Raw genomic sequence first — 144,179 nt, forward strand, 5'->3', positions numbered from 1 at the left:
ATAACTAGTGTCACAGGAATGGTTCAAAACATAGCCAGTAAGAAGAGTCAGTCTTCTTGTACTTAAGTCGGCATTGTGCCTTTTGTTATTAATTCCGATGCAATTTCTGTGTTTCATCGTCAATAAGAATGTCCAAGGGATGCAGTAAACCTGAAGTGAAGCATCGGAATCTATAACTAGTGTCACAGGAATGGTTCAAGACATAGACAGTGGGAGGAGTCAGTCTTCTTGTACTTAAGTCGTCATTGTGCCTTTAGTATTTAATTCCGATTCAATTTCTGTGTTTCATCGTCAATAAGTAGGTCAGAGGGATACAGTAAAACTGAAGTGAAGCATCGGAATCTAAAACTAGTGTCACAGGAATTGTTCAAAACATAGACAGTAGGAAGAATCAGTCTTCTTGTACTTAAGTCGGCATTGCGCCTTTTCTATTTAATTCCAATGCAATTTCTTTGTCTCATCGTCAATACGAAAGTCCAAGGGATACAGTAAACCTGAAGTGAAGCATCGGAATTTTATAACCCTTGTCACAGGAATGGTTCAAAACATAGACAGTAGGAAGAGATAGTCTTCTTGTACTTAAGTCGGCATTGTGCCTTTTTATATAATTCCGATTCAATTTCTGTATTTCATCGTCAATAACTATGTCAGAGGGATACAGTAAAACTGAAGTGATGCATCGGAATCTAAAACTAGTGTCACAGGACAGTATGATGAGTCAGTCTTCTTGCACTTAAGTCGCCATTGTTCCTTTTGTATTTAATTCCGATGCAATTTATGTGTTTCATCGTCAATAAGAAGGTCCAAGGGATTCAGTAAACCAGTAGTGAAGCATCTGACTCTATAACTAGTGTCACAGGAATGGTTCAAATCATAGACAGTAGGAAGAGTCAGTCTTCTTGTACCTAAGTCGGCATTTTGCCTTTTGTATTTGATTCCGATGCAATTTCTGTGATTCATCGTCAATAAGAAGGTCCACGGGATACAGTAAACCTGAAGTGAAGCATCGGAATCTATAACTAGTGTCACAGGAATGGTTCAAAACTTAGTCAGTGAGAAGAGCCAGTCTTCTTATAATTAAGTCGGCATTGTGCCTTTTCTATTTAATTCCGATGCAATTTCAGTGTTTCATCGTCAATAAGAAGGGCCAAGGGATACAGTAATCCTGGAGTGAAGCATCGGAATCTATAACTAGTGTCACAGGAATGGTTCAAAACGTAGACAGTAAGAAGAGTCAGTCTTCTTGTACTTAAGTCGTCATTGTGCCTTTTCTATTTAATTCCGATGCAATATCTGTGTTTCATCGTCAATAAGAAGGTCCAAGTGATACAGTAAACTTGAGGTGAAGCATCGGAATGTATAACTTGCGTCACAGGAATGGTTCAAAACATACACAGTAAGAAGAGTCAGTCTTCTTGTACTTAATCCGGCATTGTGCCTTTTGTATTTAATTCCGATGCAATTTCTGTGTTTCAGCGTCAATAAGAAGGCCCAAGGGATTCAGCAAACCTGAAGTGAAGCATCGGAGTCTATAACTAGTGTCACAGGAATAGTTCAAAACATAGACAGTAGGAAGAGTCAGTCTTCTTGTACTTAAGTCGGCATTGTGCCTTTTATATTTAATTCCGATGCAATTTCTGTGTTTCATCGTCAATAAGAAGGTCCACGGGATACAGCAAACCTTAAGTGAAGCATCGGAGTCTATAACTAGTGTCACAGGAATGGTTCAAAACATAGCCAGTAAGAAGAGTCAGTCTTCTTGTACTTAAGTCGGCATTGTGCCTTTTGTTATTAATTCCGATGCAATTTCTGTGTTTCATCGTCAATAAGAATGTCCAAGGGATACAGTAAACCTGAAGTGAAGCATCGGAATCTATAACTAGTGTCACAGGAATGGTTCAAAACATAGACAGTAGGAAGAGTCAGTCCTCTTGTATTTAAGTCGGCATTGTACCTTTTGTATTTAATTCCGATTCAATTTCTGTGTTTCATCGTCAATAAGTAGATCAGAGGGTACAGTAAAACTGAAGTGAAGCATCGGAATCTAAAACTAGTGTCACAGGAATTGTTCAAAACATAGACAGTAGGAAGAATCAGTCTTCTTGTACTTAAGTCGGCATTGAGCCTTTTCTATTTAATTCCAATGCAATTTCTTTGTGTCATCGTCAATACGAAAGTCCAAGGGATACAGTTAACCTGAAGTGAAGCATCGGAATTTTATAACTAGTGTCACAGGAATGGTTCAACACATAGACAGTAGGAAGAGATAGTCTTCTTGTACTTAAGTCGGCATTGTGCCTTTTGTATTTAATTCCGATTCAATTTCTGTATTTCATCGTTAATAAGTATCTCAGAGGGATACAGTAAAACTGAAGTGATGCATCGGAATCTAAAACTAGTGTCACAGGAATGGTTCAAATCATAGACAGTAGGATGAGTTAGTCTTCTTGTACTTAAGTCGGCATTGCTCCTTTTCTATTTAATTCCGATGCAATTTATGTGTTTCATCGTGAATAAGAAGGTCCAAGGGATTCAGTAAACCAGAAGTGAAGCATCTGACTCTATAACTAGTGTCACAGGAATGGTTCAAAAGCATAGACAGTAGGAAGAGTCAGTCTTCTTGTTCCTAAGTCGGCATTTTGCCTTTTGTATTTAATTCCGATGCAATTTCAGTGATTCATCGTCAATAAGAAGGTCAGAGGGATACAGTAAACCTGAAGTGAAGCATCGGAATCTATAACTTGCGTCACAGGAATGGTTCAAAACATACACAGTAAGAAGAGTCAGTCTTCTTGTACTTAATTCGGCTTTGTGCCTTTTGTATTTAATTCCGATGCAATTTCTGTGTTTCATCGTCAATAAGAAGGTCCAATGGATTCAGCAAACCTGAAGTGAAGCATCGGAGTCTATAACTAATGTCACAGGAATGGTTCAAAACATAGACAGTAGGAAGAGTCAGTCTTTTGTACTTATGTCGACATTGTGCCTTTTGTATTTAATTCCGATGCAATTTCTGTGTTTCATCGTCAATACGTAGGTCCAAGGGATACAGCAAACCTGGAGTGAAGCATCGGAATCTATAACTAGTGTCACAGGAATGGTTCAAATCGTAGGCAGTAAGTAGAGTCAGTCTACTTGTACTTAAGTCGGTATTGTGACTTTTCTATTTAATTCCGAAGCAATTTCTGTGTTTCATCGTCAATAAGAAGGTCCAAGTGATACAGTAAACCTGAAGTGAAGCATCGGAATCTATAACTTGCGTCACAGGAATGGTTCAAAGCAAACACAGTAAGAAGAGTCAGTCTTCTTGTACTTAATTCGGCATTGTGCCTTTTGTATTTAATTCCGATTCAATTTCTGCGTTTCATCGTCAATAAGAAGGTCCAAGGGATTCAGCAATCCTGAAGTGAAGCATCGGAGTCTATAACTAGTGTCACAGGAATGGTTCAAAACATAGCCAGTAAGAAGAGTCAGTCTTCTTGTACTTAAGTCGGCATTGTGCCTTTTGTTATTAATTCCGATGCAATTTCTGTGTTTCATCGTCAATAAGAATGTCCAAGGGATGCAGTAAACCTGAAGTGAAGCATCGGAATCTATAACTAGTGTCACAGGAATGGTTCAAGACATAGACAGTGGGAGGAGTCAGTCTTCTTGTACTTAAGTCGTCATTGTGCCTTTAGTATTTAATTCCGATTCAATTTCTGTGTTTCATCGTCAATAAGTAGGTCAGAGGGATACAGTAAAACTGAAGTGAAGCATCGGAATCTAAAACTAGTGTCACAGGAATTGTTCAAAACATAGACAGTAGGAAGAATCAGTCTTCTTGTACTTAAGTCGGCATTGCGCCTTTTCTATTTAATTCCAATGCAATTTCTTTGTCTCATCGTCAATACGAAAGTCCAAGGGATACAGTAAACCTGAAGTGAAGCATCGGAATTTTATAACCCTTGTCACAGGAATGGTTCAAAACATAGACAGTAGGAAGAGATAGTCTTCTTGTACTTAAGTCGGCATTGTGCCTTTTTATATAATTCCGATTCAATTTCTGTATTTCATCGTCAATAACTATGTCAGAGGGATACAGTAAAACTGAAGTGATGCATCGGAATCTAAAACTAGTGTCACAGGACAGTATGATGAGTCAGTCTTCTTGCACTTAAGTCGCCATTGTTCCTTTTGTATTTAATTCCGATGCAATTTATGTGTTTCATCGTCAATAAGAAGGTCCAAGGGATTCAGTAAACCAGTAGTGAAGCATCTGACTCTATAACTAGTGTCACAGGAATGGTTCAAATCATAGACAGTAGGAAGAGTCAGTCTTCTTGTACCTAAGTCGGCATTTTGCCTTTTGTATTTGATTCCGATGCAATTTCTGTGATTCATCGTCAATAAGAAGGTCCACGGGATACAGTAAACCTGAAGTGAAGCATCGGAATCTATAACTAGTGTCACAGGAATGGTTCAAAACTTAGTCAGTGAGAAGAGCCAGTCTTCTTATAATTAAGTCGGCATTGTGCCTTTTCTATTTAATTCCGATGCAATTTCAGTGTTTCATCGTCAATAAGAAGGGCCAAGGGATACAGTAATCCTGGAGTGAAGCATCGGAATCTATAACTAGTGTCACAGGAATGGTTCAAAACGTAGACAGTAAGAAGAGTCAGTCTTCTGGTACTTAAGTCGTCATTGTGCCTTTTCTATTTAATTCCGATGCAATATCTGTGTTTCATCGTCAATAAGAAGGTCCAAGTGATACAGTAAACTTGAGGTGAAGCATCGGAATGTATAACTTGCGTCACAGGAATGGTTCAAAACATACACAGTAAGAAGAGTCAGTCTTCTTGTACTTAATCCGGCATTGTGCCTTTTGTATTTAATTCCGATGCAATTTCTGTGTTTCAGCGTCAATAAGAAGGCCCAAGGGATTCAGCAAACCTGAAGTGAAGCATCGGAGTCTATAACTAGTGTCACAGGAATGGTTCAAAACATAGCCAGTAAGAAGAGTCAGTCTTCTTGTACTTAAGTCGGCATTGTGCCATTTGTTATTAATTCCGATGCAATTTCTGTGTTTCATCGTCAATAAGAATATCCAAGGGATACAGTAAACCTGAAGTGAAGCATCGGAATCTATAACTAGTGTCACAGGAATGGTTCAAAACGTAGACAGTAGGAAGAGTCAGTCTTCTTGTACTTAAGTCGGCATTGTGCCTTTTCTATTTAATTCCAATGCAATTTCTTTGTCTCATCGTCAATACGAAAGTCTTAAGGATACAGTAAACCTGAAGTGAAGCATCGGAATTTTATAACTAGTGTCACAGTAATGGTTCAAAACATAGACAGTGGGAAGAGATAGTCTTCTTGTACTTAAGTCGGCATTGTGCCTTTTGTATTTAATTCCGATGCAATTTCTGTGTTTCATCGTCAATAAGAAGGTCCAAGGGATACAGTAAACCTGAAGTGAAGCATCGGAATCTGTAACTAGCGTCACAGGAATGGTTCAAAACATAGACACTAAGAAGAGTCAGTCTGCTTGTACTTAAGACGGCATAGTGCCTTTTCTATTTAATTCCGATGCAATTTCTGTGTTTCATCGTCAATAAGAAGGTCAGAGGGATACAGTGAACCTGACGTGAAGCATCGGAATCTATAACTAGTGTCACATTAATGGTTCAAACATAGACAGTAAGGAGAGTCAGTCTTCTTGTACTTAAGTCGGCATTGTGCCTTTTATATTTAATTCCGATGCAATTTCTGTGTATCGTCGCCAATAAGAAGGTCCAAAGGATACAGTAAACCAGAAGTGAAGCATCGGAATCTATAACTAGTGTCACAGGAATGGTTCAAAGCATAGTCAGTAAGAAGAGTCAGTCTTCTTGTACTTGATTTGGCATTGTGCCTTTTGTATTTAATGCCGACGCAATATCTTTGCTTCATCGTTAATAAGAAGGTCAGACGGATACAGTAAACCTGAAGTGAAGCATCGGAATCTACAAATAGTGTAGCAGCAATGGATCAAGATATAGTCAGTAAGAAGAGTCAGTCTTCTTGTACTTAAGTCGGCATTGTACCTTTTGTATTTAATTCTGAAGTAATTTCTGTATTTCATCGTCAATAAGATGGTCCAAGGGATACAGTAAACCTGAGGTGAAGCATCGGAATCCATAAGTAGTGTCACAGGAATGGTTTAAAGCATAGAGAGTAGGTAGTGTCAGACTTCTTTTACTTAAGTCGGCATTGTGCCTTTTCTATTTAATTCCGATGTAATTTCTGTGTTTCGTCGCCAATAAGAAGGTCCAAAGGATACAGTAAACCTGAAGTGAAGCATCGGAATCCATAACTGATGTCACAGGAATCGTTCAAACCATAGACAGTAGGAAGAGTCAGTCTTCTTGTACTGAAGTCCACATTGTGCCTTTTGTATTTAAATCCGATGCAATTTCTGTGTTTCGTTGCCAATAAGAAGGTCCAAAGGATACAGTAAACCTGAAGTCAAGCATCGGAATCCATAACTTATGTAACAGGAATCGTTCAAAGCATAGACAGTAATAAGAGTCAGTCTTCTTGTACTTAAGTCGGCATTCTGCCTTCTGTATTTAGTTTCGATGCAATTTCTGTGATTCGTCGCCAATATCAAGGTCCAAAGGATACAGTAATCCTGAAGTGAAGCATCGGAATCTATAACTAATGTCACAGGATTCGTTCAAAACATAGACAGTAGGAAGAATCAGTCTTCTTGTACTTAAGTCGGCATTGTGCCTTTTGTATTTAGTTCCGATGCAATTTCTGTGTTTCATCGTCAATAAGATGGTCAGAGGTATACAGTAAACCTGAAGTGAAGCATCGGAATCTAGAACTTTTGTCACAGGGATGGTTCAAAACATAGAGAGTAAGAACGGTCTGCCTTCTTGTCCTTAAGTCGGCATTTGCCTTTTCTATTGAATTCCGATGCAATTTTAGTGTTCCATCGTCAATAACAAGGTCCACGTGATACAGTAAAGCTGAAGTGGAGCTTCGGAATCTATAACTAGTGTCACAGTAACGGTTCAAAACATGGTCAGTAAGAAGAGTCAGTCTTCTTGTATTTAAGTCAGCATTGTGCCTTTTGTATGTAGTTCCGATTCAATTTCTGTGTTTCATCGTCAATAAGATGGTCAGAGGGATACAGTAAACCTGAAGTGAAGCATCAGAATCTAGAACTTTTGTCACAGGAATGGTTCAAACATAGACTGTATGAAAGGTCCGTCTTCTTGTACTTAAGTCTTCATTGTGCCTCTTGTATTTAATTCCGATGCAATTTCTGTGTTTCATCGTCAACAAGAAGGTCCAAGGTATACAGTAAACCTGAAGTGAAGCATCGGAATCTTTAAGTAGTGTCACAGGAATGGTTCAAAACATAGACAGTAAGAAGAGTCAGGCATCTTGTACTTAAGTCGGCATTGTGCCCTTTTCAATTTAATTCCGATGCAATCACTGTGTTTCATCGTCAATTAGAAGGTCAGAGGGATACAGTTAACCTGAAATGAAGCATCGGAATCTCTAACTAGTGTCACACGATTAGTTAAAACATAGTCCGTAAGGAGAGTCAGTCTTCTTGTACTTATGTCAGCATTGTGCCTTTTCTATTTAATTCCGATGCAATTTCTGTGTTTCATCATCAAAAAGAAGGTCCAAGGGATACAGTAAACCCGAAGGGAAGCATCGGAATCTGTAAGTAGCGACACAGGAACGGTTAAAATCATAGACAGAAAGAAGAGTCAGTCTTCCTGTACTGAAGTTGGTATTGTGCCTTTACTATTTAATTCCGATGCAATATCTGTGTTTAATGGTCAATAAGAAGGTGAGAGGGATACAGTAAACCGGAGGTGAAGGATCGGAAACTATAACTAGTGTCACAGGAATGGTTCAAAACATAGACATTAGGAAGAGTCAGTCTTCTTGTACTTAAGTCGGCATTATGCCTTTTTTATTTATTTCCGATGCAATTTCTGTGCTTCATCGTCAACACGAAGGTCCAACGGATACAGTAGACCTGAAGTGAAGCATCGGAATCCATAACTAGTATCACAGGAATGGTTCAAAACATAGACAGTAGGAAGAGACAGTCTTCTTGTACATAAGTCGGCATTGTGCCTTATCTATGTAATTCCGATTCAATTTCTGTGTTTCGTCGTCAATAAGAAGGTCCAAGTGATACAGTAAACCTGAAGTGAATCATCGGAATCTATAACTAGCGTCACAGGAATGGTTGAAAACATAGACATTAAGAAGAGTCAGTCTTCTTGTACTTATTTCGGAATTGTGCCTTTTGTATTTAATTCCGATGCAATTTCTGTGTTTCATCGACAATATGAAGGTCCAAGGGATACAGTAAACCTGAAGTGAAGCATCGGAATCTATAACTAGTGTCACAGGACTAGTACAAAACATAGACAGTAGGAAGAGAAAGTCTTCTTGCACTTCAGTCAGCATTGTGCCTTTTCTATTTAATTCCGACGCTATTTCTGTGTTTCGTCGTCAATAAGAAGGTCCAAGTGATACAGTAAACCTGAAGTGAAGCATCGGAATCTATAACTAGTGTCGCGGGAATGGTTCGCACATAGACAGTAGGAAGAGTCAGTCTTCTTGTACTTAAGTTGGCATTGTGCCTTTTGTATTTAATTCCGATGCAATTTCTGTGTTTCATCGTCAATAAGAAGGTCCAAGGGATACAGTAAACCTGAAGTGAAGCATCTGAATCCATAACTAGTGTCACAGGAAAGGTTCAAAGCACAGACAGTAGGAAGAGACAGTCTTCTTGTACATAAGTCGGCATTGTGCCTTTTATATTAAATTCCGATGCTATTTCTGTGTTTCGTCGTCAATAAGAAGGTCCAAGGGATACAGTAAACCTGAAGTGAAGCATCGGAATCTATAAGTAGCGTCACAGGAATGGTTCAAAACATAGACAGTAAGAAGAGTCAGTCTTCTTGTACTTAAGTCGGCATTTTGCATTTGTATTTAATTCCGATGCAATTTCTGTGTTTCATCGTCAATAAGAAGGTCCAACGGATACAGTAAGCCTGAAGTGAAGCATCGGAATCAATAACTAGTGTCACAGGAATGGTTCAAAACATAGTCAGCAAGAAGAGTCAGTCTTCTTGTACTTAAGTCGGCATTGTGCTTTTTCTATTTAATTCCGATGCAATTTCAGTGATTCATCGTCAATAAGAAGGTCCAAGGGATACAGTAAACCTGGAGTAAAGCATCAGAATCTATAACTAGTGTCACAGGAATGGTTCAAAACATAGTCAGTAGGACGAGTCAGTCTTCTTGTACTTAAGTCGGCATTGTGCATTTCTATTTAATTCCGATGCAATTTCTGTGTTTCATCGTCAATAAGAAGGTCAGAGGGTTACATTAAACCTGAGGTGAAGCACCGTAATCTGTAACTAGTGTCACAGGAATGGTTCAAAACATAGTCAGTAAGGAGAGTCAGTCTTCTTGTACTAAAGTCGGCATTGTGCCTTCTCTATTTAATTCCGATGCAATTTCTGTGTTTCATTGCCAATAAGAAGGTCCAAGGGATACAGTAAACCTGAACTGAAGCATCGGAATCTATAAATAGTGTCACAGGAATGGTTCAAAACATAGACAGTAGGAAGAGTCTGTCTTCTTGTACTTAAGTCGGCATTGTGCCTTTTGTATTTCATTCCGATGCAATTTCTGTGTTTCATCGTCAATAAGAAGGTCAGAGGGATACAGTAAACCTGAAGTGAAGCATCGGAATCTACAACTAGTGTCTCAGGAATGGTTAAAATCATAGTCAGTAAGAAGAATCAGTCATCTTGTGCTTAAGTAGGCATTGCGCCTTTTGTATTTAATTCCGATGCAATTTCCGTATTTCATCGTCAATAAGAAGGTCCAAGGGATACAGTAAACCTGATGTGAAGCATCGTAATCTATAACTAGTGTCACAGGAATGGTTCAAAAGCATAGTCAGTAAGAAGAGTCAGTCTACTTGTACTAAAGTCGGCATTGTGCCTTTTGTATTAATTCAGTTGCCATTACTGTGTTTCATCGACAATAAGAAGGGCAGAGGGACACAGTATACCTGAAGTGAAGCATAGGAATCTATATCTAGTGTCACAGGAATGGTTCCAAACATAGTCAGTAAGAAGAGTCAGTCTTCTTGTACTTAAGTCTGCATTATGCATTTTCTATTTACTTCCGATGTAATTTCAGTGTTTCATCGTCAATAGGAAGGTCATAGGGATACAGTAAATCTGAAATGAAGCACTGCAACCTCTAACTAGTGTCAGAGGAATGGTTCAAAACATAGTCAGTAAGACGAGTCAGCCTTCTTGTACTTAAGTCGGCATTGTGGATTTCTATTTAATTCCGATGCAATTTCTGTGTTTCATCGTCAATAAGAAGGTCAGAGGGTTACATTAAACCTGAGGTGAAGCATCGAAATCTATAACTAGTGTCACAGGAATGGTTCAAAATATAGTCAGTAAGGAGAGTCAGTCTTCTTGTAGTAAAGTCAGCATAGTGCCTTTTCTATTTAATTCCGATGCAATTTCTGTTTTTCATCGTCAATAAGATGGTCCAAGGGATACAGTAAACCTGAACTGAAGCATCGGAATCTATAAATAGTGTCACAGTTATGGTTCAAAACATAACCAGTAGGAAGAGTCAGTCTTCTTGTACTTAAGTCGGCATTGTGCCTTTTGTATTTCATTCCGATGCAATATCTGTGTTTCATCGTCAATAAGAAGGTCAGACGGAAACAGTAAACCTGAAGTGAAGCATCGGAATCTACAACTAGTGTCACGGGAATGGTTAAAATCATAGTTAGTAAGAAGAATCAGTCATCTTGTACTTAAGTCGGCATTGTGCCTTTTGTATGTAATTCCGATGCAATTTCTGTGTTTCATCGTCAATACGAAGCTCAGAGGGATACAGTAAACCGGAGGTGAAGCATCGGAATCTACAACTAGTGTCACAGGAATGGATCAAACATCGACAGTAGGAAGAGTCAGTCTTCTTGTACATAAGTCGGCATTGTGCCTTTTCTATTTAATTCCGATGCAATTTCTGTGTTTCATCGTCAATAAGAAGGTCAGAGGGATACAGTAAACCGGAGGTGAAGCATCGGAATCTATAACTAGTGTCACAGGAATCGTTCAAACATCGACAGTAGGAAGAGTCAGTCTTCTTGTACTTAAGTCGGCATTGTGCCTTTTCTATTTAATTCCGTTTCAATTTCTGTGTTTCGTCGCCAATAAGAAGGTCAGAGGGATACAGTAAACCTGAAGTGAAGCATCGGAATCTATAACTAATGTCACAGGAATGGTTCAAAACATAGACAACAGGAAGAGTCAGTCGTCTTGTACTTAAGTCGGCATTGTGCCTTTTGTATTTAATTCCGATGCAATTTCTGTGTTTAATCGTCATTAAGAGGGTCCAAGGGATACAGTAAACCTGAAGTGAAGCATCGGAATCTATAATTAGTGTCACAGGAATGGTTCAAAACATAGTCAGTAAGACGAGTCAGTCTTCTTGTACTTAAGTCGACATTATGCCTTATGTATATAATTCCGATGCAATTTCTGTGCTTCATCGTCAGTAAGAAGGTCCAACAGATACAGTAAACCTGAAGTGAAGCATCGGAATCTATAACTAGTGTCACAGAAATGGTACAAAACATAGGCAGTAGGAGGAGATAGTCTTCTTGTACTTAAGCCGGCATTGTGCCTTTTTTATTTAATTCCGACGCTATTTCTGTGTTTCTTCGTCAATAACATGGTCCAAGTGATCAGTAAACCTGAAGTGAAGCATCAGAATCTATAACTAGCGTCACAGGAATGGTTCAAAACATAGACAGTAAGAAGAGTCAGTCTTCTTGTACTTAAGTCGGCATTGTGCCTTTTGTATTTAATTCCGATGCAATTTCTGTGTTTCATCGTCAATTAGAAGGTCCAAGGGTTTCAGTAACCCTGAAGTTAAGCATCGGAATCTATAACTAGTGTCAGAGGAATGGTTCAAACATAGTCAGTAAGAAGAGTCAGTCCACTTGTACTTAAGTCGGCCATGTGCCTTTTGTATTTAATTCCGATGCAATTTCTGTGTTTCATCGTCAATAAGAAGGTCCAAGGGATACACTAAACCTGAAGTGAAACATCGGAATCTATAACTAGTGTCACAGGAATGGTTCAAACATAGACAGTAGGAAGAGTCAGTCTTCTTGTAATTAAGTCGGCATTGTTCCTTTTGTATTTAATTCCGATGCAATTTATGTGTTTCATCGTCAATAAGAAGGTCCAAGGGATTCAGTAAATCTGAAGTGAAGCATCTGAATCTATAACTAGTGTCACAGGAATGGTTCAAATCATAGACAGTAGGAAGAGTCAGTCTTTTTGTAACTAAGTCGGCATTTTGCAGTTTGTATTTAATTCCGATGCAATTTCTGTGTTTCATCGTCAATAAGAAGGTCCAAGGGATACAGTAGACCTGAAGGGAAGCATCGGAATCTATAACTAGTGTCACAGGAATGGTTCAAAACATAGTCAGTAAGAAGAGTCAGTCTTCTTGTACTTAAGGTGGCATTGTGCCTTTTATATTTAATTCAGTTGCTATTTCTGTGTATCATCGTCAATAAGAAGGACAGAGGGACACAGTATACCTGAAGTGATGGATCGGAATCTATAACTAGTGTCACAGGAATGGTCCAAACATAGTCAGTAAGAAGAGTCAGTTTTCTTGTATTTAAGTCGGCATTGTGCCTTTTGTATCTAATTCCGATTCAATTTCTGTGTTTCATCGTCAATAAAATGGTCAGAGGGATACAGTAAATCTGAAGTGAAGCATCGGAATCTTGAACTCTTGTCACAGGAATGGTTCCAAACATAGAAAGTAAGAAAAGTCCGTCTTCTTGTACTTAATCTTCATTGTGCCTTTTGTATTTAATTCCAATGCAATTTCTATGTTTCATCGTCAATACGAAGGTCCAAGATACACAGTAAACCTGAAGTGAAGCATCGGAATCTATAACTTGTGTCACAGGAATGGTTCAAAACATAGACAGTAAGAAGAGTCAGTCTTCTTGTACTTAAGTCGGCATTGTGCCTTTTGTATTTAATTCCGATGCAATTACTGTGTTTCATCGTCAATACGAAGGTCATAGGGATACAGTAAACCTGAAATGAAGCACCGCAATCGCTAACTAGTGTCACAGGAATGGTTCAAAACATAGTCAGTAAGACGAGTCAGCCTTCTTGTACTTAAGTCGGCATTGTGCATTTCTATTTAATTCCGATGCTATTTCTGTGTTTCATCGTCAATAAGATGGTCAGAGGGTTACATTAAACCTGAGGTGAAGCATCGAAATCTATAACTAGTGTCACAGGAATGGTTCAAAACATAGTCAGTAAGGAGAGTCAGTCTTCTTGTACTAAAGTCGGCATTTTGCCTTTTCTATTTAATTCCGATGCTATTTCTGTTTTTCATCGTCAATAAGAAGGTCCAAGGGATACAGTAAACCTAAACTGAAGCATCGGAATCTACAACTAGTGTCACAGGAATGGTCCAAAACATAGTCAGTAAGAAGAATCAGTCTTCTTGTACTTAAGTCGGCATTATGCATTTTCAATTTACTTCCGATGCAATTTAAGTGTTTCATCGTCAATACGAATGTCCAAGGGATTCAGCAAACCAGAAGTGAAGCATCGGAATCTAAAACTAGTGTCACAGGAATGGTTCAAAACATAGACAGTAGGAAGAATCAGTCTTCTTGTACTTAAGCCGGCATTGTGCCTTTTCTATTTGATTCCGATGCAATTTCTGTGTTTCATCGTCAATAAGAAGGTCCGAGGGATACAGTAAACTTGAATTGAAGCATCGGAATCTATAACTAGTGTCACAGGAATGGTTCAAATCATAGTCAGTAACAAGAGTCAGTCTTCTTGTACTTAAGTCGGCATTGTGCCTTTTCTATTTAATTCCGGCGCAATTTCTGTGTTTCGTCGTCAATAAGAAGGTCCACGTGATACAGTAAACCTGAAGTGAAGCATCGGAATCTATAACTAGTATCATAGGAATGGTTCAAACCATAGACAGTAAGTAGAGTCAGTCTTCTTGTACTTAAGTCGGCATTGTGCCTTTTGTATTTAATTCCGATTCCATTTCAGTGTTTCATCGTCAATAAGATGGTCAGAGGGATACAGTAAACCTGAAGTGAACCATCGCAATCAAGAACTTTTGTCACAGGAATGGTTAAAAACATAGACAGTAAGACGGGTCCGTCTTGTTGTACTTATTTTTCATTGTGCCTTTTGTATTTAATTCCGATGCAATTTCTGTGTTTCATCGCCAATAAGAAGGTCCAAGGTCTACAGTAAACCTGAAGTGAAGCATCGGAATCTATAACTAGTGTCACAGGAATGGTTCAAAGCATAGACAGTAAGAAGAGTCAGTCTTCTTGTACTTAAGTCGGCATTGTGCCCATTTCAATCTAATTCCGAAGGAATTACTGTGTTTCATCGTCAATACGAAGGTCATAGGGATACAGTAAACCTGAAATGAAGCATCGGAATCTCTAACTAGAGTCACAGGAATGGTTCAAAACATAGTCAATAAGACGAGTCAGTCTTCTTGTACTTAAGTCGGCATTGTGCATTTCTATTTAATTCCGATGCAATTTCTTTGTTTCATCGCCAATAAGAAGGTCCAAGGGATACAGTAAACCTGAACTAAAGCATCGGAATCTGTAACTAGCGTCACAGGAATGGTTCAAAACATAGACAGTAAGAAGAGTCAGTATTCTTGTACTTAAGTCGGCATTGTGCCTTTTGTATTTAATTCCGATTCAATTTCTGTGTTTCATCGTCAATAAGAAGGTCCAAGGGATACAGTAAACCTGAAGTGGAGCATCGGGATCTATAATTAGTGTCACAGGAACGGTTCAAAACATAGTCAGTAAGTAGAGTCAGTCTTCTTGTACTTAAGTCGGCATTGTGCCTTTTGTATTAAATTCCGATGCAATATCTGTGCATCATCGTCAATAAGAAGGTCCAAGGGATATAGTAAACCAGAAGTGAAGCATCGGAATCTACAACTAGTGTCACAGGAATAGTTCAATACATAGTCAGTAAGAGGAGTCAGTCTTCTTGTACTTAGGTCGGCATTGTGCCTTTTTTATTTGATTCCGACGCTATTTCTGTGTTTCGTCTCAATAAGATGGTCCAAGTGATACAGTAAACCTGAAGTGAAGCATCGGAATCTATAACTAGCGTCACAGGAATGGTACAAACATAGACAGTAAGAAGAGTCAGTCTTCTTGTACTTAATTCGGCATTGTGCCTTTTGTATTTATTTCCGATGCAATTTCTGTGTTTCATCGTCAATACGAAGGTCCAAGGGATTCAGCAAACTAGAAGTGAAGCATCGGAATCTAAACTAGTGTCACAGGAATGGTTCAAAACATAGACAGTAGGAAGAATCAGTCTTCTTGTACTTAAGTCGGCATTGTGCCTTTTCTATTTGATTCCGATGCAATTTCTGTGTTTCATCGTCAATAAGAAGGTCCAAGGGATACAGTAAACCTGAAGTGAAGCATCGGAGTCTATAACTAGTGTCACAGGAATGGTTCAAAACATAGACAGTAGGAGGAGATAGTCTTCTTGTACTGAAGTCGGCATTGTGCCTTTTCTATTTAATTCGGGCGCAATTTCTGTGTTTCGTCGTCAATAAGAAGGTCCACGTGATACAGTAAACCTGAAGTGAAGCATCGGAATCTATTACTAGTGTCACAGGAATGGTTCAAACCATAGACAGTAGGAAGAGTCAGTCTTCTTGTACATAATTCGGCATTGTGCCTTTTGTATTTAGTTCCGATGCAATTTCTGTGTTTCATCGTCAATACGAAGGTCCAAGGGATTCAGCAAACCAGAAGTGAAGCATCGGAATGTAAAACTAGTGTCACAGGAATGGTTCAAAACATAGACGTAGGAAGAATCGGTCTTCTTGTACTTAAGTCGGCATTGTGCCTTTTCTATTTGATTCCGATGCAATTTCTGTGTTTCATCGTCAATAAGAAGGTCCAAGGGATACAGTAAACTTGAATTGAAGCATCGGAATCTATAACTAGTGTCACGGGAATGGTTCAAAACATAGACAGTAGGAAGAGTCAGTCTTCTTATACCTAAGTCGGCATTTTGCCTTTTGTATTTAATTCCGATGCATTTTCTGTGATTCATCGCCAATAAGAAGGTCAGAGGGATACAGTAAACCTGAAGTGAAGCATAGGAATCTGAAACTAGTGTCACAGGAATGGTTCAAAGCATAGACAGAAGGAAGAGTCAGTCTTCTTGTATTTAAGTCGGCATTTAGCATTTTGTATTTAATTCCGATGCAATTTCTGTGTTTCATCGTCTATAAGAAGGTCCAAGGGATACAGTAAACCTGAAGTGAAGCATCGGAATCTATAACTAGTGTAACAGGAATGGTTCAAAACATAGACAGTAAGAAGAGCCAGTCTTCTTGTACTTAAGTCCGCATTGTGCTTTTTTTATTTAATTCCGATGCAATTTCTGTGTTTCATCGTCAATAAGAAGGTCTGAGGCATACAGTAAACTTGAAGTGAAGCATCGGAATCTATAACTAGTGTCACAGGAATGATCAAAACATAGTCAGTAAGAAGAGTCAGTCTTCTTGTACTTAAGTAGGCATTGTGCCTTTTCAATTTAATTCCGATGCAATTACTGTGTTTCATCGTCAATACGAAGGTCATAGTGATACAGTAAAACTGAAATGAAGCACCGCAATCGCTAACTAGTGTCACAGGAATGGTTCAAAACATAGTCAGTAAGACGAGTCAGCCTTCTTGTACTTAAGTCGGCATTGTGCATTTCTATTTAATTCCCATGCTATTTCTGTGTTTCATCGTCAATAAGATGGTCAGAGGGTTACATTAAACCTGAGGTGAAGCATCGAAATCTGTAACTAGTGTGACAGGAATGGTTCAAAACATAGTCAGTAAGACGAGTCAGCCTTCTTGTACTTAAGTCGGCATTGTGCATTTCTGTTTAATTCCTATGCAGTTTCTGTTTTTCATCGTCAATAAGAAGGTCAGAGGGTTACATTAAACCTGAGGTGAAGCATCGAAATCTATAACTAATGTCACAGGAATGGGTCAAAACATAGTCTGTAAGGAGAGTCAGTCTTCTTGTACTAAAGTCGGCATCTTGCCTTTTCTATTTAAATCCGTTGCAATTTCTGTTTTTCATCGTCAATAAGAAGGTCCAAGGGATACAGTAAACCTAAACTGAAGCATCGGAATCTATAAATAGTGTCACAGGAGTGGTTAAAACATAGACAGTGGGAAGAGTCAGTCTTCTTGTACTTAAGTCGGCATTGTGCCTTTTGTATTTCATGCCGATGCAATTTCTGTATTTCATCGTCAACAAGAAGGTCAGAGGGATACAGTAACCCTGAAGTGAAGCATCGGAATCTACAACTAGTGTCACAGGAATGGTTAAAATCATAGTCAGTAAGAAGAATCAATCAACTTGTACTTAAGTCGGCATTGTGCCTTTTGTATTTAATTCCGATGCAATTTCCGTGCTTCATCGTCAATAAGAACGTTCAAGGGATACAGTAAACCTGAAGTGAAGTATCGGAATCTATAACTAGTGTCACAGAAATGGTTCAAAAGCATAGTCAGTAAGAAGAGTCAGTCTTCTTGTACTAAAGTCGGCATCTTGCCTTTTCTATTTAAATCCGTTGCAATTTCTGTTTTTCATCGTCAATAAGAAGGTCCAAGGGATACAGTAAACCTAAACTGAAGCATCGGAATCTATAAATAGTGTCACAGGAGTGGTTAAAACATAGACAGTGGGAAGAGTCAGTCTTCTTGTACTTAAGTCGGCATTGTGCCTTTTGTATTTAATTCAGTTGCTATTTCTGTGTTTCATCGTCAGTAAGAAGGACAGAGGGACACAGTATACCTGAAGTGAAGCATCGGAATGTAAAACTAGTGTCACAGGAATGGTTCCAAACATAGTCAGTAAGAAGAGTCAGTCTTCTTGTACTTAAGTCGGCATTATGCATTTTCAATTTACTTCCGATGCAATTTCAGTGTTTCATCGTCAATAAGAAGGTCCAAGGGATACAGTAAAGCTGAAGTGAAACATCGGAATCCCTAACTAGTGTCACAGGAATGGTTCAAAGCATAGTAAGTAAGAAGAGTCAGTCTTCTTGTACTTAAGTCGGCATTGTGCCCTTTCAATTTAATTCCGATGCAATTACTGTGTTTCATCGTCAATACGAAGATCATAGGGATACAGTAAACCTGAAATGAAGCACCGCAATCTCTAACTAGTGTCACAGGAATGGTTCAAAACATAGTCAGTAAGACGAGTCAGCCTTCTTGTACTTAAGTCGGCATTGTGCATTTCTGTTTAATTCCTATGCAGTTTCTGTTTTTCATCGTCAATAAGAAGGTCAGAGGGTTACATTAAACCTGAGGTGAAGCATCGAAATCTATAACTAATGTCACAGGAATGGGTCAAAACATAGTCTGTAAGGAGAGTCAGTCTTCTTGTACTAAAGTCGGCATCTTGCCTTTTCTATTTAAATCCGTTGCCATTTCTGTGTTTCATCGTCAATAAGGAGGTCCAAGGGGTACAGTAAACCTGAACTGAAGCATCGGAATCTATAAATAGTGTCAAAGGAATGGTTCAAATCATAGAGAGTAGGAAGAGTCATTCTCCTTGTACTTAAGTCGGCATTGTGCCTTTTTATTTCATTTCGATGCAATTTCTGTGTTTCATCGTCAATAAGAAGGTCAGAGGGATACAGTAAACCTGAAGTGAAGCATCGGAATCTACAACTAGTGTCACAGGAATGGTTAAAATCATAGTCAGTAAGAAGAATCAGTCATCTTGTACTTAAGTCGGCATTGTGCCTTTTGTATTAAATTCCGATGCAATTTCCGTGTTTCATCGTCAACAAGAAGGTCCAAGGGATACAGTAAACCTGAAGTGAAGCATCGTAATCTATAACTAGTGTCACAGGAATGGTTCAAAAGCATAGTCAGTAAGAAGAGTCAGTCTTCTTGTACTAAAGTCAGCATTGTGCCTTTTGTATTTAATTCAGTTGCTATTTCTGTGTTTCTTCGTCAATAAGAAGGACAGAGGGACACAGTATACCTGAAGTGAAGCATCGGAATCTATAACTAGTGTCACAGGAATGGTTCAAATCGTAGGCAGTAAGAAGAGTCAGTCTTCTTGTACTTAATCTTCATTGTGCCTTTTTTATTTAATTCCGATGCAATTTCTGTATTTCATCGTCAATAAGAAGGTCCAAGGTCTACAGTAAACCTGAAGTGAAGCATCGGAATCTACAACTAGTGTCACAGGAATGGTTCAAAACATAGGCAGTAAGAAGAGTCAGTCTTCTTGTACTTAAGTCGGCATTGTGCCCATTTCAATCTAATTCCGATGCAATTACTGTGTTTCATCGTCAATACGAAGGTCATAGGTATACAGTAAACCTGAAATGAAGCATCAGAATCTCTAACTAGTGTCACAGGAATTGTTGAAAACATAGTCAGTAAGACGAGTCAGTCTTCTTGTACTTAAGTCGGCATTGTGCTTTTCTATTTAATTCCGATGCAATTTCTGTGTTTCATCGCCATAAGAAGGTCCAAGGGATACAGTAAACCTGAACTGAAGCATCGGAATCTGTAACTAGCGTCACAGGAATGGTTCAAAATATAGACAGTAAGAAGAGTTAGTCTTCTTGTACTTAAGTCGGCATTATGCGTTTTCTATTTAATTCCGATGCAATTTCTGTGTTTCATCGTCAATAAGGAGGTCATAGGGATACAGTAAACCGGAGGTGAAGCATCGGAATCTATAACTAGCGTCACAGGAATGGTTCAAACATCGACAGTAGGAAGAGTCAGTCTTCTTGTACTTAAGTCGGCATTGTGCCTTTTCTATTTAATTCCGATGCAGTTTCTGTGTTTCGTCGCCAATAAGAAGGTGTAAAGGATACAGTAAACCTAAAGTGAAGCATCGGAATCTATAACTAATGTCACAGGAATGGTTCAAAACATAGACAGTAGGAAGACTCAGTCATCTTGTACTTAAGTCGGCATTGTGCCTTTTGTATTTAATTCCGATGCAACTTCTGTGTTTCATCGTCAATACGAAGGTCCACGGGATACAGTAAACCGGAAGTGGAGCATCGGAATCTATAATTAGTGTCACAGGAACGGTTCAAAACATAGTCAGTAAGAAGAGTCAGTCTTCTTGTACTTAAGTCGGCATTGTGCCTTTCTTATTTAATTCCGACGCTATTTCTGTGTTTCGTCTCAATAAGATGGTCCAAGTGATACAGTAAACCTGAAGTGAAGCATCGGAATCTATAACTAGCGTCACAGGAATGGTACCAACATAGACAGTAGGAAGAGTCAGTCTTCTTGTACTTAATTCGGCATTGTGCCTTTTGTATTTATTTCCGATGCAATTTCTGTGTTTCACCGTCAATACGAAGGTCCAAGGGATTCAGCAAACCAGAAGTGAAGCATCGGAATCTAAAACTAGTGTCACAGGAATGGTTCAAAACATAGACAGTAGGAAGAATCAGTCTTCTTGTACTAGAGTCAGCATTGTGCCTTTTCTATTTGAATCCGATGCAATTTCTGTGTTTTTATCGTCAATAAGAAGGTCCAAGGGATACAGTAAACCTGAAATGAAGCATCGGAATCTATAACTAGTGTCACAGGAATGGTTCAAAACATAGACAGTAGGAAGAGATAGTCTTCTTGTACTTAAGTCGGCATTGTGCCTTTTCTATTTAATTCCGGCGCAATTTCTGTGTTTCGTCGTCAATAAGAAGGTCCACGTGATACAGTAAACCTGAAGTGAAGCATCGGAATCTATAACTAGTGTCACAGGAATCGTTCAAACCATAGACAGTAAGAAGAGTCAGTCTTCTTGTACTTAATTTGGCATTGTGCCTTTTGTATTTAATTCCGATGCAATTTCTGTGTTTCATCGTCAATACGAAGGTCCAAGGGATTCAGCAAACCAGAAGTGAAGCATCGGAATCCAAAACTAGTGTCACAGGAATGGTTCAAAACATAGACAGTAGGAAGAATCAGTCCTCTTGTACTTAAGTCGGCATTGTGCCTTTTCTATTTGATTCCGATGCAATTTCTGTGTTTCATCGTCAATAATAAGGTCCAAGGGATACAGTAAACCTGAAGTGAAGCATCGGAATCTATAACTAGTGTCACAGGAATGGTTCAGAACATAGTCAGCAACATGAGTCAGTCTTCTTGTACTTAAGTCGGCATTGTGCCTTTTCTATTTAATTCCGATGCAATTTCTGTGTTTCATCGTCAATAAGAAGGTCCAAGGGATACAGTAAACCTGAAGTGAGCATCTGAATCTATAACTAGTGTCACAGGAATGGTTCAAACATAGACAGTAGGAAGCGTCAGTCTTCTTGTACCTAAGTCGGCATTTTGCCTTTTGTATTTAATTCCGATGCAATTTCTGTGATTCATCGCCAATAAGAAGGTCAGAGGGATACAGTAAAGCTGAAGTGAAGCATCGGAATCTGCAACTAGTGTCACAGGAATGGTTTAAAGCATAGACAGAAGGAAGAGTCAGTCTTCTTGTATTTAAGTCGGCATTTAGCATTTTGTATTTAATTCCGATGCAATTTCTGTGTTTCATCGTCTATAAGAAGGTCCAAGGGATAGAGTAAACCTGAAGTGAAGTATCGGAATCTATAACTAGTGTCACAGGAATGGTTCAAAACATAGACAGTAAGAAGAGCCAGTCTTCTTGTACTTAAGTCGGCATTGTGCCTGTTCTATTTAATTCCGATGCAATTTCTGTGTTTCATCGTCAATAAGAAGGTCAGAGGGATACAGTAAACATGAAGTGAAGCATCGGAATCTATAACTAGTGTCACAGGAATGGTCAAAACATAGTCAGTAAGAAGAGTCAGTCTTCTTGTCCTTAAGTCGGCGTTGTGCCTTTTGTATTTAATTCCGATGCAATTTCTGTGTTTCTTCGACAATAAGATGATCCAAGGTATACAGTAACCTGAAGTGAAGCATCGGAATCTATAACTAGTGTCACAGGAATGGTTCAAAACATAGTCAGTAAGAAGAGTCAGTTTTCATGTACTTAAGTCGGCATTGTGCCTTTTGTATTTAATTCCGATGCAATTTCTGTGTTTCATCGTCAATAAGAAAGTCCAAGGGATACAGTAAACCTGAAGTTAAGCATCGGAATCTATAACTAGTGACACAGGAATGGTTCAAAACATAGTCAGTAACAAAAGTCAGTCTTCTTGTACTTAAGTCGGCATTGTGCCTTTTCTTTTTAATTCCGATGCAATTTCGGTGTTTCATCGTCAATAAGAAGGTCCACGGGATACAGTAAACCTGAAGTGAAGCATCGGAATCTGTAACTTGCGTCACAGGAATGGTTCAAAGCATAGTACGAAGAGTCAGTCTTCTTGTACTTAAGTCGGCATTGTGCCTTTTGTATTTAATTCCGATGCAATTTCTGTATTTCATCGTCAATTAGAAGGTCCACGGGATACAGTAAACCTGAAGTGAAGCATCGGAATCTATAACTAGTGTCACAGGAATGGTTCAAACTTAGTCAGTGAGAAGAGCCAGTCTTCTTGTACTTAAGTCGGCATTGTGCCTTTTCTATTTAATTCCGATTTAATTTCTGTGTTTCATCGTCAATAAGAAGGTCCAAGGGATACAGTAAACCTGGAGTGAAGCATCGGAATCTATAACTAGTGTCACAGGAATGGTTCAAAACGTAGACACTAAGAAGAGTCAGTCTTCTTGTACTTAAGTCGTCATTGTGCCTTTTCTATTTAATTCCGAAGCAATTTCTGTGTTTCATTGTCAATAAGAAGGTCCAAGTGATACAGTAAACCTGAAGTGAAGCATCGGAATCTGTAACTTGCGTCACAGGAATGGTTCAAAGCATACACAGTAAGAAGAGTCAGTCTTCTTGTACTTAATTCGGCATTGTGCCTTTTGTATTTAATTCCGATGCAATTTCTGTGTTTCATCGTCAATAAGAAGGCCCAAGGGATTCAGCAAACCTGAAGTGAAGCATCGGAGTCTATAACTAGTGTCACAGGAATGGTTCAAAACATAGCCAGTAAGAAGAGTCAGTCTTCTTGTACTTAAGTCGGCATTGTGCCTTTTGTTATTAATTCCGATGCAATTTCTGTGTTTCATCGTCAATAAGAATGTCCAAGGGATACAGTAAACCTGAAGTGAAGCATCGGAATCTATAACTAGTGTCACAGGAATGGTTCAAAACATAGACAGTAGGAAGAGTCAGTCTTCTTGTACTTAAGTCGGCATTGTACCTTTTGTATTTAATTCCGATTCAATTTTTGTGTTTCATCGTCAATAAGTTGGTCAGAGGGTACAGTAAAACTGAAGTGAAGCATCGGAATCTAAAACTAGTGTCACAGGAAATGTTCAAAACATAGACAGTAGGAAGGATCAGTCTTCTTGTACTTAAGTCGGCATTGTGCCTTTTCTATTTAATTCCAATGCAATTTCTTTGTCTCATCGTCAATACGAAAGTCCAAGGGATACAGTAAACCTGAAGTGAAGCATCGGAATTTTATAACTAGTGTCACAGGAATGGTTCAAAACATAGACAGTAGGAAGAGATAGTCTTCTTGTACTTAAGTCGGCATTGTGCCTTTTGTATTTAATTCCGAATCAATTTCTGTATTTCATCATCAATAAGTATGTCAGGGGGATACAGTAAAACTGAAGTGATACATCGGAATCTAAAACTAGTGTCACAGGAATGGTTCAAAACATAGACAGTAGGATGAGTCAGTCTTCTTGTACTTAAGTCGGCATTGTTTCTTTTGTACTTAATTCCGATGCAATTTATGTGTTTCATCGTCAATAAGAAGGTCCAAGGGATTCATTAAACCAGAAGTGAAGCATCTGACTCTATAACTAGTGTCACAGGAATGGTTCAAAAGCATAGACAGTAGGAAGAGTCAGTCTTCTTGTACCGAAGTCGGCATTTTACCTTTTGTATTTAATTCCGATGCAATTTCTGTGATTCATCGTCAATTAGAAGGTCAGAGGGATACAGTAAACCTGAAGTGAAGCATCGGAATCTATAACTTGCGTCACAGGAATGGTTCAAAACATACACAGTAAGAAGAGTCAGTTTTCTTGTACTTAATTCGGCATTGTGCCTTTTTTATTTAATTCCGATGCAATTTCTATGTTTCATCGTCAATAAGAAGGTCCAAGGGATTCAGCAAACCTGAAGTGAAGCATCGGAGTCTATAACTAGTGTCACAGGAATGGTTCAAAACTTAGACAGTAGGAAGAGTCAGTCTTCTTGTACTTAATTCGGCATTGTGCCTTTTGTATTTAATTCCGATGCAATTTCTCTGTTTCATCGTCAATACGAAGGTCCAAGGGATTCAGCAAACCAGAAGTGAAGCATCGGAATCTAAAACTAGTGTCACAGGAATGGTTCAAAACATAGACAGTAGGAAGAATCAGTCCTCTTGTACTTAAGTCGGCATTGTGCCTTTTCTATTTGATTCCGATGCAATTTCTGTGTTTCATCGTCAATAAGAAGGTCCAAGGGATACAGTAAACCTGAAGTGAAGCATCGGAATCTTTAACTAGTGTCACAGGAATGGTTCAAAACATAGTCAGTAACATGAGTCAGTCTTCTTGTACTTAAGTCGGCATTGTGCCTTTTCTATTTAATTCCGATGCAATTTCTGTGTTTCATCGTCAATAGGAAGGTCCAAGGGATACAGTAAACCTGAAGTGAGCATCGGGATCTATAACTAGTGTCACAGGAATGGTTCAAACATAGACAGTAGGAAGAGTCAGTCTTCTTGTACTTAAGTCGGCATTGATCCTTTGTATTTAATTCCGATGCAATTTATGTGCTTCATCGTCAATAAGAAGGTCCAAGGGAGTCAGTAAACCAGAAGTGAAGCATCTGAATCTATAACTAGTGTCACAGGAATGGTTCAAAACGTAGACAGTAGGAAGAGTCAGTCTTCTTGTACCTAAGTCGGCATTTCGCCTTTTGTATTTAATTCCGATGCAATTTCTGTGATTCATCGCCAATAAGAAGGTCAGAGAGTCGGCATTGTGCCTTTTGTATTTAATTCCGATGCAATTTCTGTGTTACATCGTCAATAAGAAAGTCCAAGGGATACAGTAAACCTGAAGTGAAGCATCGGAATCTATAACTAGTGACACAGGAATGGTTCAAAACATAGTCAGTAACAAAAGTCAGTCTTCTTGTACTTAAGTCGGCATTGTGCCTTTTCTATTTAATTCCGATGCAATTTCGGTGTTTCATCGTCAATAAGAAGGTCCACGGGATACAGTAAACCTGAAGTGAAGCATCGGAATCTATAACTAGTGTCACAGGAATGGTTCAAAACTTAGTCAGTGAGAAGAGCCAGTCTTCTTGTACATAAGTTGGCATTGTGCCTTTTCTATTTAATTCCGATGCAATTTCTGTGTTTCATCGTCAATAAGAAGGTCCAAGGGATACAGTAAACCTGGAGTGAAGCATCGGAATCTATAACTAGTGTCACAGGAATGGTTCAAAACGTAGACAGTAAGAAGAGTCAGTTCTCTTGTACTTAAGTCGTCATTGTGCCTTTTCTATTTAATTCCGATGCAATTTCTGTGTTTCATTGTCAATAAGAAGGTCCAAGTGATACAGTAAACCTGAAGTGAAGCATCGGAATCTGTAACTTGCGTCACAGGAATGGTTCAAAGCATACACAGTAAGAAGAGTCAGTCTTCTTGTACTTAATTCGGCATTGTGCCTTTTGTATTTAATTCCGATGCACTTTCTGTGTTTCATCGTCAATAAGAAGGCCCAAGGGATTCAGCAAACCTGAAGTGAAGCATCGGAGTCTATAACTAGTGTCACAGAAATGGTTCAAAACATAGCCAGTAAGAAGAGTCAATCTTCTTGTACTTAAGTCGGCATTGTGCATTTTGTTATTAATTCCGATGCAATTTCTGTGTTTCATCGTCAATAAGTAGGTCAGAGGGTACAGTAAAACTGACGTGAAGCATCGGAATCTAAAACTAGTGTCACAGGAATTGTTCAAAACATAGACAGTAGGAAGAATCAGTCTTCTTGTACTTAAGTCGGCATTGTGCCTTTTCTATTTAATTCCAATGCAATTTCTTTGTCTCATCGTCAATACGAAAGTCCAAGGGATACAGTAAACCTGAAGTGAAGCATCGGAATTTTATAACTAGTGTCACAGGAATGGTTCAAAACATAGACAGTAGGAAGAGATAGTCTTCTTGTACTTAAGTCGGCATTGTGCGTTTTGTATTTAATTCCGATTCAATTTCTGTATTTCATCGTCAATAAGTATGTCAGGGGGATACAGTAAAACTGAAGTGATGCATCGGAATCTAAAACCAGTGTCACAGGAATGGTTCAAAACATAGTCAGTAACAAAAGTCAGTCTTCTTGTACTTAAGTCGGCATTGTGCCTTTTCTATTTAATTCCGATGCAATTTCGGTGTTTCATCGTCAATAAGAAGGTCCACGGGATACAGTAAACCTGGTGTGAAGCATCGGAATCTATTACTAGTGTCACAGGAATGGTTCAAAACTTAGTCAGTGAGAAGAGCCAGTCTTCTTGTACTTAAGTCGGCATTGTGCCTTTTCTATTTAATTCCGATGCAATTTCTGTGTTTCATCGTCAATAAGAAGGTCCAAGGGATACAGTAAACCTGGAGTGAAGCATCGGAATCTATAACTAGTGTCACAGGAATGGTTCAAAACGTAGACAGTAAGAAGAGTCAGTCTTCTTGTACTTAAGTCGTCATTGTGCCTTTTCTATTTAATTCCGATGCAATTTCTGTGTTTCATCGTCAATAAGAAGGTCCAAGTGATACAGTAAACCTGAAGTGAAGCATCGGAATCTATAACTTGCGTCACAGGAATGGTTCAAAGCATACACAGTAAGAAGAGTCAGTCTTCTTGTACTTAATTCGGCATTGTGCCTTTTGTATTTAATTCCGATGCAATTTCTGTGTTTCATCGTCAATAAGAAAGTCCAAGGGATACAGTAAACTTGAAGTGAAGCATCGGAATCTATAACTAGTGACACAGGAATGGTTCAAAACATAGTCAGTAACAAAAGTCAGTCTTCTTGTACTTAAGTCGGCATTGTGCCTTTTCTATTTAATTCCGATGCAATTTCGGTGTTTCATCGTCAATAAGAAGGTCCACGGGATACAGTAAACCTGGTGTGAAGCATCGGAATCTATTACTAGTGTCACAGGAATGGTTCAAAACATAGACTGTAAGAAGAGTCAGTCTTCTTGTACTTAAGTCGGCATTATGCCTTTTGTATTTAATTCCGATGCAATTTCTGTGCTTCATCGTCAATAAGCAGGTCCAAGGGATTCAGTAAACCTGAAGTGAAGCATCGGAATCTATAACTAGTGTCACAGGAATAGTTCAAAACATAGACAGTAGGAAGAGTCAGTCTTCTTGTACTTAAGTCGGCATTGTGACTTTTGCATTTAATTCCGATGCAATTTCTGTGTTTCATCGTCAATAAGAAGGTCCACGGGATACAGTAAACCTGAAGTGAAGCATCGGAATCTATAACTAGTGTCACAGGAATGGTTCAAAACATAGACAGTAGGAAGAGACAGTCTTCTTGTACTTAAGTCGGCATTGTGCCTTTTGTATTTAATTCTGATTCAATTTCTGTATTTCATCGTCAATAAGTATGTCAGGGGGATACAGTAAAACTGAAGTGATGCATCGGAATCTAAAACTAGTGTCACAGGAATGGTTCAAAACATAGTCAGTAACAAAAGTCAGTCTTCTTGTACTTAAGTCGGCATTGTGCCTTTTCTATTTAATTCCGATGCAATTTCGGTGTTTCATCGTCAATAAGATGGTCCACGGGATACAGTAAACCTGGTGTGAGGCATCGGAATCTATTACTAGTGTCACAGGAATGGTTCAAAACTTAGTCAGTGAGAAGAGCCAGTCTTCTTGTACTTAAGTCGGCATTGTGCCTTTTCTATTTAATTCCGATGCAATTTCTGTGTTTCATCGTCAATAAGAAGGTCCAAGTGATACAGTAAACCTGAAGTGAAGCATCGGAATCTATAACTTGCGTCACAGGAATGGTTCAAAGCATACACAGTAAGAAGAGTCAGTCTTCTTGTACTTAATTCGGCATTGTGCCTTTTGTATTTAATTCCGATGCAATTTCTGTGTTTCATCGTCAATAAGAAAGTCCAAGGGATACAGTAAACTTGAAGAGAAGCATCGGAATCTATAACTAGTGACACAGGAATGGTTCAAAACATAGCCAGTAAGAAGAGTCAGTCTTCTAGTACTTAAGTCGGCATTGTGCCTTTTGTTATTAATTCCGATGCAATTTCTGTGTTTCATCGTCAATAAGAATGTCCAAGGGATACAGTAAACCTGAAGTGAAGCATCGGAATCTATAACTAGTGTCACAGGAATGGTTCAAAACATAGACAGTAGGAAGAGTCAGTCTTCTTGTACTTAAGTCGGCATTGTACCTTTTGTATTTAATTCCGATTCAATTTCTGTGTTTCATCGTCAGTAAGTGGGTCAGAGGGTAGAGTAAAACTGAAGTGAAGCATCGGAATCTAAAACTAGTGTCACAGGAATTGTTCAAAACATAGACAGTAGGAAGAATCAGTCGTCTTGTACTTAAGTCGGCATTGTGCCTTTTCTATTTAATTCCAATGCAATTTCTTTGTCTCATCGTCAATACGAAAGTCCAAGGCATACAGTAAACCTGAAGTGAAGCATCGGAATTTTATAACTAGTGTCACAGGAATGGTTCAAAACATAGACAGTAGGAAGAGTCAGTCTTCTTGTACTTAAGTCGGCATTGTAACTATTGTATTTAATTCCGATTCAATTTCTGTGTTTCATCGTCAATAAGTAGGTCAGAGGGTACAGTAAAACTGAAGTGAAGCATCGGAATCTAAAACTAGTGTCACAGGAATTGTTCAAAACATAGACAGTAGGAAGAATCAGTCTTCTTGTACTTAAGTCGGCATTGTGCCTTTTCTATTTTATTCCAATGCAATTTCTTTGTCTCATCGTCAATACGAAAGTCCAAGGGATACAGTACACCTGAAGTGAAGCATCGGAATTTTATAACTAGTGTCACAGGAATGGTTCAAAACATAGCCAGTAAGAAGAGTCAGTCTTCTTGTACTTAAGTCGGCATTGTTCCTTTTGTATTTAATTTCGATGCAATTTCGGTGTTTCATCGTCAATAAGAAGGTCCAAGTGATTCAGTAAACCAGAAGTGAAGCATCTGACTTTATAACTAGTGTCACAGGAATGGTTCAAAAGCATAGACAGTAGGAAGAGTCAGTCTTCTTGTACCTAAGTCGGCATTTTACATTTTGTATTTAATTCCGATGTAATTTCTGTGATTCATCGTCAATAAGAAGGTCAGAGGGATACAGTAAACCTGAAGTGAAGCATCGGAATCTATAACTTGCGTCACAGGAATGGTTCAAAACATACACAGTAAGAAGAGTCAGTCTTCTTGTACTTAATTCGGCATTGTGCCTTTTGTATTTAATTCCGATGCAATTTCTGTGTTTCATCGTCAATAAGAAGGTCCAAGGGATTCCGCAAACCTGAAGTGAAGCATCGGAGTCTATAAGTAGTGTCACAGGAATGGTTCAAAACATAGCCAGTAAGAAGAGTCAGCCTTCTTGTAATTAAGTCTGCATTGTGTCTTTTGTTATTAATTCCCATGCAATTTCTGTGTTTCATCGTCAATAAGAATGTCCAAGGGATACAGTAAACCTGAAGTGAAGCATCGGAATCTATAACTAGTGTCACAGGAATGGTTCAAAACATAGACGGTAGGAAGAGTCAGTCTTCTTGTACTTAAGTCGGCATTGTGCCTTTTGTATTTCATTCCGATTCAATTTCTGTGTTTCATCGTCAATAAGTAGGTCAGAGGGATACAGTAAAACTGAAGTGAAGCATCGGAATCTAAAACTAGTGTCACAGGAATTGTTCAAAACATAGACAGTAGGAAGAATCAGTATTCTTGTACTTAAGTCGGCATTGTGCCTTTTCTATTTAGTTCTAATGCAATTTCTTTGTCTCAACGTCAATACGAAAGTCCAAGGGATACAGTAAACCTGAAGTGAAGCATCGGAATTTTATAACCAGTGTCACAGGAATGGTTCAAAACATAGACAGTAGGAAGAGATAGTCTTCTTGTACTTAAGTCGGCATTGTGCCTTTTGTATTTAATTCCGATTCAATTTCTGTATTTCATCGTCAATAAGTATGTCAGAGGGATACAGTAAAACTGAAGTGATGCATCGGAATCTAAAACTAGTGTCACAGGAATGGTTCAAAACATAGTCAGTAACAAAAGTCAGTCTTCTTGTACTTAAGTCGGCATTGTGCCTTTTCTATTTAATTCCGATGCAATTTCGGTGTTTCATCGTCAATAAGAAGGTCCACGGGATACAGTAAACCTGGTGTGAAGCATCGGAATCTATTACTAGTGTCACAGGAATGGTTCAAGACATAGACCGTAAGAAGAGTCAGTCTTCTTGTACTTAAGTCGGCATTGTGCCTTTTGTATTTAATTCCGATGCAATTTCTGTGTTTCATCGTCAATAAGCAGGTCCAAGGGATTCAGTAAACCTGCAGTGAAGCATCGGAATCTATAACTAGTGTCACAGGAATAGTTCAAAACATAGACAGTAGGAAGAGTCAGTCTTCTTGTACTTAAGTCGGCATTGTGCCTTTTGTATTTAATTCCGATGCAATTTCTGTGTTTCATCGTCAATAAGAAGGTCCACGGGATACAGTAAACCTGAAGTGAAGCATCGGAATCTATAACTAGTGTCACAGGAATGGTTCAAAGCTTAGTCAGTGAGAAGAGCCAGTCTTCTTGTACTTAAGTCGGCATTGTGCGTTTTCTATTTAATTCCGATGCAATTTCTGTGTTTCATCGTCAATAAGAAGGTCCAAGGGATACAGTAAACCTGGAGTGAAGCATCGGAATCTATAACTAGTGTCACAGGAATGGTTCAAAACGTAGACAGTAAGAAGAGTCAGTCTTCTTGTACTTAAGTCGTCATTGTGCCTTTTCTATTTAATTCCGATGCAATTTCTGTGTTTCATCGTCAATAAGAAGGTCCAAGTGATACAGTAAACCTGAAGTAAAGCATCGGAATCTATAACTTGCGTCACAGGAATGGTTCAAAGCATACACAGTAAGAAGAGTCAGTCTTCTTGTACTTAATTCGGCATTGTGCCTTTTGTATTTAATTCCGATGCAATTTCTGTGTTTCATCGCCAATAAGAAGGCCCAAGGGATTCAGCAAACCTGAAGTGAAGCATCGGAGTCTATAACTAGTGTCACAGGAATGGTTCAAAACATAGCCAGTGAGAAGAGTCAGTCTTCTTGTACTTAAGTCGGCATTGTGCCTTTTGTTATTAATTCCGATGCAATTTCTGTGTTTCATCGTCAATAAGAATGTCCAAGGGATACAGTAAACCTGAAGTGAAGCATCGGAATCTATAACTAGTGTCACAGGAATGGTTCAAAACATAGACAGTAGGAAGAGTCAGTCTTCTTGTATTTAAGTCGGCATTGTACCTTTTGTATTTAATTCCGATTCAATTTCTGTGTTTCATCGTCAATAAGTAGGTCAGAGGGTACAGTAAAACTGAAGTGAAGCATCGGAATCTAAAACTAGTGTCACAGGAATTGTTCAAAACATAGACAGTAGGAAGAATCAGTCTTCTTGTACTTAAGTCGGCATTGTGCCTTTTCTATTTAATTCCAATGCAATTTCTTTGTCTCATCGTTAATACGAAAGTCCAAGGGATACAGTAAACCTGAAGTGAAGCATCGGAATTTTATAACTAGTGTCACAGGAATGGTTCAAAACATAGACAGTAGGATGAGTTAGTCTTCTTGTACTTAAGTCGGCATTGTTCCTTTTGTATTTAATTCCGATGCAATTTATGTGTTTCATCGTCAATAAGAAGGTCCAAGGGATTCAGTAAACCAGAAGTGAAGCATCTGACTTTATAATTAGTGTCACAGGAATGGTTCAAAAGCATAGACAGTAGGAAGAGTCAGTCTTCTTGTACCTAAGTCGGCATTTAGCCTTTTGTATTTAATTCCGATGCAATTTCTGTGATTCATCGTCAATAAGAAGGTCAGAGGGATACAGTAAACCGGAAGTGAAGCATCGGAATCTATAACTTGCGTCACAGGAATGGTTCAAAACATACACAGTAAGAAGAGTCAGTCTTCTTGTACTTAATTCGGCATTGGGCCTTTTGTATTTAATTCCGATGCAATTTCTGTGTTTCATCGTCAATAAGAAGGTCCAAGGGATTCAGCAAACCTGAAGTGAAGCATCGGAGTCTATAACTAGTGTCACAGGAATGGTTCAAAACATAGCCAGTAAGAAGAGTCAGCCTTCTTGTACTTAAGTCTGCATTGTGTCTTTTGTTATTAATTCCCATGCAATTTCTGTGTTTCATCGTCAATAAGAATGTCCAAGGGATACAGTAAACCTGAAGTGAAGCATCGGAATCTATAACTAGTGTCACAGGAATGGTTCAAAACGTAGACAGTAAGAAGAGTCAGTCATCTTGTACTTATTTCGTCATTGTGCTTTTTCTATTTAATTCCGATGCAATTTCTGTGTTTCATTGTCAATAAGAAGGTCCAAGCGATACAGTAAACCTGAACTGAAGCATCGGAATATGTAACTTGCGTCACAGGAATGGTTCAAAGCATACACAGAAAGAAGAGTCAGTCTTCTTGTACTTAATTCGGCATTGTGCCTTTAGTATTTAATTCCGATGCAATTTCTGTGTTTCATCGTCAATAAGAAGGCCCAAGGGATTCAGCAAACCTGAAGTGAAGCATCGGAGTCTATAACTAGTGTCACAGGAATGGTTCAAAACATAGCCAGTAAGAAGAGTCAGTCTTCTTGTACTTAAGTCGGCATTGTGCCATTTGTTATTAATTCCGATGCAATTTCTGTGTTTCATCGCCAATAAGAATATCCAAGGGATACAGTAAACCTGAAGTGAAGCATCGGAATCTATAACTAGTGTCACAGGAATGGTTCAAAACGTAGACAGTAGGAAGAGTCAGTCCTCTTGTACTTAAGTCGGCATTGTGCCTTTTGTATTTAATTCCGATTCTATTTCTGTGTTTCATCGTCAATAAGTAGGTCAGAGGGATACAGTAAAACTGAAGTGAAGCATCGGAATCTAAAACTAGTGTCACAGGAATTGTTCAAAACATAGACAGTAGGAAGAATCAGTCTTCTTGTACTTAAGTCGGCATTGTGCCTTTTCTATTTAATTCCAATGCAATTTCTTTGTCTCATCGTCAATACGAAAGTCTTAAGGATACAGTAAACCTGAAGTGAAGCATCGGAATTTTATAACTAGTGTCACAGTAATGGTTCAAAACATAGACAGTAGGAAGAGATAGTCTTCTTGTACTTAAGTCGGCATTGTGCCTTTTGTATTTAATTCCGATGCAATTTCTGTGTTTCATCGTCAATAAGAAGGTCCAAGGGATACAGTAAACCTGAAGTGAAGCATCGGAATCTGTAACTAGCGTCACAGGAATGGTTCAAAACATAGACACTAAGAAGAGTCAGTCTGCTTGTACTTAAGACGGCATTGTGCCTTTTCTATTTAATTCCGATGCAATTTCTGTGTTTCATCGTCAATAAGAAGGTCAGAGGGATACAGTGAACCTGACGTGAAGCATCGGAAGCTATAACTAGTGTCACATTAATGGTTCAAACATAGACAGTAGGGAGAGTCAGTCTTCTTGTACTTACGTCGGCATTGTGCCTTTTATATTTAATTCCGATGCAATTTCTGTGTATCGTCGCCAATAAGAAGGTCCAAAGGATACAGTAAACCAGAAGTGAAGCATCGGAATCTATAACTAGTGTCACAGGAATGGTTCAAAGCATAGTCAGTAAGAAGAGTCAGTCTTCTTGTACTTGATTTGGCATTGTGCCTTTTGTATTTAATGCCGACGCAATATCTTTGTTTCATCGTTAATAAGAAGGTCTGACGGATACAGTAAACCTGAAGTGAAGCATCGGAATCTATAAATAGTGTAGCAGCAATGGATCAAGATATAGTCAGTAAGAAGAGAAAGTCTTCTTGTACTTAAGTCGGCATTGTACCTTTTGTATTTAATTCTGAAGTAATTTCTGTATTTCATCGTCAATAAGATGGTCCAAGGGATACAGTAAACCTGAGGTGAAACATCGGAATCCATAAGTAGTGTCACAGGAATGGTTTAAAGCATAGAGAGTAGGTAGTGTCAGACTTCTTTTACTTAAGTCGGCATTGTGCCTTTTCTATTTAATTCCGATGTAATTTCTGTGTTTCGTCGCCAATAAGAAGGTCCAAAGGATACAGTAAACCTGAAGTGAAGCATCGGAATCCATAACTAATGTCACAGGAATCGTTCAAACCATAGACAGTAGGAAGAGTCAGTCTTCTTGTACTGAAGTCCACATTGTGCCTTTTGTATTTAAATCAGATGCAATTTCTGTGTTTCGTTGCCAATAAGAAGGTCCAAAGGATACAGTAAACCTGAAGTCAAGCATCGGAATCCATAACTTATGTAACAGGAATCGTTCAAAGCATAGACAGTAATAAGATTCAGTCTTCTTGTACTTAAGTTGGCATTCTGCCTTCTGTATTTAGTTTCGATGCAATTTCTGTGATTCGTCGCCAATATCAAGGTCCAAAGGATACAGTAATCCTGAAGTGAAGCATCGGAATCTATAACTAATGTCAAAGGATTCGTTCAAAACATAGACAGTAGGAAGAATCAGTCTTCTTGTACTTAAGTCGGCATTGTGCCTTTTGTATTTAGTTCCGATGCAATTTCTGTGTTTCATCGTCAATAAGATGGTCAGAGGTATACAGTAAACCTGAAGTGAAGCATCGGAATCTAGAACTTTTGTCACAGGGATGGTTCAAAACATAGAGAGTAAGAACGGTCTGCCTTCTTGTCCTTAAGTCGGCATTTGCCTTTTCTATTGAATTCCGATGCAATTTTAGTGTTCCATCGTCAATAACAAGGTCCACGTGATACAGTAAAGCTGAAGTGGAGCTTCGGAATCTATAACTAGTGTCACAGTAACGGTTCAAAACATGGTCAGTAAGAAGAGTCAGTCTTCTTGTATTTAAGTCAGCATTGTGCCTTTTGTATGTAATTCCGATTCAATTTCTGTGTTTCATCGTCAATAAGATGGTCAGAGGGATACTGTAAACCTGAAGTGAAGCATCAGAATCTAGAACTTTTGTCACAGGAATGGTTCAAACATAGACTGTATGAAAGGTCCGTCTTCTTGTACTTAAGTCTTCATTGTGCCTCTTGTATTTAATTCCGATGCAATTTCTGTGTTTCATCGTCAACAAGAAGGTCCAAGGTATACAGTAAACCTGAAGTGAAGCATCGGAATCTTTAAGTAGTGTCACAGGAATGGTTCAAATCATAGACAGTAAGAAGAGTCAGGCATCTTGTACTTAAGTCGGCATTGTGCCCTTTTCAATTTCATTCCGATGCAATCACTGTGTTTCATCGTCAATTAGAAGGTCAGAGGGATACAGTTAACCTGAAATGAAGCTTCGGAATCTCTAACTAGTGTCACACGATTAGTTAAAACATAGTCCGTAAGGAGAGTCAGTCTTCTTGTACTTATGTCAGCATTGTGCCTTTTCTATTTAATTCCGATGCAATTTCTGTGTTTCATCATCAAAAAGAAGGTCCAAGGGATACAGTAAACCCGAAGGGAAGCATCGGAATCTGTAAGTAGCGTCACAGGAACGGTTCAAATCATAGACAGTAAGAAGAGTCAGTCTTCCTGTACTTAAGTTGGCATTGTGCCTTTACTATTTAATTCCGATGCAATATCTGTGTTTAATGGTCAATAAGAAGGTGAGAGGGATACAGTAAACCGGAGGTGAAGGATCGGAAACTATAACTAGTGTCACAGGAATGGTTCAAAACTTAGACATTAGGAAGAGTCAGTCTTCTTGTACTTAAGTCGGCATTGTGCCGTTTCTATTTAATTCCGAGGCAATTTCTGTGTTTCGTCGCGAATAAAAAGGTGCAAAGGATACAGTAAACCTGAAGTGAAGCATCGGAATCTACAACTAGTGTCACAGGAATGGTTCAAAACATAGTCAGTAAGAAGAGTCAGTCTTCTTGTACTTAAGTCGGCATTATGCCTTTTGTATTTATTTCCGATGCAATTTCTGTGCTTCATCGTCAACAAGAAGGTCCAACGGATACAGTAAACCTGAAGTGAAGCATCGGAATCCATAACTAGTATCACAGGAATGGTTCAAAACATAGACAGTAGGAAGAGACAGTCTTCTTGTACATAAGTCGGCATTGTGCCTTATCTATGTAATTCCGATTCAATTTCTGTGTTTCGTCGTCAATAAGAAGGTCCAAGGGAGGCAGTAAACGTCAAGTGAAGCTTCGGTATCTATAACTAGCGACACAGGCATGGTTCAAAACTTAGACAGTAAGAAAGGTCCGTCTTCTTGTAATTAAGTCGGCATTATGCCTTTTGTATTTAATTCCGATGCAATTTCTGTGTTTCATCGTCAATATGGGGGTCCAAGGGATACAGTAAACCTGAAGTGAAGCATCGGAATCTATAATTAGTGTCACAGGAACGGTTCAAAACATAGTCAGTAAGAAGAGTCAGTCTTCTTGTACTTAAGTCGGCATTGTGCCTTTTGTATTTAATTCCGATGCAATTTCTGTGTTTCATCGTCAATAAGAAGGTCCAAGGGATATAGTAAACCTGATTTGAAGCATCGGAATCTACAACTAGTGTCAAAGGAAAGGTTCAAAACATAGTCAGTAAGAAGAGTCAGTCTTCTTGTACATAAGTCGACATTATGCCTTTTGTATTTAATTCCGATGCAATTTCTGTGCTTCATCGTCAATAAGAAGGTCCAACGGATACAGTAAACCTTAAGTGAAGCATCGGAATCTATAACTAGTGTCACAGGACTAGTACAAAACATAGACAGTATAAAGAGAAAGTCTTCTTGCACTTCAGTCAGCATTGTGCCTTTTCTATTTAATTCCGACGCTATTTCTGTGTTTCGTCGTCAATAAGAAGGTCCAAGTGATACAGTAAACCTGAAGTGAAGCATCGGAATCTATAACTAGTGTCACGGGAATGGTTCGCACATAGACAGTAGGAAGAGTCAGTCTTCTTGTACTTAAGTTGGCATTGTGCCTTTTGTATTTAATTCCGATGCAATTTCTGAGTTTCATCGTCAATAAGAAGGTCCAAGGGATACAGTAAACCTGAAGTGAAGCATCTGAATCCATAACTAGTGTCACAGGAAAGGTTCAAAGCACAGACAGTAGGAAGAGACAGTCTTCTTGTACATAAGTCGGCATTGTGCCTTTTATATTAAATTCCGATGCAATTTCTGTGTTTCGTCGTCAATAAGAAGGTCCAAGGGATACAGTAAACCTGAAGTGAAGCATCGGAATCTATAACTAGCATCACAGGAATGGTTCAAAACATAGACAGTAAGAAGAGTCAGTCTTCTTGTACTTAAGTCGGCATTTGCATTTGTATTTAATTCCGATGCAATTTCTGTGTTTCATCGTCAATAAGAAGGTCCAACGGATACAGTAAGCCTGAAGTGAAGCATCGGAATCAATAACTAGTGTCACAGGAATGGTTCAAAACATAGTCAGTAAGAAGAGTCAGTCTTCTTGTACTTAAGTTGGCATTGTGCCTTTTGTATTTAATTCAGCTGCTATTTCTGTGTTTCATCGTCAATAAGATGGACAGTGGGACACAGTATACCTGAAGTGAAGCATGGGAATCTATAACTAGTTTCACAGGAATGGTTCCAAATATAGTCAGTAAGAAGAGTCAGTCTTCTTGTACTTAAGTCGGCATTGTGCTTTTTCTATTTAATTCCGATGCAATTTCAGTGATTCATCGTCAATAAGAAGGTCCAAGGGATACAGTAAACCTGGAGTAAAGCATCAGAATCTATAACTAGTGTCACAGGAATGGTTCAAAACATAGTCAGTAGGACGAGTCAGTCTTCTTGTACTTAAGTCGGCATTGTGCATTTCTATTTAATTCCGATGCAATTTCTGTGTTTCATCGTCAATAAGAAGGTCAGAGGGTTACATTAAACCTGAGGTGAAGCATCGTAATCTATAACTAGTGTCACAGGAATGGTTCAAAACATAGTCAGTAAGGAGAGTCAGTCTTCTTGTACTAAAGTCGGCATTGTGCCTTCTCTATTTAATTCCGATGCAATTTCTGTGTTTCTTCGCCAATAAGAAGGTCCAAGGGATACAGTAAACCTGAACTGAAGCATCGGAATCTATAAATAGTGTCACAGGAATGGTTCAAAACATAGACAGTAGGAAGAGTCTGTCTTCTTGTACTTAAGTCGGCATTGTGCCTTTTGTATTTCATTCCGATGCAATTTCTGTGTTTCATCGTCAATAAGAAGGTCAGAGGGATACAGTAAACCTGAGGTGAAGCATCGGAATCTACAACTAGTGTCTCAGGAATGGTTAAAATCATAGTCAGTAAGAAGAATCAGTCATCTTGTGCTTAAGTAGGCATTGTGCCTTTTGTATTTAATTCCGATGCAATTTCCGTATTTCATCGTCAATAAGAAGGTCCAAGGGATACAGTAAACCTGATGTGAAGCATCGTAATCTATAACTAGTGTCACAGGAATGGTTCAAAAGCATAGTCAGTAAGAAGAGTCAGTCTTCTTGTACTAAAGTCGGCATTGTGCCTTTTTCAGTTGCCATTACTGTGTTTCATCGTCAATAAGAAGGGCAGAGGGACACAGTATACCTGAAGTGAAGCATAGAAATCTATATCTAGTGTCACAGGAATGGTTCCAAACATAGTCAGTAAGAAGAGTCAGTCTTCTTGTACTTAAGTCTGCATTATGCATTTTCTATTTACTTCCGATGTAATTTCAGTGTTTCATCGTCAATAAGAAGGTCCAAGGGATACAGTAAAGCTAAAGTGAAGCATCGAAATCTATAACTAGTGTCACAGGAATGGTTCAAAGCATAGTCAGTAAGAAGAGTCAGTCTTCTTGTATTTAAGTCGGCATTGTGCTTTTGTATTTAATTCCGATTCAATTTCTGTGTTTCATCGTCAATAAGAAGGTCCAAGGGATACAGTAAACCTGAAGTGAACCGTCGGAATCTAGAACTTTTGTCACAGGAATGGTTAAAACATAGACAGAAAGAAGTGTCCGTCTTCTTGTACTTAATCTTCATTGTGCCTTTTGTATTTAATTCCGATGCAATTTCTGTGTTTCATCGTCAATAAGAAGGTCCAAGGGATACAGTAAGGCTGTAGTGAAGCATCGGATTCTATAACTAGTGTCACAGGAATGGTTCAAAGCATAGTCAGTAAGAAGAGTCAGTCTTCTTGTACTTAAGTCGGCATTGTGCCTTTATCAATTTAATTCCGATGCAATTACTGTGTTTCATCGTCAATAGGAAGGTCATAGGGATACAGTAAATCTGAAATGAAGCACTGCAACCTCTAACTAGTGTCAGAGGAATGGTTCAAAACATAGTCAGTAAGACGAGTCAGCCTTCTTGTACTTAAGTCGGCATTGTGCATTTCTATTTAATTCCGATGCAATTTCTGTGTTTCATCGTCAATAAGAAGGTCAGAGGGTTACATTAAACCTGAGGTGAAGCATCGAAATCTATAACTAGTGTCACAGGAATGGTTCAAAACATAGTCAGTAAGGAGAGTCAGTCTTCTTGTAGAAAAGTCAGCATAGTGCCTTTTCTATTTAATTCCGATGCAATTTCTGTTTTTCATCGTCAATAAGATGGTCCAAGGGATACAGTAAACCTGAACTGAAGCATCGGAATCTATAAATAGTGTCACAGTTATGGTTCAAAACATAACCAGTAGGAAGAGTCAGTCTTCTTGTACTTAAGTCGGCATTGTGCCTTTTGTATTTCATTCCGATGCATTATCTGTGTTTCATCGTCAATAAGAAGGTCAGAGGGAAACAGTAAACCTGAAGTGAAGCATCGGAATCTACAACTAGTGTCACGGGAATGGTTAATATCGTAGTTAGTAAGAAGAATCAGTCATCTTGTACTTAAGTCGGCATTGTGCCTTTTGTATTTAATTCCGATGCAATTTCTGTGTTTCATCGTCAATAAGAAGCTCAGAGGGATACAGTAAACCGGAGGTGAAGCATCGGAATCTACAACTAGTGTCACAGGAATGGATGAAACATCGACAGTAGGAAGAGTCAGTCTTCTTGTACATAAGTCGGCATTGTGCCTTTTCTATTTAATTCCGATGCAATTTCTGTGTTTCATCGTCAATAAGAAGGTCAGAGGGATACAGTAAACCGGAGGTGAAGCATCGGAATCTATAACTAGTGTCACAGGAATGGTTCAAACATTGACAGTAGGAAGAGTCAGTCTTCTTGTACTTAAGTCGGCATTGTGCCTTTTGTATTTAATTCCGATGCAATTTCTGTGTTTAATCGTCAATAAGAGGGTCCAAGGGATACAGTAAACCTGAAGTGAAGCATCGGAATCTATAATTAGTGTCACACGAATGGTTCAAAACATAGTCAGTAAGACGAGTCAGTCTTCTTGTACTTAAGTCGACATTATGCCTTATGTATATAATTCCGATGCAATTTCTGTGCTTCATCGTCAGTAAGAAGGTCCAACAGATACAGTAAACCTGAAGTGAAGCATCGGAATCTATAACTAGTGTCACAGAAATGGTACAAAACATAGGCAGTAGGAGGAGATAGTCTTCTTGTACTTAAGTCGGCATTGTGCCTTTTTTATTTATTTCCGACGCTATTTCTGTGTTTCTTCGTCAATAACATGGTCCAAGTGATCAGTAAACCTGAAGTGAAGCATCAGAATCTATACCTAGCGTCACACGAATGGTTCAAAACATAGACAGTAAGAAGAGTCAGTCTTCTTGTACTTAAGTCGGCATTGTGCCTTTTGTATTTAATTCCGATGCAATTTCTGTGTTTCATCGTCAATAAGAAGGTCCAAGGGTTTCAGTAACCCTGAAGTGAAGCATCGGAATCTATAACTAGTGTCAGAGGAATGGTTCAAACATAGTCAGTAAGAAGAGTCAGTCCACTTGTACCTTAGTCGGCCATGTGCCTTTTGTATTTAATTCCGATGCAATTTCTGTGTTTCATCGTCAATAAGAAGGTCCAAGGGATGCACTAAACCTGAAGTGAAGCATCGGAATCTATAACTAGTGTCACAGGAATGGTTCAAACATAGACTGTAGGAAGAGTCAATCTTCTTGTAATTAAGTCGGCATTGTTCCTTTTGTATTTAATTCCGATGCAATTTATGTGTTTCATCGTCAATAAGAAAGTCCAATTGATTCAGTAAATCTGAAGTGAAGCATCTGAATCTATAACTAGTGTCACAGGAATGGTTCAAAACATAGACAGTAGGAAGAGTCAGTCTTTTTGTAACTAAGTCGGCATTTTGCAGTTTGTATTTAATTCCGATGCAATTTCTGTGTTTCATCGTCAATAAGAAGGTCCAAGGGATACAGTAGACCTGAAGGGAAGCATCGGAATCTATAACTAGTGTCACAGGAATGGTTCAAAACATAGTCAGTAAGTAGAGTCAGTCTTCTTGTACTTAAGGTGGCATTGTGCCTTTTGTATTTAATTCAGTTGCTATTTCTGTGTATCATCGTCAATAAGAAGGACAGAGGGACACAGTATACCTGAAGTGATGGATCGGAATCTATAACTAGTGTCACAGGAATGGTCCAAACATAGTCAGTAAGAAGAGTAAGTTTTCTTGTATTTAAGTCGGCATTGTGCCTTTTGTATCTAATTCCGATTCAATTTCTGTGTTTCATCGTCAATAAGATGGTCAGAGGGATACAGTAAATCTGAAGTGAAACATCAGAATCTATAACTAGTGTCACAGGAATGGTTCAAAGCATAGTCAGTAAGAAGAGTCAGTCTTCTTGTACTTAAGTCGCCATTCTGCCCTTTCAATTTAATTCCGATGCAATTACTGTATTTCATCGTCAATACGAAGATGTTAGGGATACAGTAAACCTGAAATGAAGCACCGCAATCTCTAACTAGTGTCACAGGAATGGTTCAAAACATAGTCAGCAAGACGAGTCAGCCTTCTTGTACTTAAGTCGGCATTGTGCATTTCTATTTAACTCCGATGCAGTTTCTGTTTTTCATCGTCAATAAGAAGGTCAGAGGGTTACATTAAACCTGAGGTGAAGCATCGAAATCTATAACTAGTGTCACAGGAATGGTTCAAAACATAGTCAGTAAGGAGAGTCAGTCTTCTTGTACTAAAGTCGGCATCTTGCCTTTTCTATTTAAATCCGTTGCAATTTCTGTGTTTCATCGTCAATAAGGAGGTCCAAGGGATACAGTAAACCTGAACTGAAGCGTCGGAATCTATAAATAGTGTCACAGCAATGGTTCAAAACATAGACAGTAGGAAGAGTCAGTCTCCTTGTACTTAAGTCGGCATTGTGCCTTTTGTATTTCATTTCGATGCAATTTCTGTGTTTCATCGTCAATAAGAAGGTCAGAGGGATACAGTAAACCTGAAGTGAAGCATCGGAATCTACAACTAGTGTCACAGGAATGGTTAAAGTCATAGTCAGTAAGAAGAATCAGTCATCTTGTACTTAAGTCGGCATTGTGCCTTTTGTATTTAATTCCGATGCAATTTCCGTGTTTCATCGTCAACAAGAAGGTCCAAGGGATACAGTAAACCTGAAGTGAAGCATCGTAATCTATAACTAGTGTCACAAGAATGGTTCAAAGCATAGTCAGTAAGAAGAGTCAGTCTTCTTGTACTTAAGTCAGCATTGTGCCTTTTGTATTTAATTCAGTTGCTATTTCTGTGTTTCATCGTCAATAAGAAGGAAAGAGGGACACAGTATACCTGAAATGAAGCATCGGAATCTATAACTAGTGTCACAGGAATGGTTCCAAACATAGTCATTAAGAAAAGTCAGTCTTCTTGTACTTAAGTCTGCTTTATGCATTTTCTATTTACTTCCGATGCAATTTCAGTCTTTCATCGTCAATAAGAAGGTCCAAGGGATACAGTAAACCTGAAGTGAAGCACCGGAATCTATAACTAGTGTCACAAGAATGGTTCAAAGCATAGTCAGTAAGAAGAGTCTGTCTTCTTGTTTTAAGTCGGCATTGTGCCTTTTGTATTTAATTCCGATTCAATTTCTGTGTTTCATCGTCAATAAGATGGTCAGAGGGATACAGTAAACCTGAAGTGAACCATCGTAATCAATAACTTTTGTCACTGGAATGGTTAAAAACATAGACAGTAAGAAGGATCCGTCTTGTTGTACTTAATCTTCATTGTGCCTTTTGTATTTAATTACGATGCAATTTCTGTGTTTCATCGTCAATAAGAAGGTCCAAGGTCTACAGTAAACCTGAAGTGAAGCATCGGAATCTATAACTAGTGTCACAGGAATGGTTCAAAACATAGACAGTGAGAACAGTCAGTCTTCTTGTACTTAAGTCGGCATTGTGCCCATTTCAATCTAATTCCGATGCAATTACTGTGTTTCATCGTCAATACGAAGGTCATAGGGATACAGTAAACCTGAAATGAAGCATCGGAATCTCTAACTAGTGTCACAGGAATGGTTCAAAACATAGTCAGTAAGACGAGTCAGTCTTCTTGTACTTAAGTCGGCATTGTGCTTTTCTATTTAATTCCGATGCAATTTCTGTGTTTCATCGTCAATAAGAAGGTCAGAGGGATACAGTAAACCTGAGGTGAAGCATGGAAATCTATAACTAGTGTCATAGGAATGGTTCAAAACATAGTCAGTAAGGAGAGTCAGTCTTCTTGTACTTAAGTCGGCATTGTGCCTTTTCTATTATTTCCGATGCAATTTCTGTGTTTCATCGCCAATAAGAAGGTGCAAGGGATACAGTTAAACTGAACTGAAGCATCGGAATCTGTAACTAGCGTCACACGAATGGTTCAAATCATAGACAGTAAGAAGAGTCAGTAATCTTGTACTTAAGTCGGCATTATGCGTTTTCTATTTAATTCCGATGCAATTTCTGTGTTTCATCGCCAATAAGAAGGTCAGAGGGATACAGTAAACCGGAGGTGAAGCATCGGACTCTATAACTAGTGTCTCAGGAATGGTTCAAACATCGACAGTAGGAAGAGTCAGTCTTCTTGTACTTAAGTCGGCATTGTGCCTTTTGTATTTAATTCAGTTGCTATTTCTGTGTTTCATCGTCAATAAGAAGGAAAGAGGGACACAGTATACCTGAAATGAAGCATCGGAATCTATAACTAGTGTCACAGGAATGGTTCCAAACATAGTCATTAAGAAAAGTCAGTCTTCTTGTACTTAAGTCTGCTTTATGCATTTTCTATTTACTTCCGATGCAATTTCAGTCTTTCATCGTCAATAAGAAGGTCCAAGGGATACAGTAAACCTGAAGTGAAGCACCGGAATCTATAACTAGTGTCACAAGAATGGTTCAAAGCATAGTCAGTAAGAAGAGTCTGTCTTCTTGTTTTAAGTCGGCATTGTGCCTTTTGTATTTAATTCCGATTCAATTTCTGTGTTTCATCGTCAATAAGATGGTCAGAGGGATACAGTAAACCTGAAGTGAACCATCGTAATCAATAACTTTTGTCACTGGAATGGTTAAAAACATAGACAGTAAGAAGGATCCGTCTTGTTGTACTTAATCTTCATTGTGCCTTTTGTATTTAATTACGATGCAATTTCTGTGTTTCATCGTCAATAAGAAGGTCCAAGGTCTACAGTAAACCTGAAGTGAAGCATCGGAATCTATAACTAGTGTCACAGGAATGGTTCAAAACATAGACAGTGAGAACAGTCAGTCTTCTTGTACTTAAGTCGGCATTGTGCCCATTTCAATCTAATTCCGATGCAATTACTGTGTTTCATCGTCAATACGAAGGTCATAGGGATACAGTAAACCTGAAATGAAGCATCGGAATCTCTAACTAGTGTCACAGGAATGGTTCAAAACATAGTCAGTAAGACGAGTCAGTCTTCTTGTACTTAAGTCGGCATTGTGCTTTTCTATTTAATTCCGATGCAATTTCTGTGTTTCATCGTCAATAAGAAGGTCAGAGGGATACAGTAAACCTGAGGTGAAGCATGGAAATCTATAACTAGTGTCATAGGAATGGTTCAAAACATAGTCAGTAAGGAGAGTCAGTCTTCTTGTACTTAAGTCGGCATTGTGCCTTTTCTATTATTTCCGATGCAATTTCTGTGTTTCATCGCCAATAAGAAGGTGCAAGGGATACAGTTAAACTGAACTGAAGCATCGGAATCTGTAACTAGCGTCACACGAATGGTTCAAATCATAGACAGTAAGAAGAGTCAGTAATCTTGTACTTAAGTCGGCATTATGCGTTTTCTATTTAATTCCGATGCAATTTCTGTGTTTCATCGCCAATAAGAAGGTCAGAGGGATACAGTAAACCGGAGGTGAAGCATCGGACTCTATAACTAGTGTCTCAGGAATGGTTCAAACATCGACAGTAGGAAGAGTCAGTCTTCTTGTACTTAAGTCGGCATTGTGCATTTTCTATTTAATTCCGATGCAGTTTCTGTGTTTCGTCGTCAATAAGAAGGTGCAAAGGATACAGTAAACCTAAAGTGAAGCATCGGAATCTATAACTAATGTCACAGGAATGGTTCAAAACATAGACAGCAGGAAGAGTCAGGCTTCTTGTACTTAAGTCGGCATTGTGTCTTTTGTATTTAATTCCGATGCAATTTCTGTGTTTCATCGTCAATAAGAAGGTCCAAGGGATACAGTAAAACTGAAGTGGAGCATCGGAATCTATAATTAGTGTCACAGGAACGGTTCAAAACATAGTCAGTAAGAAGAGTCAGTCTTCTTGTACTTAAGTCGGCATTGTGCCTTTTGTATTAAATTCCGAAGCAATATCCGTGTTTCATCGTCAATAAGAAGGTCCAAGGGATATAGTAAACCAGAAGTGAAGCATCGGAATCTACAACTATTGTCACAGGAATGGTTCAATACATAGTCAGTAAGAAGAGTCAGTTTTCTTGTACTTAAGTCGACATTATGCCTTTTGTATATAATTCCGATGCAATTTCTATGCTTCATCGTCAATAAGTAGGTCCAACGGATACAGTAAACCTGAAGTGAAGCACCGGAATCTATAACTTGTGTCACAGGAATGGTACAAATCATAGACAGTAGGAAGAGATAGTCTTCTTGTACTTAAGTCGGCATTGTGCCTTTTTTATTTAATTCCGACGCTATTTCTGTGTTTCGTCTCAATAAGATTGTCCAAGTGATACAGTAAACCTGAAGTGAAGCATCGGAATCTATAACTAGCGTCACAGGAATGGTACAAACATAGACAGTAAGAAGAGTCAGTTTTCTTGTACTTAATTCGGCATTGTGCCTTTTGTATTTATTTCCGATGCAATTTCTGTGTTTCATCGTCAATACGAAGGTCCAAGGGATTCAGCAAACCAGAAGTGAAGCATCGGAATCTAAAACTAATGTCACAGGAATGTTTCAAAACATAGACAGTAGGAAGAATCAGTCTTCTTTTACTTAAGTCGGCATTGTGCCTTTTCTATTTTATTGCGGCGCAATTTCTGTGTTTCGTCGTCAATAAGAAGGTCCACGTGATACAGTAAACCTGAAGTGAAGCATCGGAATCTATATCTAGTGTCACAGGAATGGTTCAAACCATGGACAGTAAGAAGAGTCAGTCTTCTTGTACTTAAATCGCCATTGTGCCTTTTGTATTTAATTCCGATGCAATTTCTGTGTTTCATCGTCAATACGAAGGTCCAAGGGATTCAGCAAACCAGAAGTGAAGCATCGGAATCTAAAACTAGTGTCACAGGAATGGTTCAAAACATAGACAGTAGGAAGAATCAGTCTTCTTGTACTTAAGTCGGCATTGTGCCTTTTCTATTTGATTCCGATGCAATTTCTGTGTTTCGTCGTCAATAAGAAGGTCCACGTGATACAGTAAACCTGAAGTGAGGCATCGGAATCTATAACTAGTATCATAGGAATGGTTCAAACCATAGACAGTAAGTAGAGTCAGTCTTCTTGTACTTAAGTCGGCATTGTGCCTTTTGTATTTAATTCCGATTCAATTTCAGTGTTTCATCGTCAATAAGATTGGTCAGAGGGATACAGTAAACCTGAAGTGAACCATCGGAATCAAGAACTTTTGTCACAGGAATGGTTAAAAACATAGACAGTAAGACGGGTCCGTCTTGTTGTACTTATTCCTCATTGTGCCTTTTGTATTTCATTCCGATGCAATTTCTGGGTTTCATCGCCAATAAGAAGGTCCAAGGTCTACAGTAAACCTGAAGTGAAGCATCGGAATCTATAACTAGTGTCACAGGAATGGTTCAAAGCATAGACAGTAAGAAGAGTCAGTCTTCTTGTACTTAAGTCGGCATTGTGCCTTTTGTATTTCATTTCGATGCAATTTCTGTGTTTCATCGTCAATAAGAAGGTCAGAGGGATACAGTAAACCTGAAGTGAAGCATCGGAATCTACAACTAGTGTCACAGGAATGGTTAAAGTCATAGTCAGTAAGAAGAATCAGTCATCTTGTACTTAAGTCGGCATTGTGCCTTTTGTATTTAATTCCGATGCAATTTCCGTGTTTCATCGTCAACAAGAAGGTCCAAGGGATACAGTAAACCTGAAGTGAAGCATCGTAATCTATAACTAGTGTCACAAGAATGGTTCAAAGCATAGTCAGTAAGAAGAGTCAGTCTTCTTGTACTTAAGTCAGCATTGTGCCTTTTGTATTTAATTCAGTTGCTATTTCTGTGTTTCATCGTCAATAAGAAGGAAAGAGGGACACAGTATACCTGAAATGAAGCATCGGAATCTATAACTAGTGTCACAGGAATGGTTCCAAACATAGTCATTAAGAAAAGTCAGTCTTCTTGTACTTAAGTCTGCTTTATGCATTTTCTATTTACTTCCGATGCAATTTCAGTCTTTCATCGTCAATAAGAAGGTCCAAGGGATACAGTAAACCTGAAGTGAAGCACCGGAATCTATAACTAGTGTCACAAGAATGGTTCAAAGCATAGTCAGTAAGAAGAGTCTGTCTTCTTGTTTTAAGTCGGCATTGTGCCTTTTGTATTTAATTCCGATTCAATTTCTGTGTTTCATCGTCAATAAGATGGTCAGAGGGATACAGTAAACCTGAAGTGAACCATCGTAATCAATAACTTTTGTCACTGGAATGGTTAAAAACATAGACAGTAAGAAGGATCCGTCTTGTTGTACTTAATCTTCATTGTGCCTTTTGTATTTAATTACGATGCAATTTCTGTGTTTCATCGTCAATAAGAAGGTCCAAGGTCTACAGTAAACCTGAAGTGAAGCATCGGAATCTATAACTAGTGTCACAGGAATGGTTCAAAACATAGACAGTGAGAACAGTCAGTCTTCTTGTACTTAAGTCGGCATTGTGCCCATTTCAATCTAATTCCGATGCAATTACTGTGTTTCATCGTCAATACGAAGGTCATAGGGATACAGTAAACCTGAAATGAAGCATCGGAATCTCTAACTAGTGTCACAGGAATGGTTCAAAACATAGTCAGTAAGACGAGTCAGTCTTCTTGTACTTAAGTCGGCATTGTGCTTTTCTATTTAATTCCGATGCAATTTCTGTGTTTCATCGTCAATAAGAAGGTCAGAGGGATACAGTAAACCTGAGGTGAAGCATGGAAATCTATAACTAGTGTCATAGGAATGGTTCAAAACATAGTCAGTAAGGAGAGTCAGTCTTCTTGTACTTAAGTCGGCATTGTGCCTTTTCTATTATTTCCGATGCAATTTCTGTGTTTCATCGCCAATAAGAAGGTGCAAGGGATACAGTTAAACTGAACTGAAGCATCGGAATCTGTAACTAGCGTCACACGAATGGTTCAAATCATAGACAGTAAGAAGAGTCAGTAATCTTGTACTTAAGTCGGCATTATGCGTTTTCTATTTAATTCCGATGCAATTTCTGTGTTTCATCGCCAATAAGAAGGTCAGAGGGATACAGTAAACCGGAGGTGAAGCATCGGACTCTATAACTAGTGTCTCAGGAATGGTTCAAACATCGACAGTAGGAAGAGTCAGTCTTCTTGTACTTAAGTCGGCATTGTGCCTTTTGTATTTAATTCAGTTGCTATTTCTGTGTTTCATCGTCAATAAGAAGGAAAGAGGGACACAGTATACCTGAAATGAAGCATCGGAATCTATAACTAGTGTCACAGGAATGGTTCCAAACATAGTCATTAAGAAAAGTCAGTCTTCTTGTACTTAAGTCTGCTTTATGCATTTTCTATTTACTTCCGATGCAATTTCAGTCTTTCATCGTCAATAAGAAGGTCCAAGGGATACAGTAAACCTGAAGTGAAGCACCGGAATCTATAACTAGTGTCACAAGAATGGTTCAAAGCATAGTCAGTAAGAAGAGTCTGTCTTCTTGTTTTAAGTCGGCATTGTGCCTTTTGTATTTAATTCCGATTCAATTTCTGTGTTTCATCGTCAATAAGATGGTCAGAGGGATACAGTAAACCTGAAGTGAACCATCGTAATCAATAACTTTTGTCACTGGAATGGTTAAAAACATAGACAGTAAGAAGGATCCGTCTTGTTGTACTTAATCTTCATTGTGCCTTTTGTATTTAATTACGATGCAATTTCTGTGTTTCATCGTCAATAAGAAGGTCCAAGGTCTACAGTAAACCTGAAGTGAAGCATCGGAATCTATAACTAGTGTCACAGGAATGGTTCAAAACATAGACAGTGAGAACAGTCAGTCTTCTTGTACTTAAGTCGGCATTGTGCCCATTTCAATCTAATTCCGATGCAATTACTGTGTTTCATCGTCAATACGAAGGTCATAGGGATACAGTAAACCTGAAATGAAGCATCGGAATCTCTAACTAGTGTCACAGGAATGGTTCAAAACATAGTCAGTAAGACGAGTCAGTCTTCTTGTACTTAAGTCGGCATTGTGCTTTTCTATTTAATTCCGATGCAATTTCTGTGTTTCATCGTCAATAAGAAGGTCAGAGGGATACAGTAAACCTGAGGTGAAGCATGGAAATCTATAACTAGTGTCATAGGAATGGTTCAAAACATAGTCAGTAAGGAGAGTCAGTCTTCTTGTACTTAAGTCGGCATTGTGCCTTTTCTATTATTTCCGATGCAATTTCTGTGTTTCATCGCCAATAAGAAGGTGCAAGGGATACAGTTAAACTGAACTGAAGCATCGGAATCTGTAACTAGCGTCACACGAATGGTTCAAATCATAGACAGTAAGAAGAGTCAGTAATCTTGTACTTAAGTCGGCATTATGCGTTTTCTATTTAATTCCGATGCAATTTCTGTGTTTCATCGCCAATAAGAAGGTCAGAGGGATACAGTAAACCGGAGGTGAAGCATCGGACTCTATAACTAGTGTCTCAGGAATGGTTCAAACATCGACAGTAGGAAGAGTCAGTCTTCTTGTACTTAAGTCGGCATTGTGCATTTTCTATTTAATTCCGATGCAGTTTCTGTGTTTCGTCGTCAATAAGAAGGTGCAAAGGATACAGTAAACCTAAAGTGAAGCATCGGAATCTATAACTAATGTCACAGGAATGGTTCAAAACATAGACAGCAGGAAGAGTCAGGCTTCTTGTACTTAAGTCGGCATTGTGTCTTTTGTATTTAATTCCGATGCAATTTCTGTGTTTCATCGTCAATAAGAAGGTCCAAGGGATACAGTAAAACTGAAGTGGAGCATCGGAATCTATAATTAGTGTCACAGGAACGGTTCAAAACATAGTCAGTAAGAAGAGTCAGTCTTCTTGTACTTAAGTCGGCATTGTGCCTTTTGTATTAAATTCCGAAGCAATATCCGTGTTTCATCGTCAATAAGAAGGTCCAAGGGATATAGTAAACCAGAAGTGAAGCATCGGAATCTACAACTATTGTCACAGGAATGGTTCAATACATAGTCAGTAAGAAGAGTCAGTTTTCTTGTACTTAAGTCGACATTATGCCTTTTGTATATAATTCCGATGCAATTTCTATGCTTCATCGTCAATAAGTAGGTCCAACGGATACAGTAAACCTGAAGTGAAGCACCGGAATCTATAACTTGTGTCACAGGAATGGTACAAATCATAGACAGTAGGAAGAGATAGTCTTCTTGTACTTAAGTCGGCATTGTGCCTTTTTTATTTAATTCCGACGCTATTTCTGTGTTTCGTCTCAATAAGATTGTCCAAGTGATACAGTAAACCTGAAGTGAAGCATCGGAATCTATAACTAGCGTCACAGGAATGGTACAAACATAGACAGTAAGAAGAGTCAGTTTTCTTGTACTTAATTCGGCATTGTGCCTTTTGTATTTATTTCCGATGCAATTTCTGTGTTTCATCGTCAATACGAAGGTCCAAGGGATTCAGCAAACCAGAAGTGAAGCATCGGAATCTAAAACTAATGTCACAGGAATGTTTCAAAACATAGACAGTAGGAAGAATCAGTCTTCTTTTACTTAAGTCGGCATTGTGCCTTTTCTATTTTATTGCGGCGCAATTTCTGTGTTTCGTCGTCAATAAGAAGGTCCACGTGATACAGTAAACCTGAAGTGAAGCATCGGAATCTATATCTAGTGTCACAGGAATGGTTCAAACCATGGACAGTAAGAAGAGTCAGTCTTCTTGTACTTAAATCGCCATTGTGCCTTTTGTATTTAATTCCGATGCAATTTCTGTGTTTCATCGTCAATACGAAGGTCCAAGGGATTCAGCAAACCAGAAGTGAAGCATCGGAATCTAAAACTAGTGTCACAGGAATGGTTCAAAACATAGACAGTAGGAAGAATCAGTCTTCTTGTACTTAAGTCGGCATTGTGCCTTTTCTATTTGATTCCGATGCAATTTCTGTGTTTCGTCGTCAATAAGAAGGTCCACGTGATACAGTAAACCTGAAGTGAGGCATCGGAATCTATAACTAGTATCATAGGAATGGTTCAAACCATAGACAGTAAGTAGAGTCAGTCTTCTTGTACTTAAGTCGGCATTGTGCCTTTTGTATTTAATTCCGATTCAATTTCAGTGTTTCATCGTCAATAAGATTGGTCAGAGGGATACAGTAAACCTGAAGTGAACCATCGGAATCAAGAACTTTTGTCACAGGAATGGTTAAAAACATAGACAGTAAGACGGGTCCGTCTTGTTGTACTTATTCCTCATTGTGCCTTTTGTATTTCATTCCGATGCAATTTCTGGGTTTCATCGCCAATAAGAAGGTCCAAGGTCTACAGTAAACCTGAAGTGAAGCATCGGAATCTATAACTAGTGTCACAGGAATGGTTCAAAGCATAGACAGTAAGAAGAGTCAGTCTTCTTGTACTTAAGTCGGCATTGTGCCCATTTCAATCTAATTCCGAAGCAATTACTGTGTTTCATTGTCAATACGAAGGTCATAGGGATACAGTAAACCTGAACTGAAGCATCGGAATCTGTAACTAGCGTCACAGGAATGGTTCAAAACATAGACAGTAAGAAGAGTCAGTATTCTTGTACTTAAGTCGGCATTGTGCCTTTTGTATTTAATTGCGATTCAATTTCTGTGTTTCATCGTCAATAAGATGGTCAGAGGGATACAGTAAACCTGAAGTGAACCATCGTAATCAATAACTTTTGTCACTGGAATGGTTAAAAACATAGACAGTAAGAAGGATCCGTCTTGTTGTACTTAATCTTCATTGTGCCTTTTGTATTTAATTACGATGCAATTTCTGTGTTTCATCGTCAATAAGAAGGTCCAAGGTCTACAGTAAACCTGAAGTGAAGCATCGGAATCTATAACTAGTGTCACAGGAATGGTTCAAAACATAGACAGTGAGAACAGTCAGTCTTCTTGTACTTAAGTCGGCATTGTGCCCATTTCAATCTAATTCCGATGCAATTACTGTGTTTCATCGTCAATACGAAGGTCATAGGGATACAGTAAACCTGAAATGAAGCATCGGAATCTCTAACTAGTGTCACAGGAATGGTTCAAAACATAGTCAGTAAGACGAGTCAGTCTTCTTGTACTTAAGTCGGCATTGTGCTTTTCTATTTAATTCCGATGCAATTTCTGTGTTTCATCGTCAATAAGAAGGTCAGAGGGAAACAGTAAACCTGAGGTGAAGCATGGAAATCTATAACTAGTGTCATAGGAATGGTTCAAAACATAGTCAGTAAGGAGAGTCAGTCTTCTTGTACTTAAGTCGGCATTGTGCCTTTTCTATTATTTCCGATGCAATTTCTGTGTTTCATCGCCAATAAGAAGGTGCAAGGGATACAGTTAAACTGAACTGAAGCATCGGAATCTGTAACTAGCGTCACACGAATGGTTCAAATCATAGACAGTAAGAAGAGTCAGTAATCTTGTACTTAAGTCGGCATTATGCGTTTTCTATTTAATTCCGATGCAATTTCTGTGTTTCATCGTCAATAAGAAGGTCAGAGGGATACAGTAAACCGGAGGTGAAGCATCGGACTCTATAACTAGTGTCTCAGGAATGGTTCAAACATCGACAGTAGGAAGAGTCAGTCTTCTTGTACTTAAGTCGGCATTGTGCATTTTCTATTTAATTCCGATGCAGTTTCTGTGTTTCGTCGTCAATAAGAAGGTGCAAAGGATACAGTAAACCTAAAGTGAAGCATCGGAATCTATAACTAATGTCACAGGAATGGTTCAAAACATAGACAGCAGGAAGAGTCAGGCTTCTTGTACTTAAGTCGGCATTGTGTCTTTTGTATTTAATTCCGATGCAATTTCTGTGTTTCATCGTCAATAAGAAGGTCCAAGGGATACAGTAAACCTGAAGTGGAGCATCGGAATCTATAATTAGTGTCACAGGAACGGTTCAAAACATAGTCAGTAAGAAGAGTCAGTCTTCTTGTACTTAAGTCGGCATTGTGCCTTTTGTATTAAATTCCGAAGCAATATCTGTGTTTCATCGTCAATAAGAAGGTCCAAGGGATATAGTAAACCAGAAGTGAAGCATCGGAATCTTCAACTATTGTCACAGGAATGGTTCAATACATAGTCAGTAAGAAGAGTCAGTTTTCTTGTACTTAAGTCGACATTATGCCTTTTGTATATAATTCCGATGCAATTTCTATGCTTCATCGTCAATAAGTAGGTCCAACGGATACAGTAAACCTGAAGTGAAGCACCGGAATCTATAACTTGTGTCACAGGAATGGTACAAATCATAGACAGTAGGAAGAGATAGTCTTCTTGTACTTAAGTCGGCATTGTGCCTTTTCTATTTGATTCCGATGCAATTTCTGTGTTTCGTCGTCAATAAGAAGGTCCACGTGATACAGTAAACCTGAAGTGAGGCATCGGAATCTATAACTAGTATCATAGGAATGGTTCAAAACATAGTCAGTAAGGAGAGTCAGTCTTCTTGTACTAAAGTCGGCATCTTGCCTTTTCTATTTAAATCCGTTGCAATTTCTGTGTTTCATCGTCAATAAGGAGGTCCAAGGGATACAGTAAACCTGAACTGAAGCGTCGGAATCTATAAATAGTGTCACAGCAATGGTTCAAAACATAGACAGTAGGAAGAGTCAGTCTCCTTGTACTTAAGTCGGCATTGTGCCTTTTGTATTTCATTTCGATGCAATTTCTGTGTTTCATCGTCAATAAGAAGGTCAGAGGGATACAGTAAACCTGAAGTGAAGCATCGGAATCTACAACTAGTGTCACAGGAATGGTTAAAGTCATAGTCAGTAAGAAGAATCAGTCATCTTGTACTTAAGTCGGCATTGTGCCTTTTGTATTTAATTCCGATGCAATTTCCGTGTTTCATCGTCAACAAGAAGGTCCAAGGGATACAGTAAACCTGAAGTGAAGCATCGTAATCTATAACTAGTGTCACAAGAATGGTTCAAAGCATAGTCAGTAAGAAGAGTCAGTCTTCTTGTACTTAAGTCAGCATTGTGCCTTTTGTATTTAATTCAGTTGCTATTTCTGTGTTTCATCGTCAATAAGAAGGAAAGAGGGACACAGTATACCTGAAATGAAGCATCGGAATCTATAACTAGTGTCACAGGAATGGTTCCAAACATAGTCATTAAGAAAAGTCAGTCTTCTTGTACTTAAGTCTGCTTTATGCATTTTCTATTTACTTCCGATGCAATTTCAGTCTTTCATCGTCAATAAGAAGGTCCAAGGGATACAGTAAACCTGAAGTGAAGCACCGGAATCTATAACTAGTGTCACAAGAATGGTTCAAAGCATAGTCAGTAAGAAGAGTCTGTCTTCTTGTTTTAAGTCGGCATTGTGCCTTTTGTATTTAATTCCGATTCAATTTCTGTGTTTCATCGTCAATAAGATGGTCAGAGGGATACAGTAAACCTGAAGTGAACCATCGTAATCAATAACTTTTGTCACTGGAATGGTTAAAAACATAGACAGTAAGAAGGATCCGTCTTGTTGTACTTAATCTTCATTGTGCCTTTTGTATTTAATTACGATGCAATTTCTGTGTTTCATCGTCAATAAGAAGGTCCAAGGTCTACAGTAAACCTGAAGTGAAGCATCGGAATCTATAACTAGTGTCACAGGAATGGTTCAAAACATAGACAGTGAGAACAGTCAGTCTTCTTGTACTTAAGTCGGCATTGTGCCCATTTCAATCTAATTCCGATGCAATTACTGTGTTTCATCGTCAATACGAAGGTCATAGGGATACAGTAAACCTGAAATGAAGCATCGGAATCTCTAACTAGTGTCACAGGAATGGTTCAAAACATAGTCAGTAAGACGAGTCAGTCTTCTTGTACTTAAGTCGGCATTGTGCTTTTCTATTTAATTCCGATGCAATTTCTGTGTTTCATCGTCAATAAGAAGGTCAGAGGGATACAGTAAACCTGAGGTGAAGCATGGAAATCTATAACTAGTGTCATAGGAATGGTTCAAAACATAGTCAGTAAGGAGAGTCAGTCTTCTTGTACTTAAGTCGGCATTGTGCCTTTTCTATTATTTCCGATGCAATTTCTGTGTTTCATCGCCAATAAGAAGGTGCAAGGGATACAGTTAAACTGAACTGAAGCATCGGAATCTGTAACTAGCGTCACACGAATGGTTCAAATCATAGACAGTAAGAAGAGTCAGTAATCTTGTACTTAAGTCGGCATTATGCGTTTTCTATTTAATTCCGATGCAATTTCTGTGTTTCATCGCCAATAAGAAGGTCAGAGGGATACAGTAAACCGGAGGTGAAGCATCGGACTCTATAACTAGTGTCTCAGGAATGGTTCAAACATCGACAGTAGGAAGAGTCAGTCTTCTTGTACTTAAGTCGGCATTGTGCCTTTTGTATTTAATTCAGTTGCTATTTCTGTGTTTCATCGTCAATAAGAAGGAAAGAGGGACACAGTATACCTGAAATGAAGCATCGGAATCTATAACTAGTGTCACAGGAATGGTTCCAAACATAGTCATTAAGAAAAGTCAGTCTTCTTGTACTTAAGTCTGCTTTATGCATTTTCTATTTACTTCCGATGCAATTTCAGTCTTTCATCGTCAATAAGAAGGTCCAAGGGATACAGTAAACCTGAAGTGAAGCACCGGAATCTATAACTAGTGTCACAAGAATGGTTCAAAGCATAGTCAGTAAGAAGAGTCTGTCTTCTTGTTTTAAGTCGGCATTGTGCCTTTTGTATTTAATTCCGATTCAATTTCTGTGTTTCATCGTCAATAAGATGGTCAGAGGGATACAGTAAACCTGAAGTGAACCATCGTAATCAATAACTTTTGTCACTGGAATGGTTAAAAACATAGACAGTAAGAAGGATCCGTCTTGTTGTACTTAATCTTCATTGTGCCTTTTGTATTTAATTACGATGCAATTTCTGTGTTTCATCGTCAATAAGAAGGTCAGAGGGATACAGTAAACCTGAGGTGAAGCATGGAAATCTATAACTAGTGTCATAGGAATGGTTCAAAACATAGTCAGTAAGGAGAGTCAGTCTTCTTGTACTTAAGTCGGCATTGTGCCTTTTCTATTATTTCCGATGCAATTTCTGTGTTTCATCGCCAATAAGAAGGTGCAAGGGATACAGTTAAACTGAACTGAAGCATCGGAATCTGTAACTAGCGTCACACGAATGGTTCAAATCATAGACAGTAAGAAGAGTCAGTAATCTTGTACTTAAGTCGGCATTATGCGTTTTCTATTTAATTCCGATGCAATTTCTGTGTTTCATCGCCAATAAGAAGGTCAGAGGGATACAGTAAACCGGAGGTGAAGCATCGGACTCTATAACTAGTGTCTCAGGAATGGTTCAAACATCGACAGTAGGAAGAGTCAGTCTTCTTGTACTTAAGTCGGCATTGTGCATTTTCTATTTAATTCCGATGCAGTTTCTGTGTTTCGTCGTCAATAAGAAGGTGCAAAGGATACAGTAAACCTAAAGTGAAGCATCGGAATCTATAACTAATGTCACAGGAATGGTTCAAAACATAGACAGCAGGAAGAGTCAGGCTTCTTGTACTTAAGTCGGCATTGTGTCTTTTGTATTTAATTCCGATGCAATTTCTGTGTTTCATCGTCAATAAGAAGGTCCAAGGGATACAGTAAAACTGAAGTGGAGCATCGGAATCTATAATTAGTGTCACAGGAACGGTTCAAAACATAGTCAGTAAGAAGAGTCAGTCTTCTTGTACTTAAGTCGGCATTGTGCCTTTTGTATTAAATTCCGAAGCAATATCCGTGTTTCATCGTCAATAAGAAGGTCCAAGGGATATAGTAAACCAGAAGTGAAGCATCGGAATCTACAACTATTGTCACAGGAATGGTTCAATACATAGTCAGTAAGAAGAGTCAGTTTTCTTGTACTTAAGTCGACATTATGCCTTTTGTATATAATTCCGATGCAATTTCTATGCTTCATCGTCAATAAGTAGGTCCAACGGATACAGTAAACCTGAAGTGAAGCACCGGAATCTATAACTTGTGTCACAGGAATGGTACAAATCATAGACAGTAGGAAGAGATAGTCTTCTTGTACTTAAGTCGGCATTGTGCCTTTTTTATTTAATTCCGACGCTATTTCTGTGTTTCGTCTCAATAAGATTGTCCAAGTGATACAGTAAACCTGAAGTGAAGCATCGGAATCTATAACTAGCGTCACAGGAATGGTACAAACATAGACAGTAAGAAGAGTCAGTTTTCTTGTACTTAATTCGGCATTGTGCCTTTTGTATTTATTTCCGATGCAATTTCTGTGTTTCATCGTCAATACGAAGGTCCAAGGGATTCAGCAAACCAGAAGTGAAGCATCGGAATCTAAAACTAATGTCACAGGAATGTTTCAAAACATAGACAGTAGGAAGAATCAGTCTTCTTTTACTTAAGTCGGCATTGTGCCTTTTCTATTTTATTGCGGCGCAATTTCTGTGTTTCGTCGTCAATAAGAAGGTCCACGTGATACAGTAAACCTGAAGTGAAGCATCGGAATCTATATCTAGTGTCACAGGAATGGTTCAAACCATGGACAGTAAGAAGAGTCAGTCTTCTTGTACTTAAATCGCCATTGTGCCTTTTGTATTTAATTCCGATGCAATTTCTGTGTTTCATCGTCAATACGAAGGTCCAAGGGATTCAGCAAACCAGAAGTGAAGCATCGGAATCTAAAACTAGTGTCACAGGAATGGTTCAAAACATAGACAGTAGGAAGAATCAGTCTTCTTGTACTTAAGTCGGCATTGTGCCTTTTCTATTTGATTCCGATGCAATTTCTGTGTTTCGTCGTCAATAAGAAGGTCCACGTGATACAGTAAACCTGAAGTGAGGCATCGGAATCTATAACTAGTATCATAGGAATGGTTCAAACCATAGACAGTAAGTAGAGTCAGTCTTCTTGTACTTAAGTCGGCATTGTGCCTTTTGTATTTAATTCCGATTCAATTTCAGTGTTTCATCGTCAATAAGATTGGTCAGAGGGATACAGTAAACCTGAAGTGAACCATCGGAATCAAGAACTTTTGTCACAGGAATGGTTAAAAACATAGACAGTAAGACGGGTCCGTCTTGTTGTACTTATTCCTCATTGTGCCTTTTGTATTTCATTCCGATGCAATTTCTGGGTTTCATCGCCAATAAGAAGGTCCAAGGTCTACAGTAAACCTGAAGTGAAGCATCGGAATCTATAACTAGTGTCACAGGAATGGTTCAAAGCATAGACAGTAAGAAGAGTCAGTCTTCTTGTACTTAAGTCGGCATTGTGCCCATTTCAATCTAATTCCGAAGCAATTACTGTGTTTCATTGTCAATACGAAGGTCATAGGGATACAGTAAACCTGAACTGAAGCATCGGAATCTGTAACTAGCGTCACAGGAATGGTTCAAAACATAGACAGTAAGAAGAGTCAGTATTCTTGTACTTAAGTCGGCATTGTGCCTTTTGTATTTAATTGCGATTCAATTTCTGTGTTTCATCGTCAATAAGATGGTCAGAGGGATACAGTAAACCTGAAGTGAACCATCGTAATCAATAACTTTTGTCACTGGAATGGTTAAAAACATAGACAGTAAGAAGGATCCGTCTTGTTGTACTTAATCTTCATTGTGCCTTTTGTATTTAATTACGATGCAATTTCTGTGTTTCATCGTCAATAAGAAGGTCCAAGGTCTACAGTAAACCTGAAGTGAAGCATCGGAATCTATAACTAGTGTCACAGGAATGGTTCAAAACATAGACAGTGAGAACAGTCAGTCTTCTTGTACTTAAGTCGGCATTGTGCCCATTTCAATCTAATTCCGATGCAATTACTGTGTTTCATCGTCAATACGAAGGTCATAGGGATACAGTAAACCTGAAATGAAGCATCGGAATCTCTAACTAGTGTCACAGGAATGGTTCAAAACATAGTCAGTAAGACGAGTCAGTCTTCTTGTACTTAAGTCGGCATTGTGCTTTTCTATTTAATTCCGATGCAATTTCTGTGTTTCATCGTCAATAAGAAGGTCAGAGGGATACAGTAAACCTGAGGTGAAGCATGGAAATCTATAACTAGTGTCATAGGAATGGTTCAAAACATAGTCAGTAAGGAGAGTCAGTCTTCTTGTACTTAAGTCGGCATTGTGCCTTTTCTATTATTTCCGATGCAATTTCTGTGTTTCATCGCCAATAAGAAGGTGCAAGGGATACAGTTAAACTGAACTGAAGCATCGGAATCTGTAACTAGCGTCACACGAATGGTTCAAATCATAGACAGTAAGAAGAGTCAGTAATCTTGTACTTAAGTCGGCATTATGCGTTTTCTATTTAATTCCGATGCAATTTCTGTGTTTCATCGTCAATAAGAAGGTCAGAGGGATACAGTAAACCGGAGGTGAAGCATCGGACTCTATAACTAGTGTCTCAGGAATGGTTCAAACATCGACAGTAGGAAGAGTCAGTCTTCTTGTACTTAAGTCGGCATTGTGCATTTTCTATTTAATTCCGATGCAGTTTCTGTGTTTCGTCGTCAATAAGAAGGTGCAAAGGATACAGTAAACCTAAAGTGAAGCATCGGAATCTATAACTAATGTCACAGGAATGGTTCAAAACATAGACAGCAGGAAGAGTCAGGCTTCTTGTACTTAAGTCGGCATTGTGTCTTTTGTATTTAATTCCGATGCAATTTCTGTGTTTCATCGTCAATAAGAAGGTCCAAGGGATACAGTAAACCTGAAGTGGAGCATCGGAATCTATAATTAGTGTCACAGGAACGGTTCAAAACATAGTCAGTAAGAAGAGTCAGTCTTCTTGTACTTAAGTCGGCATTGTGCCTTTTGTATTAAATTCCGAAGCAATATCTGTGTTTCATCGTCAATAAGAAGGTCCAAGGGATATAGTAAACCAGAAGTGAAGCATCGGAATCTTCAACTATTGTCACAGGAATGGTTCAATACATAGTCAGTAAGAAGAGTCAGTTTTCTTGTACTTAAGTCGACATTATGCCTTTTGTATATAATTCCGATGCAATTTCTATGCTTCATCGTCAATAAGTAGGTCCAACGGATACAGTAAACCTGAAGTGAAGCACCGGAATCTATAACTTGTGTCACAGGAATGGTACAAATCATAGACAGTAGGAAGAGATAGTCTTCTTGTACTTAAGTCGGCATTGTGCCTTTTTTATTTAATTCCGACGCTATTTCTGTGTTTCGTCTCAATAAGATTGTCCAAGTGATACAGTAAACCTGAAGTGAAGCATCGGAATCTATAACTAGCGTCACAGGAATGGTACAAACATAGACAGTAAGAAGAGTCAGTTTTCTTGTACTTAATTCGGCATTGTGCCTTTTGTATTTATTTCCGATGCAATTTCTGTGTTTCATCGTCAATACGAAGGTCCAAGGGATTCAGCAAACCAGAAGTGAAGCATCGGAATCTAAAACTAATGTAACAGGAATGTTTCAAAACATAGACAGTAGGAAGAATCAGTCTTCTTTTACTTAAGTCGGCATTGTGCCTTTTCTATTTTATTGCGGCGCAATTTCTGTGTTTCGTCGTCAATAAGAAGGTCCACGTGATACAGTAAACCTGAAGTGAAGCATCGGAATCTATATCTAGTGTCACAGGAATGGTTCAAACCATGGACAGTAAGAAGAGTCAGTCTTCTTGTACTTAAATCGCCATTGTGCCTTTTGTATTTAATTCCGATGCAATTTCTGTGTTTCATCGTCAATACGAAGGTCCAAGGGATTCAGCAAACCAGAAGTGAAGCATCGGAATCTAAAACTAGTGTCACAGGAATGGTTCAAAACATAGACAGTAGGAAGAATCAGTCTTCTTGTACTTAAGTCGGCATTGTGCCTTTTCTATTTGATTCCGATGCAATTTCTGTGTTTCGTCGTCAATAAGAAGGTCCACGTGATACAGTAAACCTGAAGTGAGGCATCGGAATCTATAACTAGTATCATAGGAATGGTTCAAACCATAGACAGTAAGTAGAGTCAGTCTTCTTGTACTTAAGTCGGCATTGTGCCTTTTGTATTTAATTCCGATTCAATTTCAGTGTTTCATCGTCAATAAGATTGGTCAGAGGGATACAGTAAACCTGAAGTGAACCATCGGAATCAAGAACTTTTGTCACAGGAATGGTTAAAAACATAGACAGTAAGACGGGTCCGTCTTGTTGTACTTATTCTTCATTGTGCCTTTTGTATTTAATTCCGATGCAATTTCTGGGTTTCATCGCCAATAAGAAGGTCCAAGGTCTACAGTAAACCTGAAGTGAAGCATCGGAATCTATAACTAGTGTCACAGGAATGGTTCAAAGCATAGACAGTAAGAAGAGTCAGTCTTCTTGTACTTAAGTCGGCATTGTGCCCATTTCAATCTAATTCCGAAGCAATTACTGTGTTTCATCGTCAATACGAAGGTCATAGGGATACAGTAAACCTGAACTGAAGCATCGGAATCTGTAACTAGCGTCACAGGAATGGTTCAAAACATAGACAGTAAGAAGAGTCAGTATTCTTGTACTTAAGTCGGCATTGTGCCTTTTGTATTTAATTCCGATGCAATTTCTGTGTTTCATTGTCAATAAGTAGGTCCAACGGATACAGTAAACCTGAAGTGAAGCATCGGAATCTATAACTTGTGTCACAGGAATGGTACAAATCATAGACAGTAGGAAGAGATAGTCTTCTTGTACTTAAGTCGGCATTGTGCCTTTTTTATTTAATTCCGACGCTATTTCTGTGTTTCGTCTCAATAAGATGGTCCAAGTGATACAGTAAACCTGAAGTGAAGCATCGGAATCTATAACTAGCGTCACAGGAATGGTACAAACATAGACAGTAAGAAGAGTCAGTCTTCTTGTACTTAATTCGGCATTGTGCCTTTTGTATTTATTTCCGATGCAATTTCTGTGTTTCATCGTCAATACGAAGGTCCAAGGGATTCAGCAAACCAGAAGTGAAGCATCGGAATCTAAACTAGTGTCACAGGAATGGTTCAAAACATAGACAGTAGGAAGAATCAGTCTTCTTGTACTTAAGTCGGCATTGTGCCTTTTCTATTTGATTCCGATGCAATTTCTGTGTTTCATCGTCAATAAGAAGGTCCAAGGGATACAGTAAACCTGAAGTGAAGCATCGGAGTCTATAACTAGTGTCACAGGAATGGTTCAAAACATAGACAGTAGGAAGAGATAGTCTTCTTGTACTTAAGTCGGCATTGTGGCTTTTCTATTTAATTCGGGCGCAATTTCTGTGTTTCGTCGTCAATTAGAAGGTCCACGTGATACAGTAAACCTGAAGTGAAGCATCGGAATCTATTACTAGTGTCACAGGAATGGTTCAAACCATAGACAGTAAGAAGAGTCAGTCTTCTTGTACATAATTCGGCATTGTGCCTTTTGTATTTAATTCCGATACAATTTCTGTGTTTCATCGTCAACACGAAGGTCCAAGGGATTCAGCAAACCAGAAGTGAAGCATCGGAATGTAAAACTAGTGTCACAGGAATGGTTCAAAACATAGACAGTAGGAAGAATCGGTCTTCTTGTACTTAAGTCGGCATTGTGCCTTTTCTATTCGATTCCGATGCAATTTCTGTGTTTCATCGTCAATAAGAAGATCCAAGGGATACAGTAAACTTGAATTGAAGCATCGGAATCTATAACTAGTGTCACAGGAATGGTTCAAAACATAGTCAGTCGGCATTGTGCCTTTTCTATTTAATTCTGGCGCAATTTCTGTGTTTCGTCGTCAATAAGAAGGTCCACGTGATACAGTAAACCTGAAGTGAAACATCGGAATCTATAACTAGTGTCACAGGAATGGTTCAAACCATAGACAGTAGGTAGAGTCAGTCTTCTTGTACTTAAGTGGGCATTGTGCCTTTTGTATTTAATTCCGATGCAATTTCTGTGTTTCATCGTCAATAGGAAGACCCAAGGGTTTCAGTAAACCTGAAGTGAAGCAGCGGAATCTATAAGTAGTGTCACAGGAATGGTTTAAAACATAGTCAGTAAGAAGAGTCAGTCTTCTTGTACTTAAGTCGGCCATGTGCGTTTTGTATTTACTTCTGATGCAATTTCTGTGTTTCATCGTCAATAGGAAGGTCCAAGGGATATAGTAAACCTGAAGTGAGCATCGGAATCTATAACTAGTGTCACAGGAACGGTTCAAACATAGACAGTAGGAAGAGTCAGTCTTCTTGTACTTAAGTCGGCATTGAACTTTTGTATTTAATTCCGATGCAATTTATGTGTTTCATCGTCAATAAGAAGGTCCAAGGGAGTCAGTAAACCAGAAGTGAAGCATCTGAATCTATAACTAGTGTCACGGGAATGGTTCAAAACATAGACAGTAGGAAGAGTCAGTCTTCTTATACCTAAGTCGGCATTTTGCCTTTTGTATTTAATTCCGATGCATTTTCTGATATTCATCGCCAATAAGAAGGTCAGAGGGATACAGTAAACCTGAAGTGAAGCATAGGAATCTAAAACTAGTGTTACAGGAATGGTTCAAAGCATAGACAGAAGGAAGAGTCAGTCTTCTTGTATTTAAGTCGGCATTTAGCATTTTGTATTTAATTCCGATGCAATTTCTGTGTTTCATCGTCTATAAGAAGGTCCAAGGGATACAGTAAACCTGAAGTGAAGCATCGGAATCTATAACTAGTGTCACAGGAATGGTTCAAAACATAGACAGTAAGCAGAGCCAGTCTTCTTGTACTTAAGTCGGCATTGTGCTTTTTTTATTTAATTCCGATGCAATTTCTGTGTTTCATCGTCAATAAGAAGGTCAGAGGGATACAGTAAACTTGAAGTGAAGCATCGGAATCTATAACTAGTGTCACAGGAATGGTCAAAACATAGTCAGTAAGAAGAGTCAGTCTTCTTGTACTTAAGTAGGCATTGTGCCCTTTTCAATTTAATTCCGATGCAATTACTGTGTTTCATCGTCAATACGAAGGTCATAGTGATACAGTAAAACTGAAATGAAGCACCGCAATCGCTAACTAGTGTCACAGGAATGGTTCAAAACATAGTCAGTAAGACGAGTCAGCCTTCTTGTACTTAAGTCGGCATTGTGCATTTCTATTTAATTCCCATGCTATTTCTGTGTTTCATCGTCAATAAGATGGTCAGAGGGTTACATTAAACCTGAGGTGAAGCATCGAAATCTGTAACTAGTGTGACAGGAATGGTTCAAAACATAGTCAGTAAGGAGAGTCAGTCTTCTTGTACTAAAGTCGGCATTGTGCCTTTTGTATTTAATTCCGATGCAATTTCCGTGCTTCATCGTCAATAAGAAGGTTCAAGGGATACAGTAAACCTGAAGTGAAGTATCGGAATCTATAACTAGTGTCACAGAAATGGTTCAAAAGCATAGTCAGTAAGAAGAGTCAGTTTTCTTGTACTTAAGTCGGCATTGTGCCTTTTGTATTTAATTCAGTTGCTATTTCTGTGTTTCATCGTCAATAAGAAGGACAGAGGGACACAGTATACCTGAAGTGAAGCATCGGAATCTAAAACTAGTGTCACAGGAATGGTTCCAAACATAGTCAGTAAGAAGAGTCAGTCTTCTTGTACTTAAGTCGGCATTATGCATTTTCAATTTACTTCCGATGCAATTTCAGTGTTTCATCGTCAATAAGAAGGTCCAAGGGATACAGTAAAGCTGAAGTGAAACATCGGAATCTATAACTAGTGTCACAGGAATGGTTCAAATCATAGTCAGTAAGAAGAGTCAGTCTTCTTGTACTTAAGTCGGCATTGTGCCCTTTCAATTTAATTCCGATGCAATTACTGTGTTTCATCGTCAATACGAAGATCATAGGGATACAGTAAACCTGAAATGAAGCACCGCAATCTCTAACTAGTGTCACAGGAATGGTTCAAAACATAGTCAGTAAGACGAGTCAGCCTTCTTGTACTTAAGTCGGCATTGTGCATTTCTGTTTAATTCCTATGCAGTTTCTGTTTTTCATCGTCAATAAGAAGGTCAGAGGGTTACATTAAACCTGAGGTGAATCATCGAAATCTATAACTAATGTCACAGGAATGGGTCAAAACATAGTCTGTAAGGAGAGTCAGTCTTCTTGTACTAAAGTCGGCATCTTGCCTTTTCTATTTAAATCCGTTGCAATTTCTGTGTTTCATCGTCAATAAGGAGGTCCAAGGGGTACAGTAAACTTGAACTGAAGCATCGGAATCTATAAATAGTGTCAAAGGAATGGTTCAAATCATAGAGAGTAGGAAGAGACAATCTCCTTGTACTTAAGTCGGCATTGTGCCTTTTTATTTCATTTCGATGCAATTTCTGTGTTTCATCGTCAATAAGAAGGTCAGAGGGATACAGTAAACCTGAAGTGAAGCATCGGAATCTACAACTAGTGTCACAGGAATGGTTAAAATCATAGTCAGTAAGAAGAATCAGTCATCTTGTACTTAAGTCGGCATTGTGCCTTTTGTTTTTAATTCCGATGCAATTTCCGTGTTTCATCGTCAACAAGAAGGTCCAAGGGATACAGTAAACCTGAAATGAAGCATCGTAATCTATAACTAGTGTCACAGGAATGGTTCAAAAGCATAGTCAGTAAGAAGAGTCAGTCTTCTTGTACTAAAGTCAGCATTGTGCCTTTTGTATTTAATTCAGTTGCTATTTCTGTGTTTCTTCGTCAATAAGAAGGACAGAGGGACACAGTATACCTGAAGTGAAGCATCGGAATCTATAACTAGTGTCACAGGAATGGTTCAAATCGTAGGCAGTAAGAAGAGTCAGTCTTCTTGTACTTAATCTTCATTGTGCCTTTTTTATTTAATTCCGATGCAATTTCTGTGTTTCATCGTCAATAAGAAGGTCCAAGGTCTACAGTAAACCTGAAGTGAAGCATCGGAATCTACAACTAGTGTCACAGGAATGGTTCAAAACATAGACAGTAAGAAGAGTCAGTCTTCTTGTACTTAAGTCGGCATTGTGCCCATTTCAATCTAATTCCGATGCAATTACTGTGTTTCATCGTCAATACGAAGGTCATAGGTATACAGTAAACCTGAAATGAAGCATCAGAATCTCTAACTAGTGTCACAGGAATTGTTGAAAACATAGTCAGTAAGACGAGTCAGTCTTCTTGTACTTAAGTCGGCATTGTGCTTTTCTATTTAATTCCGATGCAATTTCTGTGTTTCATCGTCAATAAGAAGGTCAGAGGGATACAGTAAACCTGAGGTGAAGCATCGAAATCTATAACTAGTGTCACAGGAATGGTTCAAAACATAGTCAGTAGGGAGAGTCAGGCTTCTTGTAATTAAGTCGGCATGTGCCTTTTCTATTATATCCGATGCAATTTCTGTGTTTCATCGCCAATAAGAAGGTCCAAGGGATACAGTAAACCTGAACTGAAGCATCGGAATCTGTAACTAGCGTCACAGGAACGGTTCAAAATATAGACAGTAAGAAGAGTCAGTCTTTATTGTACTTAAGTCGGCATTATGCGTTTTCTATTTAATTCCGATGCAATTTCTGTGTTTCATCGTCAATAAGGAGGTCATAGGGATACAGTAAACGGGAGGTGAAGCATCGGAATCTATAACTAGTGTCACAGGAATGGTTCAAACATCGACAGTAGGAAGAGTCAGTCTTCTTGTACTTAAGTCGGCATTGTGCCTTTTCTATTTAATTCCGATGCAGTTTCTGTGTTTCATCGCCAATAAGAAGGTGTAAAGGATACAGTAAACCTAAAGTGAAGCATCGGAATCTATAACTAATGTCACAGGAATGGTTCAAAACATAGACAGTAGGAAGAGTCAGTCATCTTGTACTTAAGTCGGCATTGTGCCTTTTGTATTTAATTCCGATACAACTTCTGTGTTTCATCGTCAATACGAAGGTCCACGGGATACAGTAAACCGGAAGTGGAGCATCGGAATCTATAATTAGTGTCACAGGAACGGTTCAAAACATAGTCAGTAAGAAGAGTCAGTCTTATTGTACTTAAGTCGGCATTGTGCCTTTTGTATTAAATTCCGATGCAATATCTGTGTTTCATCGTCAATAACAAGGTCCAAGGGATATAGTAAACCAGAAGTGAAGCATCAGAATCTACAACTAGTGTCACAGGAATGGTTCAATACATAGTCAGTAAGAAGAGTCAGTCTTCTTGTACTTAAGTCGACATTATGCCTTTTGTATTTAATTCCGATGCAATTTCCGTGCATCACCGTCAATAAGAAGGTCCAACGGATACAGTAAACCTGAAGTAAAGCATCGGAATCTATAGCTTGTGTCACAGGAATGGTACAAATCACAGACAGTAGGAAGAGATAGTCTTCTTGTACTTAAGTCGGCATTGTGCCTTTTTTATTTAATTCCGACGCTATTTCTGTGTTTCGTCTCAATAAGATGGTCCAAGTGAAACAGTAAACCTGAAGTGAAGCATCGGAATCTATAACTAGCGTCACAGGAATGGTACAAACATAGACAGTAGGAAGAGACAGTCTTCTTGTACTTAATTCGGCATTGTGCCTTTTGTATTTATTTTCGATGCAATTTCTGCGTTTCACCGTCAATACGAAGGTCCAAGGGATTCAGCAAACCAGAAGTGAAGCATCGGAATCTAAAACTAGTGTCACAGGAATGGTTCAAAACATAGACAGTAGGAAGAATCAGTCTTCTTGTACTAGAGTCAGCATTGTGCCCTTTCTATTTGATTCCGATGCAATTTCTGTGTTTTTATCGTCAATAAGAAGGTCCAAGGGATACAGTAAACCTGAAGTGAAGCATCGGAATCTATAACTAGTGTCACAGGAATCGTTCAAACCATAGACAGTAAGAAGAGTCAGTCTTCTTGTACTTAAGTCGGCATTGTGCCTTTTCTATTTGATTCCGATGCAATTTCTGTGTTTCATCGTCAATAAGAAGGTCCAAGGGATACAGTAAACCTGAAGTGAAGCATCGGAATCTATAACTAGTGTCACAGGAATGGTTCAGAACATAGTCAGTAACATGAGTCAGTCTTCTTGTACTTAAGTCGGCATTGTGCCTATTCTATTTAATTCCGATGCAATTTCTGTGTTTCATCGTCAATAGGAAGGTCCAAGGGATACAGTAAACCTGAAGTGAGCATCTGAATCTATAACTAGTGTCACAGGAATGGTTCAAACATAGACAGTAGGAAGCGTCAGTCTTCCTGTACCTAAGTCGGCATTTTGCCTTTTGTATTTAATTCCGATGCAATTTCTGTGATTCATCGCCAATAAGAAGGTCAGAGGGATACAGTAAAGCTGAAGTGAAGCATCGGAATCTGCAACTAGTGTCACAGGAATGGTTCAAAGCATAGACAGAAGGAAGAGTCAGTCTTCTTGTATTTAAGTCGGCATTTAGCATTTTGTATTTAATTCCGATGCAATTTCTGTGTTTCATCGTCTATAAGAAGGTCCAAGGGATAGAGTAAACCTGAAGTGAAGCATCGGAATCTATAACTAGTGTCACAGGAATGGTTCAAAACATAGACAGTAAGAAGAGCCAGTCTTCTTGTACTTAAGTCGGCATTGTGCCTGTTCTATTTAATTCCGATGCAATTTCTGTGTTTCATCGTCAATAAGAAGGTCAGAGGGATACAGTAAACATGAAGTGAAGCATCGGAATCTATAACTAGTGTCACAGGAATGGTCAAAACATAGTCAGTAAGAAGAGTCAGTCTTCTTGTCCTTAAGTCGGCGTTGTGCCTTTTGTATTTAATTCCGATGCAATTTCTGTGTTTCTTCGACAATAAGATGATCCAAGGTATACAGTAAACCTGAAGTGAAGCATCGGAATCTATAACTAGTGTCACAGGGATGGTTCAAAACATAGCCAGTAAGAAGAGTCAGTTTTCATGTACTTAAGTCGGCATTGTGCCTTTTGTATTTAATTCCGATGCAATTTCTGTGTTTCATCGTCAATAAGAAAGTCCAAGGGATACAGTAAACCTGAAGTGAAGCATCGGAATCTATAACTAGTGACACAGGAATGGTTCAAAACATAGTCAGTAACAAAAGTCAGTCTTCTTGTACTTAAGTCGGCATTGTGCCTTTTCTTTTTAATTCCGATGCAATTTCGGTGTTTCATCGTCAATAAGAAGGTCCACGGGATACAGTAAACCTGAAGTGAAGCATCGGAATCTGTAACTTGCGTCACAGGAATGGTTCAAAGCATAGACAGTACGAAGAGTCAGTCTTCTTGTACTTAAGTCGGCATTGTGCCTTTTGTATTTAATTCCGATGCAATTTCTGTATTTCATCGTCAATTAGAAGGTCCACGGGATACAGTAAACCTGAAGTGAAGCATCGGAATCTATAACTAGTGTCACAGGAATGGTTCAAAACTTAGTCAGTGAGAAGAGCCAGTCTTCTTGTACTTAAGTCGGCATTGTGCCTTTTCTATTTAATTCCGATTTAATTTCTGTGTTTCATCGTCAATAAGAAGGTCCGAGGGATACAGTAAACCTGGAGTGAAGCATCGGAATCTATAACTAGTGTCACAGGAATGGTTCAAAACGTAGACACTAAGAAGAGTCAGTCTTCTTGTACTTAAGTCGTCATTGTGCCTTTTCTATTTAATTCCGATGCAATTTCTGTGTTTCATTGTCAATAAGAAGGTCCAAGTGATACAGTAAACCTGAAGTGAAGCATCGGAATCTGTAACTTGCGTCACAGGAATGGTTCAAAGCATACACAGTAAGAAGAGTCAGTCTTCATGTACTTAATTCGGCATTGTGCCTTTTGTATTTAATTCCGATGCAATTTCTGTGTTTCATCGTCAATAAGAAGGCCCAAGGGATTCAGCAAACCTGAAGTGAAGCATCGGAGTCTATAACTAGTGTCACAGGAATGGTTCAAAACATAGCCAGTAAGAAGAGTCAGTCTTCTTGTACTTAAGTCGGCATTGTGCCTTTTGTTATTAATTCCGATGCAATTTCTGTGTTTCATCGTCAATAAGAATGTCCAAGGGATACAGTAAACCTGAAGTGAAGCATCGGAATCTATAACTAGTGTCACAGGAATGGTTCAAAACATAGACAGTAGGAAGAGTCAGTCTTCTTGTACTTAAGTCGGCATTGTACCTTTTGTATTTAATTCCGATTCAATTTCTGTGTTTCATCGTCAATAAGTTGGTCAGAGGGTACAGTAAAACAGAAGTGAAGCATCGGAATCTAAAAATAGTGTCACAGGAATTGTTCAAAGCATAGACAGTAGGAAGGATCAGTCTTCTTGTACTTAAGTCGGCATTGTGCCTTTTCTATTTAATTCCAATGCAATTTCTTTGTCTCATCGTCAATACGAAAGTCCAAGGGATACAGTAAACCTGAAGTGAAGCATCGGAATTTTATAACTAGTGTCACAGGAATGGTTCAAAACATAGACAGTAGGAAGAGATAGTCTTCTTGTACTTAATTCGGCATTGTGCCTTTTGTATTTAATTCCGATGCAATTACTATGTTTCATCGTCAATAAGAAGGTCCAAGGGATTCAGCAAACCTGAAGTGAAGCATCGGAGTCTATAACTAGTGTCACAGGAATGGTTCAAAACTTAGACAGTAGGAAGAGTCAGTCTTCTTGTACTTAATTCGGCATTGTGCCTTTTGTATTTAATTCCGATGCAATTTCTGTGTTTCATCGTCAATACGAAGGTCCAAGGGATTCAGCAAACCAGAAGTGAAGCATCGGAATCAAAAACTAGTGTCACAGGAATGGTTCAAAACATAGACAGTAGGAAGAATCAGTCCTCTTGTACTTAAGTCGGCATTGTGCCTTTTCTATTTGATTCCGATGCAATTTCTGTGTTTCATCGTCAATAAGAAGGTCCAAGGGATACAGTAAACCTGAAGTGAAGCATCGGAATCTTTAACTAGTGTCACAGGAATGGTTCAAAACATAGTCAGTAACATGAGTCAGTCTTCTTGTACTTAAGTCGGCATTGTGCCTTTTCTATTTAATTCCGATGCAATTTCTGTGTTTCATCGTCAATAGGAAGGTCCAAGGGATACAGTAAACCTGAAGTGAGCATCGGGATCTATAACTAGTGTCACAGGAATGGTTCAAACATAGACAGTAGGAAGAGTCAGTCTTCTTGTACTTAAGTCGGCATTGATCCTTTGTATTTAATTCCGATGCAATTTATGTGCTTCATCGTCAATAAGAAGGTCCAAGGGAGTCAGTAAACCAGAAGTGAAGCATCTGAATCTATAACTAGTGTCACAGGAATGGTTCAAAACGTAGACAGTAGGAAGCGTCAGTCTTCTTGTACCTAAGTCGGCATTTTGCCTTTTGTATTTAATTCCGATGCAATTTCTGTGGTTCATCGCCAATAAGAAGGTCAGAGGGATACAGTAATGCCGAAGTGAAGCATCGGAATCTAAAACTAGTGTCACAGGAATGGTTCAAAGCATAGACAGAAGGAAGAGTCAGTCTTCTTGTATTTAAGTCGGCATTTAGCATTTTGTATTTATTTCCGATTCAATTTCTGTGTTTCATCGTCTATAAGAAGGTCCAAGTGATACAGTAAACCTGAAGTGAAGCATCGGAATCTATAACTAGTGTCACAGGAATGGTTCAAAACATAGACAGTAAGAAGAGCCAGTCTTCTTGTACTTAAGTCGGCATTGTGAATTTTCTATTTAATTCCGATGCAATTTCTGTGTTTCATCGTCAATAAGAAGGTCAGAGGGATACAGTAAACATGAAGTGAAGCATCGGAATCTATAACTAGTGTCACAGGAATGGTCAAAACATAGTCAGTAAGAAGAGTCAGTCTTCTTGTCCTTAAGTCGGCGTGGTGCCTTTTGTATTTAATTCCGATGCAATTCCTGTGATTCATCGTCAATAAGAAGGTCAGAGGGATACAGTAAACCTGAAGTGAAGCATCGGAGTCTATAACTAGTGTCACAGGAATGGTTCAAAACTTAGACAGTAGGAAGAGTCAGTCTTCTTGTACTTAATTCGGCATTGTGCCTTTTGTATTTAATTCCGATGCAATTTCTGTGTTTCATCGTCAATACGAAGGTCCAAGGGATTCAGCAAACCAGAAGTGAAGCATCGGAATCTAAAACTAGTGTCACAGGAATGGTTCAAAACATAGACAGTAGGAAGAATCAGTCCTCTTGTACTTAAGTCGGCATTGTGCCTTTTCTATTTGATTCCGAAGCAATTTCTGTGTTTCATCGTCAATAAGAAGGTCCAAGGGATACAGTAAACCTGAAGTGAAGCATCGGAATCTTTAACTAGTGTCACAGGAATGGTTCAAAACATAGTCAGTAACATGAGTCAGTCTTCTTGTACTTAAGTCGGCATTGTGCCTTTTCTATTTAATTCCGATGTAATTTCTGTGTTTCATCGTCAATAGGAAGGTCCAAGGGATACAGTAAACCTGAAGTGAGCATCGGGATCTATAACTAGTGTCACAGGAATGGTTCAAACATAGACAGTAGGAAGAGTCAGTCTTCTTGTACTTAAATCGGCATTGATCCTTTGTATTTAATTCCGATGCAATTTATGTGCTTCATCGTCAATAAGAAGGTCCAAGGGAGTCAGTAAACCAGAAGTGAAGCATCTGAATCTATAACTAGTGTCACAGGAATGGTTCAAAACGTAGACAGTAGGAAGCGTCAGTCTTCTTGTACCTAAGTCGGCATTTTGCCTTTTGTATTTAATTCCGATGCAATTTCTGTGATTCATCGCCAATAAGAAGGTCAGAGGGATACAGTAATGCTGAAGTGAAGCATCGGAATCTAAAACTAGTGTCACAGGAATGGTTCAAAGCATAGACAGAAGGAAGAGTCAGTCTTCTTGTATTTAAGTCGGCATTTAGCATTTTGTATTTAATTCCGATGCAATTTCTGTGTTTCATCGTCTATAAGAAGGTCCAAGTGATACAGTAAACCTGAAGTGAAGCATCGGAATCTATAACTAGTGTCACAGGAATGGTTCAAAACATAGACAGTAAGAAGAGCCAGTCTTCTTGTACTTAAGTCGGCATTGTGAATTTTCTATTTAATTCCGATGCAATTTCTGTGTTTCATCGTCAATACGAAGGTCAGAGGGATACAGTAAACATGAAGTGAAGCATCGGAATCTATAACTAGTGTCACAGGAATGGTCAAAACATAGCCAGTAAGAAGAGTCAGTCTTCTTGTCCTTAAGTCGGCGTTGTGCCTTTTGTATTTAATTCCGATGCAATTCCTGTGATTCATCGTCAATAAGAAGGTCAGAGGGATACAGTAAACCTGAAGTGAAGCATCGGAGTCTATAACTAGTGTCACAGGAATGGTTCAAAACTTAGACAGTAGGAAGAGTCAGTCTTCTTGTACTTAATTCGGCATTGTGCCTTTTGTATTTAATTCCGATGCAATTTCTGTGTTTCATCGTCAATACGAAGGTCCAAGGGATTCAGCAAACCAGAAGTGAAGCATCGGAATCTAAAACTAGTGTCACAGGAATGGTTCAAAACATAGACAGTAGGAAGAATCAGTCCTCTTGTACTTAAGTCGGCATTGTGCCTTTTCTATTTGATTCCGAAGCAATTTCTGTGTTTCATCGTCAATAAGAAGGTCCAAGGGATACAGTAAACCTGAAGTGAAGCATCGGAATCTTTAACTAGTGTCACAGGAATGGTTCAAAACATAGTCAGTAACATGAGTCAGTCTTCTTGTACTTAAGTCGGCATTCTGCCTTTTCTATTTAATTCCGATGCAATTTCTGTGTTTCATCGTCAATAGGAAGGTCCAAGGGATACAGTAAACCTGAAGTGAGCATCGGGATCTATAACTAGTGTCACAGGAATGGTTCAAACATAGACAGTAGGAAGAGTCAGTCTTCTTGTACTTAAGTCGGCATTGATCCTTTGCATTTAATTCCGATGCAATTTATGTGCTTCATCGTCAATAAGAAGGTCCAAGGGAGTCAGTAAACCAGAAGTGAAGCATCTGAATCTATAACTAGTGTCACAGGAATGGTTCAAAACGTAGACAGTAGGAAGCGTCAGTCTTCATGTACCTAAGTCGGCATTTTGCCTTTTGTATTTAATTCCGATGCAATTTCTGTGATTCATCGCCAATAAGAAGGTCAGAGGGATACAGTAATGCTGAAGTGAAGCATCGGAATCTAAAACTAGTGTCACAGGAATGGTTCAAAGCATAGACAGAAGGAAGAGTCAGTCTTCTTGTATTTAAGTCGGCATTTAGCATTTTGTATTTAATTCCGATGCAATTTCTGTGTTTCATCGTCTATAAGAAGGTCCAAGTGATACAGTAAACCTGAAGTGAAGCATCGGAATCTATAACTAGTGTCACAGGAATGGTTCAAAACATAGACAGTAAGAAGAGCCAGTCTTCTTGTACTTAAGTCGGCATTGTGAATTTTCTATTTAATTCCGATGCAATTTCTGTGTTTCATCGTCAATAAGAAGGTCAGAGGGATACAGTAAACATGAAGTGAAGCATCGGAATCTATAACTAGTGTCACAGGAATGGTCAAAACATAGCCAGTAAGAAGAGTCAGTCTTCTTGTCCTTAAGTCGGCGTTGTGCCTTTTGTATTTAATTCCGATGCAATTCCTGTGATTCATCGTCAATAAGAAGGTCAGAGGGATACAGTAAACCTGAAGTGAAGCATCGGAGTCTATAACTAGTGTCACAGGAATGGTTCAAAACTTAGACAGTAGGAAGAGTCAGTCTTCTTGTACTTAATTCGGCATTGTGCCTTTTGTATTTAATTCCGATGCAATTTCTGTGTTTCATCGTCAATACGAAGGTCCAAGGGATTCAGCAAACCAGAAGTGAAGCATCGGAATCTAAAACTAGTGTCACAGGAATGGTTCAAAACATAGACAGTAGGAAGAATCAGTCCTCTTGTACTTAAGTCGGCATTGTAAACCTGGAGTGAAGCATCGGAATCTATAACTAGTGTCACAGGAATGGTTCAAAACGTAGACAGTAAGAAGAGTCAGTTCTCTTGTACTTAAGTCGTCATTGTGCCTTTTCTATTTAATTCCGATGCAATTTCTGTGTTTCATTGTCAATAAGAAGGTCCAAGTGATACAGTAAACCTGAAGTGAAGCATCGGAATCTGTAACTTGCGTCACAGGAATGGTTCAAACATACACAGTAAGAAGAGTCAGTCTTCTTGTACTTAATTCGGCATTGTGCCTTTTGTATTTAATTCCGATGCAATTTCTGTGTTTCATCGTCAATAAGAAGGCCCAAGGGATTCAGCAAACCTGAAGTGAAGCATCGGAGTCTATAACTAGTGTCACAGGAATGGTTCAAAACATAGCCAGTAAGAAGAGTCAGTCTTCTTGTACTTAAGTCGGCATTGTGCCTTTTGTTATTAATTCCGATGCAGTTTCTGTGTTTCATCGTCAATAAGTAGATCAGAGGGTACAGTAAAACTGACGTGAAGCATCGGAATCTAAAACTAGTGTCACAGGAATTGTTCAAAACATAGACAGTAGGAAGAATCAGTCTTCTTGTACTTAAGTCAGCATTGTGCCTTTTCTATTTAATTCCAATGCAATTTCTTTGTCTCATCGTCAATACGAAAGTCCAAGGGATACAGTAAACCTGAAGTGAAGCATCGGAATTTTATAACTAGTGTCACAGGAATGGTTCAAAACATAGACAGTAGGAAGAGATAGTCTTCTTGTACTTAAGTCGGCATTGTGCGTTTTGTATTTAATTCCGATTCAATTTCTGTATTTCATCGACAATAAGTATGTCAGGGGGATACAGTAAAACTGAAGTGATGCATCGGAATCTAAAACTAGTGTCACAGGAATGGTTAAAAACATAGTCAGTAACAAAAGTCAGTCTTCTTGTACTTAAGTCGGCATTGTGCCTTTTCTATTTAATTCCGATGCAATTTCGGTGTTTCATCGTCAATAAGAAGGTCCACGGGATACAGTAAACCTGGTGTGAAGCATCGGAATCTATTACTAGTGTCACAGGAATGGTTCAAAACTTAGTCAGTGAGAAGAGCCAGTCTTCTTGTACTTAAGTCGGCATTGTGCCTTTTCTATTTAATTCCGATGCAATTTCTGTGTTTCATCGTCAATAAGAAGGTCCAAGGGATACAGTAAACCTGGAGTGAAGCATCGGAATCTATAACTAGTGTCACAGGAATGGTTCAAAACGTAGACAGTAAGAAGAGTCAGTCTTCTTGTACTTAAGTCGTCATTGTGCCTTTTCTATTTAATTCCGATGCAATTTCTGTGTTTCATCGTCAATAAGAAGGTCCAAGTGATACAGTAAACCTGAAGTGAAGCATCGGAATCTATAACTTGCGTCACAGGAATGGTTCAAAGCATACACAGTAAGAAGAGTCAGTCTTCTTGTACTTAATTCGGCATTGTGCCTTTTGTATTTAATTCCGATGCAATTTCTGTGTTTCATCGTCAATAAGAAGGTCCAAGTGATACAGTAAACTTGAAGTGAAGCATCGGAATCTATAACTAGTGACACAGGAATGGTTCAAAACATAGTCAGTAACAAAAGTCAGTCTTCTTGTACTTAAGTCGGCATTGTGCCTTTTCTATTTAATTCCGATGCAATTTCGGTGTTTCATCGTCAATAAGAAGGTCCACAGGATACAGTAAACCTGGTGTGAAGCATCGGAATCTATTACTAGTGTCACAGGAATGGTTCAAAACATAGACCGTAAGAAGAGTCAGTCTTCTTGTACTTAAGTCGGCATTATGCCTTTTGTATTTAATTCCGATGCAATTTCTGTGTTTCATCGTCAATAAGCAGGTCCAAGGGATTCAGTAAACCTGAAGTGAAGCATCGGAATCTACAACTAGTGTCACAGGAATAGTTCAAAACATAGGCAGTAGGAAGAGTCAGTCTTCTTGTACTTAAGTCGGCATTGTGCCTTTTGTATTTAATTCCGATGCAATTTCTGTGTTTCATCGTCAAAAAGAAGGTCCACGGGATACAGTAAACCTGAAGTGAAGCATCGGAATCTATAACTAGTGTCACAGGAATGGTTCAAAACATAGACAGTAGGAAGAGATAGTCTTCTTGTACTTAAGTCGGCATTGTGCCTTTTGTATTTAATTCCGATTCAATTTCTGTATTTCATCGTCAATAAGTATGTCAGGGGGATACAGTAAAACTGAAGTGATGCATCGGAATCTAAAACTAGTGTCACAGGAATGGTTCAAAACATAGTCAGTAACAAAAGTCAGTCTTCTTGTACTTAAGTCGGCATTGTGCCTTTTCTATTTAATTCCGATGCAATTTCGGTGTTTCATCGTCAATAAGATGGTCCACGGGATACAGTAAATCTGGTGTGAAGCATCGGAATCTATTACTAGTGTCACAGGAATGGTTCAAAACTTAGTCAGTGAGAAGAGCTAGTCTTCTTGTACTTAAGTCGGCATTGTGCCTTTTCTATTTAATTCCGATGCAATTTCTGTGTTTCATCGTCAATAAGAAGGTCCAAGTGATACAGTAAACCTGAAGTGAAGCATCGGAATCTATAACTTGCGTCACAGGAATGGTTCAAAGCATACACAGTAAGAAGAGTCAGTCTTCTTGTACTTAATTCGGCATTGTGCCTTTTGTATTTAATTCCGATGCAATTTCTGTGTTTCATCGTCAATAAGAAAGTCCAAGGGATACAGTAAACTTGAAGAGAAGCATCGGAATCTATAACTAGTGACACAGGAATGGTTCAAAACATAGCCAGTAAGAAGAGTCAGTCTTCTAGTACTTAAGTCGGCATTGTGCCTTTTGTTATTAATTCCGATGCAATTTCTGTGTTTCATCGTCAATAAGATTGTCCAAGGGATACAGTAAACCTGAAGTGAAGCATCGGAATCTATAACTAGTGTCACAGGAATGGTTCAAAACATAGACAGCAGGAAGAATCAGTCTTCTTGTACTTAAGTCGGCATTGTACCTTTTGTATTTAATTCCGATTCAATTTCTGTGTTTCATCGTCAGTAAGTGGGTCAGAGGGTAGAGTAAAACTGAAGTGAAGCATCGGAATCTAAAACTAGTGTCACAGGAATTGTTCAAAACATAGACAGTATGAAGAATAAGTCTTCTTGTACTTAAGTCGGCATTGTGCCTTTTCTATTTAATTCCAATGCAATTTCTTTGTCTCATCGTCAATACGAAAGTTCAAGGGATACAGTAAACCTGAAGTGAAGCATCGGAATTTTATAACTAGTGTCACAGGAATGGTTCAAAACATAGACAGTAGGAAGAGATAGTCTTCTTGTACTTAAGTCGGCATTTAGCCTTTTGTATTTAATTCCGATGCAATATCTGTGATTCATCGTCAATAAGAAGGTCAGAGGGATACAGTAAACCGGAAGTGAAGCATCGGAATCTATAACTTGCGTCACAGGAATGGTTCAAAACATACACAGTAAGAAGAGTCAGTCTTCTTGTACTTTATTCGGCATTGGGCCTTTTGTATTTAATTCCGATGCAATTTCTGTGTTTCATCGTCAATAAGAAGGGCCAAGGGATTCAGCAAACCTGAAGTGAAGCATCGGAGCCTATAACTAGTGTCTCAGGAATGGTTCAAAACATAGCCAGTAAGAAGAGTCAGCCTTCTTGTACTTAAGTCTGCATTGTGTCTTTTGTTATTAATTCCCATGCAATTTCTGTGTTTCATCGTCAATAAGAATGTCCAAGGGATACAGTAAACCTGAAGTGAAGCATCGGAATCTATAACTAGTGTCACAGGAATGGTTCAAAACGTAGACAGTAAGAAGAGTCAGTCTTCTTGTACTTAAGTCGTCATTGTGCCTTTTCTATTTAATTCCGATGCAATTTCTGTGTTTCATTGTCAATAAGAAGGTCCAAGTGATACAGTAAACCTGAAGTGAAGCATCGGAATCTGTAACTTGCGTCACAGGAATGGTTCAAAGCATACACAGTAAGAAGAGTCAGTCTTCTTGTATTTAATTCGGCATTGTGCCTTTTGTATTTAATTCCGATGCAATTTCTGTGTTTCATCGTCAATAAGAAGGCCCAAGGGATTCAGCAAACCTGAAGTGAAGCATCGGAGTCTATAACTAGTGTCACAGGAATGGTTCAAAACATAGCCAGTAAGAAGAGTCAGTCTTCTTGTACTTAAGTCGGCATTGTGCCTTTTGTTATTAATTCCGATGCAATTTCTGTGTTTCATCGTCAATAAGAATGTCCAAGGGATACAGTAAACCTGAAGTGAAGCATCGGAATTTTATAACAAGTGTCACAGGAATGGTTCAAAAAATAGACAGTAGGAAGAGATAGTCTTCTTGTACTTAAGTCGGCATTGTGCCTTTTGTATTTAATTCCGATTCAATTTCTGTATTTCATCGTCAATAAGTATGTCAGGGGGATAAAGTAAAACTGAAGTGATGCATCGGAATCTAAAACTAGTGTCACCGGAATGGTTCAAAACATAGACAGTAGGATGAGTCAGTCTTCTTGTACTTAAGTCGGCATTGTGCCTTTTGTATTTCATTCCGATTCAATTTCTGTGTTTCATCGTCAATAAGTCGGTCAGAGGGATACAGTAAAACTGAAGTGAAGCATCGGAATCTAAAACTAGTGTCACAGGAATTGTTCAAAACATAGACAGTAGGAAGAATCAGTCTTCTTGTACTTAAGTCGGCATTGTGCCTTTTCTATTTAGTTCTAATGCAATTTCTTTGTCTCAACGTCAATACGAAAGTCCAAGGGATACAGTAAACCTGAAGTGAAGCATCGGAATTTTATAACCAGTGTCACAGGAATGGTTCAAAACATAGACAGTAGGAAGAGATAGTCTTCTTGTACTTAAGTCGGCATTGTGCCTTTTGTATTTAATTCCGATTCAATTTCTGTATTTCATCGTCAATAAGTATGTCAGAGGGATACAGTAAAACTGAAGTGATGCATCGGAATCTAAAACTAGTGTCACAGGAATGGTTCAAAACATAGTCAGTAACAAAAGTCAGTCTTCTTGTACTTAAGTCGGCATTGTGCCTTTTCTATTTAATTCCGATGCAATTTCTGTGTTTCATCGTCAATACGCAGGTCAAGGGATTCAGTAAACCTGAAGTGAAGCATCGGAATCTATAACTAGTGTCACAGGAATAGTTCAAAACATAGACAGTAGGAAGAGTCAGTCTTCTTGTACTTAAGTCGGCATTGTGCCTTTTCTATTTAATTCCGATGCAATTTCTGTGTTTCATCGTCAATAAGAAGGTCCACGGGATACAGTAAACCTGAAGTGAAGCATCGGAATCTATAACTAGTGTCACAGGAATGGTTCAAAGCTTAGTCAGTGAGAAGAGCCAGTCTTCTTGTACTTAAGTCGGCATTGTGCCTTTTCTATTTAATTCCGATGCAATTTCTGTGTTTCATCGTCAATAAGAAGGTCCAAGGGATACAGTAAACCTGGAGTGAAGCATCGGAATTTATAACTAGTGTCACAGGAATGGTTCAAAACGTAGACAGTAAGAAGAGTCAGTCTTCTTGTACTTAAGTCGTCATTGTGCCTTTTCTATTTAATTCCGATGTAATTTCTGTGATTCATCGTCAATAAGAAGGTCCACGTGATACAGTAAACCTGAAGTAAAGCATCGGAATCTATAACTTGCGTCACAGGAATGGTTCAAAGCATACACAGTAAGAAGAGTCAGTCTTCTTGTACTTAATTGGGCATTGTGCCTTTTGTATTTAATTCCGATGCAATTTCTGTGTTTCATCGCCAATAAGAAGGCCCAAGGGATTCAGCAAACATGAAGTGAAGCATCGGAGTCTATAACTAGTGTCACAGGAATGGTTCAAAACATAGCCAGTGAGAAGAGTCAGTCTTCTTGTACTTAAGTCGGCATTGTGCCTTTTGTTATTAATTCCGATGCAATTTCTGTGTTTCATCGTCAATAAGAATGTCCAAGGGATACAGTAAACCTGAAGTGAATCATCGGAATCTATAACTAGTGTCACAGGAATGGTTCAAAACATAGACAGTAGGAAGAGTCAGTCTTCTTGTATTTAAGTCGGCATTGTACCTTTTGTATTTAATTCCGATTCAATTTCTGTGTTTCATCGTCAATAAGTAGGTCAGAGGGTACAGTAAAACTGAAGTGAAGCATCGGAATCTAAAACTAGTGTCACAGGAATTGTTCAAAACATAGACAGTAGGAAGAATCAGTCTTCTTGTACTTAAGTCGGCATTGTGCCTTTTCTATTTAATTCCAATGCAATTTCTTTGTCTCATCGTCAATACGAAAGTCCAAGGGATACAGTAAACCTGAAGTGAAGCATCGGAATTTTATAACTAGTGTCACAGGAATGGTTCAAAACATAGACAGTAGGATGAGTTAGTCTTCTTGTACTTAAGTCGGCATTGTTCCTTTTGTATTTAATTCCGATGCAATTTATGTGTTTCATCGTCAATAAGAAGGTCCAAGGGATTCAGTTAACCTGAAGTGAAGCATCTGACTCTATAACTAGTGTCACAGGAATGGTTCAAAACATAGACAGTAGGAAGAGTCAGTCTTCTTGTACCTAAGTCGGCATTTAGCCTTTTGTATTTAATTCCGATGCAATTTCTGTGATTCATCGTCAATAAGAAGGTCAGAGGGATACAGTAAACCGGAAGTGAAGCATCGGAATCTATAACTTGCGTCACAGGAATGGTTCAAAACATACACAGTAAGAAGAGTCAGTCTTCTTGTACTTAATTCGGCATTGGGCCTTTTGTATTTAATTCCGATGCAATTTCTGTGTTTCATCGTCAATGAGAAGGTCCAAGGGATTCAGCAAACCTGAAGTGAAGCATCGGAGTCTATAACTAGTGTCACAGGAATGGTTCAAAACATAGCCAGTAAGAAGAGTCAGCCTTCTTGTACTTAAGTCTGCATTGTGTCTTTTGTTATTAATTCCCATGCAATTTCTGTGTTTCATCGTCAATAAGAATGTCCAAGGGATACAGTAAACCTGAAGTGAAGCATCGGAATCTATAACTAGTGTCACAGGAATGGTTCAAAACGTAGACAGTAAGAAGAGTCAGTCATCTTGTACTTATTTCGTCATTGTGCATTTTCTATTTAATTCCGATGCAATTTCTGTGTTTCATTGTCAATAAGAAGGTCCAAGTGATACAGTAAACCTGAAGTGAAGCATCGGAATCTGTAACTTGCGTCACAGGAATGGTTCAAAGCATACACAGTAAGAAGAGTCAGTCTTCTTGTACTTAATTCGGCATTGTGCCTTTTGTATTTAATTCCGATGCAATATCTGTGTTTCATCGTCAATAAGAAGGCCCAAGGGATTCAGCAAACCTGAAGTGAAGCATCGGAGTCTATAACTAGTGTCACAGGAATGGTTCAAAACATAGCCAGTAAGAAGAGTCAGTCTTCTTGTACTTAAGTCGGCATTGTGCCTTTTGTTATTAATTCCGATGCAATTTCTGTGTTTCATCGTCAATAAGAATGTTACCTGAAGTGAAACATCGGAATCTATAACTACTGTCACAGGAATGGTTCAAAACATAGACAGTAGGAAGAGTCAGTCTTCTTGTACTTAAGTCGGCATTGTACCTTTTGTATTTAATTCCGATTCAATTTCCGTGTTTCATCGTCAATAAGTAGGTCAGAGGGTACAGTAAAACTGAAGTGAAGCATCGGAATCTAAAACTAGTGTCACAGGAATTGTTCAAAACATAGACAGTAGGAAGAATCAGTCTTCTTGTACTTAAGTCGGCATTGTGCCTTTTCTATTTAATTCCAATGCAATTTCTTTGTCTCATCGTCAATACGAAAGTCCAAGTGATACAGTAAACCTGAAGTGAAGCATCACAATTTTATAACTAGTGTCACAGGAATGGTTCAAAACATAGACAGTACTAAGAGATAGTCTTCTTGTACTTAAGTCGGCATTGTGCCTTTTGTATTTAATTCCGATTCAATTTCTGTATTTCATCGTCAATAAGTATGTCAGGGGGATACAGTAAAACTGAAGTGATGCATCGGAATCTAAAACTAGTGTCACCGGAATGGTTCAAAACATAGACAGTAGGATGAGTCAGTCTTCTTGTGTTTAAGTCGGCATTGTTCCTTTTGTATTTAATTTCGATGCAATTTATGTGTTTCATCGTCAATAAGAAGGTCCAAGTGATTCAGTAAACCAGAAGTGAAGCATCTGACTTTATAACTAGTGTCACAGGAATGGTTCAAAAGCATAGACAGTAGGAAGAGTCAGTCTTCTTGTACCTAAGTCGGCATTTTGCCTTTTGTATTTAATTCCGAAGCAATTTCTGTGTTTCATCGTCAATAAGAAGGTCCAAGGGATTCAGCAAACCTGAAGTGAAGCATCGGAGTCTATAACTAGTGTCACAGGAATGGTTCAAAACTTAGCCAGTAAGAAGAGTCAGCCTTCTTGTACTTAAGTCTGCATTGTGTCTTTTGTTATTAATTCCCATGCAATTTCTGTGTTTCATCGTCAATAAGAATGTCCAAGGGATACAGTAAACCTGAAGTGAAGCATCGGAATCTATAACTAGTGTCACAGGAATGGTTCAAATCATAGACAGTAGGAAGAGTCAGTCTTCTTGCACTTAAGTCGGCATTGTGCCTTTTGTATTTCATTCCGATTCAATTTCTGTGTTTCATCGTCAATACGTAGGTCAGAGGGATACAGTAAAACTGAAGTGAAGCATCGGAATCTAAAACTAGTGTCACAGGAATTGTTCAAAACATAGACAGTAGGAAGAATCAGTCTTCTTGTACTTAAGTCGGCATTGTGCCTTTTCTATTTAATTCTAATGCAATTTCTTTGTCTCATCGTCAATACGAAAGTCCAAGGGATACAGTAAACCTGAAGTGAAGCATCGGAATTTTATAACTAGTGTCACAGGAATGGTTCAAAACATAGACAGTAGGATGAGTTAGTCTTCTTGTACTTAAGTCGGCATTGTTCCTTTTGTATTTAATTCCGATGCAATTTATGTGTTTCATCGTCAATAAGAAGGTCCAAGGGATTCAGTAAACCAGAAGTGAAGCATCTGACTTTATAATTAGTGTCACAGGAATGGTTCAAAAGCATAGACAGTAGGAAGAGTCAGTCTTCTTGTACCTAAGTCGGCATTTAGCCTTTTGTATTTAATTCCGATGCAATTTCTGTGATTCATCGTCAATAAGAAGGTCAGAGGGATACAGTAAACCGGAAGTGAAGCATCGGAATCTATAACTTGCGTCACAGGAATGGTTCAAAACATACACAGTAAGAAGAGTCAGTCTTCTTGTACTTAATTCGGCATTGGGCCTTTTGTATTTAATTCCGATGCAATTTCTGTGTTTCATCGTCAATGAGAAGGTCCAAGGGATTCAGCAAACCTGAAGTGAAGCATCGGAGTCTATAACTAGTGTCACAGGAATGGTTCAAAACATAGCCAGTAAGAAGAGTCAGCCTTCTTGTACTTAAGTCTGCATTGTGTCTTTTGTTATTAATTCCCATGCAATTTCTGTGTTTCATCGTCAATAAGAATGTCCAAGGGATATAGTAAACCTGAAGTGAAGCATCGGAATCTATAACTAGTGTCACAGGAATGGTTCAAAACGTAGACAGTAAGAAGAGTCAGTCATCTTGTACTTATTTCGTCATTGTGCTTTTTCTATTTAATTCCGATGCAATTTCTGTGTTTCATTGTCAATAAGAAGGTCCAAGTGATACAGTAAACCTGCAGTGAAGCATCGGAATCTGTAACTTGCGTCACAGGAATGGTTCAAAGCATACACAGTAAGAAGAGTCAGTCTTCTTGTACTTAATTCGGCATTGTGCCTTTTGTATTTAATTCCGATGCAATATCTGTGTTTCATCGTCAATAAGAAGGCCCAAGGGATTCAGCAAACCTGAAGTGAAGCATCGGAGTCTATAACTAGTGTCACAGGAATGGTTCAAAACATAGCCAGTAAGAAGAGTCAGTCTTCTTGTACTTAAGTCGGCATTGTGCCTTTTGTTATTAATTCCGATGCAATTTCTGTGTTTCATCGCCAATAAGAATGTCCAAGGGATACAGTTACCTGAAGTGAAACATCGGAATCTATAACTACTGTCACAGGAATGGTTCAAAACATAGACAGTAGGAAGAGTCAGTCTTCTTGTACTTAAGTCGGCATTGTACCTTTTGTATTTAATTCCGATTCAATTTCCGTGTTTCATCGTCAATAAGTAGGTCAGAGGGTACAGTAAAACTGAAGTGAAGCATCGGAATCTAAAACTAGTGTCACAGGAATTGATCAAAACATAGACAGTAGGAAGAATCAGTCTTCTTGTACTTAAGTCGGCATTGTGCCTTTTCTATTTAATTCCAATGCAATTTCTTTGTCTCATCGTCAATACGAAAGTCCAAGAGATACAGTAAACCTGAAGTGAAGCATCGGAATTTTATAACTAGTGTCACAGGAATGGTTCAAAACATAGACAGTACTAAGAGATAGTCTTCTTGTACTTAAGTCGGCATTGTGCCTTTTGTATTTAATTCCGATTCAATTTCTGTATTTCATCGTCAATAAGTATGTCAGGGGGATACAGTAAAACTGAAGTGATGCATCGGAATCTAAAACTAGTGTCACCGGAATGGTTCAAAACATAGACAGTAGGATGAGTCAGTCTTCTTGTACTTAAGTCGGCATTGTTCCTTTTGTATTTAATTTCGATGCAATTTATGTGTTTCATCGTCAATAAGAAGGTCCAAGTGATTCAGTAAACCAGAAGTGAAGCATCTGACTTTATAACTAGTGTCACAGGAATGGTTCAAAAGCATAGACAGTAGGAAGAGTCAGTCTTCTTGTACCTAAGTCGGCATTTTGCCTTTTGTATTTAATTCCGAAGCAATTTCTGTGATTCATCGTCAATAAGAAGGTCAGAGGGATACAGTAAACCTGAAGTGAAGCATCGGAATCTATAACTTGCGTCACAGGAATGGTTCAAAACATACACAGTAAGAAGAGTCAGTCTTCTTGTACTTAATTCGGCATTGTGCCTTTTGTATTTAATTCCGATGCAATTTCTGTGTTTCATCGTCAATAAGAAGGTCCAAGGGATTCAGCAAACCTGAAGTGAAGCATCGGAGTCTATAACTAGTGTCACAGGAATGGTTCAAAACTTAGCCAGTAAGAAGAGTCAGCCTTCTTGTACTTAAGTCTGCATTGTGTCTTTTGTTATTAATTCCCATGCAATTTCTGTGTTTCATCGTCAATAAGAATGTCCAAGGGATACAGTAAACCTGAAGTGAAGCATCGGAATCTATAACTAGTGTCACAGGAATGGTTCAAATCATAGACAGTAGGAAGAGTCAGTCTTCTTGCACTTAAGTCGGCATTGTGCCTTTTGTATTTCATTCCGATTCAATTTCTGTGTTTCATCGTCAATAAGTAGGTCAGAGGGATACAGTAAAACTGAAGTGAAGCATCGGAATCTAAAACTAGTGTCACAGGAATTGTTCAAAACATAGACAGTAGGAAGAATCAGTCTTCTTGTACTTAAGTCGGCATTGTGCCTTTTCTATTTAATTCTAATGCAATTTCTTTGTCTCATCGTCAATACGAAAGTCCAAGGGATACAGTAAACCTGAAGTGAAGCATCGGAATTTTATAACCAGTGTCACAGGGATGGTTCAAAACATAGACAGTAGGAAGAGATAGTCTTCTTGTACTTAAGTCGGCATTGTGCCTTTTGTTTTTAATTCCAATTCAATTTCTGTATTTCATCGTCAATAAGTATGTCATAGGGATACAGTAAAACTGAAGTGATGCATCGGAATCTAAAACTAGTGTCACAGGAATGGTTCAAAACATAGTCAGTAACAAAAGTCAGTCTTCTTGTACTTAAGTCGGCATTGTGCCTTTTGTATTTAATTCCGATGCAATTTCGGTGTTTCATCGTCAATAAGAAGGTCCACGGGATACAGTAAACCTGGTGTAAAGCATCGGAATCTATTACTAGTGTCACAGGAATGGTTCAAGACATTGACCGTAAGAAGAGTCTTTCTTCTTGTACTTAAGTCGGCATTGTGCCTTTTTATTTCATTCCGATGCAATTTCTGTGTTTCATCGTCAATAAGCAGGTCCAAGGGATTCAGTAAACCTGAAGTGAAGCATCGGAATCTATAACTAGTGTCACAGGAATAGTTCAAAACATAGACAGTAGGAAGAGTCAGTCTTCTTGTACTTAAGTCGGCATTGTGCCTTTTGTATTTAATTCCGATGCAATTTCTGTGTTTCATCGTCAATAAGAAGGTCCACGGGATACAGTAAACCTGAAGTGAAGCATCGGAATCTATAACTAGTGTCACAGGAATGGTTCAAAGCTTAGTCAGTGAGAAGAGCCAGTCTTCTTGTACTTAAGTCGGCATTGTGCCTTTTCTATTTATTTCCGATGCAAATTCTGTGTTTCATCGTCAATAAGAAGGTCCAAGGGATACAGTAAACCTGGAGTGAAGCATCGGAATCTATAACTAGTGTCACAGGAATGGTTCAAAACGTAGACAGTAAGAAGAGTCAGTCTTCTTGTACTTAAGTCGTCATTGTGCCTTTTCTATTTAATTCCGATGCAATATCTGTGTTTCATCGTCAATAAGAAGGTCCAAGTGATACAGTAAACCTGAAGTGAAGCATCGGAATCTATAACTTGCGTCACAGGAATGGTTCAAAGCATACACAGTAAGAAGAGTCAGTCTTCTTGTACTTAATTCTGCATTGTGCCTTTTGTATTTAATTCCGATGCAATTTCTGTGTTTCATCGCCAATAAGAAGGCCCAAGGGATTCAGCAAACCTGAAGTGAAGCATCGGAGTCTATAACTAGTGTCACAGGAATGGTTCAAAACATAGCCAGTAAGAAGAGTCAGTCTTCTTGTACTTAAGCCGGCATTGTGCCTTTTGTTATTAATTCCGATGCAATTTCTGTGTTTCATCGTCAATAAGAATGTCCAAGGGATACAGTAAACCTGAAGTGAAGCATCGGAATCTATAACTAGTGTCACAGGAATGGTTCAAAACATAGACAGTAGGAAGAGTCAGTCTTCTTGTATTTAAGTCGGCATTGTACCTTTTGTATTTAATTACGATTCAATTTCTGTGTTTCATCGTCAATAAGTAGGTCAGAGGGTACAGTAAAACTGAAGTGAAGCATCGGAATCTAAAACTAGTGTCACAGGAATTGTTCAAAACATAGACAGTAGGAAGAATCAGTCATCTTGTACTTAAGTCGGCATTGTGCCTTTTCTATTTAATTCCAATGCAATTTCTTTGTCTCATCGTCAATACGAAAGTCCAAGGGATACAGTAAACCTGAAGTAAAGCATCGGAATTTTATAACTAGTGTCACAGGAATGGTTCAAAACATAGACAGTAGGAAGAGATAGTCTTCTTGTACTTAAGTCGGCATTGTGCCTTTTGTATTTAATTCCGATTTAATTTCTGTATTTCATCGTTAATAAGTATGTCAGAGGGATACAGTAAATCTAAAGTGATGCATCGGAATCTAAAACTAGTGTCACAGGAATGGTTCAAAACATAGACAGTAGGATGAGTTAGTCTTCTTGTACTTAAGTCGGCATTGTTCCTTTTGTATTTAATTCCGATGCAATTTATGTGTTTCATCGTCAATAAGAAGGTCCAAGGGATTCAGTAAACCAGAAGTGAAGCATCTGACTCTATAACTAGTGTCACAGGAATGGTTCAAAAGCATAGACAGTAGGAAGAGTCAGTCTTCTTGTACCTAAGTCGGCATTTTGCCTTTTGTATTTAATTCCGATGCAATTTCTGTGATTCATCGTCAATAAGGAGGTCAGAGGGATACAGTAAACCTGAAGTGAAGCATCGGAATCTATAACTTGCGTCACAGGAATGGTTCAAAACATACACAGTAAGAAGAGTCAGTCTTCTTGTACTTAATTCGGCATTGTGCCTTTTGTATTTAATTCCGATGCAATTTCTGTGTTTCATCGTCAATACGTAGGTCCAAGGGATACAGTAAACCTGGAGTGAAGCATCGGAATCTATAACTACTGTCACAGGAATGGTTCAAATCGTAGGCAGTAAGTAGAGTCAGTCTTCTTGTACTTAAGTCGGTATTGTGACTTTTCTATTTAATTCCGATGCACTTTCTGTGTTTCATCGTCAATAAGAAGGTCCAAGTGATACAGTAAACCTGAAGTGAAGCATCGGTATCTATAACTTGCGTCACAGGAATGGTTCAAAGCATACACAGTAAGAAGAGTCAGTCTTCTTGTACTTAATTCGGCATTGTGCCTTTTGTATTTAATTCCGATTCAATTTCTGCGTTTCATCGTCAATAAGAAGGTCCAACGGATTCAGCAATCCTGAAGTGAAGAATCGGAGTCTATAACTAGTGTCACAGGAATGGTTCAAAACATAGCCAGTAAGAAGAGTCAGTCTTCTTGTACTTAAGTCGGCATTGTGCATTTTGTATTTAATTCCGATTCAATTTCTGTGTTTAATCGTCAATAAGTAAGTCAGAGGGATACAGTAAAACTGAAGTGAAGCATCGGAATCTAAAACTAGTGTCACAGGAATTGTTCAAAACATAGACAGTAGGAAGAATCAGTCTTCTTGTACTTAAGTCGGCATTGTGCCTTTTCTATTTAATTCCAATGCAATTTCTTTGTCTCATCGTCAATACGAAAGTCCAAGGGATACAGTAAACCTGAAGTGAAGCATCGGAATTTTATAACTAGTGTCACAGGAATGGTTCAAAACATAGACAGTAGGAAGAGATAGTCTTCTTGTACTTAAGTCGGCATTGTGCCTTTTGTATATAATTCCGATTCAATTTCTGTATTTCATCGTCAATAAGTATTTCAGAGGGATACAGTAAAACTGAAGTGATGCATCGGAATCTAAAACTAGTGTCACAGGACAGTAGGATGAGTCAGTCTTCTTGCACTTAAGTCGGCATTGTTCCTTTTGTATTTAATTCCGATGCAATTTATGTGTTTCATCGTCAATAAGAAGGTCCAAGGGATTCAGTAAACCAGTAGTGAAGCATCTGACCCTATAACTAGTGTCACAGGAATGGTTCAAAACATAGACAGTAGGAAGAGTCAGTCTTCTTGTACCTAAGTCGGCATTTTGCCTTTTGTATTTGATTCCGATGCAATTTCTGTGATTCATCGTCAATAAGAAGGTCCACGGGATACAGTAAACCTGAAGTGAAGCATCGGAATCTATAACTAGAGTCACAGGAATGGTTCAAAACTTAGTCAGTGAGAAGAGCCAGTCTTCTTGTACTTAAGTCGGCATTGTGCCTTTTCTATTTAATTCCGATGCAATTTCTGTGTTTCATCGTCAATAAGAAGGTCCAAGGGATACAGTAAACCTGGAGTGAAGCATCGGAATCTATAACTAGTGTCACAGGAATGGTTAAAAACGTAGACAGTAAGAAGAGTAAGTCTTCTTGTACTTAAGTCGTCATTGTGCCTTTTCTATTTAATTCCGATGCAATTTCTGTGTTTCATCGTCAATAAGAAGGTCCAAGTGATACAGTAAACTTGAGGTGAAGCATCGGAATGTATAACTTGCGTCACAGGAATGGTTCAAAACATACACAGTAAGAAGAGTCAGTCTTCTTGTACTTAATTCGGCATTGTGCCTTTTGTATTTAATTCCGATGCAATTTCTGTGTTTCATCGTCAATAAGAAGGCCCAAGGGATTCAGCAAACCTGAAGTGAAGCATCGGAGTCTATAACTAGTGTCACAAGAATGGTTCAAAGCATAGCCAGTAAGAAGAGTCAGTCTTCTTGTACTTAAGTCGGCATTGTGCCTTTTGTTATTAATTCCGATGCAATTTCTGTGTTTCATCGTCAATAAGAATGTCCAAGGGATACAGTAAACCTGAAGTGAAGCATCGGAATCTATAACTAGTGTCACAGGAATGGTTCAAAACGTAGACAGTAGGAAGAGTCAGTCTTCTTGTACTTAAGTCGGCATTGTGCCTTTTGTATTTAATTCCGATTCAATTTCTGTGTTTCATCGTCAGTAAGTAGGTCAGAGGGATACAGTAAAACTGAAGTGAAGCATCGGAATCTAAAACTAGTGTCACAGGAATTGTTCAAAACATAGACAGTAGGAAGAATCAGTCTTCTTGTACTTAAGTCGGCATTGTGCCTTTTCTATTTAATTCCAATGCAATTTCTTTGTCTCATCGTCAATACGAAAGTCCAAGGGATACAGTAAACCTGAAGTAAAGCATCGGAATTTTATAACTAGTGTCACAGGAATGGTTCAAAACATAGACAGTAGGAAGAGATAGTCTTCTTGTACTTAAGTCGGCATTGGGCCTTTTGTATTTAATTCCGATTCAATTTCTGTATTTCATCGTTAATAAGTATGTCAGAGGGATACAGTAAAAATGAAGTGATGCATCGGAATCTAAAACTAGTGTCACAGGAATGGTTCAAAACATAGACAGTAGGATGAGTTAGTCTTCTTGTACTGAAGTCGGCATTGTTCCTTTTGTATTTAATTCCGATGCAATTTATGTGTTTCATCGTCAATAAGAAGGTCCAAGGGATTCAGTAAACCAGAAGTGAAGCATCTGACTCTATAACTAGTGTCACAGGAATGGTTCAAAAGCATAGACAGTAGGAAGAGTCAGTCTTCTTGTACCTAAGTCGGCATTTTGCCTTTTGTATTTAATTCCGATGCAATTTCTGTGATTCATCGTCAATAAGAAGGTCAGAGGGATACAGTAAACCTGAAGTGAAGCATCGGAATCTATAACTTGCGTCACAGGAATGGTTCAAAACATACACAGTAAGAAGAGTCAGTCTTCTTGTACTTAATTCGGCATTGTGCCTTTTGTATTTAATTCCGATGCAATTTCTGTGTTTCATCGTCAATACGTAGGTCCAAGGGATACAGTAAACCTGGAGTGAAGCATCGGAATCTATAACTACTGTCACAGGAATGGTTCAAATCGTAGGCAGTAAGTAGAGTCAGTCTTATTGTACTTAAGTCGGTATTGTGACTTTTCTATTTAATTCCGATGCAATTTCTGTGTTTCATCGTCAATAAGAAGGTCCAAGTGATACAGTAAACCTGAAGTGAAGCATCGGTATCTATAACTTGCGTCACAGGAATGGTTCAAAGCATACACAGTAAGAAGAGTCAGTCTTCTTGTACTTAATTCGGCATTGTGCCTTTTGTATTTAATTCCGATTCAATTTCTGCGTTTCATCGTCAATAAGAAGGTCCAAGGGATTCAGCAATCCTGAAGTGAAGAATCGGAGTCTATAACTAGTGTCACAGGAATGGTTCAAAACATAGCCAGTAAGAAGAGTCAGTCTTCTTGTACTTAAGTCGGCATTGTGCATTTTGTATTTAATTCCGATTCAATTTCTGTGTTTAATCGTCAATAAGTAAGTCAGAGGGATACAGTAAAACTGAAGTGAAGCATCGGAATCTAAAACTAGTGTCACAGGAATTGTTCAAAACATAGACAGTAGGAAGAATCAGTCTTCTTGTACTTAAGTCGGCATTGTGCCTTTTCTATTTAATTCCAATGCAATTTCTTTGTCTCATCGTCAATACGAAAGTCCAAGGGATACAGTAAACCTGAAGTGAAGCATCGGAATTTTATAACTAGTGTCACAGGAATGGTTCAAAACATAGACAGTAGGAAGAGATAGTCTTCTTGTACTTAAGTCGGCATTGTACCTTTTGTATATAATTCCGATTCAATTTCTGTATTTCATCGTCAATAAGTATTTCAGAGGGATACAGTAAAACTGAAGTGATGCATCGGAATCTAAAACTAGTGTCACAGGACAGTAGGATGAGTCAGTCTTCTTGCACTTAAGTCGGCATTGTTCCTTTTGTATTTAATTCCGATGCAATTTATGTGTTTCATCGTCAATAAGAAGGTCCAAGGGATTCAGTAAACCAGTAGTGAAGCATCTGACCCTATAACTAGTGTCACAGGAATGGTTCAAAACATAGACAGTAGGAAGAGTCAGTCTTCTTGTACCTAAGTCGGCATTTTGCCTTTTATATTTGATTCCGATGCAATTTCTGTGATTCATCGTCAATAAGAAGGTCCACGGGATACAGTAAACCTGAAGTGAAGCATCGGAATCTATAACTAGAGTCACAGGAATGGTTCAAAACTTAGTCAGTGAGAAGAGCCAGTCTTCTTGTACTTAAGTCGGCATTGTGCCTTTTCTATTTAATTCCGATGCAATTTCTGTGTTTCATCGTCAATAAGAAGGTCCAAGGGATACAGTAAACCTGGAGTGAAGCATCGGAATCTATAACTAGTGTCACAGGAATGGTTAAAAACGTAGACAGTAAGAAGAGTAAGTCTTCTTGTACTTAAGTCGTCATTGTGCCTTTTCTATTTAATTCCGATGCAATTTCTGTGTTTCATCGTCAATAAGAAGGTCGAAGTGATACAGTAAACTTGAGGTGAAGCATCGGAATGTATAACTTGCGTCACAGGAATGGTTCAAAACATACACAGTAAGAAGAGTCAGTCTTCTTGTACTTAATTCGGCATTGTGCCTTTTGTATTTAATTCCGATGCAATTTCTGTGTTTCATCGTCAATAAGAAGGCCCAAGGGATTCAGCAAACCTGAAGTGAAGCATCGGAGTCTATAACTAGTGTCACAAGAATGGTTCAAAGCATAGCCAGTAAGAAGAGTTAGTCTTCTTGTACTTAAGTCGGCATTGTGCCTTTTGTTATTAATTCCGATGCAATTTCTGTGTTTCATCGTCAATAAGAATGTCCAAGGGATACAGTAAACCTGAAGTGAAGCATCGGAATCTATAACTAGTGTCACAGGAATGGTTCAAAACGTAGACAGTAGGAAGAGTCAGTCTTCTTGTACTTAAGTCGGCATTGTGCCTTTTGTATTTAATTCCGATTCAATTTCTGTGTTTCATCGTCAGTAAGTAGGTCAGAGGGATACAGTAAAACTGAAGTGAAGCATCGGAAACTAAAACTAGTGTCACAGGAATTGTTCAAAACATAGACAGTGGGAAGAATCAGTCTTCTTGTACTTAAGTCGGCATTGTGCCTTTTCTATTTAATTCCAATGCAATTTCTTAGTCTCATCGTCAATACGAAAGTCCAAGGGATACAGTAAACCTGAAGTGAAGCATCGGAATTTTATAACTAGTGTCACAGGAATGGTTCAAAACATAGACAGTAGGAAGAGATAGTCTTCTTGTACTTAAGTCGGCATTGGGCCTTTTGTATTTAATTCCGATTCAATTTCTGTATTTCATCGTCAATAAGTATGTCAGAGGGATACAGTAAAACTGAAGTGATGCATCGGAATCTGAAACTAGTGTCACAGGAATGGTTCATAACATAGACAGTAGGATGAGTCAGTCTTCTTGTACTCTACCCGGCATTGTTCCTTTTGTATTTAATTCCGATGCAATTTATGTGTTTCATCGTCAATAAGAAGGTCCAAGGGATTCAGTAAACCAGAAGTGAAGCATCTGACTCTATAACTAGTGTCACAGGAATGGTTCAAAACATAGACAGTAGGAAGAGTCAGTCTTCTTGTACCTAAGTCGGCATTTTGCCTTTTGTATTTGATTCCGATGCAATTTCTGTGATTCATCGTCAATAAGAAGGTCAGAGGCATACAGTAAAACTGAAGTGAAGCATCGGAATCTATAACTTGCGTCACAGGAATGGTTCAAACCATACACAGTAAGAAGAGTCAGTCTTCTTTTACTTAATTCGGCATTGTGCCTTTTGTATTTAATTCCGATGCAATTTCTGTGTTTCATCGTCAATACGAATGTCCAAGGGATACAGTAAACCTGGAGTGAAGCATCGGAATCTATAACTAGTGTCACAGGAATGGTTCAAATCGTAGGCAGTAAGAAGAGTCAGTCTTCTTGTACTTAAGTCGGCATTGTGACTGTTCTATTTAATTCCGATGCAATTTCTGTGTATCATCGTCAATAAGAAGGTCCAAGTGATACAGTAAACCTGAAGTGAAGCATCGGAATCTATAACTTGCGTCACAGGAATGGTTCAAAGCATACACAGTAAGAAGAGTCAGCCTTCTTGTACTTAATTCGGCATTGTGTCTTTTGTATTTAATTCCGATGCAATTTCTGCGTTTCATCGTCAATAAGAAGGTCCAAGGGATTCAGCAAACCTGAAGTGAAGCATCGGAGTCTATAACTAGTGTCACAGGAATGGTTCAAAACATAGCCAGTAAGAAGAGTCAGTCTTCTTGTACTTAAGTCGGCATTGTGCGTTTTGTTATAAATTCCGATGCAATTTCTGTGTTTCATCGTCAATAAGAATGTCCAAGGGATACAGTAAACCTGAAGTGAAGCATCGGAATCTATAACTAGTGTCACAGAAATGGTTCAAAACATAGACAGTAGGAAGAGTCAGTATTCTTGTACTTAAGTCGGCATTGTGCCTTTTGTATTTAATTCCGATTCAATTTCTGTGTTTCATCGTCAATAATTCGGTCAGAGGGATACAGTAAAACTGAAGTGAAGCATCGAAATATAAAACTAGTGTCAGAGGAATTGTTCAAAACATAGACAGTAGGAAGAATCACTCTTCTTGTACTTAAGTCGGCATTGTGCCTTTTCTATTTAATTCCAATGCAATTTCAGTGTTTCATCTTCAATACGAAAGTCCAAGGGATACAGTAAAATTGAAGTGAAGCATCGGAATTTTATAACTAGTGTCACAGGAATGGTTCAAAACATAGACAGTAGGAAGAGATAGTCTTCTTGCACTTAAGTCGGCATTGTGCCTTTTCTATTTAATTCCGGCGCAATTTCTGTGTTTCGTCGTCAATAAGAAGGTCCACGTGATACAGTAAACCTGTAGTGAAGCATCGGAATCCATAACAAGTGTCACAGGAATAGTTCAAACCATAGACAGTAAGAAGAGTCAGTCTTCTTGTACATAATTCGGCATTGTGCTTTTGTATTTAATTCCGATGCAATTTCTGTGTTTCATCGTCAATACGAAGGTCCAAGGGATTCAGCAAACCAGAAGTGAAGCATCGGAATCTAAAACTAGTGTCACAGGAATGGTTCAAAACATAGACAGTAGGAAGAATCAGTCTTCTTGTACTTAAGTCGGCATTGTGCCTTTTCTATTTGATTCCGATGCAATTCCTGTGTTTCATCGTCAATCAGAAGGTCAGAGGGATACAGTAAACCTGAAGTGAAGCATCGGAATCTAAAACTAGTGTCACAGGAATCTTTCAAGCTTAGTCAGTGAGAAGAGCCAGTCTTCTTGTACTTAAGTCTTCATATTGCCTTTTCTATTTAATTCCGATGCAATCTCTGTGTTTCATCGTCAATAAGAAGGTCCAAGGGATACAGTAAACCTGGAGTGAAGCATCGGAATCTATAACTAGTGTCACAGGAATGGTTCAAAACGTAGACAGTAAGAAGAGTCAGTCTTCTTGTACTTAAGTCGTCATTGTGCCTTTTCTATTTAATTACAATGCAATTTCTGTGATTCATCGTCAATAAGAAGGTCCAAGTGATACAGTAAAGCAGAAGTGAAGCATCGGAATCTACAACTTGCGTCACAGGAATGGTTCAAAGCATACACAGTAACAAGAGTCAGTCTTCTAGTACTTAATTCGGCATTGTGCCATTTGTATTTAATTCCGATGCAATTTCTGTGTTTCATCGTCAAGAAGAAGGCCGAAGGGATTCAGCAAACCTGAAGTGAAGCATCGGAGTCTATAACTAGTGTCACAGGAATGGTTCAAAACATAGCCTGTAAGAAGAGTCAGTCTTCTTGTACTTAAGTCGGCATTGTTCCTTTTGTATTTAATTTCGATGCAATTTATGTGTTTCATCGTCAATAAGAAGGTCCAAGGGATTCAGTAAACCAGAAGTGAAGCATCTGACTTTATAACTAGTGTCACAGGAATGGTTCAAAAGCATAGACAGTAGGAAGAGTCAGTCTTCTTGTACCTATGTCCGCATTTTGCCTTTTGTATTTAATTCCGATGCAATTTCTGTGATTCATCGTCAATAAGAAGGTCAGAGGGATACAGTAAACCTGAAGTGAAGCATCGGAATCTATAACTTGCGTCATAGGAATGGTTCAAAACATACACAGTAATAAGAGTCAGTCTTCTTGTACTTAATTCGGCATTGTGCCTTTTGTATTTAATTCCGATGCAATTTCTGTGTTTCATCGTCAATAAGAAGGTCCAAGGGATTCAGCAAACCTGAAGTGAAGCATCGGAGTCTATAACTAGTGTCACAGGAATGGTTCAAAACATAGCCAGTAAGAAGAGTCAGCCTTCTTGTACTTAAGTCTGCATTGTGTCCTTAGTTATTAATTCCCATGCAATTTCTGTGTTTCATCGTCAATAAGAATGTCCAAGGGATACAGTAAACCTGAAGTGAAGCATCGGAATCTATAACTAGTGTCACAGGAATGGTTCAAAACATAGACAGTAGGAAGAGTCAGTCTTCTTTTACTTAAGTCGGCATTGTGCCTTTTGTATTTAATTCCGATTCAATTTCTGTGTTTCATCGTCAATAAGTAGGTCAGAGGGATACAGTAAAACTGAAGTGAAGCATCGGAATCTAAAACTAGTGTCACAGGAATTGTTCAAATCATAGACAGTAGGAAGAGTCAGTCTTCTTGTACTTAAGTCGGCATTGTGCCTTTTCTATTTAATTCCGATGCAATTTCGGTGTTTCATCGTCAATAAGAAGGTCCACGGGATATAGTAAACCTGGTGTGAAGCATCGGAATCTATTACTAGTGTCACAGGAATGGTTCAAGACATAGACCGTAAGAAGAGTCAGTCTTCTTGTACTTAAGTCGGCATTGTGCTTTTTGTATTTCATTCCGATGCAATTTCTGTGTTTCAATGTCAATAAGCAGGTCCAAGGGATTCAGTAAACCTGAAGTGAAGCATCGGAATCTATAACTAGTGTCACAGAAATAGTTCAAAACATAGACAGTAGGAAGAGTCAGTCTTCTTGTACTTAAGTCGGCATTGTGCCTTTTGTATTTAATTCCGATGCAATTTCTGTGTTTCATCGTCAATAAGAAGGTCCACGGGATACAGTAAACCTGAAGTGAAGCATCGGAATCTATAACTTGCGTCACAGGAATGGTTCAAAGCATACACAGTAAGAAGAGTCAGTCTTCTTGTACTTAATTCGGCATTGTGCCTTTTGTATTTAATTCCGATGCAATTTCTGTGTTTCATCGTCAATAAGAAGGCCCAAGGGATTCAGCAAACCTGAAGTGAAGCATCGGAGTCTATAACTAGTGTCACAGGAATGGTTCAAAACATTGCCAGTAAGAAGAGTCAGTCTTCTTGTACTTAAGTCTGCATAGTACCTTTTGTATTTAATTCCGATTCAATTTCTGTGTTTCCTCGTCAATAAGTAGGTCAGAGGGTACAGTAAAACTGAAGTGAAGCATCGGAATCTAAAACTAGTGTCACAGGAATTGTTCAAAACATAGACAGTAGGAAGAATCAGTTTTCTTGTACTTAAGTCGGCATTGTGCCTTTTCTATTTAATTCCAATGCAATTTCTTTTGTCTCATCGTCAATACGAAAGTCCAAGGGATACAGTAAACCTGAACTGAAGCATCGGAATTTTATAACAAGTGTCACAGGAATGGTTCAAAACATAGACAGTAGGAAGAGATAGTCTTCATGTACTTATGTCGGCATTGTGCCTTTTTATTTAATTCCGATTCAATTTCTGTATTTCATCGTTAATAAGTATGTCAGAGGGATACAGTAAAACTGAAGTGATGCATCGGAATCTAAAACTAGTGTCACAGGAATGGTTCAAAACATAGACAGTAGGATGAGTTAGTCTTCTTGTACTTAAGTCGGCATTGTTCCATTTGTATTTAATTCCGACGCAATTTATGTGTTTCAACGTCAATAAGAAGGTCCAAGGGATTCAGTAAACCAGAAGTGAAGCATCTGACTCTATAACTAGTGTCACAGGAATGGTTCAAAAGCATAGGCAGTAGGAAGAGTCAGTCTTCTTGTACCTAAGTCGGCATTTTGCCTTTTGTATTTAATTCCGATGCAATTTCTGTGATTCATCGTCAATAAGAGGGTAAGAGGGATACAGTAAACCTGAAGTGAAGCATCGGAATCTATAACTTGCGTCACAGGAATGGTTCAAAACATACACAGTAAGAAGAGTCAGTCTTCTTGTACTTAATTCGGCATTGTGCCTTTTGTATTTAATTCCGATGCAATTTCTGTGTTTCATCGTCAATATGAAGGTCCAATGGATTCAACAAACCTGAAGTGAAGCATCGGAGTCTATAACTAGTTTCACAGGAATGGTTCAAATCATAGACAGTAGGAAGAGTCAGTCTTCTTGTACTTATGTCGACATTGTGCCTTTTGTATTTAATTCCGATGCAATTTCTGTGTTTCATCGTCAATTAGAAGGTCCAAGTGATACTGTAAACCTGAAGTGAAGCATCGGAATCTATAACTAGCGTCACAGGAATGGTTCAAAGCATACACAGTAAGAAGAGTCAGTCTTCTTGTACTTAATTCGGCATTGTGCCTTTTGTATTTAATTCCGATTCAATTTCTGCGTTTCATCGTCAGTAAGAAGGTCCAAGGGATTCAGCAATCCTGAAGTGAAGCATCGGAGTCTATAACTAGTGTCACAGGAATGGTTCAAAGCATAGCCAGTAAGAAGAGTCAGTCTTCTTGTACTTAAGTCGGCATTGTGCCTTTTGTTATTAATTCCGATGCAATTTCTGTGTTTCATCGTCAATAAGAATGTCCAAGGGATACAGTAAACCTGAAGTGAAGCATCGGAATCTATAACTAGTGTCACAGGAATGGTTCAAAACATAGACAGTGGGAAGAGTCAGTCTTCTTGTACTTAAGTCGGCATTGTGCCTTTTGTATTTAATTCCGATTCAATTTCTGTGTTTCATCGTCAATAAGTAGGTCAGAAGGATACAGTAAAACTGAAGTAAAGCATCGGAATCTAAAACTAGTGTCACAGGAATTGTTCAAAACATAGACAGTAGGAAGAATCAGTCTTCTTGTACCTCAGTCGGCATTGTGCCTTTTCTATTTAATTCCAATGCAATTTCTTTGTCTCATCGTCAATACGAAAGTCCAAGGGATACAGTAAACCTGAAGTGAAGCATCGGAATTTTATAACCCTTGTCACAGGAATGGTTCAAAACATAGACAGTAGGAAGAGATAGTCTTCTTGTACTTAAGTCGGCATTGTGCCTTTTGTATATAATTCCGATTCAATTTCTGTATTTCATCGTCAATAAGTATGTCAGAGGGATACAGTAAAACTGAAGTGATGCATCGGAACTAAAACTAGTGTCACAGGACAGTAGGATGAGTCAGTCTTCTTGCACTTAAGTCGGCATTGTTCCTTTTGTATTTAATTCCGATGCAATTTATGTGTTTCATCGTCAATAAGAAGGTCCAAGGGATTCAGTAAACCAGTAGTGAAGCATCTGACTCTATAACTAGTGTCACAGGAATGGTTCAAAACATAGACAGTAGGAAGAGTCAGTCTTCTTGTACCTAAGTCGGCATTTTGCCTTTTGTATTTGATTCCTGTGCAATTTCTGTGATTCATCGTCAATAAGAAGGTCAGAGGCATACAGGAAACCTGAAGTGAAGCATCGGAATCTATAACTAGTGTCACAGGAATGGTTTAAAACATAAACAGTAAGAAGAGCCAGTCTTCTTGTACTTAAGTCGGCATTGTGCCTTTTCTATTTAATTCCGATGCAATTTCTGTGTTTCTTCGTCAATAAGAAGGTCCACGGGATACAGTAAACCTGAAGTGAAGCATCGGAATTTCAAACTAGTGTCACAGGAATGGTTCAAATCATAGACAGTAGGAAGAGTCAGTATTCTTGTACTTAAGTCGGCATTGTGCCTTTTGTATTTAATTCCGATTCAATTTCTGTGTTTCATCGTCAATAAGTCGGTCAGAGGGATACAGTAAAACTGAAGTGAAGCATCGGAATATAAAACTAGTGTCAGAGGAATTTTTCAAAACATAGACAGTAGGAAGAATCACTCTTCTTGTACTTAAGTCGGCATTGTGCCTTTTCTATTTAATTCCAATGCAATTTCTGTGTTTCATCTTCAATACGAAAGTCCAAGGGATACAGTAAAATTGAAGTGAAGCATCGGAATTTTATAACTAGTGTCACAGGAATGGTTCAAAACATAGACAGTAGGAAGAGATAGTCTTCTTGCACTTAAGTCGGCATTGTGCCTTTTCTATTTAATTCCGGCGCAATTTCTGTGTTTCGTCGTCAATAAGAAGGTCCACGTGATACAGTAAACCTGAAGTGAAGCATCGGAATCTATAACAAGTGTCACAGGAATAGTTCAAACCATAGACAGTAAGAAGAGTCAGTCTTCTTGTACTTAATTCGGCATTGTGCTTTTGTATTTAATTCCGATGCAATTTCTGTGTTTCATCGTCAATACGAAAGGTCCAAGGGATTCAGCAAACCAGAAGTGAAGCATCGGAATCTAAAACTAGTGTCACAGGAATGGTTCAAAACATAGACAGTAGGAAGAAACAGTCTTCTTGTACTTAAATCGGCATTGTGCATTTTCTATTTGATTCCGATGCAATTCCTGTGTTTCATCGTCAATAAGGAGGTCCAAGGGATACAGTAAACCTGAAGTGAAACATCGGAATCTATAACTAGTGTCACAGGAATGGTCCAAAACATAGACAGTAGGAAGAGTCAGTCTTCTTGTACCTAAGTCGGCAGTTTGCCTTTTGTATTTAATTCCGATGCAATTTCTGTGATTCATCGTCAATAAGAAGGTCAGAGGGATACAGTAAACCTGAAGTGAAGCATCGGAATCTAAAACTAGTGTCACAGGAATGGTTCAAATCATAGACAGAAGGAAGAGTCAGTCTTCTTGAATTTAAGGCGGCATTTTGCATTTTGTATTTAATTCCGATGCAATTTCTGTGTTTCATCGTCTATAAGAAGGTCCAAGGGATACAGTAAACCTGAAGTGAAGCATCGGAATCTATAACTAGTGTCACAGGAATGGTTCAAAACATAAACAGTAAGAAGAGCCAGTCTTGTTGTACTTAAGTCGGCATTGTGCCTTTTCTATTTAATTCCGATGCAATTTCTGTGTTTCATCGTCAATAAGAAGGTCCACGGGATACATTAAACATGAAATGAAGCATCGGAATCTATAACTAGTGTCACAGGAATTTTTCAAACTTAGTCAGTGAGAAGAGCCAGTCTTCTTGTACTTAAGTCTTCATTGTGCCTTTTCTATTTAATTCCGATGCAATCTGTGTGTTTCATCGTCAATAAGAAGGTCCAAGGGATACAGTAAACCTGGAGTGAAGCATCGGAATCTATAACTAGTGTCACAGGAATGGTTCAAAACGTAGACAGTAAGAAGAGTCAGTCTTCTTGTACTTAAGTCGTCATTGTGCCTTTTCTATTTAATTCCGATGCAATTTCTGTGTTTCATCGTCAATAAGAAGGTCCAAGTGATACAGTAAAGCAGAAGTGAAGCATCGGAATCTATAACTTGCGTCACAGGAATGGTTCAAAGCATACACAGTAAGAAGAGTCAGTCTTCTTGTACTTAATTCGGCATTGTCCCATTTGTATTTAATTCCGATGCAATTTCTGTGTTTCATCGTCAATAAGAAGGCCCAAGGGATTCAGCAAACCTGAAGTGAAGCATCGGAGTCTATAACTAGTGTCACAGGAATGGTTCAAAACATAGCCAGTAAGAAGAGTCAGTCTTCTTGTACTTAAGTCGGCATTGTTCCTTTTGTATTTAATTCCGATTCAATTTATGTGTTTCATCGTCAATAAGAAGGTCCAAGGGATTCAGTAAACCAGAAGTGAAGCATATGAATCTATAACTAGTGTCACAGGAATGGTTCAAACATAGACAGTAGGAAGAGTCAGTCTTCTTGTACCTAAGTCGGCATTTTGCCTTTTGTATTTAATTAAGATGCAATTTCTGTGATTCATCGTCATTAAGAAGGTCAGAGGGATACAGTAAATCTGAAGTGAAGCATCGGAATCTAAAACTAGAGCAACAGGAATGGTTCAAATCATAGACAGAAGGAAGAGTCAGTCTTCTTGAATTTAAGTCGGCATTTTGCATTTTGTATTTAATTCCGATGCAATTTCTGTGTTTCATCGACTATAAGAAGGTCCAAGGGATACAGTAAACCTGAAGTGAAGCATCGGAATCTATAACTAGTGTCACAGGAATGGTTCAAAACATAAACAGTAAGAAGAGCCAGTCTTCTTATACTTAAGTCGGCATTGTGCCTTTTCTATTTAATTCCGAATCAATTTCTGTGTTTCATCGTCAATAAGAAGGTCAGAGGGATACAGTAAACATGAAGTGAAGCATCGGAATCTATAACTAGTGTCACAGGAATGGTCAAAACATAGTCAGTAAGAAGAGTCAGTCTTCTTGTCCTTAAGTCGGCATTGTGCCTTTTGTATTTAATTCCGATGCAATTTCTGTGTTTCATCGTCAATAAGAATGTCCAGGGGATACGGTAAACCTGAAGTGAAGCATCGGAGTCTATAACTAGTGTCACAGGAATGGTTCAAAACGTAGACAGTAGGAAGGGTCAGTCTTCTTGTACTTATGTCGGCATTGTGCCTTTTGTATTTAATTCCGATGCAATTTCTGTGTTTCATCGCCAATACGAAGGTCCAAGGGATACGGTAAACCTGGAGTGAAGCATCGGAATCTATAACTAGTGTCACAGGAATGGTTCAAATCGTAGGCAGTAAGAAGAGTCAGTCTTCTTGTACTTAAGTCGGCATTGTGCCTTTTCTATTTAATTCCGATGCAATTTCTGTGTTTCATCGTCAATAAGAAGGTCCAAGTGATACAGTAAACCTGAAGTGAAGCATCGGAATCTATAACTAGCGTCACAGGAAAGGTACAAACATAGACAGTAAGAAGAGTCAACCTTCTTGTACTTAATTCGGCATTGTGCCTTTTGTATTTATTTCCGATGCAATTTCTGTGTTTCATCGTCAATACAAAGGTCCAAGGGATTTAGCAAACCAGAAGTGAAGCATCGGAATCTAAAACTAGTGTCATAGGAATGGTTCAAAACATAGACAGTAGGAAGAATCAGTCTTCTTGTACTTAAGTCGGCATTGTGCCTTTTGTATTTAATACCGATGCAATTTCTGTGTTTCATCGTCAATAAGAAGGTCCAAGGGATACAGTAAACCTGAAGTGAAGCATCGGAATCTAGAACTAGTGTCACAGGAATGGTTCAAACCATAGACAGTAAGACGAGTCAGTCTTCTTGTACTTAATTCGGCATTGTGCCTTTTGTATTTATTTCCGATGCAACTTCTGTGTTTCATCGTCAATACGAAGGTCCAAGGGATTCATCAAACCAGAAGTGAAGCATCGGAATCTAAAACTAGTGTCACAGGAATGGTTCAACACATAGACAGTAGGAAGAATCAGTCTTATTGTACTTAAGTCGGCATTGTGCCTTTTCTATTTGATTCCGACGCAATTTCTGTGTTTCTTCGTCAATAAGAAGTTCCAAGGGACACAGTAAACCTGAAGTGAAGCATCGGAATCTATAACTAGTGTCACAGGAATGGTTCAAATCATAGTCAGTAACAAGAGTCAGTCTTCTTGTACTTAAGTCGGCATTGTGCCTTTTCTATTTAATTCCGGCGCAATTTCTGTGTTTCGTCGTCAATAAGAAGGTCCACGTGATACAGTAAACCTGAAGTGAAGCATCGGAATCTATAACTAGTGTCACAGGAATGGTTCAAACCATAGACAGTAAGTAGAGTCAGTCTTCTTGTACTTAACTCGGCATTGTGCCTTTTGTATTTAATTCCGATGCAATTTCTGTGTTTCATCGTCAATAAGAAGACCCAAGGGTTTCAGTAAACTTGAAGTGAAGCAGCGGAATCTATAACTAGTGTCACAGGAATGGTTTAAAACATAGGCAGTAAGAGGAGTCAGTCTTCTTGTACTTAAGTCGGCCATGTGCCTTTTGTATTTAATTCCGATGCAATTTCTGTGTTTCATCGTCAATAGGAAGGTCCAAGGGATACAGTAAACCTGAAGTGAAGCATCGGAATCTATAACTAGTGACACAGGAATGGTTCAAACATAGACAGTAGGAAGAGTCAGTCTTCTTGTACTTAAGTCGGCATTGATCCTTTGTATTTAATTTCGATGCAATTTATGTGCTTCATCGTCAATAAGAAGGTCCAAGGGAGTCAGTAAACCAGAAGTGAAGCATCTGAATCTATAACTAGTGTCACAGGAATGGTTCAAAACATTGACAGTAGGAAGAGTCAGTCTTCTTGTACTTAAGTCGGTATTGTGACTTTTCTATTTAATTCCGATGCAATTTCTGTGTTTCATCGTCAATCAGAAGGTCCAAGTGATACTGTAAACCTGAAGTGAAGCATCGGAATCTATAACTAGCGTCACAGGAATGGTTCAAAGCATACACAGTAAGAAGAGTCAGTCTTCTTGTACTTAATTCGGCATTGTGCCTTTTGTATTTAATTCCGATTCAATTTCTGCGTTTCATCGTCAATAAGAAGGTCCAAGGGATTCAGCAATCCTGAAGTGAAGCATCGGAGTCTATAACTAGTGTCACAGGAATGGTTCAAAGCATAGCCAGTAAGAAGAGTCAGTCTTCTTGTACTTAAGTCGGCATTGTGCCTTTTGTTATTAATTCCGATGCAATTTCTGTGTTTCATCGTCAATAAGAATGTCCAAGGGATACAGTAAACCTGAAGTGAAGCATCGGAATCTATAACTAGTGTCACAGGAATGGTTCAAAACATAGACAGTGGGAAGAGTCAGTCTTCTTGTACTTAAGTCGGCATTGTGCCTTTTGTATTTAATTCCGATTCAATTTCTGTGTTTCATCGTCAATAAGTAGGTCAGAAGGATACAGTAAAACTGAAGTAAAGCATCGGAATCTAAAACTAGTGTCACAGGAATTGTTCAAAACATAGACAGTAGGAAGAATCAGTCTTCTTGTACCTCAGTCGGCATTGTGCCTTTTCTATTTAATTCCAATGCAATTTCTTTGTCTCATCGTCAATACGAAAGTCCAAGGGATACAGTAAACCTGAAGTGAAGCATCGGAATTTTATAACCCTTGTCACAGGAATGGTTCAAAACATAGACAGTAGGAAGAGATAGTCTTCTTGTACTTAAGTCGGCATTGTGCCTTTTGTATATAATTCCGATTCAATTTCTGTATTTCATCGTCAATAAGTATGTCAGAGGGATACAGTAAAACTGAAGTGATGCATCGGAACTAAAACTAGTGTCACAGGACAGTAGGATGAGTCAGTCTTCTTGCACTTAAGTCGGCATTGTTCCTTTTGTATTTAATTCCGATGCAATTTATGTGTTTCATCGTCAATAAGAAGGTCCAAGGGATTCAGTAAACCAGTAGTGAAGCATCTGACTCTATAACTAGTGTCACAGGAATGGTTCAAAACATAGACAGTAGGAAGAGTCAGTCTTCTTGTACCTAAGTCGGCATTTTGCCTTTTGTATTTGATTCCTGTGCAATTTCTGTGATTCATCGTCAATAAGAAGGTCAGAGGCATACAGGAAACCTGAAGTGAAGCATCGGAATCTATAACTAGTGTCACAGGAATGGTTTAAAACATAAACAGTAAGAAGAGCCAGTCTTCTTGTACTTAAGTCGGCATTGTGCCTTTTCTATTTAATTCCGATGCAATTTCTGTGTTTCTTCGTCAATAAGAAGGTCCACGGGATACAGTAAACCTGAAGTGAAGCATCGGAATTTCAAACTAGTGTCACAGGAATGGTTCAAAACTTAGTCAGTGAGAAGAGCCAGTCTTCTTGTACTTAAGTCGGCATTGTGCCTTTTCTATTTAATTCCGATGCAATTTCTGTGTTTCATCGTCAATAAGAAGGTCCAAGGGATACAGTAAACCTGGAGTGAAGCATCGGAATCTATAACTAGTGTCACAGGAATGGTTCAAAACGTAGACAGTAGTAAGAGTCAGTCTTCTTGTACTTAAGTCGGCATTGTGCCTTTTGTATTTAATTCCAATGCAATTTCTTTGTCTCATCGTCAATACGAAAGTCCAAGGGATACAGTAAACCTGAAGTGAAGCATCGGAATTTTATAACTAGTGTCACAGGAATGGTTCAAGACATAGACAGTAAGAAGAGTCAGTCTTCTTGTACTTAAGTCGGCATTGTGCATTTTGTTATAAATTCCGATGCAATTTCTGTGTTTCATCGTCAATAAGAATGTCCAAGGGATACAGTAAACCTGAAGTGAAGCATCGGAATCTATAACTAGTGTCACAGAAATGGTTCAAAACATAGACAGTAGGAAGAGTCAGTATTCTTGTACTTAAGTCGGCATTGTGCCTTTTGTATTTAATTCCGATTCAATTTCTGTGTTTCATCGTCAATAAGTCGGTCAGAGGGATACAGTAAAACTGAAGTGAAGCATCGGAATATAAAACTAGTGTCAGAGGAATTTTTCAAAACATAGACAGTAGGAAGAATCACTCTTCTTGTACTTAAGTCGGCATTGTGCCTTTTCTATTTAATTCCAATGCAATTTCTGTGTTTCATCTTCAATACGAAAGTCCAAGGGATACAGTAAAATTGAAGTGAAGCATCGGAATTTTATAACTAGTGTCACAGGAATGGTTCAAAACATAGACAGTAGGAAGAGATAGTCTTCTTGCACTTAAGTCGGCATTGTGCCTTTTCTATTTAATTCCGGCGCAATTTCTGTGTTTCGTCGTCAATAAGAAGGTCCACGTGATACAGTAAACCTGAAGTGAAGCATCGGAATCTATAACAAGTGTCACAGGAATAGTTCAAACCATAGACAGTAAGAAGAGTCAGTCTTCTTGTACTTAATTCGGCATTGTGCTTTTGTATTTAATTCCGATGCAATTTCTGTGTTTCATCGTCAATACGAAAGGTCCAAGGGATTCAGCAAACCAGAAGTGAAGCATCGGAATCTAAAACTAGTGTCACAGGAATGGTTCAAAACATAGACAGTAGGAAGAAACAGTCTTCTTGTACTTAAATCGGCATTGTGCATTTTCTATTTGATTCCGATGCAATTCCTGTGTTTCATCGTCAATAAGGAGGTCCAAGGGATACAGTAAACCTGAAGTGAAGCATCGGAATCTATAACTAGTGTCACAGGAATGGTCCAAAACATAGACAGTAGGAAGAGTCAGTCTTCTTGTACCTAAGTCGGCAGTTTGCCTTTTGTATTTAATTCCGATGCAATTTCTGTGATTCATCGTCAATAAGAAGGTCAGAGGGATACAGTAAACCTGAAGTGAAGCATCGGAATCTAAAACTAGTGTCACAGGAATGGTTCAAATCATAGACAGAAGGAAGAGTCAGTCTTCTTGAATTTAAGGCGGCATTTTGCATTTTGTATTTAATTCCGATGCAATTTCTGTGTTTCATCGTCTATAAGAAGGTCCAAGGGATACAGTAAACCTGAAGTGAAGCATCGGAATCTATAACTAGTGTCACAGGAATGGTTCAAAACATAAACAGTAAGAAGAGCCAGTCTTGTTGTACTTAAGTCGGCATTGTGCCTTTTCTATTTAATTCCGATGCAATTTCTGTGTTTCATCGTCAATAAGAAGGTCCACGGGATACATTAAACCTGAAATGAAGCATCGGAATCTATAACTAGTGTCACAGGAATTTTTCAAACTTAGTCAGTGAGAAGAGCCAGTCTTCTTGTACTTAAGTCTTCATTGTGCCTTTTCTATTTAATTCCGATGCAATCTGTGTGTTTCATCGTCAATAAGAAGGTCCAAGGGATACAGTAAACCTGGAGTGAAGCATCGGAATCTATAACTAGTGTCACAGGAATGGTTCAAAACGTAGACAGTAAGAAGAGTCAGTCTTCTTGTACTTAAGTCGTCATTGTGCCTTTTCTATTTAATTCCGATGCAATTTCTGTGTTTCATCGTCAATAAGAAGGTCCAAGTGATACATTAAAGCAGAAGTGAAGCATCGGAATCTATAACTTGCGTCACAGGAATGGTTCAAAGCATACACAGTAAGAAGAGTCAGTCTTCTTGTACTTAATTCGGCATTGTCCCATTTGTATTTAATTCCGATGCAATTTCTGTGTTTCATCGTCAATAAGAAGGCCCAAGGGATTCAGCAAACCTGAAGTGAAGCATCGGAGTCTATAACTAGTGTCACAGGAATGGTTCAAAACATAGCCAGTAAGAAGAGTCAGTCTTCTTGTACTTAAGTCGGCATTGTTCCTTTTGTATTTAATTCCGATTCAATTTATGTGTTTCATCGTCAATAAGAAGGTCCAAGGGATTCAGTAAACCAGAAGTGAAGCATATGAATCTATAACTAGTGTCACAGGAATGGTTCAAACATAGACAGTAGGAAGAGTCAGTCTCTTGTACCTAAGTCGGCATTTTGCCTTTTGTATTTAATTAAGATGCAATTTCTGTGATTCATCGTCATTAAGAAGGTCAGAGGGATACAGTAAATCTGAAGTGAAGCATCGGAATCTAAAACTAGAGCAACAGGAATGGTTCAAATCATAGACAGAAGGAAGAGTCAGTCTTCTTGAATTTAAGTCGGCATTTTGCATTTTGTATTTAATTCCGATGCAATTTCTGTGTTTCATCGACTATAAGAAGGTCCAAGGGATACAGTAAACCTGAAGTGAAGCATCGGAATCTATAACTAGTGTCACAGGAATGGTTCAAAACATAAACAGTAAGAAGAGCCAGTCTTCTTATACTTAAGTCGGCATTGTGCCTTTTCTATTTAATTCCGAATCAATTTCTGTGTTTCATCGTCAATAAGAAGGTCAGAGGGATACAGTAAACATGAAGTGAAGCATCGGAATCTATAACTAGTGTCACAGGAATGGTCAAAACATAGTCAGTAAGAAGAGTCAGTCTTCTTGTCCTTAAGTCGGCATTGTGCCTTTTGTATTTAATTCCGATGCAATTTCTGTGTTTCATCGTCAATAAGAATGTCCAGGGGATACGGTAAACCTGAAGTGAAGCATCGGAGTCTATAACTAGTGTCACAGGAATGGTTCAAAACGTAGACAGTAGGAAGGGTCAGTCTTCTTGTACTTATGTCGGCATTGTGCCTTTTGTATTTAATTCCGATGCAATTTCTGTGTTTCATCGCCAATACGAAGGTCCAAGGGATACGGTAAACCTGGAGTGAAGCATCGGAATCTATAACTAGTGTCACAGGAATGGTTCAAATCGTAGGCAGTAAGAAGAGTCAGTCTTCTTGTACTTAAGTCGGCATTGTGCCTTTTCTATTTAATTCCGATGCAATTTCTGTGTTTCATCGTCAATAAGAAGGTCCAAGTGATACAGTAAACCTGAAGTGAAGCATCGGAATCTATAACTAGCGTCACAGGAAAGGTACAAACATAGACAGTAAGAAGAGTCAACCTTCTTGTACTTAATTCGGCATTGTGCCTTTTGTATTTATTTCCGATGCAATTTCTGTGTTTCATCGTCAATACAAAGGTCCAAGGGATTTAGCAAACCAGAAGTGAAGCATCGGAATCTAAAACTAGTGTCATAGGAATGGTTCAAAACATAGACAGTAGGAAGAATCAGTCTTCTTGTACTTAAGTCGGCATTGTGCCTTTTGTATTTAATACCGATGCAATTTCTGTGTTTCATCGTCAATAAGAAGGTCCAAGGGATACAGTAAACCTGAAGTGAAGCATCGGAATCTAGAACTAGTGTCACAGGAATGGTTCAAACCATAGACAGTAAGACGAGTCAGTCTTCTTGTACTTAATTCGGCATTGTGCCTTTTGTATTTATTTCCGATGCAACTTCTGTGTTTCATCGTCAATACGAAGGTCCAAGGGATTCATCAAACCAGAAGTGAAGCATCGGAATCTAAAACTAGTGTCACAGGAATGGTTCAACACATAGACAGTAGGAAGAATCAGTCTTATTGTACTTAAGTCGGCATTGTGCCTTTTCTATTTGATTCCGACGCAATTTCTGTGTTTCTTCGTCAATAAGAAGTTCCAAGGGACACAGTAAACCTGAAGTGAAGCATCGGAATCTATAACTAGTGTCACAGGAATGGTTCAAATCATAGTCAGTAACAAGAGTCAGTCTTCTTGTACTTAAGTCGGCATTGTGCCTTTTCTATTTAATTCCGGCGCAATTTCTGTGTTTCGTCGTCAATAAGAAGGTCCACGTGATACAGTAAACCTGAAGTGAAGCATCGGAATCTATAACTAGTGTCACAGGAATGGTTCAAACCATAGACAGTAAGTAGAGTCAGTCTTCTTGTACTTAACTCGGCATTGTGCCTTTTGTATTTAATTCCGATGCAATTTCTGTGTTTCATCGTCAATAAGAAGACCCAAGGGTTTCAGTAAACTTGAAGTGAAGCAGCGGAATCTATAACTAGTGTCACAGGAATGGTTTAAAACATAGGCAGTAAGAAGAGTCAGTCTTCTTGTACTTAAGTCGGCCATGTGCCTTTTGTATTTAATTCCGATGCAATTTCTGTGTTTCATCGTCAATAGGAAGGTCCAAGGGATACAGTAAACCTGAAGTGAAGCATCGGAATCTATAACTAGTGACACAGGAATGGTTCAAACATAGACAGTAGGAAGAGTCAGTCTTCTTGTACTTAAGTCGGCATTGATCCTTTGTATTTAATTTCGATGCAATTTATGTGCTTCATCGTCAATAAGAAGGTCCAAGGGAGTCAGTAAACCAGAAGTGAAGCATCTGAATCTATAACTAGTGTCACAGGAATGGTTCAAAACATTGACAGTAGGAAGAGTCAGTCTTCTTGTACCTAAGTCGGCATTTCGCCTTTTGTATTTAATTCCGATGCAATTTCTGTGATTCATCGCCAATAAGAAGGTCAGAGGGATACAGTAAACCTGAAGTGAAGCATCGGAATCTAAAACTAGTGTCACAGGAATGGTTCAAAGCATAGACAGAAGGAAGAGTCAGTCTTCTTGTATTTAAGTCGGCATTTAGCATTTTGTATTTAATTCCGATGCAATTTCTGTGTTTCATCGTCTATAAGAAGGTCCAAGGGATACAGTAAACCTGAAGTGAAGCATCGGAATCTATAACTAGTGTCACAGGAATGGTTCAAAACATAGACAGTAAGAAGAGCCAGTCTTCTTGTCCTTAAGTCGGCATTGTGCCTTTTCTATTTAATTCCGATGGAATTTCTGTGTTTCATCGTCAATAAGAAGGTCAGAGGGATACAGTAAACATGAAGTGAAGCATCGGAATCTATAACTAGTGTCACAGGAATGGTCAAAACATAATCAGTAAGAAGAGTCAGTCTTCTTGTCCTTAAGTCGGCGTTGTGCCTTTTGTATTTAATTCCGATGCAATTTCGGTGTTTCAACGTCAATAAGAAGGTCCACGGGACACAGTAAACCTGGTGTGAAGCATCGGAATCTATTACTAGTGTCACAGTAATAGTTCAAAACTTAGACAGTAGGAAGAGTCAGTCTTCTTGAATTTAAGTCGGCATTTTGCATTTTGTATTTAATTCCGATGCAATTTCTGTGTTTCATCGACTATAAGAAGGTCCAAGGGATACAGTAAACCTGAAGTGAAGCATCGGAATCTATAACTAGTGTCACAGGAATGGTTCAAAACATAGACAGTAAGAAGAGCCAGTCTTCTTATACTTAAGTCGGCATTGTGCCTTTTCTATTTAATTCCGATGCAATTTCTGTGTTTCTTCGTCAATAAGAAGATCCAATTTATACAGTAAACCTGAAGTGAAGCATCGGAATCTATAACTAGTGTCACAGGAATGGTTCAAAACATAGTCAGTAAGAAGATTCAGTTTTCATGTACTTAAGTCGGCATTGTGCCTTTTCTATTTAATTCCGATGCATTTTCGGTGTTTCATCGTCAATAAGAAGGTCCACGGGATACAGTAAACCTGGTGTGAAGCATGGGAATCTATTACTAGTGTCACAGGAATGGTTCAAAACAGACCGTAAGAAGAGTCTGTCTTCATGTACTTAAGTCGGCATTGTGCCTTTTGTATTTAATTCCGATGCAATTTCTGTGTTTCATCGTCAATTAGAAGACCCAAGGGTTTCAGTAAACTTGAAGTGAAGCAGCGGAATCTATAACTAGTGTCACAGGAATGGTTTAAAACATAGGCAGTAAGAAGAGTCAGTCTTCTTGTACTTAAGTCGGCCATGTGCCTTTTGTATTTAATTCCGATGCAATTTCTGTGTTTCATCGTCAATAGGAAGGTCCAAGGGATACAGTAAACCTGAAGTGAAGCATCGGAAACTATAACTAGTGACACAGGAATGGTTCAAAACATTGACAGTAGGAAGAGTCAGTCTTCTTGTACCTAAGTCGGCATTTTGCCTTTTGTATTTAATTCCGATGCAATTTCTGTGATTCATCGCCAATAAGATGGTCAGAGGGATACAGTAAACCTGAAGTGAAGCATCGGAATCTAAAACTAGTGTCACAGGAATGTTTCAAAGCATAGACAGAAGGAAGAGTCAGTCTTCTTGTATTTAAGTCGGCATTTAGCTATTTGTATTTAATTCCGATGCAATTTCTGTGTTTCATCGTCTATATTAAGGTCCAAGGGATACAGTAAACCTGAAGTGAAGCATCGGAATCTATAACTAGTGTCACAGGAATGGTTCAAAACATAGACAGTAAGAAGAGCCAGTCTTCTTGTCCTTATGTCGGCATTGTGCTTTTTCTATTTAATTCCGATGGAATTTCTGTGTTTCATCGTCAATACGAAGGTCAGAGGGATACAGTAAACATGAAGTGAAGCATCGCAATCTATAACTAGTGTCACAGGAATGGTCAAAACATAATCAGTAAGAAGAGTCAGTCTTCTTGTCCTTAAGTCGGCGTTGTGCCTTTTGTATTTAATTCCGATGCAATATCGGTGTTTCATCGTCAATAAGAAGGTCCACGGGATACAGTAAACCTGGTGTGAAGCATCGGAATCTATTACTAGTGTCACAGGAATAGTTCAAAACTTAGACAGTAGGAAGAGTCAGTCTTCTTGAATTTAAGTCGGCATTGTGCATTTTGTATTTAATTCCGATGCAATTTCTGTGTTTCATCGACTATAAGAAGGTCCAAGGGATACAGTAAACCTGAAGTGAAGCATCGGAATCTATAACTAGTGTCACAGGAATGGCTCAAAACATAGTCAGTAAGAAGATTCAGTTTTCATGTACTTAAGTCGGCATTGTGCCTTTTCTATTTAATTCCGATGCAATTTCGGTGTTTCATCGTCAATAAGAAGGTCCACGGGATACAGTAAACCTGGTGTGAAGCATCGGAATCTATTACTAGTGTCACAGGAATGGTTCAAAACATAGACCGTAAGAAGAATCAGTCTTCTTGTACTTAAGTCGGCATTGTGCCTTTTGTATTTAATTCCGATGCAATTTCTGTGTTTCATCGTCAACAAGCAGGTCCAAGGGATTCAGTAAACCTGAAGTGAAGCATCGGAATCTATAACTAGTGTCACAGGAATAGTTCAAATCTTAGACAGTAGGAAGAGTCAGTCTTCTTGTACTTAAGTCGGCATTGTGCCTTTTGTATTTAATTCCGATGCAATTTCTGTGTTTCATCGTCAATAAGAAGGTCCACGGGATACAGCAAACCTGAAGTGAAGCATCGGAATCTATAACTAGTGTCACAGGAATGGTTCAAAACTTAGTCAGTGAGAAGAGCCAGTCTTCTTGTACTTAAGTCGGCATTATGCCTTTTATATTTAATACCGATGCAATTTCTGTGTTTCATCGTCAATAAGAAGGTCCAAGGGATACAGTAAACCTGGAGTGAAGCATCGTAATCTATAACTAGTGTCACAGGAATGGTTCAAACGTAGACAGTAAGAAGAGTCAGTCTTCTTTTACTTAAGTCGTCATTGTGCCTTTTCTATTTAATTCCGATGCAATTTCTGTGTTTCATCGTCAATAAGAATGTCCAAGTGATACAGTAAACGTGAAGTGAAGCATCGGAATCTATAACTTGCGTCACAGGAATGGTTCAAAGAATACACAGTAAGAAGAGTCAGTGTTCTTGTACTTAATTCGGCATTGTGCCTTTTGTATTTAATTCCGATGCAATTTCTGTGTTTCATCGTCAATAAGAAGGCCCAAGGGATTCAGCAAACCTGAAGTGAAGCATCGGAGTCTATAACTAGTGTCACAGGAATGGTTCAAAACATAGCCAGTAAGAAGAGTCAGTCTTCTTGTACTTAAGTCGGCATTGTTCCTTTTGTTATAAATTCCGATGCAATTTCTGTGTTTCATCGTCAATAAGAATGTCCAAGGGATACAGTAAACCTGAAGTGAAGCATCGGAATCTATAACTAGTGTCACAGGAATGGTTCAAAACATAGACAGTAGGAAGAGGCAGTCTTCTTGTACTTAAGTCGGCATTGTGCCTTTTGTATTTAATTCCGATTCAATTTCTGTGTTTCATCGTCAATAAGAAGGTCCAAGGGATTCAGTTAACCTGAAGTGAAGCATCTGACTCTATAACTAGTGTCACAGGAATGGTTCAAAACATAGACAGTAGGAAGAGTCAGTCTTCTTGTACCTAAGTCGGCATTTTGCCTATTGTATTTAATTCCGATGCAATATCTGTGATTCATCGTCAATAAGAAGGTCAGAGGGATACAGTAAACCTGAAGTGAAGCATCGGAATCCATAACTTGCGTCACAGGAATGGTTCAAAACATACACAGTAAGAAGAGTCAGTCTTCTTGTACTTAATTCGGCATTGTGCCTTTTGTATTTAATTCCGATGCAATTTCTGTGTTTCATCGTCAATAAGAAGGTCCATGGGATTCAGCAAACCTGAAGTGAAGCATCGGAGTCTATAACTAGTGTCACAGGAATGGTTCAAAACATAGACAGTAGGAAGAGTCAGTCTTCTTGTACTTATGACGGCATTGTGCCTTTTGTATTTAATTCCGATGCAATTTCTGTGTTTCATCGTCAATACGAAGGTCCAAGGGATACAGTAAACCTGGAGTGAAACATCGGAATCTATAACTAGTGTCACAGGAATGGTTCAAATCGTAGGCAGTAAGAAGAGTCAGTCTTCTTGTACTTAATTCGGCATTGTGCCTTTTGTATTTAATTCCGATTCAATTTCTGCGTTTCATCGTCAATAAGAAGGTCCAAGGGATTCAGCAATCCTGAAGTGAACACATCGGAGTCTATAACTAGTGTCACAGGAATGGTTCAAAACATAGCCAGTAAGAAGAGTTAGTCTTCTTGTACTTAAGTCGGCATTGTGCCTTTTGTTATTAATTCCGATGCAATTTCTGTGTTTCATCGTCAATAAGAATGTCCAAGGGATGCAGTAAACCTGAAGTGAAGCATCGGAATCTATAACTAGTGTCACAGGAATGGTTCAAGACATAGACAGTGGGAAGAGTCAGTCTTCTTGTACTTAAGTCGTCATTGTGCCTTTTGTATTTAATTCCGATTGAATTTCTGTGTTTCATCGTCAATAAGTAGGTCAGAGGGATACAGTAAAACTGAAGTGAAGCATCGGAATCCAAAACTAGTGTCACAGGAATTGTTCCAAACATAGACAGTAGGAAGAGTCAGACTTCTTGTACCTAAGTCGGCATTTTGCCTTTTGTATTTAATTCCGATGCAATTTCTGTGATTCATCGTCAATAAGAAGGTCAGAGGGATACAGTAAACCTGAAGTGAAGCATCGGAATCGAAAACTAGTGTCACAGGAATGGTTTAAAACATAGACAGAAGGAATAATCAGTCTTCTTGAATTTAAGTCGGCATTTTGCATTTTGTATTTAATTCCGATGCAATTTCTGTGTTTCATCGTCTATAAGAAGGTCCAAGGGATACACTAAACCTGAAGTAAGCATCGGAATCTATAATTAGTGTCACAGGAATGGTTCAAAACATAAACAGTAAGAAGAGCCAGTCTTCTTGTACTTAAGTCGGCATTGTGCCTTTTCTATTTAATTCCGATGCAATTTCTGTGTTTCATCGTCAATAAGAAGGTCAGAGGGATACAGTAAACATGAAGTGAAGCATCGGAATCTATAACTGGTGTCACAGGAATGGTCAAAACATAGTCAGTAAGAAGAGTCAGTCTTCTTGTCCTTAAGTCGTCATTGTGCCTTTTGTATTTAATTCCGATGCAATTTCTGTGTTTCATCGACAATAAGAATGTCCAAGTGATACAGTAAACCTGAAGTGAAGCATCGGAGTCTATAACTAGTGTCAGAGGAATAGTTCAAAACATAGACAGTAGGAAGAGTCAGTCTTCTTGTACTTATGTCGGCATTGTGTCTTTTGTATTTAATTCCGATGCAATTTCTGAGTTTCATCGTCAATACGAAGGTCCAAGGGATACAGTAAACCTGGAGTGAAGCATCGGAATGTATAACTAGTGTCACAGGAATGGTTCAAATCGTAGGCACTAAGAAGAGTCAGTCTTCTTGTACTTAAGTCGGCATTGTGCCTTTTCTATTTAATTCCGATGCAATTTCTGCGTTTCATCGTCAATAAGAAGGTCCAAGGGATTCAGCAAACCTGAAGTGAAGCATCGGAGTCTATAACTAGTGTCACAGGAATGGTTCAAAGCATAGCCAGTAAGAAGAGTCAGTCTACTTGTACTTAAGTCGGTATTCTGCCTTTTGTTATTAATTCCGATGCAATTTCTGTGTTTCATCGTCAATAAGAAGGTCAGAGGGATACAATAAACCTGAAGTGAAGCATCGGAATCTATATCTAGTGTCACAGGAATGGTTCAAAACGTAGACAGTAACTAGAGTCGGTCTTCTTGTACTTAATTCGGCATTGTGATTTTTGTATTTAATTCCGATGCAATTTCTGTGTTTAATCGTCAATACGAAGGTCCAAGTGATACAGGAAACCTGAAGTGAAGCTTCGGAATCTGTAACTTGCGTCACAGGAATGGTTCAAAACATAGACAGTAAGAAGAGTCAGTCTTCTTGTACTTAATTCGGCATTGTGATTTTTGTATTTAATTCCGATGCAATTTCTGTGTTTCATCGTCAATAAGAAGGTCAGAGGGATACAATAAACCTGAAGTGAAGCATTGGAATCCAAAACTAGTGTCACAGGAATGGTTCATAACATAGACAGTAGGAAGAGTAAGTCTACTTGTACTTAAGTCAGCATTGTGCCTTTTCTATTTAGTTCCGATGCAATTTCTGTGTTTCTTCGTCAATAAAAAGCTCCCAGGGATACAGTAAACCTGAAGTGAAGCATTGGAATCTATATCTAGTGTCACAGGAATGGTTCAAAACTTAGACAGTGACAAGAGTCAGTCTTCTTGAACATAAGTCGGCATTGTGCCTATTCTATTTAATTCCGATGAAATTTCTGTGTTTCATCGTCAATACGAAGGTCCAGGGGATACAGTAAACCTGAAGTGAAGCATCGGAATCTATATCTAGTGTCACAGGAATGGTTCAAAACGTAGACAGTAACTAGAGTCAGTCTTCTTGTACTTAAGTCGGCATTGTTCCTTTTCTATTTAATTCCGATGCAATTTCTGTGTTTCATCGTCAATAAGAAGGTCCAAGTGATACAGTAAACCTGAGGTGAAGCATCGGAATGTATAACTTGCGTCACAGGAATGGTTCAAAACATACACAGTAAGAAGAGTCAGTCTTCTTGTACTTAATTCGGCATTGTGCCTTTCGTATTTAATTCCGATGCAATTTCTGTGTTTCATCGTAAATAAGAAGGCCCAAGGGATTCAGCAAACCTGAAGTGAAGCATCGGAGTCTATAACTAGTGTCACAGGAATGGTTCAAAACATAGCCAGTAAGAAGAGTCAGTCTTCTTGTACTTAAGTCGGCATTGTGCCTTTTGTTATTAATTCCGATGCAATTTCTGTGTTTCATCGTCATTAAGAATGTCCAAGGGATACAGTAAACCTGAAGTGAAGCATCGGAATCTATAACTAGTGTCCAGGAATGGTTCGAAACATAGACAGTAGGAAGAGTCAGTCTTCTTGTACTTAAGTCGGCATTGTGCCTTTTGTATTTAATTCCGATTCAATTTCTGTGTTTCATCGTCAATAAGTAAGTCAGAGGGATACAGTAAAACAGAAGTGAAGCATCGGAATCTAAAACTAGTGTCACAGGAATTGTTCAAAACATAGACAGTTGGAAGAATCAGTCTTCTTGTACTTAAGTCGGCATTGTGCCTTTTGTATTTAATTCCGATGCAATTTATGTGTTTCATCGCCAATAAGAAGGTCCAAGGGATTCAGTGAACCAGAAGTGAATCATCTGAATCTATAACTAGTGTCACAGGAATGGTTCAAAACATAGACAGTAGGAAGAGTCAGTCTTCTTGTACTTAAGTCGGCATTGTGCCTTTTGTTATTAATGACGATGCAATTTCTGTGTTTCATTGTCAGTAAGAATGTCCAAGGGATGCAGTAAACCTGAAGTGAAGCATCGGAATCCATAACTAGTGTCACAGGATTGGTTCAAAACATAGCCAGTAAGAAGAGTCAGTCTTCTTGTACCTAAGTCGGCATTTTGCCTTTTGTATTTAATTCCGATTCAATTTCTGTGATTTCTCGTCAATAAGAAGGTCAGAGGGATACAGTAAACCTGAAGTGAAGCATCGGAATCTAAAACTAGTGTCACAGGAATGGTTCAAAACATAGACAGAAGAAAGAGTCAGTCTTCTTGAATTTAAGTCGGCATTTTTCATTTTGTATATAATTCCGATGCAATTTCTGTGTTTCATCGTCTATAAGAAGGTCCAAGGGATTCAGCAAACCTGAAGTGAAGCATCGGAATCTATAACTAGTGTCACAGGAATGGTTCAAACCATAGCCAGTAAGAAGAGTCAGTCTTCTTGTACTTAAGTCGGCATTGTGCCTTTTGTTATTAATGACGATGCAATTTCTGTGTTTCATCGTCAGTAAGAATGTCCAAGGGATGCAGTAAACCTGAAGTGAAGCATCGGAATCTATAACTAGTGTCACAGGATTGGTTCAAAACATAGACAGTAGGAAGAGTCCGTCATCTTGTACTTAAGTCTGCATTGTGCCTTTTGTATTTAATTCCGATTCAATATCTGTTTTTCATCGTCAATAAGTAGGTCAGAGGGATACAGTAAACCTGAAGTGAAGCATCGGAATCCATAACTAGTGTCACAGAAACGGTCAAAACATAGTCAGTTAGAAGAGTCAGTCTTCTTGTCCTTAAGTCGGCATTGTGACTTTTGTATTTAATTCCGTTGCAATTTCTGTGTTTCATCGTCAATAAGAAGGTCCAAGGGATACAGTAAACCTGAAGTGAAGCATCGGAATCTATAACTAGTGTCTCAGGAATGGTTCTAACATAGACAGTAGCAAGGGTCAGACTTCTTGTACTGAAGACGGCATTGTGCCTTATCTATTTAATTCCGATGCAATTTCTGTGTTTCTTCGTCAATAATAAGGTCAGAGGGATACAGTAAACCTGAAGTGAAGCATCGGAATCTATAACTAGTGTCACAGGAATAGTTCAAACATAGACAATAGGAAGAGTTAGTCTTCTTGTACCTATGTCGGCATTGTGCCTTTCGTATTTAATTCCGATGCAATTTCTGTGTTTCATCGTCAATAAGAAGGTCAGAGGGATACAGTAAACCTGAAGTGAAGCATCGGAATCTAAAACTAGTGTCACAGGAATGGTTCAAAACATTGACAGTGGGAAGAGTAAGTCTACTTGTACTTAAGTCGGCATTGTGCCTTTTCTATTTAGTTCCGATGCAATTTCTGTGTTTCTTCGTCAATAAGAAGGTCCCAGGGATACGTTAAACCCGAAGTCAAGCATCGGAATCTATAACTAGTGTCACAGGAATGGTTCAAAACTTAGTCAGTGAGAAGAGTCAGTCTTCTTGTACTTAAGTCGGCATTGTGCCATTTCTATTTAATACCGATGCAATTTCTGTGTTTCATCGTCAATATGAAGGTCCAAGGGATACAGTATACCCTGAGTGAAGCATCGGAATCTATAACTAGTTTCACATTAATGGTTCAAATTGTAGACAGTAAGAAGAGTCAGTCTTCTTGTACTTAAGTCGGCATTGTGCCTTTTCTATTTAATTCCGATGCAATTTCTGTGTTTCATCGTCAATAAAAAGGTCCACGTGATACAGTAAACCTGAAGTGAAGCATCGGAATCTATAACTTGCGTCACTGGAATGGTTCAAATCATAGACAGTAAGAAGAGTCAGTCTTCTTGTACTTAAGTCGGCATTGTGCCTTTTCTATTTAATTCCGATGCCATTTCTGTGTTTCATCGTCAATAAGAAGGCCCAAGGGATTCAGCAAACCTGAAGTGAAGCATCGGAGTCTATAACTAGTGTCACAGGAATGGTTCAAAACATAGCCAGTAAGAAGAGTCAGTCTTCTTGTACTTAAGTCGGCATTGTTCCTTTTGTTATAAATTCCGATGCAATTTCTGTGTTTCATCGTCAATAAGTAGGTCAGAGGGATATAGTAAAACTGAAGTGAAGCATCGGAATCTAAAATTAGTGTCACAGGAATTGTTCAAAGCTTAGACAGTAGGAAGAATCAGTCTTCTCGTACTTAAGTCGGCATTGTGCCTTTTCTATTTAATTCCAATGCAATTTCTTTGTCTCATCGTCAATACGAAAGTCCAAGGGATACAGTAAACCTGAAGTGAAGCATCGGAATTTTATAACTAGTGTCACAGGAATGGTTCAAAACATAGGCAGTAGGAAGAGATAGTCTTCTTGTACTTAAGTCGGCATTGTGCCTTTTGTATTTAATTCCGATTCAATTTCTGTATTTCATCGTCAAAATGTATTTCAGAAGGATACAGTAAAACTTAAGTGATGCATCGGAATCTAAAACTAGTGTCACAGGAATGGTTCAAAACATAGACAGTAGGATGAGTCAGTCTTCTTGTACTTAAGTCGGCATGTTCCTTTTGTATTTAATTCCGATGCAATTTATGTGTTTCATCGTCAATAAGAAGGTCCAAGGGATTCAGTTAACCTGAAGTGAAGCATCTGACTCTATAACTAGTGTCACAGGAATGGTTCAAAACATAGACAGTAGGAAGAGTCAGTCTTCTTGTACCTAAGTCGGCATTTTGCCTATTGTATTTAATTCCGATGCAATATCTGTGATTCATCGTCAATAAGAAGGTCAGAGGGATACAGTTAACCTGAAGTGAAGCATCGGAATCAATAACTTGCGTCACAGGAATGGTTCAAAACATACACAGTAAGAAGAGTCAGTCTTCTTGTACTTAATTCGGCATTGTGCCTTTTGTATTTAATTCCGATGCAATTTCTGTGTTTCATCGTCAATAAGAAGGTGCATGGGATTCAGCAAACCTGAAGTGAAGCATCGGAGTCTATAACTAGTGTCACAGGAATGGTTCAAAACATCGACAGTAGGAAGAGTCAGTCTTCTTGTACTTATGACGGCATTGTGTCTTTTGTATTTAATTCCGATGCAATTTCTGTGTTTCATCGTCAATACGAAGGTCCAAGGGATACAGTAAACCTGGAGTGAAACATCGGAATCTATAACTAGTGTCACAGGAATGGTTCAAATCGTAGGCAGTAAGAAGAGTCAGTCTTCTTGTACTTAAGTCGGCATTGTGCCTTTTCTAATTAATTCCGATGCAATTTCTGTGTTTCATCGTCAATAAGATGGTCCAAGTGATACAGTAAACCTGAAGTGAAGCATCGGAATCTATAACTTGCGTCACAGGAATGGTTCAAAGCATACACAGTAAGAAGAGTCAGTCTTCTTGTACTTAATTCGGCATTGTGCCTTTTGTATTTAATTCCGATGTAATTTCTGCGTTTCATCGTCAATTAGAAGGTCCAAGGGATTCAGCAAACCTGAAGTGAAGCATCGGAGTCTATAACTAGTGCCACAGGAATGGTTCAAAACATAGCCAGTAAGAAGAGTCAGTCTTCTTGTACTTAAGTCGGCATTGTGCCTTTTGTATTTAATTCCGATTCAATTTCTGTGTTTCATCGTCAATAAGTCGGTCAGAGGGATACAGTAAAACTGAAGTGAAGCATCGGAATCCAAAACTAGTGTCACAGGAATTGTTCCAAACATAGACAGTAGGAAGAGTCAGACTTCTTGTACCTAAGTCGGCATTTTGCTTTTGTATTTAATTCCGATGCAATTTCTGTGATTCATCGTCAATAAGAAGGTCAGAGGGATACAGTAAACCTGAAGTGAAGCATCGGAATCGAAAACTAGTGTCACAGGAATGGTTTAAAACATAGACAGAAGGAATAGTCAGTCTTCTTGAATTTAAGTCGGCATTTTGCATTTTGTATTTAATTCCGATGCAATTTCTGTGTTTCATCGTCTATAAGAAGGTCCAAGGGATACACTAAACCTGAAGTAAGCATCGGAATCTATAATTAGTGTCACAGGAATGGTTCAAAACATAAACAGTAAGAAGAGCCAGTCTTCTTGTACTTAAGTCGGCATTGTGCCTTTTCTATTTAATTCCGATGCAATTTCTGTGTTTCATCGTCAATAAGAAGGTCAGAGGGATACAGTAAACATGAAGTGAAGCATCGGAATCTATAACTGGTGTCACAGGAATGGTCAAAACATAGTCAGTAAGAAGAGTCAGTCTTCTTGTCCTTAAGTCGGCATTGTGCCTTTTGTATTTAATTCCGATGCAATTTCTGTGTTTCATCGACAATAAGAATGTCCAAGTGATACAGTAAACCTGAAGTGAAGCATCGGAGTCTATAACTAGTGTCACAGGAATAGTTCAAAACATAGACAGTAGGAAGAGTCAGTCTTCTTGTACTTATGTCGGCATTGTGTCTTTTGTATTTAATTCCGATGCAATTTCTGAGTTTCATCGTCAATACGAAGGTCCAAGGGATACAGTAAACCTGGAGTGAAGCATCGGAATGTATAACTAGTGTCACAGGAATGGTTCAAATCGTAGGCAGTAAGAAGAGTCAGTCTTCTTGTACTTAAGTCGGCATTGTGCCTTTTCTATTTAATTCCGATGCAATTTCTGCGTTTCATCGTCAATAAGAAGGTCCAAGGGATTCAGCAAACCTGAAGTGAAGCATCGGAGTCTATAACTAGTGTCACAGGAATGGTTCAAAACATAGCCAGTAAGAAGAGTCAGTCTACTTGTACTTAAGTCGGCATTCTGCCTTTTGTTGTTAATTCCGATGCAATTTCTGTGTTTCATCGTCAATAAGAAGGTCAGAGGGATACAATAAACCTGAAGTGAAGCATCGGAATCTATATCTAGTGTCACAGGAATGGTTCAAAACGTAGACAGTAACTAGAGTCAGTCTTCTTGTACTTAATTCGGCATTGTGATTTTTGTATTTAATTCCGATGCAATTTCTGTGTTTAATCGTCAATACGAAGGTCCAAGTGATACAGGAAACCTGAAGTGAAGCTTCGGAATCTGTAACTTGCGTCACAGGAATGGTTCAAAACATAGACAGTAAGAAGAGTCAGTCTTCTTGTACTTAATTCGGCATTGTGATTTTTGTATTTAATTCCGATGCAATTTCTGTGTTTCATCGTCAATAAGAAGGTCAGAGGGATACAATAAACCTGAAGTGAAGCATCGGAATCCAAAACTAGTGTCACAGGAATGGTTCATAACATAGACAGTAGGAAGAGTAAGTCTACTTGTACTTAAGTCAGCATTGTGCCTTTTCTATTTAGTTCCGATGCAATTTCTGTGTTTCTTCGTCAATAAAAAGCTCCCAGGGATACAGTAAACCTGAAGTGAAGCATTGGAATCTATATCTAGTGTCACAGGAATGGTTCAAAACTTAGACAGTGAGAAGAGTCAGTCTTCTTGAACATAAGTCGGCATTGTGCCTATTCTATTTAATTCCGATGAAATTTCTGTGTTTCATCGTCAATACGAAGGTCCAGGGGATACAGTAAACCTGAAGTGAAGCATCGGAATCTATATCTAGTGTCACAGGAATGGTTCAAAACGTAGACAGTAACAAGAGTCAGTCTTCTTGTACTTAAGTCGGCATTGTTCCTTTTCTATTTAATTCCGATGCAATTTCTGTGTTTCATCGTCAATAAGAAGGTCCAAGTGATACAGTAAACCTGAGGTGAAGCATCGGAATGTATAACTTGCGTCACAGGAATGGTTCAAAACATACACAGTAAGAAGAGTCAGTCTTCTTGTACTTAATTCGGCATTGTGCCTTTTGTATTTAATTCCGATGCAATTTCTGTGTTTCATCGTCAATAAGAAGGCCCAAGGGATTCAGCAAACCTGAAGTGAAGCATCGGAGTCTATAACTAGTGTCACAGGAATGGTTCAAAACATAGCCAGTAAGAAGAGTCAGTCTTCTTGTACTTAAGTCGGCATTGTGCCTTTTGTTATTAATTCCGATGCAATTTCTGTGTTTCATCGTCATTAAGAATGTCCAAGGGATACAGTAAACCTGAAGTGAAGCATCGGAATCTATAACTAGTGTCCAGGAATGGTTTGAAACATAGACAGTAGGAAGAGTCAGTCTTCTTGTACTTAAGTCGGCATTGTGCCTTTTGTATTTAATTCCGATTCAATTTCTGTGTTTCATCGTCAATAAGTAAGTCAGAGGGATACAGTAAAACAGAAGTGACGCATCGGAATCTAAAACTAGTGTCACAGGAATTGTTCAAAACATAGACAGTTGGAAGAATCAGTCTTCTTGTACTTAAGTCGGCATTGTGCCTTTTGTATTTAATTCCGATGCAATTTATGTGTTTCATCGCCAATAAGAAGGTCCAAGGGATTCAGTGAACCAGAAGTGAATCATCTGAATCTATAACTAGTGTCACAGGAATGGTTCAAAACATAGACAGTAGGAAGAGTCAGTCTTCCTGTACTTAAGTCGGCACTGTGCCTTTTGTTATTAATGACGATGCAATTTCTGTGTTTCATCGTCAGTAAGAATGTCCAAGGGATGCAGTAAACCTGAAGTGAAGCATCGGAATCTATAACTAGTGTCACAGGATTGGTTCAAAACATAGCCAGTAAGAAGAGTCAGTCTTCTTGTACCTAAGTCGGCATTTTGCCTTTTGTATTTAATTCCGATTCAATTTCTGTGATTTCTCGTCAATAAGAAGGTCAGAGGGATACAGTAAACCTGAAGTGAAGCATCGGAATCTAAAACTAGTGTCACAGGAATGGTTCAAAACATAGACAGAAGAAAGAGTCAGTCTTCTTGAATTTAAGTCGGCATTTTTCATTTTGTATATAATTCCGATGCAATTTCTGTGTTTCATCGTCTATAAGAAGGTCCAAGGGATTCAGCAAACCTGAAGTGAAGCATCGGAATATATAACTAGTGTCACAGGAATGGTTCAAACCATAGCCAGTAAGAAGAGTCAGTCTTCTTGTACTTAAGTCGGCATTGTGCCTTTTGTTATTAATGACGATGCAATTTCTGTGTTTCATCGTCAGTAAGAATGTCCAAGGGATGCAGTAAACCTGAAGTGAAGCATCGGAATCTATAACTAGTGTCACAGGATTGGTTCAAAACATAGACAGTAGGAAGAGTCAGTCATCTTGTACTTAAGTCTGCATTGTGCCTTTTGTATTTAATTCCGATTCAATATCTGTTTTTCATCGTCAATAAGTAGGTCAGAGGGATACAGTAAACCTGAAGTGAAGCATCGGATTCCATAACTAGTGTCACAGAAACGGTCAAAACATAGTCAGTTAGAAGAGTCAGTCTTCTTGTCCTTAAGTCGGCATTGTGACTTTTGTATTTAATTCCGTTGCAATTTCTGTGTTTCATCGTCAATAAGAAGGTCCAAGGGATACAGTAAACCTGAAGTGAAGCATCGGAATCTATAACTAGTGTCACAGGAATGGTTCTAACATAGACAGTAGCAAGGGTCAGACTTCTTGTACTGAAGACGGCATTGTGCCTTATCTATTTAATTCCGATGCAATTTCTGTGTTTCTTCGTCAATAATAAGGTCAGAGGGATACAGTAAACCTGAAGTGAAGCATCGGAATCTATAACTAGTGTCACAGGAATGGTTCAAAACATAGACAGTGGGAAGAGTAAGTCTACTTGTACTTAAGTCGGCATTGTGCCTTTTCTATTTAGTTCCGATGCAATTTCTGTGTTTCTTCGTCAATAAGAAGGTCCCAGGGATACGTTAAACCCGAAGTCAAGCATCGGAATCTATAACTAGTGTCACAGGAATGGTTCAAAACTTAGTCAGTGAGAAGAGTCAGTCTTCTTGTACTTAAGTCGGCATTGTGCCATTTCTATTTAATACCGATGCAATTTCTGTGTTTCATCGTCAATATGAAGGTCCAAGGGATACAGTATACCCTGAGTGAAGCATCGGAATCTATAACTAGTTTCACATTAATGGTTCAAATTGTAGACAGTAAGAAGAGTCAGTCTTCTTGTACTTAAGTCGGCATTGTGCCTTTTCTATTTAATTCCGATGCAATTTCTGTGTTTCATCGTCAATAAGAAGGTCCACGTGATACAGTAAACCTGAAGTGAAGCATCGGAATCTATAACTTGCGTCACTGGAATGGTTCAAATCATAGACAGTAAGAAGAGTCAGTCTTCTTGTACTTAATGCGGCATTGTGCCTTTTGTATTTAATTGCGATGCAATTTCTGTGTTTCATCGTCAATAAGAAGGCCCAAGGGATTCAGCAAACCTGAAGTGAAGCGTCGGAGTCTATAACTAGTGTCACAGGAATGGTTCAAAACATAGCCAGTAAGAAGAGTCAGTCTTCTTGTACTTAAGTCGGCATTGTTCCTTTTGTTATAAATTCCGATGCAATTTCTGTGTTTCATCGTCAATAAGAATGTCCAAGGGATACAGTAAACCTGAAGTGAAGCATCGGAATCGAAAACTAGTGTCACAGGAATGGTTTAAAACATAGACAGAAGGAATAGTCAGTCTTCTTGAATTTAAGTCGGCATTTTGCATTTTGTATTTAATTCCGATGCAATTTCTGTGTTTCATCGTCTATAAGAAGGTCCAAGGGATACACTAAACCTGAAGTAAGCATCGGAATCTATAATTAGTGTCACAGGAATGGTTCAAAACATAAACAGTAAGAAGAGCCAGTCTTCTTGTACTTAAGTCGGCATTGTGCCTTTTCTATTTAATTCCGATGCAATTTCTGTGTTTCATCGTCAATAAGAAGGTCAGAGGGATACAGTAAACATGAAGTGAAGCATCGGAATCTATAACTGGTGTCACAGGAATGGTCAAAACATAGTCAGTAAGAAGAGTCAGTCTTCTTGTCCTTAAGTCGGCATTGTGCCTTTTGTATTTAATTCCGATGCAATTTCTGTGTTTCATCGACAATAAGAATGTCCAAGTGATACAGTAAACCTGAAGTGAAGCATCGGAGTCTATAACTAGTGTCACAGGAATAGTTCAAAACATAGACAGTAGGAAGAGTCAGTCTTCTTGTACTTATGTCGGCATTGTGTCTTTTGTATTTAATTCCGATGCAATTTCTGAGTTTCATCGTCAATACGAAGGTCCAAGGGATACAGTAAACCTGGAGTGAAGCATCGGAATGTATAACTAGTGTCACAGGAATGGTTCAAATCGTAGGCAGTAAGAAGAGTCAGTCTTCTTGTACTTAAGTCGGCATTGTGCCTTTTCTATTTAATTCCGATGCAATTTCTGCGTTTCATCGTCAATAAGAAGGTCCAAGGGATTCAGCAAACCTGAAGTGAAGCATCGGAGTCTATAACTAGTGTCACAGGAATGGTTCAAAACATAGCCAGTAAGAAGAGTCAGTCTACTTGTACTTAAGTCGGCATTCTGCCTTTTGTTGTTAATTCCGATGCAATTTCTGTGTTTCATCGTCAATAAGAAGGTCAGAGGGATACAATAAACCTGAAGTGAAGCATCGGAATCTATATCTAGTGTCACAGGAATGGTTCAAAACGTAGACAGTAACTAGAGTCAGTCTTCTTGTACTTAATTCGGCATTGTGATTTTTGTATTTAATTCCGATGCAATTTCTGTGTTTAATCGTCAATACGAAGGTCCAAGTGATACAGGAAACCTGAAGTGAAGCTTCGGAATCTGTAACTTGCGTCACAGGAATGGTTCAAAACATAGACAGTAAGAAGAGTCAGTCTTCTTGTACTTAATTCGGCATTGTGATTTTTGTATTTAATTCCGATGCAATTTCTGTGTTTCATCGTCAATAAGAAGGTCAGAGGGATACAATAAACCTGAAGTGAAGCATCGGAATCCAAAACTAGTGTCACAGGAATGGTTCATAACATAGACAGTAGGAAGAGTAAGTCTACTTGTACTTAAGTCAGCATTGTGCCTTTTCTATTTAGTTCCGATGCAATTTCTGTGTTTCTTCGTCAATAAAAAGCTCCCAGGGATACAGTAAACCTGAAGTGAAGCATTGGAATCTATATCTAGTGTCACAGGAATGGTTCAAAACTTAGACAGTGAGAAGAGTCAGTCTTCTTGAACATAAGTCGGCATTGTGCCTATTCTATTTAATTCCGATGAAATTTCTGTGTTTCATCGTCAATACGAAGGTCCAGGGGATACAGTAAACCTGAAGTGAAGCATCGGAATCTATATCTAGTGTCACAGGAATGGTTCAAAACGTAGACAGTAACAAGAGTCAGTCTTCTTGTACTTAAGTCGGCATTGTTCCTTTTCTATTTAATTCCGATGCAATTTCTGTGTTTCATCGTCAATAAGAAGGTCCAAGTGATACAGTAAACCTGAGGTGAAGCATCGGAATGTATAACTTGCGTCACAGGAATGGTTCAAAACATACACAGTAAGAAGAGTCAGTCTTCTTGTACTTAATTCGGCATTGTGCCTTTTGTATTTAATTCCGATGCAATTTCTGTGTTTCATCGTCAATAAGAAGGCCCAAGGGATTCAGCAAACCTGAAGTGAAGCATCGGAGTCTATAACTAGTGTCACAGGAATGGTTCAAAACATAGCCAGTAAGAAGAGTCAGTCTTCTTGTACTTAAGTCGGCATTGTGCCTTTTGTTATTAATTCCGATGCAATTTCTGTGTTTCATCGTCATTAAGAATGTCCAAGGGATACAGTAAACCTGAAGTGAAGCATCGGAATCTATAACTAGTGTCCAGGAATGGTTCGAAACATAGACAGTAGGAAGAGTCAGTCTTCTTGTACTTAAGTCGGCATTGTGCCTTTTGTATTTAATTCCGATTCAATTTCTGTGTTTCATCGTCAATAAGTAAGTCAGAGGGATACAGTAAAACAGAAGTGACGCATCGGAATCTAAAACTAGTGTCACAGGAATTGTTCAAAACATAGACAGTTGGAAGAATCAGTCTTCTTGTACTTAAGTCGGCATTGTGCCTTTTGTATTTAATTCCGATGCAATTTATGTGTTTCATCGCCAATAAGAAGGTCCAAGGGATTCAGTGAACCAGAAGTGAATCATCTGAATCTATAACTAGTGTCACAGGAATGGTTCAAAACATAGACAGTAGGAAGAGTCAGTCTTCCTGTACTTAAGTCGGCACTGTGCCTTTTGTTATTAATGACGATGCAATTTCTGTGTTTCATCGTCAGTAAGAATGTCCAAGGGATGCAGTAAACCTGAAGTGAAGCATCGGAATCTATAACTAGTGTCACAGGATTGGTTCAAAACATAGCCAGTAAGAAGAGTCAGTCTTCTTGTACCTAAGTCGGCATTTTGCCTTTTGTATTTAATTCCGATTCAATTTCTGTGATTTCTCGTCAATAAGAAGGTCAGAGGGATACAGTAAACCTGAAGTGAAGCATCGGAATCTAAAACTAGTGTCACAGGAATGGTTCAAAACATAGACAGAAGAAAGAGTCAGTCTTCTTGAATTTAAGTCGGCATTTTTCATTTTGTATATAATTCCGATGCAATTTCTGTGTTTCATCGTCTATAAGAAGGTCCAAGGGATTCAGCAAACCTGAAGTGAAGCATCGGAATATATAACTAGTGTCACAGGAATGGTTCAAACCATAGCCAGTAAGAAGAGTCAGTCTTCTTGTACTTAAGTCGGCATTGTGCCTTTTGTTATTAATGACGATGCAATTTCTGTGTTTCATCGTCAGTAAGAATGTCCAAGGGATGCAGTAAACCTGAAGTGAAGCATCGGAATCTATAACTAGTGTCACAGGATTGGTTCAAAACATAGACAGTAGGAAGAGTCAGTCATCTTGTACTTAAGTCTGCATTGTGCCTTTTGTATTTAATTCCGATTCAATATCTGTTTTTCATCGTCAATAAGTAGGTCAGAGGGATACAGTAAACCTGAAGTGAAGCATCGGATTCCATAACTAGTGTCACAGAAACGGTCAAAACATAGTCAGTTAGAAGAGTCAGTCTTCTTGTCCTTAAGTCGGCATTGTGACTTTTGTATTTAATTCCGTTGCAATTTCTGTGTTTCATCGTCAATAAGAAGGTCCAAGGGATACAGTAAACCTGAAGTGAAGCATCGGAATCTATAACTAGTGTCACAGGAATGGTTCTAACATAGACAGTAGCAAGGGTCAGACTTCTTGTACTGAAGACGGCATTGTGCCTTATCTATTTAATTCCGATGCAATTTCTGTGTTTCTTCGTCAATAATAAGGTCAGAGGGATACAGTAAACCTGAAGTGAAGCATCGGAATCTATAACTAGTGTCACAGGAATGGTTCAAAACATAGACAGTGGGAAGAGTAAGTCTACTTGTACTTAAGTCGGCATTGTGCCTTTTCTATTTAGTTCCGATGCAATTTCTGTGTTTCTTCGTCAATAAGAAGGTCCCAGGGATACGTTAAACCCGAAGTCAAGCATCGGAATCTATAACTAGTGTCACAGGAATGGTTCAAAACATAGTCAGTAGGAAGGTGTCAGTCTTCTTGTACTTAAGTCGGCATTGTGCCTTTTGTATTTAATTCCGATTCAATTTCTGTGTTTCATCGTCAATAAGTAGGTCAGAGGGATATAGTAAAACTGAAGTGAAGCATCGGAATCTAAAATTAGTGTCACAGGAATTGTTCAAAGCATAGACAGTAGGAAGAATCAGTCTTCTCATACTTAAGTCGGCATTGTGCCTTTTCTATTTAATTCCAATGCAATTTCTTTGTCTCATCGTCAATACGAAAGTCCAAGGGATACAGTAAACCTGAAGTGAAGCATCGGAATTTTATAACTAGTGTCACAGGAATGGTTCAAAACATAGGCAGTAGGAAGAGATAGTCTTCTTGTACTTAAGTCGGCCTTGTGCCTTTTGTATTTAATTCCGATTCAATTTCTGTATTTCATCGTCAAAATGTATTTCAGAAGGATACAGTAAAACTTAAGTGATGCATCGGAATCTAAAACTAGTGTCACAGGAATGGTTCAAAACATAGACAGTAGGATGAGTCAGTCTTCTTGTACTTAAGTCGGCATTGTTCCTTTTGTATTTAATTCCGATGCAATTTATGTGTTTCATCGTCAATAAGAAGGTCCAAGGGATTCAGTTAACCTGAAGTGAAGCATCTGACTCTATAACTAGTGTCACAGGAATGGTTCAAAACATAGACAGTAGGAAGAGTCAGTCTTCTTGTACCTAAGTCGGCATTTTGCCTTTTGTATTTAATTCCGATGCAATTTCTGTGATTCATCGTCAATAAGAAGGTCAGAGGGATACAGTAAACCTGAAGTGAAGCATCGGAATCTATAACTTGCGTCACAGGAATGGTTCAAAACATACACAGTAAGAAGAGTCAGTCTTCTTGTACTTAATTCGGCATTGTGCCTTTTGTATTTAATTCCGATGCAATTTCTGTGTTTCATCGTCAATAAGAAGGTCCAAGGGATTCAGCAAACCTGAAGTGAAGCATCGGAGTCTATAACTAGTGTCACAGGAATGGTTCAAAACATAGACAGTAGGAAGAGTCAGTCTTCTTGTACTTATGACGGCATTGTGCCTTTTGTATTTAATTCCGATGCAATTTCTGTGTTTCATCGTAAAAAGGAAGGTCCAAGGGATACAGTAAACCTGGAGTGAAACATCGGAATCTATAACTAGTGTCACAGGAATGGTTCAAATCGTAGGCAGTAAGAAGAGTCAGTCTTCTTGTACTTAAGTCGGCATTGTGCCTTTTCTATTTAATTCCGATGCAATTTCTGTGTTTCATCGTCAATAAGAAGGTCCAAGGGATTCAGCAAACCTGAAGTGAAGCATCGGAGTCTATAACTAGTGCCACAGGAATGGTTCAAAACATAGCCAGTAAGAAGAGTCAGTCTTCTTGTACTTTAGTCGGCATTGTGCCTTTTGTATTTAATTCCGATTCAATTTCTGTGTTTCATCGTCAATAAGTCGATCAGAGGGATACAGTAAAACTGAAGTGAAGCATCGGAATCTAAAACTAGTGTCACAGGAATTGTTCCAAACATAGACAGTAGGAAGAATCACTCTTCTTGTAATTAAGTTGGCATTGTGCCATTTCTATTTAATTCCAATGCAATTTCTGTGTTTCATCGTCAATACGAAAGTCCAAGGGATACAGTAAAATTGATGTGAAGCATCGGAATTTTATAACTAGTGTCACAGGAATGGTTCAAAACATAGACAATAGGAAGAGATAGTCTTCTTGTACTTAAGTCGGCATTGTGCCTTTTGTTATTAACTCCGATGCAATTTATGTGTTTCATCGTCAATAAGAAGGTCCAAGAGATTCAGTAAACCAGAAGTGAAGCATATGAATCTATAACTAGTGTCACAGGAATGGTTCAAAACATAGACAGTAGGAAGAGTCAGACTTCTTGTACCTAAGTCGGCATTTTGCCTTTTGTATTTAATTCCGATGCAATTTCTGTGATTCATCGTCAATAAGAAGGTCAGAGGGATACGGTAAACCTGAAGTGAAGCATCGGAATCGAAAATTAGTGTCACAGGAATGGTTTAAAACATAGACAGAAGGAATAGTCAGTCTTCTTGAATTTAAGTCGGCATTTTGCATTTTGTATGTAATTCCGATGCAATTTCTGTGTTTCATCGTCTATAAGAAGGTCCAAGGGATACACTAAACCTGAAGTAAGCATCGGAATCTATAATTAGTGTCACAGGAATGGTTCAAAACATAAACAGTAAGAAGAGCCAGTCTTCTTGTACTTAAGTCGGCATTGTGCCTTTTCTATTTAATTCCGATGCAATTTCTGTGTTTCATCGTCAATAAGAAGGTCAGAGGGATACAGTAAACATGAAGTGAAGCATCGGAATCTATAACTGGTGTCACAGGAATGGTCAAAACATAGTCAGTAAGAAGAGTCAGTCTTCTTGTCCTTAAGTCGGCATTGTGCCTTTTGTGTTTAATTCCGACGCAATTTCTGTGTTTCATCGTCAATAAGAATGTCCAAGTGATACAGTAAACCTGAAGTGAAGCATCGGAGTCTATAACTAGTGTCACAGGAATGGTTCAAAACATAGACAGTAGGAAGAGTCAGTCTTCTTGTACTTATGTCGGCATTGTGTCTTTTGTATTTAATTCCGATGCAATTTCTGAGTTTCATCGTCAATACGAAGGTCCAAGGGATACAGTAAACCTGGAGTGAAGCATCGGAATGTATAACTAGTGTCACAGGAATGGTTCAATTCGTAGGCAGTAAGAAGAGTCAGTCTTCTTGTACTTAAGTCGGCATTGTGCCTTTTCTATTTAATTCCGATGCAATTTCTGCGTTTCATCGTCAATAAGACGGTCCAAAGGATTCAGCAAACCTGAAGTGAAGCATCGGAGTCTATAACTAGTGTCACAGGAATGGTTCAAAACATAGCCAGTAAGAAGAGTCAGTCTACTTGTACTTAAGTCGGCATTCTGCCTTTTGTTATTAATTCCGATGCAATTTCTGTGTTTTATCGTCAATAAGAATGTCCAAGGGATACAGTAAACCTGAAGTGAAGCATCGGAATCCAAAACTAGTGTCAGAGGAATGGTTGAAAACATAGACAGAAGGAAGAGTCAGTCTTCTTGAATTTAAGTCGGCATTTTGCATTTTGTATTTAATTCCGATGCAATTTCTGTGTTTCATCGTCTATACGAAGGTACAAGGGATACAGTAAACCTGAAGTGAAGCATCGGAATCTATAACTAGTGTCACAGGAATGGTTCAAAACATAAACAGTAAGAAGAGCCAGTCTTCTTGTACTTATGTCGGCATTGTGCCTTTTCTATTTAATTCCGATGCAATTTCGGTGTTTCATCGTCAATAAGAAGGTCCACGGGATACAGTAAACCTGGTGTGAAGCATCGGAATCTATTACTAGTGTCACAGGAATGGTTCAAACCATAGCCAGTAAGAAGAGTCAGTCTTCTTGTACTTAAGTCGGCATTGTGCCTTTTGTTATTAATGACGATGCAATTTCTGTGTTTCATCGTCAGTAAGAATGTCCAAGGGATGCAGTAAACCTGAAGTGAAGCATCGGAATCTATAACTAGTGTCACAGGATTAGTTCAAAACATAGACAGTAGGAAGAGTCAGTCATCTTGTACTTAAGTCTGCATTGTGCCTTTTGTATTTAATTCCGATTCAATATCTGTTTTTCATCGTCAATAAGTAGGTCAGAGGGATACAGTAAACCTGAAGTGAAGCATCGGAATCTATAACTTGCGTCACAGGAATGGTTCAAAACATACACAGTAAGAAGAGTCAGTCTTCTTGTACTTAATTCGGCATTGTGCCTTTTGTATTTAATTCCGATGCAATTTCTGTGTTTCATCGTCAATAAGAAGGTCCAAGGGATTCAGCAAACCTGAAGTGAAGCATCGGAGTCTATAACTAGTGTCACAGGAATGGTTCAAAACATAGACAGTAGGAAGAGTCAGTCTTCTTGTACTTATGACGGCATTGTGCCTTTTGTATTTAATTCCGATGCAATTTCTGTGTTTCATCGTAAAAAGGAAGGTCCAAGGGATACAGTAAACCTGGAGTGAAACATCGGAATCTATAACTAGTGTCACAGGAATGGTTCAAATCGTAGGCAGTAAGAAGAGTCAGTCTTCTTGTACTTAAGTCGGCATTGTGCCTTTTCTATTTAATTCCGATGCAATTTCTGTGTTTCATCGTCAATAAGAAGGTCCAAGGGATTCAGCAAACCTGAAGTGAAGCATCGGAGTCTATAACTAGTGCCACAGGAATGGTTCAAAACATAGCCAGTAAGAAGAGTCAGTCTTCTTGTACTTTAGTCGGCATTGTGCCTTTTGTATTTAATTCCGATTCAATTTCTGTGTTTCATCGTCAATAAGTCGATCAGAGGGATACAGTAAAACTGAAGTGAAGCATCGGAATCTAAAACTAGTGTCACAGGAATTGTTCCAAACATAGACAGTAGGAAGAATCACTCTTCTTGTAATTAAGTTGGCATTGTGCCATTTCTATTTAATTCCAATGCAATTTCTGTGTTTCATCGTCAATACGAAAGTCCAAGGGATACAGTAAAATTGATGTGAAGCATCGGAATTTTATAACTAGTGTCACAGGAATGGTTCAAAACATAGACAATAGGAAGAGATAGTCTTCTTGTACTTAAGTCGGCATTGTGCCTTTTGTTATTAACTCCGATGCAATTTATGTGTTTCATCGTCAATAAGAAGGTCCAAGAGATTCAGTAAACCAGAAGTGAAGCATATGAATCTATAACTAGTGTCACAGGAATGGTTCAAAACATAGACAGTAGGAAGAGTCAGACTTCTTGTACCTAAGTCGGCATTTTGCCTTTTGTATTTAATTCCGATGCAATTTCTGTGATTCATCGTCAATAAGAAGGTCAGAGGGATACGGTAAACCTGAAGTGAAGCATCGGAATCGAAAATTAGTGTCACAGGAATGGTTTAAAACATAGACAGAAGGAATAGTCAGTCTTCTTGAATTTAAGTCGGCATTTTGCATTTTGTATGTAATTCCGATGCAATTTCTGTGTTTCATCGTCTATAAGAAGGTCCAAGGGATACACTAAACCTGAAGTAAGCATCGGAATCTATAATTAGTGTCACAGGAATGGTTCAAAACATAAACAGTAAGAAGAGCCAGTCTTCTTGTACTTAAGTCGGCATTGTGCCTTTTCTATTTAATTCCGATGCAATTTCTGTGTTTCATCGTCAATAAGAAGGTCAGAGGGATACAGTAAACATGAAGTGAAGCATCGGAATCTATAACTGGTGTCACAGGAATGGTCAAAACATAGTCAGTAAGAAGAGTCAGTCTTCTTGTCCTTAAGTCGGCATTGTGCCTTTTGTGTTTAATTCCGACGCAATTTCTGTGTTTCATCGTCAATAAGAATGTCCAAGTGATACAGTAAACCTGAAGTGAAGCATCGGAGTCTATAACTAGTGTCACAGGAATGGTTCAAAACATAGACAGTAGGAAGAGTCAGTCTTCTTGTACTTATGTCGGCATTGTGTCTTTTGTATTTAATTCCGATGCAATTTCTGAGTTTCATCGTCAATACGAAGGTCCAAGGGATACAGTAAACCTGGAGTGAAGCATCGGAATGTATAACTAGTGTCACAGGAATGGTTCAATTCGTAGGCAGTAAGAAGAGTCAGTCTTCTTGTACTTAAGTCGGCATTGTGCCTTTTCTATTTAATTCCGATGCAATTTCTGCGTTTCATCGTCAATAAGACGGTCCAAAGGATTCAGCAAACCTGAAGTGAAGCATCGGAGTCTATAACTAGTGTCACAGGAATGGTTCAAAACATAGCCAGTAAGAAGAGTCAGTCTACTTGTACTTAAGTCGGCATTCTGCCTTTTGTTATTAATTCCGATGCAATTTCTGTGTTTCATCGTCAATAAGAATGTCCAAGGGATACAGTAAACCTGAAGTGAAGCATCGGAATCCAAAACTAGTGTCAGAGGAATGGTTGAAAACATAGACAGAAGGAAGAGTCAGTCTTCTTGAATTTAAGTCGGCATTTTGCATTTTGTATTTAATTCCGATGCAATTTCTGTGTTTCATCGTCTATACGAAGGTACAAGGGATACAGTAAACCTGAAGTGAAGCATCGGAATCTATAACTAGTGTCACAGGAATGGTTCAAAACATAAACAGTAAGAAGAGCCAGTCTTCTTGTACTTATGTCGGCATTGTGCCTTTTCTATTTAATTCCGATGCAATTTCGGTGTTTCATCGTCAATAAGAAGGTCCACGGGATACAGTAAACCTGGTGTGAAGCATCGGAATCTATTACTAGTGTCACAGGAATGGTTCAAACCATAGCCAGTAAGAAGAGTCAGTCTTCTTGTACTTAAGTCGGCATTGTGCCTTTTGTTATTAATGACGATGCAATTTCTGTGTTTCATCGTCAGTAAGAATGTCCAAGGGATGCAGTAAACCTGAAGTGAAGCATCGGAATCTATAACTAGTGTCACAGGATTAGTTCAAAACATAGACAGTAGGAAGAGTCAGTCATCTTGTACTTAAGTCTGCATTGTGCCTTTTGTATTTAATTCCGATTCAATATCTGTTTTTCATCGTCAATAAGTAGGTCAGAGGGATACAGTAAACCTGAAGTGAAGCATCGGATTCCATAACTAGTGTCACAGAAACGGTCAAAACATAGTCAGTTAGAAGAGTCAGTCTTCTTGTCCTTAAGTCGGCATTGTGACTTTTGTATTTAATTCCGTTGCAATTTCTGTGTTTCATCGTCAATAAGAAGGTCCAAGGGATACAGTAAACCTGAAGTGAAGCATCGGAATCTATAACTAGTGTCACAGGAATGGTTCTAACATAGACAGTAGCAAGGGTCAGACTTCTTGTACTGAAGACGGCATTGTGCCTTATCTATTTAATTCCGATGCAATTTCTGTGTTTCTTCGTCAATAATAAGGTCAGAGGGATACAGTAAACCTGAAGTGAAGCATCGGAATCTATAACTAGTGTCACAGGAATAGTTCAAAACATAGACAATAGGAAGAGTTAGTCTTCTTGTACCTATGTCGGCATTGTGCCTTTCGTATTTAATTCCGATGCAATTTCTGTGTTTCATCGTCAATAAGAAGGTCAGAGAAATACAGTAAACCTGAAGTGAAGCATCGGAATCTAAAACTAGTGTCACAGGAATGGTTCAAAACATAGACAGTGGGAAGAGTAAGTCTACTTGTACTTAAGTCGGCATTGTGCCTTTTCTATTTAGTTCCGATGCAATTTCTGTGTTTCTTCGTCAATAAGAAGGTCCCAGGGATACGTTAAACCCGAAGTCAAGCATCGGAATCTATAACTAGTGTCACAGGAATGGTTCAAAACTTAGTCAGTGAGAAGAGTCAGTCTTCTTGTACTTAAGTCGGCATTGTGCCATTTCTATTTAATACCGATGCAATTTCTGTGTTTCATCGTCAATATGAAGGTCCAAGGGATACAGTATACCCTGAGTGAAGCATCGGAATCTATAACTAGTTTCACATTAATGGTTCAAATTGTAGACAGTAAGAAGAGTCAGTCTTCTTGTACTTAAGTCGGCATTGTGCCTTTTCTATTTAATTCCGATGCAATTTCTGTGTTTCATCGTCAATAAGAAGGTCCACGTGATACAGTAAACCTGAAGTGAAGCATCGGAATCTATAACTTGCGTCACTGGAATGGTTCAAATCATAGACAGTAAGAAGAGTCAGTCTTCTTGTGCTTAATGCGGCATTGTGCCTTTTGTATTTAATTCCGATGCAATTTCTGTGTTTCATCGTCAATAAGAAGGCCCAAGGGATTCAGCAAACCTGAAGTGAAGCGTCGGAGTCTATAACTAGTGTCACAGGAATGGTTCAAAACATAGCCAGTAAGAAGAGTCAGTCTTCTTGTACTTAAGTCGGCATTGTTCCTTTTGTTATAAATTCCGATGCAATTTCTGTGTTTCATCGTCAATAAGAATGTCCAAGGGATACAGTAAACCTGAAGTGAAGCATCGGAATCTATAACTAGTGTCACAGGAATGGTTCAAAACATAGACAGTAGGAAGGTGTCAGCCTTCTTGTACTTAGTCGGCATTGTGCCTTTTGTATTTAATTCCGATTCAATTTCTGTGTTTCATCGTCAATAAGTAGGTCAGAGGGGTATAGTAAAACTGAAGTGAAGCATCGGAATCTAAAATTAGTGTCACAGGAATTGTTCAAAGCATAGACAGTAGGAAGAATCAGTCTTCTCGTACTTAAGTCGGCATTGTGCCTTTTCTATTTAATTCCAATGCAATTTCTTTGTCTCATCGTCAATACGAAAGTACAAGGGATACAGTAAACCTGAAGTGAAGCATCGGAATTTTATAACTAGTGTCACAGGAATGGTTCCAAACATAGACAGTAGGAAGAATCACTCTTCTTGTAATTAAGTTGGCATTGTGCCATTTCTATTTAATTCCAATGCAATTTCTGTGTTTCATCGTCAATACGAAAGTCCAAGGGATACAGTAAAATTGATGTGAAGCATCGGAATTTTATAACTAGTGTCACAGGAATGGTTCAAAACATAGACAGTAGGAAGAGATAGTCTTCTTGTACTTAAGTCGGCATTGTGCCTTTTGTTATTAACTCCGATGCAATTTATGTGTTTCATCGTCAATAAGAAGGTCCAAGGGATTCAGTAAACCAGAAGTGAAGCATATGAATCTATAACTAGTGTCACAGGAATGGTTCAAAACATAGACAGTAGGAAGAGTCAGACTTCTTGTACCTAAGTCGGCATTTTGCCTTTTGTATTTAATTCCGATGCAATTTCTGTGATTCATCGTCAATAAGAAGGTCAGAGGGATACGGTAAACCTGAAGTGAAGCATCGGAATCGAAAATTAGTGTCACAGGAATGGTTTAAAACATAGACAGAAGGAATAGTCAGTCTTCTTGAATTTAAGTCGGCATTTTGCATTTTGTATGTAATTCCGATGCAATTTCTGTGTTTCATCGTCTATAAGAAGGTCCAAGGGATACACTAAACCTGAAGTAAGCATCGGAATCTATAATTAGTGTCACAGGAATGGTTCAAAACATAAACAGTAAGAAGAGCCAGTCTTCTTGTACTTAAGTCGGCATTGTGCCTTTTCTATTTAATTCCGATGCAATTTCTGTGTTTCATCGTCAATAAGAAGGTCAGAGGGATACAGTAAACATGAAGTGAAGCATCGGAATCTATAACTGGTGTCACAGGAATGGTCAAAACATAGTCAGTAAGAAGAGTCAGTCTTCTTGTCCTTAAGTCGGCATTGTGCCTTTTGTGTTTAATTCCGATGCAATTTCTGTGTTTCATCGTCAATAAGAATGTCCAAGTGATACAGTAAACCTGAAGTGAAGCATCGGAGTCTATAACTAGTGTCACAGGAATGGTTCAAAACATAGACAGTAGGAAGAGTCAGTCTTCTTGTACTTATGTCGGCATTGTGTCTTTTGTATTTAATTCCGATGCAATTTCTGAGTTTCATCGTCAATACGAAGGTCCAAGGGATACAGTAAACCTGGAGTGAAGCATCGGAATGTATAACTAGTGTCACAGGAATGGTTCAATTCGTAGGCAGTAAGAAGAGTCAGTCTTCTTGTACTTAAGTCGGCATTGTGCCTTTTCTATTTAATTCCGATGCAATTTCTGCGTTTCATCGTCAATAAGACGGTCCAAGGGATTCAGCAAACCTGAAGTGAAGCATCGGAGTCTATAACTAGTGTCACAGGAATGGTTCAAAACATAGCCACTAAGAAGAGTCAGTCTACTTGTACTTAAGTCGGCATTCTGCCTTTTGTTATTAATTCCGATGCAATTTCTGTGTTTCATCGTCAATAAGAATGTCCAAGGGATACAGTAAACCTGAAGTGAAGCATCGGAATCTAAAACTAGTGTCAGAGGAATGGTTGAAAACATAGACAGAAGGAAGAGTCAGTCTTCTTGAATTTAAGTCGGCATTTTGCATTTTGTATTTAATTCCGATGCAATTTCTGTGTTTCATCGTCTATACGAAGGTACAAGGGATACAGTAAACCTGAAGTGAAGCATCGGAATCTATAACTAGTGTCACAGGAATGGTTCAAAACATAAACAGTAAGAAGAGCCAGTCTTCTTGTACTTATGTCGGCATTGTGCCTTTTCTATTTAATTCCGATGCAATTTCGGTGTTTCATCGTCAATAAGAAGGTCCACGGGATACAGTAAACCTGGTGTGAAGCATCGGAATCTATTACTAGTGTCACAGGAATGGTTCAAAAAAAGACAGTAAGAAGAGTCAGTCTTCTTGTACTTAAGTCGGCATTGTGCCTTTTGTATTTAATTCCGATGCAATTTCTGTGTTTCATCGTCAATAACAGGGTCCAAGGGATTCAGTAAACCTGAAGTAAAGCATCGGAATCTATAACTAGTGTCACAGGAATGGTTCAAAACATAGACAGTAGGAAGAGTAAGTCTACTTGTACTTAAGTCGGCATCGTGCCTTTTCTATTTAGTTCCGATGCAATTTCTGTGTTTGTTGGTCAATAAGAAGGTCCCAGGGATACAGTAAACCTAAAGTGAAGTATCGGAATCTATAACTAGTGTCACAGGAAAGGTTCAAATCTTAGTCGGTGAGAAGAGTCAGTCTTCTTGTACTTAAGTCGGCATTGTGCCTTTTCTATTTAATTCCGATGCAATTTCTGTGTTTCATCGTCAATACGAAGGGCCAAGGGATACAGTATACCTGGAGTGAAGCATCGGAATCTATAACTAGTGTCACAGGAATGGTTCAAATCGTAGACAGTAAGAAGAGTCGGTCTTCTTGTACTTAAGTCGGCATTGTGCCTTTTCTATTTAATTCCGATGCAATTTCTGTGTTTAATCGTCAATAAGAATGTCCAAGTGATACAGGAAACCTGAAGTGA

Source organism: Schistocerca piceifrons, chromosome 3 (assembly GCF_021461385.2).
Source record: "Schistocerca piceifrons isolate TAMUIC-IGC-003096 chromosome 3, iqSchPice1.1, whole genome shotgun sequence".
NCBI lineage: Eukaryota > Metazoa > Arthropoda > Insecta > Orthoptera > Acrididae > Schistocerca > Schistocerca piceifrons.